This window comes from Rhinoderma darwinii, chromosome 5 (genome assembly GCF_050947455.1).
Source record: "Rhinoderma darwinii isolate aRhiDar2 chromosome 5, aRhiDar2.hap1, whole genome shotgun sequence".
In the NCBI taxonomy this organism is placed as follows: domain Eukaryota; kingdom Metazoa; phylum Chordata; class Amphibia; order Anura; family Rhinodermatidae; genus Rhinoderma; species Rhinoderma darwinii.
In genome coordinates this window covers 266,956,639-267,078,534 of record NC_134691.1, presented here as the reverse complement: position 1 = coordinate 267,078,534, position 121,896 = coordinate 266,956,639, and the positions used below count along the sequence as shown (strand labels likewise).

Below are 121,896 nucleotides of genomic sequence, written 5' to 3'. Positions count from 1 at the left end.
GTCTGTCGTGCACTTATTGAGTGTAGGGACCGTCGCCCAGTTGTACCCCGTCTCCTAGGGCGGGTCGTTGCAAGTAGGCAGGGACTGAGTGGCGGGTAGATTAGGGCTCACTTGTCTGTTTCCCTATCCCTGTCGTTAAACATCTTATTGGAAAAAATGAAATTTTTTTCATTTCACAGCCCAATTTAAATAGGTGCTGTGAAAAAACTGTGCGGTCAAAATTGTAACAACAACCATATTTGAATTCCTTGAGTGGAGTAGTTTCCAAAATGGGGTCACTTATGGTGGGTTTCTATTGCTTTGATACCTCTGGGGCTCTGCAAATGCGACATGGCACCCGAAAACCAATCCAGCTAATCTGGACTCCAACAAACACATAGCGCTCCTTTCGTTTGAGCCCTCCCATGGGCCCAAACGGCAGTTTATCACCACAAATGAGGTATTGCCGCACTAACGACAAATTGGGCAACAAAATGGGGTATTTTGTTCCCTGTGAAAATAAGAAATTTTGATCACAAATTACATTTTATTGGAAAAAATGATATTTTTTTAATTTCACAGCCCAATTCTAATAGGTGCTGTGAAAAAACTGTGCGGTCAAAATGGTAACAACAACCATAAATGAATTCCTTGAGGGGTGTAGTTTCCAAAATGGGTCACTATTGGGGGATTCCTACTGTTTTGGCACCTCAACACCTCTTCAAACCTGGCACGCTGCCTAAATTATATTCTAATAAAAACGAGGCCTCAAGATGCACTAGGTGCTTCTTTGCTTCTAGGGCTTGTGTTTTAGTCCATGAGCGCACTAGATCCACATGTGGGACATTTCTAAAAACTGCAGAATCTGGGCAATACATATTTAGTAGTGTTTCTTTGGTAAAACCTTCTGTGTTACAGAAAAAAATGGAATAACATTGAAATTCAGCAAGAAAAATTAAATTCACATCCACTTTGATTTAATTCCTGTGAAATGCCTAAAGGGTTAAAAAAAACTTCTAATTGCTGTTTTGAATACTTTGAGGGATCTAGTTTTTAAAGTCACTTCACAACTGAAAAGGTACCTTAAAAAAAGGCTTTTGAAATTTTCCTAAAAATATGAGAAATTGCTGTTTATGTTCTAAGCCTTGTAACGTCCAAGAAAAATAAAAGAATGTTCAAAAAACAATGCCAATGTATAGTAGACATATGGGAAATGTGAACTAGTAACTATTTTGGGTAGTATAACTATCTGTTTTACAAGTAGATGCATTTAAATTCAGAAAAATGCAATTTTTTCTCTAAATTTTGCAATTTTTTACGAATAAACACTGAATATATCGACCAAATTTTACCACTAACATGAAGCCCAATGTCTCACGAGAAAACATTCTCAGAATCGCTGGGATAGGTTTAACCCCTTAATGACCAGCCTATTTTAGACCTTAATGCCCAGGCTATTTTTTACGTTTTTCCATCGTCGCATTCCAAGAGCTATAACTTTTTTATTTTTGCGTCGACATAGCTGTATAAGGTCTTGTTTTTTGCGGGAAAAGTTGTATTTTTTAATAGCACCATTTTGAGGTACATATTATTTATTGATTAACTTTTATTAACTTTTTTTGGGGGGGGATAGAAAAAAATCTGAAATTTCGGCACGCTTTTTTGCGTCCTAAATCTACGCCGTTTACCATGTGATAAATAACACAATAAGTTTATTCAGCGGGTAGCCTAACAGGCATTCATTACAGGCAGACCTGGGGGCCTTTATTAGGCCCCCGGCTGCCATGGGAGACACAGACACTCGGCGATCTTATCGCTGGGTGTCGGTGGGATGAGAGGGAGCTCCCTCCCTCTCTCCAAAACCACTCTGATGCGGTGCTTGCTATTGAGCACCGCATCTGAGGGGTTAAACGGGTGAGATCAATACTGATATCGATCTCACCGGCAGAGCAGGGACGCTCCCAGCTGCCTCTGGCAGCTGAGAGCAGGGAGATTTGACAGCTCCCTGCTCTGTTTACTTATTCCGATGCCGCGACGTAAAAAGTCTATGGCATCAAAATAAGGCCCGTTAGTGACCGACGTAAAAAGACTATGGGCCGGTCACTAACGGGTTAAGCATTCCGACGTTATTACCACATAAAGTGAAATATGTCAGATTTTAAAAATGGGCTCTGAGCCTTAAGGCCCAAACTAGGCTGCGTCCTTAAGGGTTTAAGGAGCCATGCCGTAAGGTGGAGACTCTTCACCTTCAGTTGGTAAAGAAGACCCTGGAAAAGAAGATCCTGAGTCTCTGGGAAAACCCAAGGTATTGCCACTGACATTTTGCTGAGCCAAAAAGGCGCAATCATGATGACCCTGCTGAGTCCTCTCTGATCTTTCTCGGAGTTCTTGAGATCAACCTGAGAGGGGGAAAAGCATAAAACAGACTCATCCTCCAAGACTGAGAAAATGCATCTCTCCCTGAAAAAAGATCCTGAGGGGAAAGAGAAAATAATTTGTCTACCTTTCAGTTTATCTGGGAAGCAAAGAAGTCTATGAGCGGAACTCCCCAGAGGTCTGTGATCTGCCTGAAGATAAGCTGATTTAACTCCCATTCCCCCTAAGATCTGGTGATGGCTCAGGAAATCCACCATCTGGTTATTCACCCCTGAGATATACAACAGTAGGGAACCCAGGGACGACTCTGCTAGCTGGAAGATCTGATGGGACAGGGACATGAGAAGTGGAGCCCTTGTACCTCCCTGCCTTTTTATATAGGCCACCACTATGTACTTTTTTTTGCGGGATCCCTCAGATTGTAATAGCGTAGTATACTACATTATACCATCCTTAAAAAAAAAAAGTGTAGAAAAAGGAGTCTATTGGACTAATGGAGCCATTTAGCGTGTGTGTAGGGAGCTTTCCTAACGTGCACACTAAACGTAGGGCCTAAATATGATCATAGCCTTAGAATTGCTAAGTCTCTGTTCACACTGAACAGTACACTAGTGTGCAATTACAGTGTAGTGTGCAATGTTTTCCATAAGATGGCGCAATGATGGAAATCTTGAACATCAGTAGCACACAGTGCAACTTGATGGCCATCAGCCAAAGTATGAAAACGTCAATTACACCCAAAAAAGTGGAGCAGTAAAATCGATTACGTCAGAGAGCTGCAGCAAACGCAGAGAAAACGGATCGTGTGACCGCACACTACAGTCATCGGCTCTGAATGGAAACATTTTCCGCCGTAAAAAGAATAATATATATATATATCGGCCAGTTGGTAATGCCAGATGCCAGGGGGTGAAGGAACAACAATCCCTCCGGTCCCCCAACCTCACTTCTCCATGTGCCGCTCTCTGTTTAGTTTCTCATTATTGTATGACCGCGCATCTTCACAAGAAGGCACCTCCGCCTCCTCCCTGAGCTACCAATCACAGTTCTCTTGTCAAAGACTATGTGCAGGAAGTAGCCGTGAACGACGCTGCCATTGGTGGATACGAGCGCTTTGGCCAGTGGTCAGGCGTGTGGCGCCTGGCGGGTCTGAACGTAGTCGGACAGTGTAGTGAAGGGCTCTTGTGCTCGGTTTTTGCCGCACTCCGTCCTGTCGCTGCGGGATTGTGTCGGCATTAATACGGAGCACTGATAAGGTACGAGAGCTACCACAAACATATATAGCTGATACTGGTCCATAGAGGAGAACTACAATTCCCAGCGTATCTTTCAGTCACAGCGCTAAGATGTTTGTGGCACTTTTCTAGGTTATCCTGTGGAATATATATATATATATATATATTCGTGTGTCCTCTACCTTTGAATTAATATGGCTAACATAGTTCTGTGGCATTCCAGTTCTATATGTCTAAGTGTTATGTAAATAAACAGTAGCCTCAGATCACTGTATATAGAGTTGTGCTATGATATTACCCACTAGACATTTATTAGTGAACATCTTGTATTTTGGTTACAGGAGAGCAGCCATTCTGATTCCCTGTGTCTGCCCCTGTAGTCCGCAGAATCCGGGTGTATGGCGACCTGTAAATGGAAAGAAGAGCAGGGCGATCACATTGCAGCGGTCTCCTGTTTCGTTTTGCTATGGTGACACATGCACACCACCGTATATTTCATCCGCAATTACGGAGCCATTCATTTCTATTGGCCACGGACACCTTTCAGTATTTTTACTGATCGGTGTCTGTGCTGAAAAAATTCTAGAACCTGTCCTGTTCTTGTCCGTAATTACGGCACGGACTCTTCCATAGAAGCCTATGGGCGCTTCTGTAAATACGGACGGCTGCGGATGTGCATCTGTAAACCGTCTGACAATTTGCAGCCTCCCTCTTTTTTCACGGATCCGTATATACGGTGGTGTGCATGGGGCCTTATGCAGCGTTAATAAAAGTCTTGATGGTTGGCCGCTCTGAATGTCGTGGCATTGATTATTTATGAACATGACAACAATGGAACCTTTGATATGTTCTACGGCATTGTACTTTGATTCTGTTCAATGTATAATTACCCCCCATAGGTTTTTATGGCAGGTTCAATCAGTAGCTACGAGACAACCCTGTGGGCACTGTAATTGTTGCCATCATTACTAATAGTCGCCACCCATTTGTAAGTATGTTCACTCTGCTGTTCGGGGTTCAGATCCTCCATTGGCATTTTTGACGGCAAGAATAGACTTAGTCAGAAACCTGGACGTAACCAGGACCGACCCCATTATATGTCAAAGGGGTCCGTCATGGGGCCATTTGGATTAGTCATGGATGTGAATGAGTCCTTACCCATGTAGGAGATCGACATGTGGGGAGCTCTGCCATGTATTAAGTGGTCAGCCATTGGGTAAATAATATATTGTCGTTGCTTCAGGGAATATGTGGATATGCCAGATCCACCCCCATCCCCTCTAAGAACAGGTAATAAAGGAGGTTGTCCTGGTGAATAACTCCTTTAAAGCTGTGAAATAATAATCTAACGTCTCTTGTGCAGCGGCCTACTCAGACTAGAAGAGGGCACCGTACCCGCTATATCTGACATCTGGAAGGATAGAGGGCATGATATAATGTTTATAGTCTGCAGTTTGCTGCTGCAGCCTGAATGGGATCATTTTCACACATCTTTTGGAGGATCACAAAATGAGCTGTTGTACCATCCGCGTTCTCCAGTAAAAAGGTTTTGACCACTCCAGTATTCTTATTATGTAACATAGAAGGCGCGCACAAAATCTAAATGTCTCATGTATTCACTATAAAGTGTTTTTTTCTTCTTCTAGTTTATAATGGCAAAAGGTGACATTGACCCATTCTTTGTGAGATTTGTGAAGACGCAGGACAATACCGATTTCTTCTATGAGGCGCATGAGGTATTTTAAGCTACAATTGTGGATGCCTGAAGAAGGATCTATAGAGCTATAGAAGTACATGAGCTGCTTGTTTTCAGGGACATTTTTAGTTTTAAAGGGGTTTTTCATTTTATTTTTCTGAATTAAATGCATTATTTTTTTACCCTATTCTTTTTTTTATTTTTATTTCACACTTCGCTTCTATTCTTAGAAACCGTTCCCTACCTGCACTCCTTTTCTGCTTCCTGTATCTGGGCGGTCTCTCATCCCGGCACGCGCGACAGTGATACAAAAAAATTCTAATTCTTACCGACGTCATATTCTCCTGATCACCTGACCGATCTCTCCCACCTACCTCATTTACATATCTACGCCTGCGCAGTGAGTTTGTCGATAGTCAATGCTGAATCGCTGTTTTCAGCATCTAACAGCATCAAACTTTCTTCGGTTTGTAGATCTATTATTACGCTAAAAAATGTTGTGTCCCTGGAAAAGCCCTTTAACGTCCAGTCTGTTCTGGGGAAGCCATATCAATGTCTGTTTTTATTTGAGATTGTGGGTTTTTACACACTCGATGGGGAGACTGGAGAGGTGTCCACTGATGTCCCCCGCATCCCCTCCCACCCGTGCACGCAAAGAAATCATGCAGCGCTCGATCAGTTTCCAAGCCAGAGGCAAGCCCTAAGGGTATGTGCACACACACTAATTACGTCCGTAATTGACGGACGTATTTCGGCCGCAAGTCCCGGACCGAACACAGTGCAGGGAGCCGGGCTCCTAGCACCATACTTATGTACGATGCTAGGAGTCCCTGCCTCTCTGCAGGACAACTGTCCCGTAGTATAATCATGTTTTCAGTATGGGACAGTTGTCCTGCAGCGAGGCAGGGACTCCTAGCGTCGTACATAAGTATGGTGCTAGGAGCCCGGCTCCCTGCACTGTGTTCGGTCCGGGACTTGCGGCCGAAATACGTCCGTCAATTACGGACGTAATTAGTGTGTGTGCACATACCCTAATAGTGGCGCACAGATAAAGGAAATACATAAATGCATGAGTGATCTAATAATTGCATGGTAAAGTCTTCTACGGGGACTAAAAAAAAAAGTATAATAAAAATGTTTTAAATAACAAACTTAAAAATAATTATTTTAAAAAAAACTATGTAAGCAATAAAAAAAAGTAACCCTAATTGCAATCGCCGCATCCGTAAAAGTCCAAACTATTAAAATGTAACGTTATTTAACCCATTAGATGAACGGCGTAGTAAAAAAAAAAAAAATTCACAATGAAAACATTGCTGTTTGTTGGTCACCTTGCTTCCTGAAAAATGGAGTGATCTAAAAGTACACAATAATGCTACTAATAAAAACGTAATCTCTGCCAAAAACAAGCTCTCACGCTGCTCCAGCAATGGTTTTTTTAAACAAATTGTTTTTCTTTCTAACAAGTTGGTTTTTCTTTGTAAAAGTATTACATTATAAAAAAAACGATATAAATTTGGTAATGGCGTATACGTATTGACTCGCAGAATAAAGTAAGCATGTTTTTACAATACATTAAACGCCATAAAAATGAATCCCAAGAAAAAAATTCAGTATTTCCAATTTAATCCCACAAGTTTTTTTTTTTCCGTTTTCTAGTACATTATATTGTGCATTAAATAGTACAATTAAAAACGGCAACTCGTTTCACAATAAACAAGCCTTCTTATGGCTATGTAGACGGAAAAAATAAGACACGGCTTTTGGAATGCGACATTGGAAAAACGAAAATTGTCTGTCTCCCCAATGGGTTAAAGTTGTTGTTGTTCAGTAGGAACATTCATTGTTTACTTCCAGCGGATACAAATCTGTCCAAGGTCATGTGATGGACACAGCTGCAGAATATTGGAAAATTGTAAAACTTTTCATTCTACAGAAAATAACGTTAATTTGCTGAAACCGAGATAAACCCTTTAATTGTATGCCCTTATGCCACGTTTGTTTTATTCCATGCTCTCCTATGTAATTTTATGTCTTATAATTATTATAGGAAATCAAGGCATTTCAGTCTGATGAATATCTTCACCTAATTGATGAAAAAGAAGCTCTCAACGTAAAAGAAAAAGACAAGTCTCTTTACATATGTGACCCATTCAGTGGTGCTGCTTTTAACCATCTCAAGAAGGTTTGTAAACTTGCAAGGTCTCCATTAAGAAGTATAAAGTATCCTTAAAAAGTAAAATATCTAGCTATAAAAGTGTTTCTTTTTGTCTTCTATAACTTGATGGGGTTGTCCAAGTTTTACAATCTCTTAGAATGATCAGCTCTTATTGATCAGACAACCTCTGTTCAGCTGCTCGTTTCACCTGTAAATGGAATATTACGTAGTCCCCATTCAAATGAACATGCGATTGTGCAATATATGGCTTCATCAAGACTGTAGAAGCAGGAGCTGCTCTGTGCATCGACTTTCCACTTTGGCTAACAGAAGAGCATCCTAAGGCTATATTCACACGACGTGACGTGAAAAAAAATGCCCATTAAAAACTGATCAACTGTCAGTTTTTCATGGCCGTTTTGCATCAGTGTGTCTCTAAATTTTCACCCATTTCCAGTCCATCTGTTTGCTTTTAATGGTTGTTTGACATCAGTTTTGCATCAGTTTTTCATGGCCGTTAAAAAAACTGATGAATTTCATTGGTCAGGCTTTTTTTTTCTCAACCCCCTAAAAACACCCAAAGGAAGGTCACATGTTCACCTAGACACTATTTACAGCCCCCCTGGACGTGATGCCACACAGCCCCCCTGGACGTGATGCCACACAGCCCGACATGAATTCCCTACATACTCACCGATCTGCGGCAACGCGACGACACATACTCACCGATGCAGCGCTGACTTCTCCTGGTCTGGTCGCTAGTCTCATGGGATCTGCGAAGGCGATGACGTCATCGCGCCACCTTCGCAGAACCTGCGAGACTAGCGACCAGACCAGGAGAAGTCAGCGCTGCATCTGTGAGTATGTGTCGTCGCGCCGCCGATAGCCAGCGAGGGAACTAGTAGTTCCCTTGGCAAATCCCAAACGTCACCTCCCTGCATGTGTCGCCACACGCCACCTCCCTGCATGTGGCGCCACACGCCACCTCCCTGCATGTGGCGCCACACGCCTCCTCCCTATACACCGGGGGCTGTGTGGCACCCTATACAGGGAGGCTGTAAATAGTGTCTAGGTGAACATGTGACCACCTTTTGGGTGTTTTCAGGGGGTTGGGGACCAAAAAAGCCTGAGCAATGAAATAGTAGGCATTTTTTTCACTGTCGTGTGAATATAGCCTAACATTCTACGTCACCATGTGAGAGTATTATGGCCTACATTTACCAAGACTGGCATTAGGGTACCCAAACCCGTAGAAGACTTGTACGATTTTCTACAGTGTTTGCTCTGGAAAATACATCCACTTGCCTGCAACATTCTTTCACTGCGGATTTTACACCCCCAAATCTGGATGGAAAATCCACTATGTGTGCAGGGGTCTTAGACCGAGTGCTAATGTGGGCAGAGGACCCACTTAAAACAAAAAAAATGGCAAGGGCAGTGTAAAAACGGAAAAAGATGCATGTTTTTGCACAGAACTTGCATGAGCTAATATTAGCAATAGTTTTTGTTTTTTTGCCTGTTTACTGGTGCTAGTGGCAGAATAAGGGTCAGTTCACACAGAGTTTTTTGACGCAAAAACCGCGTCTGAAAACGTGCCCAAAAACGTCCGAAAATGCCTCCCATTGATTTCAATGGGAGGCGGAGGTGTTTTTTTCCGGCGAGCAGAAAAAATTGCTTGCGGGAAAAAGGAGCGACATGCCCTATCTTCAGGTGTTTACGTCTCTGACCTCCCATTGACATCAATGGGAGGCAGAGAAAGCGTATTTCGCAGTGTTTTTTCCCATCGGCGCTCCATAGCCGCAGGCAAAAAACGGCATGCAGGCAGAGCAAAATCTGGTTCAAAATTACAAACGGAATTTTGAGGCAGATTTTCTGCCTGCAAAATACTCTGTGTGAACCCAGCCTAAGGCTATGTTCACACGGGGTATTTTGCCGAGTTTTTTGACGTCGCAAAACTCGGCAGAAACGGCCCGAGAACGCCTCCCATTGATTTCAATGGGAGGCGTCGGCGTCTTTTTCCCGCGAGCAGTAAAACTGCCTCGCGGGAAAAAGAAGCGACATGCCCTATCTTCGGGCGCTTCCGCCTCCGACCTCCCATTGACTTCAATGGGAGGCAGGAGAAAGCGTATTTCTCGCTGTTTTATGCCCGCGGCGCTCAATGGCCGTGGGCGAAAAACGGCGTGATAATTGCCGCAAAAATCGGCGTGCAGGGAGAGGAATATCTGCCTCAAAGTTCCAAACGGAATTTTGAGGCAGATATTCCTCCTGCAAAATACTCCGTGTGAACATGGCCTTAAGCTCCCTCTTTACACTGTTTCTGAAGGACACCTGAGGATAATGACAACATATTCTGCCAGTTGCACAGCCCGATTATCCGTTTCTTTAGTACTGATGCTTATGTTGTGTTTTTAATATGTATTTTCTATCATTGAAATCTGTACTATGGATTTATAATAATTGTTGATTCAGCTTGGTTGTAGAATAGTTGGACCCCAGGTTGTCATATTCTGTATGAAACATCAAAAATGCGTCCCCCGAGCTGAATACCCTGTTTTCAACATGGCAATGGCCGATATCACAATTTCATGCACAAGTCTTGACAAGGAAACCAGGGTAAGTGTCATCTTCAGCAATTGTTTCAAACATTTCTCAGATAAAAAAAAAAGTAGGAATTAGACCTACCGGTAATTGTATTTCCCGGAATCCATCATGACCGCACCACAGGAGGTTGCCCTATTGACCTCTGTAGGGGCAGGAAGACAGAGGTTAAAAGGCCCCTTCCTCCGCCCACTTGCCAGCGTTTTTCCAATTACTACACCAGGATGGATGCAACCCGATTTTATTTTTAGGAATAATGACTGACCTGTTAATTGCAGAATTTCAATAAAGGGAGGGAATGTAAGGGTGCTGTCATGATGGACGGACTCCTGGAAATACAATCACCGGTAGGTCTAATTCCTACTTTCCAGTACATCCCTCATGACAGCACCACTGGAGCAATACCAGATTATAATGCTCAGGGCGGGACTACGGATTAGAGGACTTTACGTCCAAACTTAAGATCCGTATTTGACAGAACGTCCAATCTATAGTGTTTGCAAAAGGTATGATCGTTGGCTTCTCTTCTTTCTGCTCAAGAGACTGCTCTTGTTGAATGAGCTTTTATGCCCAGGGGAGCACTGAGTCCTTGGGAACTGTAGGCTTCTTGAATTGTAATCTTTACCCATCTTGCTAGAGAGCTTTTTGAAGTTTACATTCCTTTGTTTTTTCCCCCATATAGAACAAACAAATTTTTATCTCGTCTGCAGGGGGATGTTACTTCCAAGTAATGGAGTACCTCACGTCTAACACCCAGGGTAACATTGTACCTTTGTTCCTGCTGATCTTTTGGATCTGGATAAAAGGAAGGCAAAATTATTTCCTGTTCTCTGTGAAAGGCAGTAGCCACTTTAGGAATAAAGAAGGGGTCTAGTTTTAGTATGATTTTGTCCTCTTGGATTTTCTAGTAAGGTTCTATGATGGAAAGAGATTGAATCTCTCCAATCCTTCTTGCTGATGTGATGGGGACTAAAATCCCCGATCTCGCCCCATGCCTCAGTCTTCCAGGAAGCTGAACTCTCTGCACCTGTCCTCTGTAGGGACCGGAAGAACACTGACAAGTGTCTGGAGGGAGGAGCCTTTTAACCTCTCTGTCTTCCTGTCCCTATAGAGGTCAATAGGTCAACCTCCCGTGGTGCTGTCATGAGGTATGTACTGGGAACAAAAAGTGCCCCTGCGCGTGTGTGTTTTATTTAACCTCTCCTGTTTTGCTTTTTCATTTTTTCAGTAAAGGTATTTCTTTTGTATGTTAATAAACTGGTCTATTTGTAGGAAGAAGTTCACCAATATGTGCAGTTGATGGGTGGCTATGTCTACAGGGATCTTAATGTGTCAGTCAGCCACCTTATTGCTGGTGAGGTTGGCAGCAAAAAATATCTTGTGGCAGCCAGTCTCAAGAAACCCATTCTTCTGCCTTCATGGGTAAAAGCCCTATGGGAGAGGTCACAACAGAGGTAAACATCAAGACACGGCAGTTGCATTATATGTTTTTTGTTTTGTTTTTTCATGGCTTGTTTTTCTTACAGGATTATTAGCCACACAGATGTTGAAATGGAGGAATATTTCTGTCCCATCTTCCTTGGCTGCACCATCTGTGTCACTGGATTAAGCAGTCTGGATAGAAAGGAGGTCCAAAGGCTTTCTTCTCTTAATGGTGGTCAATACACTGGTCAGCTCAAGATGAATGAGTCTACACATCTTATTGTGCATGAGGCTAAAGGTAAGTTGTTTTTTTTTTGTTTTTTTTTGTAAAGCTGGTTATAACATGAGTAGTTTTTGCTATGTATAACATACATTTACAGGATACACAGAAAATACTGTGACGGTATGGCTCATTTTTTGTAAGATACAGGTGTTAGGAAGAAATAGCTCTAAGTTTAGCGTGACATTTCCTGTGCTACCATGCAGTGCTAAGGTTTGCAGCACCCTGAACCATGCATATTATTAATCATATACTTTCTTATCTCTGTTATTATTAAATGAAATTAGTGTTTCTCGTTAATGTCGTTGGGGGACACAGCACCCTGGGTATAGGCCCCTGCCACTAGGAGGCTGACACCAGCTAGGAAAAGGGTTGGCTCTGCCCAGACGGGCACAGACATGAATCCGTTTTAGCCTAGTGTCTGTAGGAGGCAGAGATGACCTTCTTAACAGGTCTGCCGCACTTTTTTTATTTTAGTTTTCTTTCTTTCGCTTTTTCCCCTCCATGTTATCAGCCTGGGCTGTCAGACTAGTCAACCTCCCTGAGGGTTCTAGAAAACCAGGCAATCCTCTGCTCTGCACTGTCTTCACCGCCAATCACCTAACCCCCTTTTGTACTGCTTCCTCAGGGGGAATGACCTTTTTCTTCATTGGGCCGCTGTTTAGCTGCTTGGGAGTCGGGCTCCTCATCCAATGGGTTTTCAGTGCGAACATTCAGAAGGCGGTCCACCTACCATCCCGCGGCAAAGCTCGAACCTGAGCAATATCAGTGTTCATCTCTCCAGAGTAAATTGAAAGAGAGCTAAGTTCACCCAGTTTTAGAAACTGGATGGTTTGTCGTTCAAAAGGGGCACGCATCATCTCTATAGGTACAGATAGGGCAGCCTGCTACTATTTTGCTGCGACTGAGTCGTTCAGACGCTCGGATTCTTGCTTTATGATACAACGCAATGGCTTGGCGGCCTTAAATCTACTATTTGTTACTGGATTCAGTGTGCGATTATGTAATCCTGTCAGTCCAAGGATAAAGTCGTCGTCCCCCCGTCCTCCCTTAAGGGTACTGCTCATTTCACATGGGCTATCGGTGCATCCTTGGCGATACTGCACAAACGTCCGTTTCTCAGGTTTGCAAGGCTGCTACCTGGGCTTCGATACACACTGTAAAATCTTTTTTTTTTTGTAAAATTAATTTAGGCTCACAGATCCCGCCCTCATTTTATTTCTTGGGCCCGGGGACTCTAGTTCTGGTTGTTTTTCTCCCAGAACCCGGTCGTGTTGTTGCTGTTCTTTCGTATTTCTTCTCCTACTGCTTCTGCACAAATTATTTGATGATTATCAAATGATTAGTGTCTGTGGAAAGGGTATGGTCTGCCTGGGCTGAGTCAATACTTTTCTACCTACTGTCAGCCTCCTAGTGGCAGGGTCCTATACCCATGCTGCTGTATCCCCCCCTGGATTCAACGAGAAAATAATTTTACAGTGAGTGCACAGATCCAATTTTTATTTTATTTATTTCTTTTTTTAAATTGCTTTAAGGCTTGAAGTTTACTTCACACTAGATTATATTTACCCTCTTAGGTAGAATAATTCTCAAACTATAAATGACATATCTATAGCTTAATTTATTGACGTTGAGTATTTTCAAACCAAAGTTGGAATCGGAAGTCTGTTTGGTGGATAAATGTGGATGGTATTGTCCGTTTAAGACAACTATTAAGACTTCAGTTGATTTTTTTAAATTTTTATTTCATAGGTCAGAAGTACGAGTGTGCTAGAAAATGGAATGTGCATTGTGTCTCTATCCAGTGGTTCTTTGACAGTATTGAGAGAGGATTTTGCCAGGATGAGAGCATGTACAAGATGGAGCCTGTGTTATCTGCTATGCCAGAGACCTCCACTCCAACGAACAGCACCAATAAACTAGATAGTAAGTAAATTGAAAAGTAAGGCCTTGCAGTGGGACATATAAGAAGACAATTCTTAGACAAGGAAGTCCATGGCATATTGTTCTCCATGTGTACTGGAAGCCTTGCTATTGGAGTGCTGGCAGAATGTGAAAGCTACAACCTCGCATTTTGCCGGGTTTTCCTAAAGCTGGTAGAAAATCCTGCATATTTTTTTTAGAAGGGGGGCTTTAACAATAAGCACAGTTTACAAAATAAATGTATTATTTTATTATGCATAAAATAATGCAAATCCAGTTATGCATCTGCCTATAGAACCTAGTTACTTGTTTCATTTTTTAACATGCTATAAAATGGAAAGCTGGGTTCTGCTTGGTTTTTGTGGGCTATTGTACCACTTTCTTAATAATCGATCAAATTTCTACCTTCTACATTGGTCATCTTGTTATGCCCTTTTGTTCTACAGATCGGACATTGTCCGATGTCAGCAACATTTCTAACATTAGTACCAGCTGTGTGAATGAATCTGCCTTTAATTCTGTGATTCATACAAGACTGGAGCCTCCGCCGGATACTCTTGAAACCTTGGACATTAGTTCTTTGCAGGCTCCAGATGATCTGCTTGATGGCTGCAGGGTGGGTATTTAAAAACGTTTACTCTACTTATATTGTTTTGTTGTATTTTTATTTCTTCTGGAATTTTGTATTGACGGCCTCTACATGTGTCACAATATATCATTTTCTAGTAGCTGCTAAATGAGACTTAGGGTATCCTGTATAAAAACTAGTGCAGACAATAAGTAGGGCGGTTGCTTAAAGGGAATCTGTCAGCCGTTTTGAAACCTCAAAACTGAGGGAGCGATTTATGTGGGAGGCGGGGGGAATGGAAACATGCCTTTTGTCCTGGTCATTCAAGTTGCAGTATCCAAGAAACCGACATTTGATTCCCCCAACGCTGCGGTCACCAGTGCCAATCAGGAGACCGCTAGAGCAGTCTCTCAGAGCATAGGGGCGAGGCTGACAGTGTTGCATGAGGAGAAGCCAGGAGCACTTCTACATCAAGTGCCCACCGCCGTGGCACATTCGACTGCGGCGCTAGGGAATTAAGCATCGGTTTCTCTGTCATGCAACTTGCATGATGGAGACAAAAGGGTATCTTTAAAATGCCCTCCCCCATATCGCTCTGTCAGCAGTTTTAAGGTCTCAAAACTGCTGACAGATTCCTTTTAAAGCAGCAAATTGGATTACTTCAGATCATTTTCTAACCTGCATTCGACAAACAGGAAAGGATCTTACTGTTTTTTTTTTTTCGGTTTTCATTTTATAGGAAACTACTTCAATTGCTATTTGTTTGGTATACATTCAGACATATGGCCCAAACCTATATTAAAGTTTTGGTGGCTTTTTATTTTCATCTATAATTGTCAGCTTAGTTTTAAACCCCTTGGCGACATGTGCCGCCCATTCATGGCATATTGTAGTTCACACCAAACGACGTGAATATGTTGTACGGGCTTGAGCTGTTTTTACACGATCTACAGTATATTACAGCTGACACTCTCCCGCAACGTCCCGGATCGAGAGAACTCTGATTAAACCCTCAGATGCTGCGGTCACTATAGACTGCAACATCTAAGTGGCTAGACAGAGGGTTAGGGCTCCTCAGTCAACCCATCAGCCCCCCTGCGTAGCAATCGCGTGGTGTGGATGGGTTGTCATGGCAGCAAGTGGCCTACAGAAGACCTTAGGTCTGCCATGTGTCAATGTCTATCCTAAGACTGTCTGTCCGTTATAAACTTTGGCGAAACTGCAGTTTTTGTTGTCACCCCCCCCCCCCCTCTCAAAAAAGTAAATATGTTATTAAGTCCAATATACCCCAAAATAGTACCAATGAAAACTACAACTCGTTCCACATAAAGCTCCATCACAGTTTAAATAAAAAATAAAGAATTCTCTTTAACCACTTCCTGACCAGGAGCTTTACCCCCCTTCCTGATCAAGCCCATTTTTAAGTTTTAGCCATGTGCCAAATGAAAAGCAAATTGTTGCTTTATTTTTCCAACCTACATGTATTTGGTCTTGTTTTTTTTCAGAACATAATGGGCTTCCATATTGTGTAAAAAAAAAGAATAGATATATTTAACTTTTTCAAAAAATATCGATGGAAAATAATGTTTACAAAAATGTGAATGTGTGATTTATTTTATTTTTTTCACATCTGGTGCATGCCACTTGGTAAACACACCTGAATACATATATGGCAACTTCTACGGACTTCAACGATAGCAAATATGTGTGCCTTTCTTACACAGTGGGCGCAAGGTGGCGCTTAAAATGAATGGTGCGCAAACTAGCCTCAGGATAGGCCATCCTTATCTGATCGGTCAGGGACCGGCACCCCCGTCGATCGGCTGTTTTGAAGGGGCCACAGTGCTTATACGAGCGCTTCTTCCCCCTTCATTTCCTTTACTGCTCACACTGTGAATCCCAGATACACTTGAAGCGGCGGTTCACAGTATTACAGCCTTCTTCCATTTAAGTGTATACTGTAATAATGTGAACAGCCGCTACAAGTGTGTCCGCGATTCAGTGTGAGCAGTAAAGGAAATGAAGGGGAAGCGATGATCATCTTGGCCCCTTCAAAACAGCTCATCGGAGGGGAGACGGGCCACCACCAATCAGATATGGATGGCTAAGGCTCTATTCACACGACAGGGTCCGTGTGTCGGCCGATAAAAACGGCCGTTTTGCATCTGTTCCGGGCCGTGTTTCCATTTTTAACGGCCAATTTTGGCCTGTTTTCCAGCCGTTTTTTTCCCTGTCCGTTTTAAAATCGGATGAATTTTATTTGTAAAATTACCTCTGTAGATAATTCCACACACTGCCCTCTGTAGATACTGCCACAGCCCCGCTGTAGGTAGTGCCACACATCCCCCCTTGTAGGTAATTCCACACAGCCCCCCCTGTAGGTAGTGCCACACAGCCCCCCCTGTAGGTAGTGCCACACAGCCCCCCCTCTAGGTAGTGCCACACAGCCCCACCTGTAGGTAGTGCCACACAGCCCCACCTGTGGGTAGTGCCACACAGCCCCCCCTGTAGGTAGTGCCACACAGCCCCACCTGTAGGTAGTGCCACACAGCCCCACCTGTGGGTAGTGCCACACAGCCCCCCCTGTAGGTAGTGCCACACAGCCCCCCCATGTAGGTAGTGCCACACAGCCCCCCCCTGTAGGTAGTGCCACACAGCCCCCCCCTGTAGGTAGTGCCACATAGCCCCCCCTGTAGGTAGTGCCACACAGCCCCCCCCCCTGTAGGTAGTGCCACACAGCCCCCCCCCTGTAGGTAGTGCCACACAGCCCCCCCCCCGTAGGTAGTGCCACACAGCCCCCCCCTGTAGGTAGTGCCACACAGCCCCCCCCTGTAGGTAGTGCCACGCAGCCCCCCCCTGTAGGTAGTGCCACACAGCCCCCCCCTGTAGGTAGTGCCACGCAGCCCCCCCTGTAGGTAGTGCCACGCAGCCCCCCCTGTAGGTAGTGCCACGCAGCCCCCCCTGTAGGTAGTGCCACGCAGCCCCCCTGTAGGTAGTGCCACGCAGCCCCCCTGTAGGTAGTGCCACGCAGCCCCCCTGTAGGTAGTGCCACGCAGCCCCCCTGTAGGTAGTGCCACGCAGCCCCCCTGTAGGTAGTGCCACGCAGCCCCCCTGTAGGTAGTGCCACGCAGCCCCCCTGTAGGTAGTGCCACGCAGCCCCCCCTGTAGGTAGTGCCACGCAGCCCCCCCTGTAGGTAGTGCCACGCAGCCCCCACCCCTGTAGGTAGTGCCACGCAGCCCCCCCCTGTAGGTAGTGCCACACAGCCCCCCCCCTGTAGGTAGTGCCACACAGCCCCCCCCTGTAGGTAGTGCCACACAGCCCCCCCCCCTGTAGGTAGTGCCACACAGCCCCCCCCCTGTAGGTAGTGCCACACAGCCCCCCCCTGTAGGTAGTGCCACACAGCCCCCCCCTGTAGGTAGTGCCACACAACCCCCCCTGTAGGTAGTGCCACGCAGCCCCCCCTGTAGGTAGTGCCACGCAGCCCCCCCGTAGGTCATGCCATGCAGCCCCCTTGTACATAGTCACCCCCCATAGATGGCACCCCCCCTACCTTCCTGTAGGGGACGGCTCCAGGAGAAGTCCCTCATATATGGACAGTGAAGGCAGGGACTTCTCCTGGATCGGAATCCCCGGCCACAGCGGTAGGGATTCCGCTTCAGAAGTCCCTGACGTCACTGTGTCCATATATGGACAGTGAAGTCTGGGGATTCCGCTCCTACAGGGACCAAAAAAATTACTCTCCTCCTCCTCAGATGCACTTCGCACTGTGAGGAGGAGAGAGATCGAGCGACGGAAGACACGGCCATCACTCGGAACTCATTCAAATGATGGCCATGTATTACCCGACCCCATAGACTTTTTGGGGGGCTGGGAAAACGGCCGAAAATAGGGCATGTCCTATTTTTTTGACGGCCCGGCCTGGTCGTGGGAATAGCCCCTATCTATTGTTCCTACTGCGGCCGTGTGAGGGACGTTTTTTGAATGGCCATCACACGGCCGGGAAACTCTGTCGTGTGAATAGGGCCTTATCCCGAGGATAGGCCATCAATTTTTGTGGACTGGAAAACCCCTTTGACACCCCAAAAATGATTATTTTATGGAAAGTTGACCCCAAGGTATTTAACGACATATCAAAGATTTGAAAATCTGCCATGTATAATGTCTGCAGCATGCAGATGAGTTTTGTAAAATCTCATCTACTTGCCTTGTACCGTAATCCGCTGCAGACTTTGCCTGCGCAAATCAGCAGGTAAAACTTGCAGTGACGCCGCCACATTTAACATCACCATAAGGCCCAATCCACACAGTTTTTCGGTGTTGATTTTGACGTGGAAACCGCGTTGGAATGAGCACCAATATACAGCCAAAATTGTTGTTTTTTCCCCGAGTGGCTGGGAGACAGAAAAAGCGTTTTACGCCTGCGTTCCTCAATGGCCTCAGGTGAAAAACACGGCAAAAAAGTACAGGCAGGTCAAAATCTGCCTCAAAATTTCTTCAGGAATTTTGAGGCAGATTTTTTTCCTGCCTGCAAAATACTCTGTGTAGGTTGTCCGACCAAAGATCGCTTTCTCCCATAGCCTGCACCGCAAGTAATGAGTCAATGCGTTGCGACCTGCAAGTAACTGCGACACAACAGTTTGGATTTCTTGCAACGGTCATGTCGTGGCAACTTGCGTGTTGCGACACAACCACATTGACTTTTATTACATGCAATGTAGGCTATAGCGATCTTTGGCTGGTCGACCTGTGTCGTGCGTGGCCAAAGTCGCCGTGTAGCAGATAGCCAAATTTATTTATAGAGAAAATGTTTGTTTTTTTTTTTTTTTTTTTTACATTACAGTATTCTTCTCCCTTTCTGAAGATGCAACTGGTGATCGCTGTGACAGGCTGTCACAGCGATAACCTGACCAGAGACCACTCTGAAGCTCGGTGATACAGCTGTCTCATGGGATCACTGTGACAGGTTGTCACAGCGTTCACATAGCTGAGCCCCTTACCGTCGGCGCGTAAGCGCTGCTGGGAGGAGCAATGTGATCGCTGTGACGCTGCCACAGTGATCACATGACCGGAAACCACACTGAGTGGTCTCCGGGTGACAGCTCCGTGATATCAGCTGTGTCTAGGCAGCTGTGTCACGGAGCTCCTCACAGTCGGCGCGTAAGCACTGCTGTTAGGAGCAATGTGATCGTTGTGACAGGTTGTCACAACGATCACACAACCGGAGACCACGATGAGTGGTCTCCAGTTAAAGTTCCATGATACAGCTGTATCACGGAGCTAAAGGCCGCGGGGAGCAGAAAATCTGCTAACTCTGCAGGACGTTCTGGAACGGCCCAGCAGAGTTAATTACGGACCGCCTGGACATTTAAAGTCTATGGGCGGTCCGGACGTGGTTAATATTATTGGGGGACACAACACCAAGGACCTTGCCACTCAGAGGCTGACACTAAATAGGAAAAGTGTTGGCTCCGCCCGGCAGTAGATACTCCTCCCATAGTATAAACCCCTTCCCGTCGCAGCCATTCTTCAGATTTTTCCCGTTGATATAGCCCTATGAGGGCGTGATTTTTGCGTGATGAGTTGTAGTTTTTTTATGGCACAATTTATTGTACAATCTAATATACTAGGTAATGGGAATAAAAATATTTGTGAGGAAGAAAATGAAACAAAACAGCGATTCCTCCATTGTTTTTTGCTCTTCATTTTTACAGCATTCACCGTGCAATTAACATGTTAACTTTATTCTGGGGTACTCCATTTTGGGGTACATGTGAGGTTTTGATCACTTTATATTTAATTTTTTGTGGGAGATGGGGTGACCAAAAAACAGCGATTCTGGCGTTTTACTTTTTTTTTTTTCATGGCGTTCACCGTGAGGGTTAAATAATGATATACAGACTTTTACGAACATGGCTATAGCAATTATGTTTATTTTTTTACAATGATTTAGGGAGAAAATGGGAAATGTTTTTTTGTTTTTTTTTTTGTTTTTTTTAAACTTTCAATATATATTGTTGTTTTTTTTGTACATTTTTTACTTTTTTTATTAGTCCTCGTAGGGGTCTTGAACCAGTGATCCAACTGTATTGCAGTATATCGTCTTTCTGACAGGCTTCTATTAAGCCCTGCAAGAGATGGCACACCCGGGGGCCTTCATTAGGCCCCCAAGCTGCCATAACAACCATTGGCACCCCGCAATCGCATCACAGGGGGGGGGGACGATGGCCTGTTAGAGACGGTTGCCCCCCTCTTTCTAATGATTTGACCGTGGCATTTAATGGGTTAAACGGGTAGATCGCCCTCGAGCGCGATCCCGCTCGTTACAGTGAAGTGTCGGCTGTAACATACAGCTGACACCCGCTTTGTATGGAGCAGGGTCAGCCCGTTAGCCTGCTCCATACTTCCCCTTACCCGGCTATGACATATCTGTATGTCATATTTCGGGAAGGGGTTAAGTCTAGTATTAGTAGGAGGCAGACCCGACCTGCTTCTTTTTAAAGTTTTATTACCTTGTCCAAGAGCACTACTCATTCACTGTTCTATGCAGCGTCTATTAGTGATTTTCTTGACAAGAGGTTGTATTCCCTGACCAAAACTGCTTTTGTGCCATCAGGTTCTGCCCTGCGCTCAGCATTTGCCGCCTCCTGTTTCAGTAAAGTTTGCTCCGTCCAAGCAAAACATCATCACCAGGGCAGTACAGAGGGAGTTCAGCAGGAGGACTATATTGATCAGCTCATTCATGCCTCAAAATTTCTACCCGCGGCTTCCCTGGAGGCCGCCTGTGTCGCTGCTAGAGCGACGGCTAATACTGTGGTGATAGGCCGCTCTGTTTGGCTAAAATTCTGGGCGGCGGTACCTGTGTATAAAAAGGGCTCTCGCTCATCTTCCCTTTACCGGGGGCAGACTTTTTGGTAGACTTTTGGATGAGCTTATCTCTGAGGCCATTGATAGCAAGACTTCCCCCCTGCCTCAGAACCGGCCCCCATGTCAACAGCTTTTACAACGTTCTCAGAGGTTTAGTTTCTTTCGCAGCTTTTTATTGTGCAAGAAAGCAGTAAAACATGGAAAAAACTATATAAGTTTGGTATCGCCGTAATCGTACTGATTAGCAGAATAAAGCTTACCTGTCATATCGCACGTTGAATGCTATAAAAACGAAAACCAAAGAATCAATGGCAGAGTTGCTGGTTCTTGCATGATCCCCCCCCCCCCCTGGGGAAAAAAGAGCCTAAAAGATATTCTAAACATTATATATACCCCAAAAATAGAATTTGGCCTGCAAAAAACAAGCCCTCGTACGGCTATGTGAAAAAAATTGTGCGTATCGTTTCGAACTGTTTTCTTTTTTACTCTCGTTTTTAATCCATGTATGTTCATCCACAGATATTTGTGTGTGGTTTTGGAGGAAGAAAACTAGATAAGCTGAGGAGGCTCATTAACAATGGAGGAGGCATACGGTTTAATCAGCTCACCGGTGATGTAACCCATGTTATCGCTGGAGAAAATGATGAGGAACTGAAGCAATTTTTAAACAAAACCGATCACAGGTCTGGAGAGAAATGTTTTGGACGTCTTACAATTCTAAGGCTTCTAGTATTTTTATGTTTCCATCAGGGACTCCTGTATTTTTCCACGACAAGAATAGCCGTTCAAAGTATTGGAAACCCTGACGGACCCCGTTATAAGTCAATGTGTTTGAAAAATGATCTGGCATATCATTAATTTCTCTAGCATGGGCCACTTTCCAGATAGTACTACTTCCAGGGGCTGCAATAAAACGTGAAGGAGCACATAGGGTAAAACAGATAAACTATGTTATAGCGAATGCATGACACAGGGATTCAAAGAACACCAAATGTAATATTCCTGTGTCATTCACCAACATCCTCAGGCTCACCAGAAGGCACATTACACAGTGTTTCAGTTTTTCCCAGAATACTCCTTTGAAGGCTCTGTCACCAGTTTAATACTTCTCTATCACCTGCCTGTTCTAATAAACTCTTTGTTGTAGGTAACTACTGTTTTGTTGTTTTTTTTGTTTGTTTTTTAAATAACGTTTTATTATTGCCAAAGTTCTGATCATTTTTGAATTTATGCAAATTTTTCCTAAATGCCTAACTGGGGAGGATAACCGTTCTGGCACAGCTGGAGGCAAGATCACTCTGTGTTGTGGATAAAGCTGGGCATGAATGAAGAGAAGTGTATGACGCTGATTGGTCAGCGTCATACACTTTTCTTTACAACGCCCACTTGGTGAAACTAAGAAAAAAAACGCCCAGTTAGGCATTTAGAAAAAATTTGCATAAATGTAAAAATGAACTTTGTCAATAATAAACGTTTTAAAAAACAAAACAGTAGTTACCTACAACAAAGCGTTTATTAGATTAGTTAGGAGATAGAGAAGTATTAGGCCTCATGCACACGAACTTATTTTTGTCCTCCCGTAAATACAGGTCCTTGGTCACACGTATTTGACCCTTACTGCACCAGTATTTACGGACCCGTGCCCGTAAATACGGGTCCGGTGTCACCAGTATTCCACCCGTATTAACGGGCACGTTTTCGCTGCAAAATTGCACTGCACTAATCGGCAGCCCCTTCTCTCTATCAGTGCAGTATAGAGAGAAGGGACAGCCCTTTCCGCAGTAAAAGTAAAAGAAATTCATACTTACCCGGCCGTTGTCTTGGTGACGCGTCCCTCTCGACCTCCATGGATGACGCGGCAGTCCATGTGACCGCTGCAGCCAGTGATTGGCTGCAGTGGTCACATGGGATGAAACGACATCCCGGGAGGCCGGACTGGAGGAAGAAGAAGAAGAGTTCTGGGTAAGTTAACTTTTAATACTATTAACTCCAGCGGTAGTCACTGTCCCGGGTGCTGAGAGTTACTGCCGATCAGTTAACTCTTTCAGCACCCTGGACAGTGACTATCCCCTGACGTCGCCTAGCAACGCTCCCGTAATTACGAGTGCACACACACGTAGCCACCCGTAATTACGGGAGCCCCATAGACTTCTATGGGCCTGCCCGTGCCGTTATTACGGCCTGAAATAGGACATGTTCTATATTTTTCAACGGCACGGGCACCTTCCTGTAAGCATATGGGAAGGTACCCGTGGCCAATAGAAGTCTATGGGCCCGTAATTACAGGTGTTTTTACGTTCGTGTGCATGAGGCCTTAAACTGGTGCCAGAGCCTCTTTAAGTTGATTAAAACAGAACAGTGACTGACATAGCGCTGCCATTATTACTCACCTTTCCCTTTTCTCATTCTGCTCCTCTGACTGGAAGTTCAGGTGTACACTGGAGTCCTGCAGTTCAGGCTCTCCTGTGAAATGATGGCGCACTGATTTCTTTTTTGTTTGTGTACCGTCGGGATGCAGAAATGCAGTTTTTACATTTGTGAAGCATGGGACATTTCTTAAACCAAGAACGCACTATTGTATATGTCATTACAGTAAAATAAAGCATGCAGCAAATATGATTTTTATAGACCCTTCCCCACACACATGAGAATATATACTTTTTTTTTTGTGACTAAAACCATCTGGGTGTACAAAGAGCAATGTTGCACACTGATCGAGCGTATCTAAAAGGCAGTTGGCTTGTGATGTGTCCTCATGTTACAAACTGGTTTTGCTGTTGTGAAATAACCGAACATTACTCAGCAGTAGTTATTATACTGTTTTAGTTATGTTTTTATTTGTTCTTCGTTTTAGGCCTTATGTTCTGACAATAAAGTGGTTACTGGACAGTTTTTTAAAGGGGGTCCTGCAGCCCGAGGAGACCTACTTTCACTACTCTTATAAGCCTGCCGAAATCCAAGCACCAGCTCAACCTGTTCTCAATTCCTCTATTCGGAAGACAAGCGGCAAAGTCCCACTAAAAACAGACAACCAGACTCGAAATCATCAAACTGATGAAGACCTGCTATCTCAGTACACAGAAAATGATTCCACCCTAAGTAAGGTTTTCTAGGAGTGCCTTCTAACATTTTCCAGCAAAAGGACATTTTATTTGGCAGAAATATAATAATACCATTATTTGTGCGTCCCCCCCCCCCCTTTTTTTTTTTTCAGTTGATCCAAAGAACCATGAGACTTTAAACCAGAATACTTTATCCCAAGGTGACATGCCCTCTTACAATAGCCAGAGTAATTTTGGGGAAACTTCTACAATCATTGAAGGCGGCCTGTTCAGTAAGAAAAGATTTTTGGTGTTGGGCTTTGTTGAGGAAGATGAAGCTTGCATCACAGATCTGATAAAAAAGAATGCTGGGAAAGTATTATCTGCGCAGAAGAGAATCATTGCAGATTATGCTGTGGTGCCTTTACTAGGCTCTGAGGTGGAGGCTACAGTTGAAGAAGTTGTGACTAATGCATGGCTGGTAAGCAAGAAAGGTGTTTTTTTTTGGTGGGGGTGGGGGGGGGTTGTGTGTTTGTTTCACATTTTCAAACGTTGATTTAAAAAATATTTTTTTTACTGTGGAGTATATGATCAACTTCCTTTTTATATTAATACTATTTATTTACACATGGGATAATGTATTCCTACCATACCGCAATTATACTGTAATTATAAAAAAAGAAAGTGCAGAGGAGTTCAATGACCACACTAGTCACAAAACACTAAGGTGATTGCTAATTTTCTTAGCCCCTTAAGGACGCAGCCTAGTTTGGGCCTTAAAGAGGCTCTGTCACCAGATTTTGCAACTCCTATCTGCTATTGCAGCAGATAGGCGCTGCAATGTAGATTACAGTAACGTTTTTATTTTTAAAAAACGAGCATTTTTGGCCAAGTTATGACCATTTTCGTATTTATGCAAATGAGGCTTGCAAAAGTACAACTGGGCGTGTTGAAAAGTAAAAGTACAAGTGGGCGTGTATTATGTGCATACATCGGGGCGTGTTTACTACTTTTACTAGCTGGCCGTTCTGATGAGAAGTATCATCCACTTCTCTTCACAACGCCCAGCTTCTGGCAGTGCAGATCTGTGACGTCACTCACAGGTCCTGCATCGTGTCGGCAGCAGAGGCTACAGTTGATTCTGCAGCAGCATCAGCATTTGCAGGTAAGTAGCTACATGGACTTACCTGCAAACGCCGATGCTGCTGCAGAATCATCTGTAGCCTCTGGTGCCGACACGATGCAGGACCTGTGAGTGACGTCACAGCGTGATCTCTGGAGAACACGGCTGTGTCTGCACTGCCAGAAGCTGGGCGTTGTGAAGGGAAGTGGATGATACTTCTATACACAACGCCCAGCTAGTAAAAGTAGTAAACACGCCCCGATGTACGCACATAATACACGCCCAGTTGTACTTTTACTTTTCAACACGCCCAGTTGTACTTTTGCAAACCTCATTTGCATAAATACGAAAATGGTCATAACTTGGCCAAAAATGCTCGTTTTTTAAAAATAAAAACGTTACTGTAATCTACATTGCAGCGCCGATCTGCTGCAATAGCAGATAGGGGTTGCAAAATCTGGTGACAGAGCCTCTTTAAGGCTCAGAGCTAATTTTTCAAATCTGCTATGTGTCACTTTATGCGGTAATAACTATGGAATGCTTCTACTTATCCAAGCGATTCTGAGATGGTTTTCTCGTGACATATTGGACTTTATGTTAGTGGTAAAATTTGGTCGATTTATATTCAGTGTTTATTTTTGAAAAATAGAGAAAATTTGGAAAAAATATATAATTTTTCTGAGTTTAAATTTATCTGCTTGTAAGACAGATAGTAATACCACACAAAATAATTGCTAGTTCACATCTCCCATATGTCTACTATATGTTGGCATCATTTTTTTGAACATTCTTCTATTTTTCTAGGATGTTACAAGGCTTAGAACATAAGCAGCAATTTCTCATATTTTCAAGAAAATTTCAAAAGCCTTTTTGTTTAGGTACCAGTTCAGTTCTGAAGTGGCTTTGAGCGCCTTCTATATTAGAAACCCCCATAAAACTCCCCATTTTAAAAGCTAGACCACTATTCAAAACAGCATTTAGAAAGTTTCTTAAACCCTTTAGGCGTTTCACAGGAATTTAAAGCAAAGTGGAGGAGAAATTTATTATTTTTTTTGTCAAAAAATCCTTTATGCTCCATTTTTTTTTTCTAAAACAGAAGGTTTTACCAGGGAAACGCAACTCAATATTTATTGTCCAGATTCTGCAGTTTTTTTTAGAAATATCCCACATGTGGCCCTAGTGTGGTAATGGACTGAAGCACCGGCCTTAGAAGCAGAGGAGCACTAGAGGATTTTGAGTCCTAGTTTTTATTAGGCACCACGTCAGGTTTGAAGAGGTCTTGTGGTGCCAAAACAGTGGAAACCCCACAAAATTGACCCTATTTGGCAAACTACACCCCTCAAGGAATGTATCGAGGGGTATAGTGGGCATTTAGATCCCACAGGTTTTTTGCTGCATTTTGTGGAATTAGGCTATGCAATTGAAAATCTAATTTTTCCGAGAAAAGGTACAAATTTAAAATTTTTAGGCTGGGTTCACACGACCTATTTTCAGGCGTAAACGAGGCGTATTATGCCTCGATTTACGCCTGAAAATATGGCTCCAATACGTCGGCAAACATCTGCCCATTCATTTGAATGGGTTTGCCGACGTACTGTGCCGACGTCCTGTAATTTACGCTTCGTCGTTTGACAGCTGTCAAACGACGATGCGTAAAATGACTGCCTCGTCAAAGAAGTGCAGGACACTTCTTTGGACGTAATTTGAGCCGTTTTTCATTGAATTCAATGAAGAACAGCTCTAAATTACGGCTTTCAAAGACGCCTTGCAAAATGCGAGTACGAGCAATTACGTCTGAAATTACGGGGCTGTTTTCTCCTGAAAACAGCTCCGTAATTTCAGACGTAAATGCAGTTTACGTGTGCACATACCCTTACAAGGAATAAAGGAGAAAAAGCACCTCAACAATTGAAAAGCAATTTCTCCAGATTACGGCAATACCCCATATGTGGTCATAAACTGCTGGTTGGACAAACCGCAGGGCTCAGAATGGCAGGAGTGCTATTTGGCATGTAGATTTTGCTGGATTGGTTTCTGGACGCCATGTCGCATTTGCAGAGCTTATGAGGTACCAGTACAGGAGAAACTCCTTAAAATTGACCCCATTTTGGAAACTAGACCCCTTGAGGAATTCATTGTAGTTTTTATGGGGTGCATGCGACTTTTTGATCAGTTTTTATTCTATTTTTTTAAGAGGCGTGGTGACTAAAAACATATAAATTCTACTATTGTTTTTTATTCCCTTTTTTTTTTTTTTTTTTTTTTTTTTTTTTTTTTTTACTGCGCTTACTGTGCGATATAAATGACATATCCACTTTATTCTGCGTGGCGATACGATTACGGCGATACCATTTGTTTATAGTTTTTTTATGTTTCATGGCGTTTGCACAATAAAACAGTTTTTATAAAAAATCTATTACTTTTTGTGTTGCCGTATTCTAAGAGCCACAACATTTTTATTTTTCCGTCAAAGCTGTGTGAGGACTTGTTTTTTTGCGTAACGAACTGTAGTTTCGATCACTACCGTTTTTGGGTACATGCGATTTTTATTTTTTTTTTAATCTCTTTTTATTCCATTTTTCTGGGAGGTGAAGTGACCAAAAAATTTATTCTGTTTTGGGTTATTATTTTCTTTTGACGTTCACCGCGCGGGATAAATAACTAAATACGTTTGTAGTTACGGCCGCGGCGATACCAATTATGTATAGTTTATGTATTTTTTTTAATAATAAAGGACTGATAAGGAAAAAAGAGAGATTTTTACTTTCAAACTTTTTTTTTTTTCTATTTTTATACAACTTTTTTTAAACTTTTTTATTTTGTCCCACTAGGGGACTTGAAGGCAGAAGGCCCTAGTGGCTATTCTAATACACTGCACTACTTGCGTAGTGCATTGTATTAGATCTGTCAGCTACTCGTTGACAGCAAGTATAGTGGGTCTTGCCTTTGTCAGGACCCATTAGGCTTCCGTAGGTTTCATAGCCGGAGGCCATTGTTAAGCATAGCAACCATTGCGCCCCGCGATCATGTAGCGGGACGTCGATGATGGCTACTAAGTGGTTAATCAGCGGGGACCACCCTGATCGCCCATTATGTAACTGTACGTGACTTTGTGGGAGGGGGTTAAGGACCAGGCCGTTTTTTTCCTCTTCGCCTTCTAACGGCCATAACTTCTTTTATTTCTTCTTAAACATATGTGTATGAAGACTTGTTTGTTTGCGAGGTGAGTAAAAGTTTTTACAGACACTATATAATGTACTCGAAAAGGCAAAAAAAAATCTTTATTTGGAGGAATTAAAAAAAAAAAAAAGGTAATTCCTCCATTGTTTCTTGTTTTTTTCTTCTTTTAGGACCGTGTGGTAAAAACGACATGTCAAATTTATTCTGCGGGTCAATTCCATCACGGCGATATCAGATTTATATAGTGTTTTTTTGTTTTACTACTTTTACAAAGAAAAAATTATTTAAAAAAATAAATTGTTTATTCTCATTAGGGAACACAGACCATGGGTATAATCTGTTACCACTAGGAGGCGTGACATTAATAATAAAAAAAGTGTTGGCCCCTTCTACAGGATATCCCCCTCCTACAGACATTGAGCTTATTCAGTCTTAGCTTGGTGTCCGTAAGAGACAGACAATCCCTGACGCATTTTACTGTGGCGCCAGAACAGGACTCAGGACTGTGACACAGTTACTATCTCACGTATCGCCATCTCCTGGCCACCATTTGTTTTTTCGCTATGAGCTGGCCGCCATTTTCTGGCGCCTCTCTTCCTTGCGTCTCGGGGGGCATGGGTTCCCGCCAATTGTTCCCTACTGCAATTGGTGCACAGCCACCACATGGCAGCTGGCATGGGCTGCTGTTGGTTCAAGGGTCGCACCACACTCTGTAAAGGGTATTCTCTTTCCTAAGTTAAGCCCTTAGGCATCTTTTTTGTTTCTAAACAGGCCCTGAATAATTGTAAATTGCAGCTGGGAATCGTATACCTAGCGGAACCTAATCTGCTGCCCCTTTCCCTTTTATAGGGAGGTTTTTGTCTGAAGGAGAAATTTCAAATTCGAACTCTGAACTGGACGACTAACAGTCCCCTAAACTGTCATCTACTGTCGACAGTCTTCTCCAAGCGTTCAGGACTTATTTTTCGTCCCTTTCGAAGATTCTTTTGCCCACGGGCATCCAGGCAACCGTCCCACCAGGACTCCAAGAAAAAGCCCTCCTTCAAGCCCCAACCCTCTTGGTGCCCTTGTCCTCAGGTCTCTAAACCTGGAGCGGCTCAGACCAATTCAGTCTGACAGTATTCCCCCACTCGAGTATTTGGTGGGCTACTTTTCAAAGATTTGTTCTCATTTTGAAAACCGGGTAGGGCGCAAGCTACCAAGAGATTGATCCATAAGAGACTGAATACTTTTCAAAGATATCTGGCTCTCCCACATGTCGGACGCCTGGGTGCAGGAAGCTGTCTGTTCAGGATTGACTTTTTTCAGGCAATAGACTCACTCTTGAGTCAAGTAGTGATTATCCCTGTTCCTCATGATCAGGGATTTTACTCCAATCTCTTTTGTCATCGCCAAAAAGGACAGATCAGTTTGCCCCATCCTGGACCTCCCAATGTTCAAATGCCTATGTCAAGGTTCATCACTGCCGCATAGAGTCCTTACACTCATCATCTATGGTTCAAGGAAATTTTCTCTCTCCAGTGGACATCAAGAACTTGTACCTACAAGTGCCCATCCCACCAGCATTTCCTGCGCTTTGCTGTTCTCCCTCACCATTATTGGTGGCACTTCCATTGGGCCCATCGGTGATAATGGCGCTTCTTTGTTCCAGGGTCAGGTTCAGTATGACGACATCTTAATCAAGTCTCAGTCCCGAGAGGACAACCTCGCCAGTCTACAGATCACTCTAGTTACCTTGGCTCGATTCAATTGAATTGTCACCCACTCCATGTCTTGCCTGACTCCTTATCGGAAGATTACCTTCCCGGGTATGGCGTTTGACACCCAACCGACTCAGGTGATACTTCTTCCAGAGAAGTTGTTCATTCTCCAACCGGGATTCCGCACTTTGCCTAGGGAAGCCCCTACCTCTTCTTTTGCATGAAGAGTCTGGGCACCATGATGGCTCCCATCAGGGCCATTCTGTTTGCCTAGTTTCATGCTCTCCCGCTTCCTTGGACCAATCGAATCCAACTTCCTCTGCCCCTACAACAGTCACTCAACTGGTGGCTCTCCTCCCCAGCTGTCCCTCAAGGCCGCTGCTTCACTGGCTGGTTCTATACATGGATGCAAGTCTCTGTGGTTGGGGAGGTGCCTTCTGGAAATTTAAGGTGCAGGGCCTGTGGTCCCACCAGGAATATTGTCTTCCCATTAACCTCTTGCAATTGAGGGCGATATTCCTCTGTTTCTGGATGACTCGTCTGTCCGGCAGCCCTGTCCAGATCCAGATAGGCTACGGCCGTGACATTGTCAAACCCAATTACCAAGAAGGAATGCGAAGGTCAACAGCAATGCCGGAGGCCGCCAGCACTCTTGAGTGGGCGGAACACCATGTTCCTGCTCTCTCTGCAGATCAAGTCCTAGTGGTCGACAATTTGGTCATGAATGGGTCGACATAGGGGAAGGTCTCTTCATCCCGAGGTGTTTTGGCTAGATTTTCTCCCTGTGGGGTATGCTGGACATAGACTTGCTGGCATCCAGGTCCAAAAGCAAGGTTCCCCTATTCATAACCGGAAAATGGCAATCGCACATCATGCAGAAGCATCTGAGGTTCCTGCTATCCTCGTGGCTCCGGACTGGCGGCCTCTTTGTTGGTGCTCCGAGGTGGTGGCTGTTCTGGCCGACGTTCCCTGGCCATTGCCCCTCCGGCCCATTCTGCTTTCTTAGGGACCTTTCTTCGACCCGAATTTACATTCACTACATTTGATGAAATGGCTGTTGAAGATACAGGGCTTGTCAGAGCGGGTGGTCCACACAATGCTGAAGGCTAGGAAGCCTTCAATGGCTCGCACATACCATCACCTTGGATTTTTCTATGTCCAGGATTCTGTCGTTCCTCCAGGTAGGGTTGAATTGGTGTATTGCACAGAGTTCTCTTAAGGGGCAGGTGTCTGTGCTGTCCGTACTTTTCAACAGACCACTGGCGTCCAAGTTTGATGTTTGAAATGTATTTGGCTGACCATTTGTGAGGGCTACCGAGTCAAGGGGAAGGAACCCCTTTTCTGTATTACAGCCAATTCCACTACGGCAGCTGGTTCTTCCTGGGCTGCGGCTTTTGATAATGAGTACTCGCCGAAATAGCCTTTTCTGGTCCAGTCCATTAATATAAATAAATAACATTATATTAGTACAGTTCAGACTTTTATTGATGCAGTGATACCAATTAGGTTTATTTATTTATTTTACATTACTTTATGGGAAAAGGTTTTTTTTACTTTACTTTTACTTTAAAATTTAATTTAACTTTTTTGTTTACCCTGAGGACTTGAACCAACGATTGTCAGATCGCTGGTACAATTCACGTGAATGCTTACTTATTGTGCGATTTACCAGCTCCTACTAAGCCCTGCCTCTGGAGCACAATAGGACCACGTGGATGGCAATTCTTGGGGCCTTCATTAGTCTTCCCCCCCCCCCCCCCAGGCTGCCTTGACAACCATCAGTATCCTGCGATAGTGTCGTGGAGTGACAGAGGGAACTCCCCGCTCTTTGTTTTGGCTCTGATGCAGCAGTCGCTATTGACCGTGACATCTAAGGGTAGGGCCACACGGAGCGGCCCTGACACGGTCGCAACGCAGCTAACTACCGTGCTGGCACCATGTTCGGTGCGGCTGTGAAACAGCCTGTTAGTGGCCGCATGTTAACGCGGGTAAACCATCCTTTTATCTGCAAAATCGTGCGGCCCTGAATTAATAAACCCTTTATGGCCGCACGATTTTGCAAATTACTACAAGTTACCCCCTATTCATTCTCTATGGCAGCGCCGGAAAAAGCCGAATACTGCACTCTATCTCCGGCGCTCCCTTAGAGAATGAATGGAGCGGCAGTGCGCATGGTCATGTAACCGGAATACCCCTTAACGAGGTATTTGACATCCGCTTCTACATAGTGCCAGGGCGGTTTTTGGCCGCGTTGCGGCCGTGTCAGGGCCGCTCCGTGTGTCCGTACCCTTAGTCGTTGAAAGACCGAGATCGGAGTTAAGACCGACCTTTGCCATTAGTTTGAGGTGTCAGCAGTAATATACAGCTGACACCTGCAGTGTATGGAGCTGGATGAGTCCATGACCCATTTCATACTATTCCCCCCACTCCATGACCTTCAGTCATGGTGCTGCAAGGGCTTAAAGGATATGTACACCTTTTAACACCATTCTATGGCTCCAATACATTTAAAAAAAAACTACTTTGCAAATCGTCTTGATTAAAAATATTCTGCGGAATGTAGGTTAGCAAGAAAGGGACAGACAGTAGGGAAAATAACTTCAGGATCAGACTGCACAGGGTTTGTCTGCCGACTGTAACTATTAGGATAGGCCATCAATATTAGATCAGTGGAGGGTTCGACTGTTGTTACCCCCGCTGATCAGCTGTTTGAAGGGGCCGCGGTGCTCGTTCAGCTTCTTCATTGTTTACATGGTTCACTTCTCCGTTACATTTGTAGCCGCCGTGCAAAGTATTGCACCACTGTCCTATTCACTTCAAAAGCTGATCTGCGACAGTCGGACCCCCACCATTCTAATATCCTAAGGATAATCCATCAATTTTAATAACACGGAAAACCCCTTTTAAAGATGTGTCTGGGGTGAACACAATGTGTATGATTTTCTCATCAGGGACATTTATGGCATACCTCTGGGACACGCACCTATCTAGAACGGGGCCCTCTAAACCCGGTTCTACCTTTTTCTCACTGCAACTTATAATTTCCGACCATGTAATCAGAAAAAACTGAATGGCAATTTACAGAAACCATGTAGCTCCGCTGTTTACTGATTACATGGTCGGAAGTCACAAGTGGCAGTGGGAACCGTGAAAGGTAGATCAAGGATATCGGGGTGTCGTTCTAGAGATAGGTGCCGGTCCCAGAGGTGGGACCCACATCTATCTGACATTTATGGCATATCCTGTGGATATACCCCTAAATGTCCCTGATGGGCAAACCCCTTTTAAAGGGGTTTTCCCATCAGAGACCTTTATGACACATCCACAGGATATGTCATAAATGTCAGATAGATGCAGGTCCCAACTCTGGGACTCGCACCTATCCCTAGATCAGGGCCCCCTAAACTCCGTCCTACTGCTGTGTTGTGGCTGACTCGTGTGATTTCCGACCATGAATTATAGAAACCGCGAAGCTCGCTGCGTTACAGCGTAACTCCCATAGTAGCAAACGGCAGTTACGGAAGCAGCATAGCATGCGAGCTATGCTGTTTCCGTAACTACCATTCAGTTCTCTGGAACTTACGCAAACAACGTAGCTCAGTGAGCTACGCTGTTTCTGTAATTTATGGTCGGAAATCACACGAGTCAGCCGGAGCACAGAGACGTACGACAGGGTTTAGGGGGGGGCCCGTTCTAGAGACAGGTGAGTGTCCCAGAGGTGGGACCCGCATCTATCTGACATTTGACATATTCTGTAGATTTTTGTCATTATTTTGTCATTATGTTTTGAACTGGTTTATAATTATGTACTTTATAAGTATGCGGCAATCACAAATCCGTATAAAACATTGACTTATTCATGGTCCTTTCTTCCGCAGAGTTGACCTTTTTTGTTTTTTCCTTTTTAGGGAATGTGCATCGAACAAGAAAAGCTCCTGGACCCGAATTCAAATTCTCTCTTAACACCCGTTGCGTATGTGGAAGGCAGCACACCGCTGAAAGACTGTGTGCTTTCTGTGAGCCAGTTTATGGGCGCTGAGAGGGAATCATTAGTTTATCTTGCAGGCCTTCTTGGAGCCAAGTATGTGTACCATTTTTGGTTTTTTATTTTCTGACATACCTAACTTATGTGGTAAAATGGTTTTAGTTTCCAGGAGGCTGCAAATTACTCTGTTCAATGTGAGCTATATATTCTGATTAGAGATGGCGCTTTCTAAATCTGTTGGCTCTGTGGGGTAATCCAAATGCTCTCCAGCTGTTGCAATACTGCAACTCCTGCATGTCTTCACAGCATGCTTAGGCTTCATGCACACGTTGCGTATTTTGCTGCAGAAAATATGCACCAAAACTGCAGCAATATGCAGGTAAACACCGCACCTAATCATGCGTTTTTTGGTTCGTTTTTTACTTTTTCATGTGTTTTTCTGCACGTTTTCATGCTGCGGATTTTGGTGTGCAATTTTCATCAGCACCATGCAGTTACACTTCGCAAGCGGAAATGCAAGATCAATTGACATGCTGCAGGTTTTAAAAACCGCACCGCAGGTCAATTTACGTGCAGAAAAATACTGCAGCGTGTACATGAGATTTCCTGGAATCTATTTGACTATTCTGGTACTGTATTACACTGCGATTTTGCCACACGCAAATACGCACGGCAAAACCGCACGTAATACGAATCATGTGCATTGACCCTTAAAGTTGGAGCTGTAGAGCAACAGGTAGTAATCCACGATGTTACATACACTACCGTTCAAAAGTCCAAACACCTCAAACTTCGATTCGTCTGTCCATAACACTTTTTTCCAATCTTCCTCTGTCCAATGTCTGTGTGCTTTTGCCCATATTAATATTTTCCTTTTATTAGCCAGTCTCCGATATGGCTTTTTTTTTTGCCACTCTGCCCTGAAGGCCTTCATCTCGGAGTCGCCTCTTCACTGTAGACATTGACACTGGCGTTTTGCGGGTACTATTTAATGAAGCTGCCAGTTGAGGACCTGTGAGGCGTCTATTTCTCAAACTAGAGACTCTAATGTACTTGTCTTGTTGCTCAGTTGTGCAGCGGGGCCTCCCACTTCTCTTTCTACTCTGGTTAGAGCCTGTTTGTGCTGTCCTCTGAAGGGAGTAGTACACACCGTTGTAGGAAATCTTCAGTTTCTTGGCAATTTCTCGCATGGAGTAGCCTTCATTTCTAAGAACAAGAATAGACTGTCGAGTTTCACATGAAAGCTCTCTTTTACTAGCCATTTGGAGAGTTTAATCGAACCCACAAATGTAATGCGCCAGATTCTCAACTAGCTCAAAGGAAGGTCCGTTTTATAGCTCCTCTAAACAGCAAAACTGTTTACAGCGGTGCTAACATAATTACACAAGGGTTTTCAAGTGTTTTCTAATCATCCATTAGCCTTCTAACACAGTTAGCAAACACAATGTACCATTAGAACACTGGAGTGATGGTTGCTGGAAATGGGCTTCTATACACCTATGTAGATATTGCATTAAAAACCAGACGTTTGCAGCTAGAATAGTCATTTAGCACATTAACAATGTATAGAGTGTATTTCTGATTATTAATGTTATCTTCATTGAAAAAAACTGCTTTTCTTTCAAAAATAAGGAAATTTCTAAGTGACCCTAAACTTTTGAACGGTAGTGTACAATATTATTTACTGTTCCTTTAATGAAATGCTTACCCTTATGACATTGCATTGTATAGTCTGTTGTCTTTAAAGAGGCTCTGTCACCAGATTTTGCAACCCCTATCTGCTATTGCAGCAGATAGGCGCTGCAATGTAGATTACAGTAACGTTTTTATTTTTAAAAAACGAGCATTTTTGGCCAAGTTATGACCATTTTTGTAATTATGCAAATGAGGCTTGCAAAAGTCCAAGTGGGTGTGTTTAAAAGTAAAAGTCCAAGTGGGCGTGTATTAGGTGCGTACATCGGGGCGTTTTTAATACTTTTACTAGCTGGGCGCTGTGAAGAGAAGTAACATCCTCTTCTCTTCAGAACGCCCAGCTTGTGACAGTGCAGATCTGTGACGTCACTCACAGGTCCTGCATCGTGACGGCCACATCGGCAGCAGAGGCTACAGTTGATTCTGCAGCAGCATCAGCGTTTGCAGGTAAGATCGACTTACCTGCAAACGCTGATGCTGCTGCAGAATCAGCTGTAGCCTCTGGTGCCGATGTGGCCGTCACGATGCAGGACCTGTGAGTGACGTCACAGATCTGCACTGTCACAAGCTGGGCGTTCTGAAGAGAAGAGGATGTTACTTCTCATCAGAGCGCCCAGCTAGTGAAAGTATTAAAAACGCCCCGATGTACGCACATAATACACACCCACTTGGACTTTTACTTTTAAACACACCCACTTGGACTTTTGCAAGCCTCATTTGCATAACTACAAAAATGGTCATAACTTGGCCAAAACTGCTCGTTTTTTTTAAATAAAAACGTTACTGTAATCTACATTGCAGCGCCTATCTGCTGCAATAGCAGATAGGGGTTGCAAAATCTGGTGACAGAGCCTCTTTAAGGCTATGTAAACCTTTTGAAATATTTTTATTTATATATATATATATATATATATATATATATATATATAATGTATATATAATTGTCAGTCTGTGTTTGGTGCAACTTTCAAATTATTTTTTATAAAAAATAATTGTTTACTTTTTGAGATACAGCTGCTCTTATCCTGTATACAGAGCAGCTGAATCCTGTACCCGTCAGGTCCGTGGGACTGACGGGTTCAATGAAAGCGGGTCCTGCGTGTCTGACCACCTGTTATCCATCACATTTAAGTTAATAACTTCGATGTGATAGGACCCGCTGACACGGAGCCAGTCATTCCCGTGGACCTGACGGATTCAGGGCTTAGCGAACGATACAGCTGCTCTCTATACAGGATACAGAGCAGCTGTATCTCAAAAAGTACAAATAATTTTTAATAAACTAATTTGAAAGTTGTACCAAACACAGACTGACATTTTTATAAAAAAAAATAAAACTCCCTTTCAAAGGTTTACGTAGCTTTTAATGTCATTAGCTCTGAATGATGGTTGTAAAATGCTTTTTCTAAAGCTTGCTATAAGCGCACAAAGGAACCTTTTTATGTGGCTTTTTAAGCACAATTTTTTTTTAGAATGAAAGAATAATTACATTTATAAGACAGCAATGCGGGAATGTTGCAACTTCTGGCAATATAAATGTTCTTCCATAACTGATTATATGTCACTCACTTTACATTATTATTGGAAGATACTACAGGGTGGGCCATTTATATGGATACACCGAAATAAAACGGGAATGGTTGCTGATATTAACTTCCTGTTTGTGGCACATTAGTATATGGGAGGGGGGAAACTTTTCAAGCTGGGTGTTGACCATGGCGGCCATTTTGAAGTCGGCGATTTTGTATCCAACTTTAGTTTTTTGAATGGGAAGAGGGTCATGTGACAAATCAAACTTATCGAGAATTTCACAAGAAAAACAATGGTGTGCTTGGTTTTAATGTTACTTTATTCTTTCATGAGTTATTTATGTCATTATGGGTGTCAGGTCCGAGCATTCCTAGATGAACAGTTTCCTGGAAAGTGGATTGGTCGTCGTGGGCCAGTTGAATGGCCCCCTAGGTCTCCCGATCTGACCCCCTTAGACTTTTATCTTTGGGGTTATCTGAAGGCAATTGTCTATGCTGTGAAGATACGAGATGTGCAGCAACTGAAACTACGGATACTGGAAGCCTGTGCTAGCATTTCTTCTGCGGTGTTGCTATCAGTGTGTGAAGAGTGGGAGAAGAAGGTTACATTGACAATCCAACACAATGGGCAGCACTTTGAACACATTTTATAAGTGGTCAGAAACTTGTAAATAACTCATGAAAGAATAAAGTAACGTTAAAACCAAGCACACCATTGTTTTTCTTGTGAAATTCTTGATAAGTTTGATGTGTCACATGACCCTCTTCCCATTGAAAAAACTAAAGTTGGATACAAAATGGCCGACTTCAAAATGGCCGCCATGGTCAACACCCAGCTTGAAAAGTTTCCCCCCTCCCATATACTAATGTGCCACAAGCAGGAAGTTAATATCACAAACCATTCCCATTTTATTTAGGTGTAGCCATATAAATGGCCCACCCTGTAGAGTCCATATATCTGTTTTCTTTTGGGTTCCTTTCAGAAAAAAAGCTTTGTACCACTGCTTTTGTTTCAGAATTTTTTTTTTACGTTAAATTAATTGTAAGTCGCCACGGCTGATTCAGTCCTTTATTGTTTTGTACGTGTAACTAGCAAAGTATGTTTAAATGTGCAGTGCAGTGCGCCTGCTCAAGTAAAATGCACCTCATCATTGTTTCTATAAAGTGATACTTTGAATGTTGCAGAGTTCAAGAATTTTTTGTAAGAAAGGCAAATCCTAAAAAGGGGATGTTTGCAAGTACGCACCTTGTCCTGCGCGAACCTGAGGGCTCTAAATATGAGGCCGCTAAGAAGTGGAATCTGCCTGCAGTAACTATGGCGTGGCTTCTGCAATGTTCCAGAACGGGCAAAAAATCTGATGAAAGCCGTTTTCTTGTTGAGAATGCTTGTGAAGATGGTAAGATCTTTTATTTATATTTTGTTTTGCTTTCCATGCACTTCTATTTTAAAATGTAAACGTTTAGAACCAGTTCTCTGTTATATTAACCCGTTAGTGACCGCCAATACGCCTTTTCACGGTGGCCACTAATGGTCTTTATTCTGTTGTATACGCCTTTTCACGGCGCTGCATCAAAATAAATAAACAGAGCAGGGAGCCGTTAAATCTCCCTGCTCTCAGCTACCAGAGGTAGCTGAGGGCTGGGGGCATCCCTGCTCGAATGTGTGAGATCGATATCAGTATCGCTCTCACCCGTTTAACCCCTCAGATGTGGCGCTCAATAGCGAGCTCCGCATCTGAGTGGTTTTGGAGAGAGGGAGCTCCTTCTCATCCCACTGACACCCGGCGATAAGATCGCTGAGTGTCTGTGTCTCCGAAGGCAGTCGGGGGCCTAATAAAGGCCCCCAGGTCTGCCTATAGTAAATGCCTGCTAGGTCATGCCAGAGGCATGGCTTAGCAGATGCCTGTCCATTTTAAACGGACAGGCAGTAATACTGCAATACAAAAGTATTGCAGTGTATTATAAATACGATCGGATAATCGCATATTAAAGTCCCATAGTAGGACAAGTACAAAAAAAAAAGTTTAATAAAGTTAATAAAAAAAATGTGGAAAAAGAATGAAAAACCCACTTTTTCCTCTTACAAAATGCTTTACTATTAAAAAAAAACAAAAAGTAAAACAGTTACACATATTTGGTATCGCCGCGTCCATAACGAAACCTGACTATAAAGCTATTACATTATTTAACCCGCACAGTGAACGCCATAAAAAACAATGGAAAAATTGTGGTTTTTTTTCTGAATCCTGTCTTTAAAAAAAAATGTGATAAAAAGTCGCATCTACTCCAAAATGGTACCAATAAAAACTACAAGTCGCATCGGTGGAAAAATGTAAAAAGTTATGGCTCTTCAAATATGGAGACACAAAAACAAATAATTTTGAAAGAAAAGTGTTTTTACTGTGTAAAAGTAGTAAAACATACAACATCTATACAAATTTGGTATCGTTGCAATCGTAACAACACGCTGAATAAAGATTTATATTTAGGACGCAAGAAAGAGTGGCGAAATTTCTGGCTCCCCCCCCCCCCCTCCAAAAAAAGTTAATAAAAGTTAATCAATGAATATGTACCCCAAAATGATGCTATTAAAAAAATACAACTTGTCGACGCAAAAATAAAGTTATAGCTCTTGGAGTGCGACGATGGAAAAACGTAAAAAATAGCTTTGCCATTAAGGTTTAAAATAGGCTGGTCCATTAAGGGGTAACATTTTGTTAGAGGAACACAGACAACAAATGAGAAAAAAGGACAGAATGGCAACATGTTTTTAACCTTTCAGTGATCAACCTTATTTTGGCCTAAATGTTGGAGCGATTTTTATTTTTATTTTTTTGATCGTCGCATTTTAAAAGCCATAGGTTTTTTTATTTTTCCATAGACATAGCCATATGAGGGCTTGTTTTTTGAAGGACAAGTTGTACTTTTTAATGCCATTATTTTGGTGTGTATATATACTTTTTTTTTTTTTTATATATACAGTATTTGTGTTTGTATCAACATGTCTTAAGAGCCATAGCTTTTATTTTTTTCCGCCAACGTAACTGTATGAGGGATTATTTTTTGTGGGGCAACTTGTAGCTTTTATTAGTACCATTTTGGGATAAATACGTGTTTTTAATCACTTTTTATTGACCCCTCCCTCTGAAACCACTTCGATGCTGCAGACGTTATTGACCGTGGCATATAAGGGGTTAAACAACGAGGATTGGAGGTTACTCCGATCCCGGCTATTAGAGAAGGAGCCCGGCTGTCTTTATATAGATCTACCCTCACTCTAGCCAGTTAAGAAGAAAAAATGGGGGTTCGGGAAACCGTTTAGTTTAAGTTACGATATCCGTCCTGAATGGATCAGTCCCAATCGACCATCATATAATCACTAAAAAGTAGAAGATCAGCATATCATTTTGAAGTATTTATTCAGGCAAAGCAGTAAAACATAAATGTACGATGTTTTGTCTTTCACAGAAGCCTTTTTCGAGTGACAGTAGTATACATTACTATCTGGTATATATAGCCCAAAGGGGCGTGTCACTTACAAATTGATCCAGTGCTCATACAAACAAATGTTAAAAAGGCAATTAAAACCAAATGTTATGAATCACGTGTCTTCGCTTCAGAAGGTAGACAGGTGATGGAAAGCAACTTCCGCATGCATCTTTTTCTCTAGTGTGGCGGCGTTCCTCCGAGCCACTGCGGATGTTGTTCGCTCTATCCAAACCCAGGGCACTTGATTCATATGTAAATGAGGTGCCGCTTTGGGCTGTATATACCTGAGGTTATGTATACTACTGTCACTTGATAAAGGCTTCTGTGCAAGTTGAAAAGTTGTACACTTATGTTTTACGGTTTTGCCTGAATAAATACTTCAAAGGTTATGCTGATGTCAAGCTTTGACTTTCTGGTGGTAACACGTTCTTGTCCGTATACAATGCTTCTGCAAGAAACAGGTGTACTTTACCTACTGGTCGTTTCCATATCTTGATTAATGTTTTGCAGCAACGTTGGGCTCGGTCTTTGTTGGTCTCTGCTGCAGGCTGAGTAGTGCAGGGAGGCTTTTTGCACAGATGTCCTGCCCCATTTCATATGTTCTAAACACATAAAGGAGAAAAAAACAAATACCCCTTGTATTTTCCATACATTTAACTATGTATCACGATGTGTGTCTTTTGTTTGTTTGTGTGTAATAAATAAATATATATATATATACATTTTCTTTTCTTGTAGATAAAGAAGAAAGTTTTGTAAGTCAGACATATAGACCAACGATAGCCAGACCTACAGTAGATACACCTGACCGTCAAGTAAATTGTCCAGAAGCGTTGAAAAAAGCCGCCATAACCCCATTAGATATGAATCGCTTTCAGAGCAAGGCTTTCCAGTCTGTATTGTCCCGGCACAACAGAAATGTTCCAACCCCTGGTGGAGAAAGTAAACTACCTGTGAGGGAACCATCTTTGCATCTTGATACACCTTCCAAATTTCTGTGTAAAGACAAACTCTTCAAACCCTCATTCGATGTAAAGGTACTGTGTATTTTTAGAAAATATATTTACCTGATAAGCAGTGCAACCTCACTGCACCATGGCTATTCCTCATAGCTAGTGTAAAGTAGAGGAGGTCATTCTTGGTACTAGGCACTTGTTTCTATGTAGTTGACTCATTACGCTAAATGATAGCCCTGGTTATAGTTATGAGGAAAATAACTAGTAAGTCAGAGGGAAAAAAGGAAAATAAAGAGGATTTTTTTGTTTGTTAGTAAAGTCCTTTTCTTGCTGAATTACTTGGTGGACACAGTAGATCTTATATGTGGTGCTGCCACTAGAAGGCAGACACTAAGCCAAAAATATTATCGGCTCTGAGCTAACCAGTTTTTACACCAAGTAGGCGCAACTAAGAGAAGCCAACAAAAAGTGTAACCGTAAACCTGAAAATAAAAACAGTAGAACAAACGTAGATGGGTCAGAGCTAAAAGGTAAGCGTAACCTATCCACCACGTCTAGTAGACAGGCATATTAAGAACAAAAGTGACTGGGTGGGACCTGTGTCACTCAAACTTTTTTGAGAAAATTATTTTATGGTTAAAAAAAAAAATCCCCTTTTCTTGCTTGTCATTGGGGAAAAGAAAAAAGTGGGACGTCCAAAATGTCCCCAGAGAAGAGAACAAAAAACTAAAAGAGATAAACAGACATTTCATCTAATTCACTTTTGCCTGCAGAACTCTAGTGTGCACCCTGTAAAACATAGTAAAGATGTGGAGAAAATACCAGGTAGTGGCCTTTCACACCTGCAAATTGGAGGCCCGAAGGTGCACCACCCATGAGAAACCCACAGCTCTGGTGGAATGTGCTATGACCTGGAATGGGGAAACCTTGACCTCAGATACAGCAAGCGATGGTAGCCTTAGATGCTTTCAACCATTACACGAGCCCTCAGTGATGTTAAAGAAGAGAGATGATGAAGAGTCAGGAGCGGCAGACGCTGTCTGATACAGGTAGATCCAAAGAGCTATAACCACATCTAAGTGGTGTAGAGAGCACTCCCCGGGATAGAAGGGAAGCACAATGTCCTCTTTTAAGATTTTAAGAAAACCATTTTTGGCCAAAAGGAAGGGAAGGGGAACCACCTTGTCCTCATGTAGCACCAACAATGGAGAGCGGCAAGAAACAGCCACCAATTCGGACGCCTGTCGGGTGATCGAAACTGCCACTAAGAGGGCCACCTTCATTGAAAGAAGGCAAAAAGAAATGTCATGAAGAGTTTGACAACTGCATGGCCTCAAGAATATTCCTCATGAACCTAGTTCAGGTCCCAAGCAACTGTATGGTGTCAATAAGGCAGGTTTTCCCTGGAGAAAAGTGTGCACATCTTGTTTAGAAGCCAAAAGACGTTGGGAAAAAAATGGAGAGGGCCTAAACCTGCCCTCTGCAAGAACTCTATCTGAGACCAAGGGCCATACCCCTTTGCAGACAGGACAATATCCTATATAGGGATAAAAGAAGAGGAAAATCACAGAGGAAGACCGGTTTCTAGTTTTGTTGACATTTTCAGAGCACGCGCAAGATCTTGGGACTGCAGCTTCAACAGCCATGCTGTTAAATATATCGGCCCAAAATCTGGTGGAAGGTTGACCCTGAGCAGCAAAAGCCAGTGCGTGTCTGCCAGGAGGAAGATTACGTAAGCGTAAAAACGCCCATCGAGGCCGATTCAGGACTACCAGACTTGTTGGGATGCCCTCTACCTTGATTCAACTGAAAATCCTGGAAACAGGAGGCAGGGGAGAAAAGACATACTAAAGGCTGACCCGATCCCAGAGAATGTCCAGAGTGTTCACTGTGCAACCGAGAGGGTCGCCAGTCTGAACTACAAACTGGGGAAGTTTGCGATTAAACCTGGACACCATTAGATCCACGTCTTATATTGCCCACTGGGTACATAGCTGGCTGAAGATGTCCTGATCAATAGACCATTCTCCTGGGTCTAGACTCTTTCAGCTGAGGAAGTTGGCTATGCAATTGTACACTACCGGAATGTGGACTGCGAATAGAGCAGGGATGTGACTAACTGTCCACAACAGGACCCTGGCTGACTCCCAACAGCACCGCAAAGCTGCGGGCCTCACCCTGGTGGTTCAGCTAGTGGCAGGGGTCCAGTGGAGAAGAGATAGGTAGTCAACCTTTCGCTCCAGAATGTTGATTGGAATGTCCATTTCTTCTGGCAACCAAAAGCTGTCTTTTCACGGTTACACTAGCTAGGCAAAACATGTATGGCATATCTGTGGAAAAATTGCACATTTCGCTCTGCAACATTAATTGCTCACTAATTTCTGAAAAACACCTGTGGGGTCAAAATGCTCACTACACTTCTAGATTAATTCCTTGAGGTGTGTAGTTTGCAGAATGATAGTCCTTGTGAAAATGAAAAATTAAAGCTGAAACTACATATTAGGAAAAAAAAATAATTTAAAATTTTTACGACCCAATTCTAATGATATCTCTGAAACAACACCTGTGGAATCAAAATGCTCACTACACCCCTAGATTAATTCCTTGAGGGGTTTTGTTTCTATTGGGTACACTTTTTGGTTGTTTTACTGTACTGGAGCTTCAGGGGCTTTGCAAATGCAGTGTGGTGTTCAAAAAATAAATTCCAGCAAAATCTTCTCACCTAAAACGAAATGGCACTCCGTTCCTTCTGAGCGTGCTTTTTCTCCTATATTTCTTGTGAAAAAAAATAAAATAACATTTTACTACTGGAAATTAGAGCTGGGCAATTATGACCTAAACCAAAATCACGATTAATTGAACATGTAACCTCGATTTACGATTATTGAACGATTATTTAGGCCACACCCCCTATTTGCATGCTACGCCATTGATTTAATTATCTCCTGAACCTGCTGTATAATACTGTATATAATATACCCCCTGACACTGCCCCCACACAGTATATTGACCCCATAGTGCTCCCCACACAGTATAATGCCCCTATAACTGCCCTCACACAGTATAATGCCCCCATGGCTGCTCCCACACAGTATAATGCCCCTCATAACTGTCCTTCACAGAGTGTAATGCCCCCCCCCCCCCCAATAACTGCACTCCACACAGTATATAGCTGCCTCTACATAGTATAATGCCCCTATAACTGACTTCCACACAGTATAATGCCCCTATAACTGCCCTCACACATTATAATGCCCCCACAGCTGCCCCTAATAGTGCCTGATAAAAATTATATACATACTCCCCTAACCCCGTTCCAATGACGAGTGGAGGAGATCCCTCTTCTACTCTGGTCTGGGCAGCACGGCGCAGACAGGCGCGATTACATCACTGCGTCACGTCCAGCAATACATAGCGATTAGTAGCGCAGGGACCTTACGGTCCACTTCTCTACCATTAGATTCAACTGTATTTGCTTCCTGAAAATGCAGATACAGTTTAAACCAGGGAAAATATAATTGATAAAACCGAAATTCGCTAGATGACGTCTATTAATTAGCTGAATTTCGATTTTAGAATTTTTTTTTTCAATTAATTGCCCAGCCCTACTGGAAATAATAATAAAATGTTTCATTTTTACGGCTCAATTCTAATAAATTCTATGATACACCTGTGGAGTCAAAATGCTAACTACAGTTCTAGATGAATTCCTTGAGAGGAATCAACGTCATACACTTCTCTTCATTCATGTCCATTTGTACTCCGCACAGCGTGATCTCGCGAGATCATGCTGTGCTGTCACATATACCCACATTAACTTTACTGAAGTGTCTTGAGAGTGAATAGACATCACCTCCAGCCAGGATGCGATGTCTATTCACACTCCCATCACTTCGGTAAAGTTTGTGTAGGTTTTTCAAAATAAAAACCACTGTTGTTATCTACATTACAGCGCCAATCAGATTATGTAGGCGATAGGGCACTTATAATATGGTGACAGAGCCTCTTTCATTTATAAGCCTTTCAAAGTCTTTAAAAAAAAAAAATGATGCATGAACGAAGGCTTCGTTCACATCTGCGTCAGGGCTCCATTCCGTCTGAGCTTTCTGTCGGAACGGAGCCCTGACTGACACAAATTGAAACTGTAGGTTTCCATCATCATTGATTTCAATGGTGACGGATCCGGTGCCAATGGTTTCACTTTGTCTCCATTGTGCAAGCATTCCGTCGTTTTGACCTGATGAATACCGTAGTCAAAACGACGGAACCCTTGCATAACGAAAACAAGTTTTTTTTGTGTCAGTCAGGCGCGTTTCAAAGCCATCCACGCGAAACGCGCGTTGGGGTTTCTCCTCACTTGGAAAGCTACTGCATCGTAGGAACCACATGGGTTAGTAATTTTACTTGCTGTGCTCTACAGTAATCTACTTAGTTCCCACACCTATATTTATACTCTGGGAATATCTATGTGCCTTACTTAGGTTTAGTGACTCTTTGAACTTGCTATTTAGTGCTCTGTATACTAGCAAGCATGACTGCTGTTATTGATAAATGTCTAGTTTATACTTTGCTTCTTACCAACGTTACTATAAGCCTGGTTGTGCCGGTTATGCGATCTACTTAGATACCGTATTCTGGCCTCCTGCCTTTGCTTTATGCATTGTCACTTAACTTTTGTCTCAGCAACAGTTCACACTATATCCTCTGTTGGAAGTTTTCTTCCTTTTACTGTGCTATATAGAAGTGGTTCCTCCTTGTTCTCCTACGTTATTTGGAGATATACAGTTGCCTGATTTGTAGTCTACTTTTTAATCTATATGTAACCTGTATTGTCAAATAAAATTTATTTTTCTATTCCTTTGGCAAATTATATTCTAATAGTGCATGACTCCTTATTCTCTGTGTTTTCTAATGTATTTTGGAGTTTCTATTCTGACATTAGGGAGGTCTAAAGCCGCACTCGCTGGTGACCTAACCATTATAACAATTTTTCCTGTTGAGACATATGTTTATATAGCAGATGTGAACATAGCCTAGTTTGTGTGGTATTACTATCTGTCTTAGAAGCAGCGAAGTAAAAATTTTGAAAATCGCAAATATTTCTACATTTTATGTACGTTTTTTAAAATAAAAAATTTCGACCAAACTAAACCACCGAAATAAAGACACAAAAAAGCAGTCTCAGAAGCACTTTGATAGATAAAATCATAACAAAGTTATTACCACATAAAGTGACCAGTGAGATTTTAAAAATTGGGTATGCGTCTTGAAGTCCATCCTAGGCCGCGTCCTTAACCCCTTAAGGACACAGCCTGTTTTGGCCTTCAGGACACAGCCGATTTTTTCAAATCTGACATGTTTCACTTTATGTGGTAATAACTCCGGAATGCTTTTACCTATCCAAGCGATTCTGAGATTGTTTTCTCGTGACACATTGGACTTTATGTTACTGGCAAAATTTGCTCGATACATTAAGTATTTAATTGTGAAAAACACCAAAATGTAGCGAAAAATTGCAAAAATTTGCATTTTTCGAAATTTATATGTATCAGCTTGTAAGACAGATGGTAATACCACACAAAATTGTTGCTAATTAACATCACCCATATGTCTACTTTAGATTGGCATCGTTTTTTGAACATCCTTTTATTTTTCTATGACATCACAAGGCTTAGAACTTTAGCAGCAATTTCTCACATTTTCAAGAAAATTTCAAAAGGCTATTTTTACAGGGGCCAGTTCAGTTGTGAAGTGGATTTTAGGGCCTTATATATTAGAAACCCTCTAAGTCACCCCATTTTAAAAACTTCACCCCTCAAAGTATTCAAAACAGCATTTGGAAAGTTTCTTAACCCTTTAGATGTTTCACAGGAATTAAGGCAAACTAGATGTGAAATGTTCAAATTTCTTTTTTTTTTTGCAGAAATTCATTTTTCATCTATTTTTTTTGTAACACAGAAAGTTTTACCACAGAAACGCAACTCAATATCTATTGCCCAGATTCTGCAGTTTTTAGAAATACCCCACATGTGGCCCTAGTGCGGTAATGGACTGAAGCACCGGCCTCAGAAGCAAAGGAGCACCTAGAGGATTTTGGGGCCTCCTTTTTATTAGAAAATATTTTAGGCTCCATGTCGGATCTGAAAGGCTCTTGCGGCACCAAAACAGTGGAAATCCCCCAAAAGTGACACCATTTTGGAAACTATACCCCTTGAGGAAATTATCTAGGGGTATAGTGAGCATTTTGATCCCGCAGATTTTTTGCAGAAATTATTGGAAGTAGGCCGTGAAAATGAAAATCTACATTCTTTCAAAGAAAATGTAGGTTTAGCTAATTTTTTCTAATTTCCACAAGGACTAAAAGGAGAAAATGCACCACTAGTTTTGTAAAGCAATTTCTCCCGAGTAAAACAATACCCCGCATGTGGTCATAAACGGCTTTTTGGACACACGGCGGAGCTTAGAAGGGAAAGAGCGCCATTTGGCTTTTGGAGCTCAAATTTAGCAGGAATGGTTTGCGGAGACCACGTCGCATTTGCAAAGCCCCTAAGGGACCAAAACAGTGAAAACACCAAAAAAGTGACTTAATTTAGGAAACTACACCCCTTGAAGAATTCATCTAGGGGTGTAGTGAGCATTTTGAACCCACAGGGGTTTCATAGATTTTATTAGAATTGGGCAGTGAAGATAAAAAAAATCCTTTTTTTCCAATAAGACGTAGCTTTAGCTCAACATTTTTCATTTTCTCAACAAATAAAGGAATAAAAGAACCCCAACATTTGCAAAGCAACTTCTCTGGAGTACGGCAATACCCCATTTGTGGTTATAAACTGCTGTTTGGGCACACGGCAAGGATCAGAAGAGGAGTGCCATTTGGCTTTTGGAGCACAGATTTTGCTGGATTGGTTTCTTGACACCATGTCACTTTTGCAAAGCTCCTAAGGTGTCAGTACAGTGGAAACTCCCCAAAAGTGATTCCATTCACAAAACTACACCCCTTGAGGAGTTCATCTAGGGGTGTAGTGAGCATTTTGACCCCACAGGTGTTTCATAGATTTTATTAGAATTGGGCAGTGAAAATAAAAAAAATCCTTTTTCTTCAATAAGACGTAGTTTTAGCTGAAAATGTTTCATATTCTCAACAAATAAATGTAAAAGAGCACCACAACACTTGTAAAGCAACTTCTCCTGTGTATGACAATACCACATATGTGGTCATAAACTGCTGTTTAGGCACAGAGTAGGGCACAGAAGGGAAGGAGCGCCATTTGGCTTTTGGAGTACAGATTTTGCTGGATTGGTTTCTGGGCGCTATGTCGCATTTGCAAAGTCCCTGTGGGACCAAAACAGTGGATCCCCCCCAGAAGTGACCGCATTTTGGAAACTACACCCCTCAAGGTATTCACCTAGTGGTGTAGTGAGCATATTAACCCCACAGGTGATTGGCAGAAATTGGTGTGCACATGATGTTGCAGAGTGAAAATGGTTTTTCAATAGATATGCCAATATCCAGCTTGTGCCACTGGAGACACACACCCCAAAAATTATTAAAAGGGTTCTCCCGGGTATGGCGATGCCATATATGTGGAAGTAAACTGCTGTTTGGGCACACTGTAGGGTTCAGAAGGGAGGTAGAGCCATTTGGCTTTTGGAGCGTGGATTTTGCTTGTAGTAGTTTTGTTTGGAGTCTTACTGGTGTTTCCGTTTATAATGTCGGGGTACATGTAAGGCGGGCGGAGTATATAAGGGCCATAGTCAGGTGGTATAGTGGGGTAAAAAAAAAACAATAAAATAATCCATAGATGTGTGTTACGCTGTGACACAATCCTTTCTGCACAGGCCGGTGTCGCACTAATAAATGGTCTTTACTTATCCCCCTTTTGGTCCGCACTCGGCACCTTTGAAGTTTGGGGAATTTTGCTGGGAAGTGTTGTCCTGGTATAATACGGGCGCCCTCACTTCCAGCAGATATGTTTGGGCCCTCCCCTTCCTGGTTCCCTAATTTTAGGGGCCTTGATAATTCGCCACTTGAAACAGAAGAAATGTTCCCCTCGGGCTGCACAACTGCATATTTTTATTTCCTGGCTTATTGGTGCCTTGACTAATTTTATTTTTTCATAGACGCAGTGGTATGAGGGCTGTTTTTTTTTGCGGGACGAGCTGTAGTTTTTATTGGTACCATTTTGGGGTACACGCGACTTTTTGATCACTTGTTATCCTTTTTTTTTTGGGAGGCAAGGTGACCAAAAAACAGCAATTCTGGCATATTTTTTTAGTTCTTTTTATACAGCGTTCGCCACGTGTTATAAATTACATGTTACCTTTATTCTGCGGGTCAGTCCGATTCCGGTGATACCTAATTTATAGAACTTTTTATGTTTTACAACTTTTTGCACAATAAAATAACTTTTGTAAAGAGAATGGATTTTTTCTGTCACCATGTTGTGAGAGCCATAACGGTTTTAAATTTTTCGTCGGTGGAGCTGTGTGAGGGCTTGTTTTTAGCGAGACGAGTTATAGTTTTTATAGGTACCATTTTTAGGTACATGCGACTTTTTGATCACTTTTTATTTCAATTTTTGGAAGACAAAGTGACCAAAAAATAGCAATTATGTCAGTATTTTTTAGTTATTTTTTTTACGGCGTTCACTGTGCGGAATAAATAACATAATATTTTTATAGTTCAGGTCGTTACGGTCGCAGCGATACCAAATATGTATGGCTTTATTATTTTTTTCAATAATAAATGACTTGATAAGGGAAAAAGGGCGATTGTGTTTTGTGTTATTATTTGAAACTTTTATTGTATTTTTTACAACTTTTATTTTTACTTTTTTGACACTTTTTTTGACACTTTTCTTTAGTCCCACTAGGGGACTTGAAGGTCCAACAGTTTGTTTGATGTTCTAATACATTGCACTACCTATGTAGTGCAATGTATTAGAACTGTCAGTTGTTCACTGACAGCAAGCCGATCAGGCTCCGCCTCTGGGCGGGGCCTAATCAGCTTACGTAATGGCAGACAGGAGTCCATTGTTAGGGCTCCTGTTGCCATGGTAGCAGTCGCCAGCCTTGCCATCGCGTGGCAAGGCTGCCGATTTGCTACAAACCTCTAGGATGCAGCGATCACAATGGATCGCTGCATCGAAGGGGTTAATGCCAGGAATCGGAGCTAGCTCCGGTTCCTGGCGATAGATCGGGGTGTCCGCTGTAACATACAGCGGACACCCACTGCTGATGACGCCGGCTCAGCTTCTGAGCCGGAAGCTGAGCCGGCGCCATCTTGCCGATGGTACCGGAAGCCTCCTGGGCCCCGCCGACGACGGGGCATAGGAGGATTCCGTTGCTGGCGGACCGGGAGGTAAGCATTAGCCCTCCGATCGCCTTTGCAGCCACCGGCAACCCAGCGATCATGTTGCTGGGGCGCCGGTGGCTATAAACTCCTCACATGCTGCGATCGCTACTCAACGCAGCATGTGAGGGGTTAATCGGTCGGATCGGAGGCTAGCTCCAGTCCTGGCCGATACCTCAGGGTGCCAGCTGTAACATACAGCTGTCACCCAGCGGTGATGTCGCTGGCTCAGCTCCTGAGCCAGCTTCATCTCCATGACGTACAGTTACGTCAAGATGCGGGAACAGTCCATCTCCCATGACGTAACTGTACGTGATTTTGCGGGAAGGGGTTAAGAAGTTAATTCTTTGTTCTGATATAGGCTCATTTACAGTATGATTGAAGACATTTTAATAACAAAACACACAATTACTTAATAAAGAGCGCAGTTATTAAGACTTCAGAATTTCCCTCTTGAACATGAACCTTATAAAATCTTTACAGGATGCCCTTGCTGCACTGGAAACACCAGGTGGAGCCAACCAAAAGAATAGGACCCAGAGTACTCCTTTGTCAGAAGTTATTGGCAGAAATTTGCAGTTGGCTCTTGCAAATAGTAATCGACAAACTGCTGCTCTCACTGCTAGCCCTCAGCTAAAGACTTCTGAGCAAAAAGCTGTAAGTAATCTCTGTATATGTTTTTTTCATGAGCCACCATTAACTTAGTGTCGATATTAGACAGGCCTTTTCACAGGGAAAAAAAATAAATACACACCTAAACATATGGTACTTTTCTTTTGGTTTCTCATAAAATTCTGACAAATATGTGTGATTATATAAGTTGGTACGGATGTTTAATAAAAGAAACAAGACTTCTAGTAGGTCTCCTTTAGCCCTCATGCACACGACCGTAGCCATGTGCACAGCCGTGCTTTTCGGGTCGGCCGGCCACAGAGTGTCAGCTGCGAGCCACCCGCAAATCGCGTGCTGTGCACATGGCCGCGGCCGTTATTTTCAATGAGCCCGGCCGTAATAAGGCTTGCCCGTTCTTTCTGCGGTCCGGGCTCCAGGGCCATGCACGGACCGTGGAAACCATAGGAATGAATGGGGCCGCAATTCTCCCGTAGATTTTCGGGGGAATTGCGGCCACAAAAGCACGTTCGTGTGTATGGGGCTTGGATTGGATTATCTGTGCGCCGCAAGTTTCTAGTAAATTTAATAAATTCTATTTTCTTTACAGGTAGATCTAGAACCCAAAGTACTTAATAGTGTGGTTATATGTGTCAGCAAGAAGCTTAGCAAGAGACAAGGGGATCTAAATGGTGTAGCGGCCTCACTTGGAGCAGAATACAGGTATTCTATGCCATCAGACACACTAAATCCATTAGTTAAAGGAATTGCATGAAAAGGCAACTTTGTGTCTTGTTCATGCATGGTAGTTTTCTCATTCCTAGCAAAACAAACTATTACATGTTTACAGCAATATATAATAACTTGCAATCTGATAGAGGGAGAATTTAATGCATTGCTCAATTCTTCTGAATTAGTAAAATATTTATTTTCCAGCAAAAACGTAAAAAATACTAAATTAATTTTTGTTCTAGGTGGTGCTTTGATGAAAGTGTGACTCACTTTATTTATCAAGGAAAGCAGAATGACACCAACCGGGAATTCAGATCTGTTAAGGAAAGGACTGGCATCCACATTGTTTCTGAACATTGGCTATTGTCTGTATGTATCATCTAGATTTACTTATTATTTCCCATTGCTTACATAGCGCTAACATTCCATCATCAACGCTTACATCACTTCCTGCCCTCAATAGGACTTACAAACTAATTCCCCTATTTCCGATACACGTACATTCTAGGGCCATCAGTATGTTTTTGACGTGAGTGAGCAAACTAAATTACCCAGAGAGAAAACCACACAAACACTTGGAATACATACAAACTTAGAGGATCTTTTCCCCAGATTTCACAATACAAACTCCATACATTATTAAATAGCTGTCTTAGACCTGATGAGACTGATGTACTTGCTTTGAAAATCTGTCTAAGTATTGCTGTTTAATTTCTCCTTCTCAAGGTCAAGTATATGCATGATATAATATCAATCTCCCCCTACCTAGAACTGACAAGCTGCTATCGGTATCCCTCCTCCCCCGCACAATGATGAAATTTCACACATGCTCAGTACAAGTTGCAGTTTTCCTGGCTCTGCAGCTAGAGTGTCTTCCAGCAGCAGTTTTAGAGTGGAATTAAAGATGCTGCTTTCTATTACTGCAGAGCCAGGGAGATTGCAGCTCGTACTGAGCATGGGCGTGATTTCCGTATGATGCAGAGGAGAAGGAACACGTATAGGAGCTTGTAAGCTCTAGATGGGCGAAGATTTAGATTACATCATGCGTATTGCTTTCATGTATAAACTTGCTCTCATAAAATGCTCATTTTAATATCAGTCAGGAAACTTTGAGAAAGGATTATACAGCCATTCTTGCGTGAATTTTCAAAGTAAGTACATTATTCTCTTTGGGTCTAAGATGTATTTAATAATTTATGCAGTTTGTACCGGTGACAGATTCTCTTTAAACTATAGGCGCACGAGGACGCAACCGTATGTACTGGCGGGAGGTTACTCCGCGCACCAGGACGTACAGTTACTGAGTCGTTCCGGTACACACTGTCGCTGACAGTAGGAACCGGGATCCGACAGCTGACACTCCACAGTTGCCGGCTAACGGTTCATCGCCGCTGATTTCAGCAACCCCTTAAATGCGGCAGTCGATTGTGATTGCCGCATTTAAGGGGTTTGTAGCAGATCAGCTGGTCCTAATAGGCTGCCCGTCATCGTGACTGTCAGGGTCACAATGACCACTAGAATACATTCCACTACGTAGTTAGTGGAATGTATTATGGCAGCGATCAGTGCTGCAGGTCTTCAAGTCCCCTAGTGGAACAAAAAAAAAAGTTAATAAAAATGTTTTATAAAAGTTTACAAGAACTGCTTTTTTTCCTGTAATAAGTCTTTTATTATAGGAAAAAAAATGAACATTAAAAAAAAGTACACATATTTGGTATCACCGCCTCCATAATGGCCCGAACTAAAAAAAAAAAATAGAATACTACTTCTCCCGCAAAGTGAACACGTCAAGTAAAAAAAAAAAAAAACGACAATGCCAGAATCGCTGTTTATTGGTCACCACCCCTCCCAAAATATAGAATAAAAAGTCGCATATACCCCAAAATAGTAGGTATAAAGACTATAACCCGTCCTGCAAAAAACAAGCCCTTACACAGTTTTCTTGACTGAAAAATAAAAAAGTTATGGCTCAGAATACGGTGACACAGAAAATATATATATTTATTTATTTATTTATTTAAAAAAAAAAGGGATTTTAATGTACAAACGCTGCAAAAGAAAAAAAACAACTATATACATATGGTATCGCCGTAATCGCATCAACTCGCAGAATAAAGTAAAATTGACGTTTTTCTCACATGGTGAGAACCGTAAAAACTAAACCAAAACAGCAATGGAGGAATCATTTTTTTCCCATTTCAGTCCACAAAGATTTTATTTTCAGTTTCCCAGTACATTCTATACTATGTTAAATGGTGTCCATGGAAACTACATCTCCTCCTGCAAAAAATAAGCTCTCACACCACTCTATTGACGGGAAAATAAAAAAGTTATGGCTCTTGGAAGATGGGGAATGAAAAACGAAAACGGAAAAGCAAAAAAAGGAGCAGTGGATCAGTCCTGAAAGTATTAATTAATTTCTAATGAAAAAACATTTATGACCACATATGGGGTATTGCCGTACTCGGGAGAAATTGCTTTACAAATGTTGGTGTGCTTTTTCTTCATTATCCCTTGTGAAAATGAAAAAAAATACAACAATTTAGAGGAAAGAATTTGGATATTAATTTTCACGCCCGAATTCTAATACTGCAAAAGACCTGTGGGGTCTAAATGCGCACTATACCCCTAGACAGATTCGTTAAGGGGTGTAGTTTCCCAAATGGGGTCACTTCTGGGTGGTTTCCACTGTTTTGGTCCATCAGGAGCTTTGCAAATGTGACATCGCGCCGCAAACCATTCCAGCTAAATGTGAGCTCCAAAAGCCAAATGGTGCTCCTTCCCTTCTAAGCCCTGCCGTGGGTCCAAACAGCAGTTTATTGCCACATATGGGGTATTGCCGTAATCGGGAGAAATTGCTTTACAAGTTTTCGGGTTCTTTTTCTCCTTATTCCTTGTAAAAATTAAACATTTCAATTAAACAAAGTTTTTTCAGAAAAAAAGTATATTTAGATTTTCACGGCCTAATTCTACTAACTTCTGCAAAAAACATGTGGGGTGAAAATGCTAACTATACCCCTAGAAAAATTCCTTGAGGGATGTAGTTTCTGAAATGGGGTCTCTTTTGGGGGGGTTTCCAATGTTTTGGCACAACAAGACTTCTCCAAACCTGACATGGTGCCTAAAATATATTCTAATTATAAGGAGGCCACAAAATCCACTTCTTTGCTTCTGAGGCCTGTGTTTCAGTCCAGTAGCGCACTAGGGCCACATGTGGGATATTTCTAAAAACTGCAGAATTTTGGCAATAAATATTGAGTTGCATTTCTCGGGTAAAACCTTCTGTGTTACAGATTTTTTTTTTATTTCAAATGAATTTCAGCAACAAAAAAAAAATGACATTTGTACATTTCACCTCTACTTTGCTTTAATTCCTGTGAAACGCCTAAAGGGTTAAAGAGGCTCTGTCACCAGATTTTCAAACCCCTATCTCCTATTGCAGCTGATCGGCGCTGCAATGTAGATAACAGTAACGTTTTTCTTTTTCAAAAACAAGCATTTTGGCCAAGTTATGAGCATTTTTATATTTATGCAAATGAGCCTTTCTTATGGACAACTGGGCGTTTTTAATCTTATTTTCAACTGGGCGTGTATTGTGTTCGTTACATCTGGGTGTTTTTACTTGTTTTACTAGGTGGGCGTTGTGAATGGAAGTGTATGATGCTGACGAATCAGCATCATCCACTTCTCCGTTACCACCCAGCTTCTGGCAGTGCACAGACACACAGCGTGTCCTCGCGAGATCACGCTGTGACGTCACTCACTTCCTCCCACACGCTGTGTGTCTGAACTGCCAGAAGCTGGGTGGTAACGAAGAGAAGTGGATGATGCTGATTCGTCAGCATCATACACTTCTATTCACAACGCCCAGCTAATAAAACAAGTAAACACACCCAGATGTAACGAACACAATACACGCCCAGTTGGAAATAAGATTAAAAACGCCCAGTTGTCCATAAGAAAGGCTCATTTGCATAAATATAAAAATGCTCATAACTTGGCCAAAATGCTCGTTTTTGAAAAAGAAAAACGTTCCTGTTATCTACATTGCAGCGCCGATCACCTGCAATAGGAGATAGGGGTTTGAAAATCTGGTGACAGAGCCTCTTTAAACTTTCTGAATGCTGTTTTGAATATTTTGAGGGGTGAAGTTTTTCAAATGGGGTGATCTATGGGGACTTTTTAATATATAATGCCCTCAAAGCCACTTCAGAACTGAACTGGTCCCTGAAAATCTAGCCTTTTAAAATTTTTAATGCAAATGAACTTGGTGCGGTAAAAATCCATGACCCCTGTGCTGCAAGGCAGCAGTGTTAACCACTGAGCAACGTATAGCATCTGAATCATTTACAATTAGTACATTTTAGCCATGCACTTCTCCAGTAGGTAAATATGCATTGTAATGTACTAGGTATTTCAAAAGTTAAACTTTAACCCCTACACGCACCTTGCTGTTAATGCACGTCAAGGTCTGCAATAAGTTCGCACACCTTGACGTGCAGTTACGTCCGGAGCTTAACAGTTAGCTGCCTTACGGCGCTACACCGCAGCGGCGGTTTAAATGTGCAGGGTCTGCCCTGCTCTCCCTGTTGCCGATCAGCAGCCTATCGCTGCTGATTTCGGCAATTGACCCCTTAGATGCTGTGGTCGATTGCGGGGGCTGCCGATGGTTGTCATGGCCTCATAGGCTTCCTGTCAGAGTGACTGTCACGTCACAATAACAGTTGGAATACATTACACTACATAGGTAGTGTAATGTATTCTAGCAGAAATCAGAGCTGCAAGTCTTCAAGTCCCCTAGTGGGACAAAAAAAAAAGTAATAAAAATAATTTATAAAATGTAAAAATAAAAGTTACCGTATTTTTCGGACTATAAGATGCACCTGACTAGAAGACGCACCCAGGTTTTAGACAACAAAAAATAGGGGGATAAAAAATATTTTTTACTACTTTTACAAAGCAAAAACTATTTGTTTAAAAAAATTTTTGGGGTACATACAATTTTTTTTTTATCACTTTTTTTTATTTCATTCATTTTTCTTTATTTTTTACATTGTGCTTGGAAAATTATTTTATTTTTTTTTAACTTAATATTTTTTTAACACTCATGAAACAAACTTTTTTTTTTACACATTTTATTAGTTCCCCTAGGGGACTTGAACCAGCGATCATTAGATCGCTGGCACAATACACTGCAATACATGGATGAGCTATGCTGTTTCCGTAACTCCTATAGTAGTGAATGGCAGTTACAGAAGTAGCGTAGCATGTTACTCTGTTTCCCTAACTACTATTCAGTTCTATGGGACTTACGGAAGCAACGTAGCTCAGCGAGTTACGCTTTTTCTGTAACTCGACCTTGTACGCTGTTTTCGGTGCTACGCTGTTAACGTAACTCCCATTCACTTCTATGGGCGTTACGGAAACCGCGTAGCTCAACGAGCACTCTGCTGTTTAAGTTACTCCCGACCACCTAAACAGGAAGTGGCCGGGAGACAGCGGAGCTGGGTAAGATAGAACGGGGTCTAGGGAGCCGTCTATAGATATCCTGTGGATATGTCTTAAAAACCCTATAAATGCAACGGTCGCTAATGACCGTGGCATTTAACTAGTTAAACGGCCAGGAACAGCGCTATTGCTGTTCCTCGCCGTTAGAGCAGCGTGTCAGCTGCTGACACCTGCAGTGTATGGAGCGGGCTCAGCGAGTGAGCCTGCTCCAAACATCATCCCCGCCCTGCACCATGATGTGCCGCCACATCATGAGTCGGGAAGGGGTTAAGAAAAAAGCGGTCAGGGGGTCCCTTGACTGCCAACTATAAGACACAGGGACTTTTTAGCAAGATTTATTCTTGCTAAAAACTGTGTCTTATAGTCCGAAAAATACGGTATAAGTTACAAAAACAGAAAATGCTTTTTTTCCTATAAGAAGTATTTTATTATAGGAAAAAATGAACACGTTAAAAAAAAGTAAACATATTTGGTATCGCCTCGTCTGTAACGACCCAAACTATAAAACTATAATATTATTTTTCCCGCACTGTGAACACAGCAAAAAAATAAGTAAAAAAAAAAAAAGGCTGAATCACTATTCTTTTAGTTACCACCCGTCCCAAAATATAGAATAAAAACTGATCAAAAAATCGCATATCCCCACAAAATAATAGATTTTTGACTAATAAATAAAGTTATGGCTCTCAGAATATTGTGACACAAAAAATAATTTTATAAAAAAAGTGATTTTATTGCGTAAATTCTGCAAAACATGAAAAAAACTATATACATATATAATCGCCGTAATCGTATCGACCCACAGAATAAAGTTGTCATTTATAGCCCAGGGTGAATGCCGTAAAAAAAAAAAAGAATAAAAAACATTGTCAGAATTTATGGGTTTTGGTCACCTTGCGTGCCAAAAATGGAATAAAAAGTGATAATAAAATCGCATGTACCTCCAAAAACTACAGATTGTCCCGCAACAAACAAGCCCTCACACCGCTCCGGTGGAGAAAAAAATAAAAAAAAGTTCTGTCTCAGACTATTTCGACGCAGTGTGTTCCAAAAGCTGATAAGATTGGGCACCATTCACCAGTGTGACATTGGCCACACGTCTGCAGATTATTATTTATTTATATTATACCCTCTTAACCCCTTCCCTCTTTAGCCACTTTTGAACTTCCTGACAGAGCCTCATTTTTCAAATCTGACATGTTTAAATTTATGTGGTAATAACGTCGGAATGCTTTTACCTATCAAAGCGATTCTGAGATTGTTTTCTCGTGACACATTGGACTTTGTTACTGCCAAAATTTGCTCGATATGTTCAGTATTTAATTGTGAAAAACACCAAAATGTAGCGACAAAATTGCAAAAATTTGCATTTTTCTCAACTTAAATGTATCTGCTTGTAAGACAGGCAGTTATACCACACAAAAATGTTGCTAATTAACATCCCCCATATGTCTACTTTAGATTGACATCATTTTTTGAACATCCTTTTATTTTTCTAGGACGTTACAAGGCTTTGAACTTAAGCAGCATTTTCTCACATTTTCAAGAAAATTTCAAAAGGCTATTTTTACAGGGGCCAGTTCAGTTGTGAAGTGGCTTTGAGGGCCTTATATATTAGAAACCCCCAATAAGTCACCCCATTTTAAAAACTTCACCCCTCAAAGTATTCAAAACAGCATTTAGAAAATTTCTTGACCCTTTAGACTTTTTACAGGAATTAAAGCAAAGTAGAGGTGAAATTTACAAATTTCATATGTTTTTGCAGAAATTAATATTTAATCCAATTTTCTTTATAACAAAAAGTTTTACCAGAGAAATGCAACTCATTATTTATTGCCCAGGTTCTGCAGTTTTAGGAAATATCCCACATGTGGCCGTAGCGTGCTATTGGACTGAAGCACCGGCCTCAGAAGCAAAGGAGCACCTAGTGAATTTTGGGGCCTTATTTTTATTCGAATATATTTTAGGCACCATGTCAGGTTTGAAGGGGTCTTGCGGTGCCAAAACAGTGGAAATCCCCAAAAAGTGACCCCATTTGGGAAACTATACACCTCAAGGAAGTTATCTAGGGGTATAGTGAGCATTTTAACCGCACAGGTTTTTTACAGAAATTATTGGAAGTAGGCCGTGAAAATTAAAATCTACGTTTTTTCAAAGAAAATGTAGGTTTAGCGATTTATTATTTTTTTTATTGATTTTTTTTCTCATTTCCACAAGGACTGAAGGAGAAAAAGCACCACAAAATTTGTAAAGCAATTTCTCCCGAGTAAAACAGTACCCCACATGTGGTAATAAACGGCTGTTTAGACACACGGCAGGGCTTAGAAGGGATGGAGCACCATTTAGCTTTTGGAGTTCACATTTAGCAGGAATGGTTTGCAGAGGCCATGTCACATTTACAAAGCCCCTGAGGGGACTAAACCGTGGAAAACCCCCACAAGTTACCCCATTTTGGAAACTACACCCATTGAGGTGTATACTGAGCGTTTTGACCCCACAGGTTTTTTTTTTCAGAAATTATTGGAAGTAGGCCCTGAAAATAAAAATCTACGTTTTTCAAAGAAAATATAGGTTTAGCTAACTTTTTATCATTTCCACAAGGACTGAAGGAGAAAAAGCACCGCAAAAACAAAAAGCAATTTCTCCCGAATAAAGCAGTACCCCACATGTGGTAATAAACGGCTGTTTGGACACACGGCGGGGCTTAGAATGGAAAGCGCGCTATTTGGCTTTTGGAGATCACATTTAGCAGGAACGGTTTGCGGAGGCCATGTCGCATTTGCAAAGCCCCTGAGGGGACAAAACAATGAAAACGCCCAAAAAGTGACTCCATTTAGGAAACTACACCCCTTGAGTTGAGGAATTCTTCTAGGGGTGTAGTAAGCATTTTGACCCCATAGATGTTTCATAGAATTTATTAGAATTGGGCAGTGATAATAAAAACAATCCTTTTTCTTCAATAAGACGTAGCAAAATTTTTTGTTTGTTTTCGCAACAAATAAAGGGAAAAAAGAACCCAACATTTGTAAAGCAATTTCTCCAGAGTACGGCAATACCCCATATGTGGTCATAAACTGCTCTTTGGGCACACGGCACGGCTCAGAAGGAAAGGAGCGCCATTTGGGGTGCAGATTTTGCTGGATTGGTTTCTGGGCGCCTGTAGGACCAAAACAGTGGAATCCCCTCTAGAAGTGACCCCATTTTGGAAACTACACCCCTCAATGCATTTACCTAGTGGTGTAGTGAGCATGTTAACCCTGCAGGTGTTTTGTAGAAATGAGTGTGCACCCGATGTTGCAGAGTGAAAATGGGATTTTTTTTCCATAGATATGCCAATATGTGGTGCCCAGCTTGTGCCACCATAACAAGACAGCTCTCTAATTATTATGCTGTGTTTCCCGGTTTTAGAAACACCCTACGTGTGGCGCTAATCTTTTGCCTGGACAGTCGACCAGGCTCAGGAGTGAAAGCGTACCATGCGAAATTGAGACCTAATTTGGCGATTTACAAAGTATTGTTTCACAATTGCAGAGGCTCAGATGTGAAATAATAAAAAGAAACCCCTGATAAGTGACCCCATTTGGAAACTACACCCCTCAAGGCATTTATTAAGGGGTGTAGTCAGCATTTTCACCCCACAGGTCTTTTCCATAAATGAATGCGCTGCGGATGGTGCAAATTAAAAATTTATATTTTTCCCTAGATATTCCATTTCAGTGGCAAATATGTCATGCCCAGCTTATGCCACTGGAGACACACACCCCAAAAATTGTTAAAAGGGTTCTCCCGGGTATGGCGATGCCATATATGTGGAAGGAAACTGCTGTTTGGGCACACTGTCTGGCTCAGATGGGAGGGAGCGCCATTTGGCTTTTGGAGAGCGGATTTTGCTTGGTAGTAGATTTTTTGAGTATTGCTGGTGCTTCCGTTTATAATGTGGGGGTACATGTAAGCTGGGAAAAGTACATCAGTGGCATAGTCAGGTGGTATAATAATGGGGTAAAAAAAACAATAAAATAATCCATGGATGTGTGTTACGCTGTGAAGCAATCCTTTCTGCACAGGCCGGTGTCGCACTGATATATGGCGTCCTTTCTTATGCCCCTTTTGGTCCACACTCCGCACCTTTGCAGTTTGGGGAATTTTGCTGGGAAAGTGTTGTCCTGGTATAATACGGGCACAGTCGCTTCCAGCGTATATGTTTGGGCCCTCCCCTTCCTGGTTCCCTAATTTTTGGTCCTTGATAAATCGCCTCTTGAAACAGAAGAATTGTTCCCCTCGGGCACAACTGCATATTTTTTATTTCCTGACTTATTGGAGCCATAACTAATTTTATTTTTTCATAGACAAAGTGGTATGAGGTTTGTTTTTTTGCGGGACGAGCTGTAGCGATTATTGGTACCATTTTGGGGTACATGCGACTTTTTGATCACCTTTTATCCTATTTTTTGGGAGGCCAGGTAAACAAAAAACCGCAATTCTGGCATCGCTTTTTTTTGTTTTTTTTATACAGAGTTCACCATGCGTTATAAAATTACATGTTAACTTTATTCTGCCGGTCAGTACGATTCCGGCGATACCTATTTTATAGTACCTTTTTATGTTTTACAACTTTTTGCACAATAAAATTACTTTTGTAAGCAGAACCACAACTTTTTAATTTTTTTGTCGACGAAGCAATATGAGGGCTTGTTTTTTGCGGGACAAGCTATAGTTTTTATAAGTACCATTTTTGGATATGTGCGACTTTTTGATCACTTTGCCCTACAAATATTGGTATAAAAAGTGAACAAAAAACAAATTCTGGTATTGTTTTGTTTTTTTACGCTGTTCACCGCGTGCAATAAATAATATAATATTTTGATACCTCAGGTCGTTACGGTCGCGGCGATACCAAATACGTATGGTTTATTATTTTTCCAATAATAAAGGACTTGATAAGGGAAAAAGGGCGATTTGTGTCTTATTTTATTACTTGAAACTTTTATTGTTTTCAAACTTTTTATTTTTTTCACTTTTTTTTATACTTTCACTAGGGGACTTGAAGTTCCAACTGTCTGATGTTTTTTTTTCTAATTCATTGCACTTCGCCTCCCGGTGGGGCCTAATCGGCTTCCGTAATTGCAGAGCAGGAGGCCATTGTGTCTCCTGTTGCCATAGCAGCAGTCGCCAGTCCTGATTGCCTGTCAGGGCTGGCGATCTGCTAGCAACCGCTAAGATGCAGCAATCACTTTCGATTGCTGCATCGAAGGGGTTAATGGCAGGGATCGGAGCTAGCTCCGGTTCCTGCCATTACAGGTGGATGTCAGCTGTAACATACAGCTGACTTCCACCGCTGATGACGTCGAATCAGCTCCTGAGCCGACGCCATGTTAACGGCGGCTACGGAAGCCGATCAGGATCCGCCGCCGGGCGGATCTTGACCGGCTTCCGTGCTAGGCAGACCGGGAGGCCAGTATTCGGCCTCCGGTTGCCATTGCAGCCAGCGGAACCCCGGCAATTTCATTGCTAGGGTTCAGATGAGCTGCAAACCCCTTAAGTGCAGCACTCGCGTTTGAGCGCTGCATTTAAGGGGTTAATGGCGGGGATCTAAGCTAATTTCGGTCCCCACCATTACAGCCGAATGTCAGCTGTAAGATACAGCTGTGATCCGGTGATGATGGCACCAGCTCAGCTTCTGAGCCGGTGCCAAACATTTGGCGTATGGATACAGCAATTTGCGGGATGTCATAGCTTTCCATGGCGTACCCATACGGCAAATGTCGGGAAGAGGTTAATATGCCCTGATGTACTCCGCACAGCTTATATATGCCCCCACGTTATAAACTGAAATACCAGTAAAACCCAAAATAGAACAACTACCAAGCTAAATCTGTGCTCCAATAGCCAAATGGTGCTCCCTCCCTTCTGAACCCTAGAGCATGCCCAAACAGCCGTTTACATCCACAGATATGGCATCGCCATACCCGGGAGAACCCGATTAATATTTTATGAGGTATTTGTCTTCAGTGGCACAAACTGGGCACAACATTGTGCAGTAAAATGGCATATCCGTGGAAAATTTTAATTTTCACTCTGCACCATCCACTGCGCATTAACCCTTTCATGCACCACGACTTAATAGCATGTCGTGGCGCGGGGGTGATGTATGTAGCGGGCTTAGGCGCCCACGCCATACGCTGCGGTTGTCAGTTGTGTATTACAGTTGACACCTGGGACTAACGGACAAAAACAGTGATCGCGCTGTTACAGAAGCCTGTAATTATGACCATATACTGCAATACATTAGTATTGCAGTGTATTGTACCAGCGATCTAATGATCGCTGGTTCAAGTCCCCTATGGGGACTAATAAAATGTGTACAAAAAAAAATTATTCGTGAAAAAAAATTAATAAATACATTTTTCTCTAAAATAATGTAAAAAATAGAAAAACACACAAAATTGGTATTGCTGCATCCGTAAAAGTCCAAACTATTACAATATACCATTATTTAACTCACACGGTGAACACCGTAAAAAATAATTTAAACCGCCAAACTCCGTTTTTTTGGGTCACCCTAGCAAAAAAAAAAAAAAAATGGTAATAAAAAGAGCTCAAAAAGTTGTATGTACCAAAAAATCGTACCAATAAAAACTACAGCTCGTCCCGCAAGAAATAAGTACTCCCACATATCAATCGACCAAAAATTAAAAAAAGTGATGCCTCTCGGAATGTGGTAAAACAAAACAATTGGTTTTTTTTTAACAAATAGATTTTACTTTGTAAAAGTAGTAAGAAATTAAAAAAAACTATATAAATTTGGTATTACCGTAATCGTATCGAGTCGCAGAAAAAGTGTAGGTTGTTGTTTTTACTGCATGGTAAAAGCAGTAAAAACAAGACCCAAAAAACAATGGAGGAATCAGTTTTTTCCAATTTCAGCCTGCAAAGAATTTTACTTTCCGTTTCCTAGTACATTAAGTTGTACTTTAAATGGTGTCAATAGAAACTGCAACTCCTCCCGCAAGAAATAAGCCCTCACACCGCTCTACTGACGGAAAAAGTTGTGGCTCCTGGAAAGCGGGGAAGGAGAAACTAAAAAGAAAAAGCAAAAAATGGATCACTGCGGAAAGGGTTAATTAATTTCTAATAAAAAACCATTTATGACCACATGTGGGGTATTGCCGTACTTGGGAGAAATTGCTTTACAAATATTGGGGTGCTTTGTCCTCCTTTTTATCCTTTGTGAAAATTAATGTAATGAAAAAATTCAACATTTTAGTGGAAATAATGTTGATATAAATTTTCACGGCCTAAGGGTATGTTCACACGGCCTATTTTCAGCCGTTTTTCGGTCCGTAAAAATGCTGGGGCTGAACGCCTTCAAACATCTGCCCATTAATTTCAATGGGAAATATGGCACTCCGTGCCCACAGGATGTTTTTTACGCGGCTGTTTTTAAAAACGGCCACGTAAAAAAAACGCATCATAAAAAGAAGTGCATGTCACTTCTTGAGCCGTTTTTGGAGCCGTTTTTCATTGATTCAATAGAAAAACGTCCGTAAAAAACGGCTCAACATCAGGTGCTGTCTTCCCTCAACCCCTTCCCGCTCCTGGACGTACTATTAGGTCATGGTAGCTGTATCGTTCGCGCTCCATGACCTAATAGTACGTCTCGGGAGTAACGGCCGTTTCGGCCATCCTTCCGACACATACAGGAGCTGTGACAGCTGCTGTCTCGTACAGCAGCTGCCGCAGCTCCTACAGCGGGGACTGATCGCTGTGTCCCCGCTGATTAACCCCTTAAAAGCCGCGTTCAATAGAGATCGCAGCTTTTTAGGGGTTAAGCTACCATCGCCGGCCTGCTACACGATAGCGGCCGGCGATGGTGACTATGGCAACCGGACACCAAACAATGGGAGCCTTCGACGGAAGCCTAGTGGGTCCTGACAAAGTCAGGACCCACTATGCTTGCTGTCAGTGAGTAGCTGACAGCTCTAATACACTGCAATACGCGTGTAGTGCAGTGTATTAGAATAGCGATCAGGGCCTCCTGCCCTCAAGTCCCCTAGTGGGACAAAGTAAAAAAGTAAAAAAAAAGATGTATAAAAGTTTTAAAAGTAAAAATCCCCCTTTTTCCCTTATCAGTACTTTTATTAGTAAAAATAGATAAACAAATAAACTATACATAATTGGTATCGCCGCGTCCGTAACGGCCTGAACTTCAAAACTATTTTGTTATTTATCCCGCACGGTGAACACCGTAAAAGAAAATAATAAACCATACCACAATCACAATTGTTTGGTCACTTCACCTCCCAAAAAATGGCATAAAAAGAGATCAAAATGTCGCATGTACCTAAAAATGTTAATGATAGAAACTATCGTTCGTTACGCAAAAAATAAGTCCTCGCACGGCTTTATTGATGGAAAAATAAAAAAGTTCTGGCTCTTAGAATAAGAAAACTTATTTTATTGTGCAAACACCATAAGACATAAAAAAAACTATAACCATATGGTATCGCCATAATCGTATCGTCCCGCAGAATAAAGTGAATATGTCATTTATAGCGCACGGTGAACGCTGTAAAAAAAAAAAATAGAATAAAAAAACAATAGTAGAATTGCTGTTTTTTAGTCACCACGCCACCTAAAAATAGAATAAAAACTGATCAAAAAGCTGCATGCACCCCAAGAAAACTACATTGAATTCCTCAAGGTGTCTAGTTTCCAAAATGGGGTCACTTTTGGGGGGTTTCCACTGTTTTGGCACCACAAGACCTCTTCAAACCGGACATGGTGCCTAATAAAAAAGAGGCCTCAAAATCCACTAGGTGCTCCTTTGCTTCGGAGGCCGGTGCTTCAGCCCATTACCGCCCGAGGGCCACATGTGTGGTATTTCTAAAAACTGCAGAATCTGGGCAATAAGTATTAAGTTGCGTTTCTCTGGTAAAGCCTTTTGTGTTATAGAAAAAAATGGTAAAAAAAGTTTTTTCTGACAAAAATAAATATGTAAATTTCACCTCTACTTTGCTCTAAATTCCTGTGAAACACCTAAAGGGTTCATAAACTTTCTAAATGCTGTTGTGAATACTTTGAGGGGTCTAGTTTCTAAAATGGGGTGTTTGATGGGGGTGTCTAATATTTAGGCCCTTCAAAGCAAAGAGCGCTCCTTCCCTTCTAAGCCCTGCTGTGAAATTGCTTTACAAATGTTGGGGTGCTATTTACTCCTTTATTGCTAGTAAAAATTAAAAATGTCTATGTTTTTCAGAAATAAAAGTAGATTTTTATCTTCACAGACTAATTCAAATAAATTTAGCAAAAAAACTGTGAGGTCAAAATGCTAACAAGGTGCTTTTTTGCTTCTGAGGCCTGTGCTTCAGTCCAGTAGTGCACTTGGGCCACATGTGGGATATTTCTAAAAACTGCAGAATCTTGCCAATAAATATTGAGTTGTGTTTCTCGGGTAAATCCTTCTGTGTTCCAGAAAAAAATGTATTACAAATTGATTTTGGCAAAAAAAATATTAATTTGTACATTTCACCTCTACTTTGCTTTCATTCCTGTGAAACACCGAAAGGGTTAAAACACTTTTTGAATAATGTTTTGAATACTTTGAGGGGTGCAGTTTTCAAAATGGGATGATTTATTGGGACTTTCTAATATATAAGGCCCTCAAAGCCATGTCAGAACTGAACAGGTCCCTGGAAAAATAGCCTTTTGAAATTTTCTTGAAAATATGAGAAATTGCTGTCCTAGAAAAATAAAAGGATGTTCAAAAAACTTTTGTGATGTATTACTATCTGTCTTACATGCAGATACATTTATATTTGAGAAAATTTGCAACAATTAGCATTTTTCTAATTTTGGTGTTTTTCCATAAATAAATTATGTTGGTGAAAAAAATTGTCGATAAATTCATAAAGTACAATATGTGACGGGGAAACAATCTCAGAATCACTGGGATAGGTAAAAGGATTCCCAAGTTATTACCGCATAAATTGACAAGTCAGATTTGAAAAAATTCTCAAGGCCAAAACAGGCTCAGTCCTGAAGGGGTTAAGATGCTCTTGGAGCTATGCATCTGATATATATTCCAGTAAAAGAGCTTACACACCTTTTTTATTTTTTTTAATAGGTTGTATAGTTTTTATATTTTGTGCATGCCATAATATGCCTTTTTTTTTTTTTTTTTTAACTCAACAGTGTGCAGAAGAGCAGAGGAGAGTCCCTGAGACTTTTTACCCTCATACATATAATCCAAAAATGAGCCTTGACATCAGTGCAGTACAAGAGGGAGTACATAATAGCACTAAGCTTTCTAAAACAGTCTCCAAACATTATGAGGTATGGTGAAGTCTTGTATGACAAAATAATCAGTGCCTAGTCTGTACTTTTCAAACCTCTGAAATAGTTTGAAGATAAGTTAATAGTATTATTTTGCTTATAACCTGTATTAGCAATGTCCAAACCAGGGTTTCCAGATGCTGACATGAATGGGACATACAGAAACAGCCAAGTAAGGACACTCACTAAATGGGAAATACAGCTATTTCTTTATTTCCCATTTATTTCAAGGGAGTAGTACCTTACTTTCCGCAAAGATTGGGGACCCCTCGCTTCTCAGGATTGGTGGTTTGCCCCTACCTTTCACACCCTTGCCTTTATGGCATTTCTGTGACAATTCATTGACTAATTGATTGAACTTTTATTTGGCATGAAAACAAGCATAAAAAAAATCTTGTAGTAATAAAGTTCAATTGCGTGACAATGCACTCATGAACAGGTTAACTACACTCTGTTTATAGGCTTTGCTTTACATTTATTTGTATCTCTTGCATACAAACATTTGCGTTGTGGATAGTTTCTCGAACTAGTGCTTTTGAATTTCAGAAAAATGGATTTGAAGATGATCAAATAGCTGAAACTTCACCCATAAAGGCAAATAATACTGGAAAGGCTCAAAGCGAAAATAGTGAAGTAAAAGGAGGTAAAAATATGTATGTTTAAACTATTTTGTAGTGGTATAGATTGTGTGATCATTCGAGAATTCATTGTTCTAATTATGTTCTTTAATTATGTGACCAGCTCTGACACAAACATTAGAGATGAGAGAGAATTTCCAGCGACAGCTGCAAGAGCTGATGTCCGCAACGTCAATGGTGAAGGGACAGAGGATATCATTAAGCAGAGCAGGGTTTGATAACTCTCCTTGCACTCCTGAAGGAGTTCGTTCTAGAAATGGCCGTAGCCGGGTTTTGGAAGCACGAAGGTACTGTTTTCACAGAGATTTACTTACTAGATTTATGTAAAACAATGTTCTTATAACTGTTTTCTAATAATTCTTTGTTGAGATAATTTAAAATAGTTCTACAATGTATTATAATGTTAATCAAAATGTTTCAAGGTCATTGTCCGTTTACTGACTTGAACAGTTTCGTATCCAAGCAAATAAAACGAGATTATCAGGTTTGTTTTTTTTACATTTCTTGACCGTCATGCTTTAGTGTATAACTTATATTTAAAAAAATGTATTTCTTAAAGCACCCTCCATGACAGCACCACAGGAGGTAGGACCTGCCTCTAATAGGGACAGGAAAAGGCACAAGAGGTTAAATAGCCCTTCCCCACCATTCCTTCTCAGTGTTTTATCCTATCCGTATGGAGCAACAAGAGGAGACTATAGTCTCTGGGCTGGTGGCAGGGATGACTAGTAACTAACTATCCTCCAGGCAGCGGAAGTTTGGTCATACCTCCTCCCTTTTTCTTCTACTGACAACTACTGTTCTTGTCAAGCTGTTTCCTCGGGATGGATAAACTGACCCTGAAATCTGGTTTCTTCGAAACCTAGCATAGCCTCTGGACCTGTAAGTTTGTTCCGGGGTAGGGGTGTATTTCTTTTTTATACTATGTGGGCTTATTATCGTTATCTTTTGCATGTAGGCGGAAAAGGAGCCTCCTCCAAAACCTAAAAAAAAGAAGCCCAAAGTAAATGTGTTCTATGCACTAAAAAGTTATCTTTAAGTAAAAAGGTTTTATTTCAGATATGTACAGAAAAGGTTATCAGGGAACAGCAGCCATCTTTATTGGATGAAATTAAGAGGATAGTCAAACAGGAGATACAATCCTATCAGGCATCCTTTTCTCAAATGTACTCCCCCCCCCCCCCCCCTCAAACACCTAAGAAATGCAAAATCATGGTGGAAGAGGATTCTGGTTCAGAAGGTGGCAGTTATATTCCCTTGATATCAGGAGGTTTACTAGAGGAAGGAGAAATTGCATCTGTCTCCTCTCCACAAAAAGAGAAATATTACTTTTCTAAATTTATGGACGAGCTGCTCTGTGCAGTGAGAAGCAGCATGGGGGTTGAAGTTCAGGAGTCACATTCAATAAAATCTGTAAAAATGTTATAAAATCAGCAAAAATACAAAATGAAAGGCAGGTGGCCAATAATAGTAAAACAAATCCCCAAAAATTCTTCAAGTATGTAAATGTAAAAAAAGGCCACGGTCTGAACATGTAGGACCCCTAAATAGTGGTAATGGGGAGTTGGTCACAGGTGATCAAGAGAAGGCAGAGTTACTATATGGGTTCATTAGCTCTGTATATACAACAGAACAAAGAGTAGCTGATGTAGCCGGTGCCAGTGCTGTTAATATATCAGTTGATATACTGAATTGGCTGAATGTAGGTATAGTCCAAGCTAAGTTAAATAAAATAAATGTACACAAAGCCCCGGGACCAGATGGGTTACACCCTAGACGTCATAGCTGTGGTGTATTCTCTCTTCCGACGCCAAGGTTGAAGGACCTGTGGGTGACGTCATCACTCCCAGCCAGCTTCTTTCACTGCAGACACAGCGTGACGTCACCCACAGGTCCTTCAACCTTAGCGTCGGAAGAGAGAAGACACCACAGCTCCAGGCGTACAGTTGAATTTGCAGCAGCATCACCATGTGCAGGTAAGCATAGCAAACTCCCTAGAGACGAGCATATTAACCTTTTGGACACCTTTCAGCCGATGTATCTTCTTTGTCCGACGACAAGGTTGAAGGACCTGTGGGTGACGTCACGCTGTGCGTCTTTAGTGAAAGAAGCTGGGTGGGAACGATGAGAAGTGAATGATGCTGATTCGTCCGCATCATACACTTCTATTCACAACGCCCAGTTAGTAAAACAAGTAAACACGCCCAGTTGTTAAAAACACAATACAGGCCCAGTTGGAAATACGAAAAAAAACACGCCCAGTTGTCCATTTCAAAGCTCATTTGCATAAATATAAAATTGCTCATAACTTGGCCAAAAATGATCGTTTTTAAAAAAACAAAACGTTACTGTTCTCTACATTGCAGCGCCAATCACATGCAATAGGAGATAGGGATTTGATAATCTGGTGACCGAGCCTCTTTAAAGAGGCTCTGTCACCAGATTATAAGTGTCCTATCTCCTACATAATCTGATCGGTGCTGTAATGTAGATAACAGTGGTTTTTATTTTGAAAAACAATTATTTTTGAGCAAGTTATGACCAATTTTAGATTTATGTTAATTAGTTCTTAATGACCAACTGGGCGTTTTTTAGATTTTTCCAAGTAGTTGTTGTAAAGAGGTATGACGCTGACCAATCCGCGTCATACACTTCTCTTCATTCCTGCCCAGCTTGTTTCACTGCACATCGTGATCTCGCCAGATCACGCTGTGACGGGACTTTCTCCCACAGGTCCTTCACCGGAGCGATGGAAGAGTCAACAGACATCGCCTCCAGCCTTGCCAGGACGTTTATCAGAATCTGCAGCGGCTGGAGGCGATGTCTGTTCAGTCTTCCATGGCTCCGATGAAGAACCTGTGGGAGGAAGTCCCGTCACAGCGGGATTTCCAGGGAGACTAATATTAGGAGTTACTTCCAGGGAACGGGAGTCTATAGTTTTCTTTGTCATTATTTTCTTTGGGGCTGCGGTTACTCACAGCAGGGATTTTTCCTTTGGTCTCTGTGCTGGCTCTCCCTACTCTCTCAGGCAGCAGCTCTTTCCTCCTTACAGCCATTCGTCCTCTGCCCACTCTCTTTCTCTGTAACGCAACAATGGGGATCCTCGCTCCTTCTCTGACAGCAGCACACTTCCTCTCTCCTTCCATAGGTTTGGACCCTTTCCTTATTCTCCAGCACGGCCAGAGGGGTCCTAACCGATCCGCTGGTTAGGTCCCTTGTTTCTCTACTTGCTAGACTGCAGTTTTGAGGTCTTCATGCCGATGATCCAATCAGAGGATGCTATTTTGCTTACTCTAGCTGTAGTGCTAAATTTCAGTGTGGCAAGTCTGAACCCCTCTGTTCTACCTGTCTGAGCTTTGAGACAGCCTGTCGTTGAACCTCCACACCTGATGCCCATAGCACATTCCCCACAGGGGCCTGAACCAGAATGGGCACGCTCCCTTTCCTTGGTGGAATCACTCCTCACCAAGGTCTCCCAGTCGCCTTCTCTGTTGACTCACTCCACGGTAGACCACAAAAACTGGCCAGATATACTTGTTCTTTTCCTTCCTTTTACACTCTTTCCCACCTTCAGTAGCACGTTTGGGCCTCTTATTCTGATTGTGATCTGGACACAGAACAGACTTCTAAACTTTCATCCATCTCATCATAGCTTTTACAGACACCTTGCAATTACAGGACTCTTCCCTCTTTCAATAAGGGTTCTCCTTTCACTGTCCCAAAGACTCCCCAAAACAAATTTCATCTCACTTCGCGTTTGACGTCCTCTCCAAATAATTGAAGTGTCCTGAATGCCATTTTCTAAGCCAAAGGGCTTGGATCTAATGTATCCATTCCCTGAAAATCTCTAGAATAAATCTTAGACCCACTGTTCTCTGACTTGGCCAAGAGTATTACCTTGCCCATGGCAGACACAACCTTCTCTCAAGATCACCAAGCCCGAAGGTTAGAATCCTTTGCAAATCCTTCTTTGAAGCAGCCCTAAGACCGATCTTCCCCTCCTCCTGGGTGAGTAGGACTGCTACTAATTGGGCCAGAGAACTCCACTAGGACATCCTACCCAATTCTCCGCCTGGGAAACTGGCCCACCAACTCTCTCATGCAGGGAAGTACCTATGTGAAAGTTCGTTTGACATGTCTAGACTGCTGGCCTGTCCCTCATCTTGGTCGCCATTCGCAGGAGCCCCTGGCTTAAATGCTAGTTCTGGGACATGGTATCTTAGAGATTTCCTTGCAGCTCTTCCCTTTTCTGTCTCTCCCCATTTTGGTGCCCACCTGGATAAGATTTATGAGGCCATGGGTGGGTGGTAATGCTTCCCATATTTCCCAATGCAAGCCATGTCGTCCGGGTCTAGCCAGGAAAAGTGTCTCTTTTCCGCGATGTTTGGCTCTCTGACGTTTCAGACACCCGAATCCTTGTAGTTGTCTCTGAGCTACCAAATAGAATTTCTATCCCACAGATCGCTGCTTTCATTCAGTATCATCGAGCCTTTCTTCTAGCGTTTTCGCATTCTTCCTTTGCTGTATTCAGTCTCTTGTTTCCCTGGGAATGATTGTTTTGGTGCCCTATCCTGGATCTGAAGCGCTTCAACCTGTATGTCAAGGTCTGTTGCTTTTGGATAGAATTCCATCGATCAGTAATTGCTTCCATGGAACAAGGAAAATTTATGTTGTGAGTGGTCATAAAGGATGCGTACCTTTTACATCTCTGTTTTTCTCATCAACACTTCCTTCACTTTGGTCCAGGCTTGCCATTACCAATTTGTGCTACTCCCATTCGGCCCGTCCACGCCCTGACGGGTCTTCAGTAAGGTTCCCTTCTTCATTCTCAAAGTTGTGGCCATTCTATATCTGGACGACCTCATGGTCTAGGCTCCTTCTCGGTCAGTCTTCATGGAAAGTCTTTAGATAACTGTGAACCACTTGTCTTGCTTTGGTTGGATCATCAACCATCCCAAATTTGCTCTCTTCCCTTTTCATTGTTGTGCATGCATTAAAAACTTAGGTTGCACAAACTTCCTCTATATGACTTTTGTCATTCTGGACGGTCCTAGGCAGGGTCCGGTGGCATTTAAGGCCACCATAGCTTCATGGATCCGATCCGCCCTTGGGGAGGCGTATCATGCAAGGCACAAGGAAACCTCTCTTCTGTGCGAGGGCCAGCTCCACCAAAGCAGTGGTTCCCTTCTGGGAGGTCCAGCTTGGAAGCTTGACACCTGAAAGCTCTACAGGGTGCATACATTTGCATCCTGCAATGTTTCTCTCGATCGCAAGGTGAAACTGCTTTGGGACATCCGAGACCCCCTGAGAAAACCGGATTTTTGTTTTACCGCAAAATCCCTCTCGTCACATTTATTGCTGAACACAGCACCCACCCAATGTTTTTTATTTTTTTAGGTGTTGCGACGGTTTGTTCCAGGGTGTATGTTTTCCTCTGGTATTCGTATGGTTCACCTTTGTCATTAGTAGTTTTGAGCAGTTATGATCTCTGCTTCTGTACAAACTGGTTAGCTCAGTGTCTTCAGGATATAGTATAGTTTCTTACTTAGTGTCCGCTTTCTGGCTGCTATACCCAGGGTCACTCAATTAATTTTACGGTAAGTAATAAAAAAATACCAATATTGTTTGTTCGTGTTTTTTTGTATTATTGTTTTGCTATATGATTATAAAAACAGTTCTACTGTACTTCTAGAAATTCTCGCCAGCCTACAGCAGATCTCAATACAGAGCCATCACAAAACGAGCAAATTATTTGGGATGACCCCACTGCAAGAGAAGAGAGAGCAAAACTGGCCAGCAACATGCAGTGGCCCAATAGTCCTTCCCAGTATATGGAACCTCCTCAACCTGATATAAAATCCCAAAATGATGCCCAGTTTAAGGAATCCTTAACGGACACAGACTTAGCTGAAATGGGTAAGATATACTGATATATGTGCCTGTGTGGGCTGTAGCATAGGTAGCAGGTCACTATAGAGTATATTGTGAATCCTTTTATTTATTTTTAACTCGCCACATTTCGTTATATTTGCCTGAATAAATATCTGGGGTTTGCAATAAGAACTGTGCTTTTGCTTTCTTTTTTTCTTTTTTTTTATTCAGTTGTTCCAGAAGATTGGAACATTTGTTAGAGAAATTAAAAATAACACTTTAAATGTTAATCTTGTGTTGCAGAAGCCTGTGAAATGGAAATCACTGCAGCTGAAGAAGCATTTATAAAAGGAAAAGATCTTCAATCTCCAGCTAAAGAGGACCAGTTAATCCCTACTCCACAGGCCCCTAGTATCGCATTCCCATTAGCCAAGCCATTGGTGGCTCCACAGCCAATAGAAATGGTTAGAGTTTGGAATAATTCTGCCATTCTGTTTTAATTGTTTTTTGCACAGAATCTCTTACACTTTTATTTACATATTTAATTAAATCCACTCCACATTATTGAATATATGTCATGACCTGTCAAAGTGATGAAGGCACAGCATGACTTATATTCTGAATTACATGCATGAGGTACCCATGCACTTGGCAGATTTGTTGCGGTATTTTTTCCGCAGCAAAATCCACATGTTAAGTGCAGATTTCATCCCGCCTTCATTGATAAGGGTAAAATACACTGTAAATATCCGTAACAGAATAAGCATGCTTCAGATTTGATCATCTGCAGCCTCCTCTGATCTCCATGCCGAAAATGTTCTTCAGCATGTAGATGAGATGTGTTCAGATCTCACTCACATGGCTGGTACTGTAATCCGCTGCAGATTTTCCATGGTAAATACCCATATACAAAGCTGCTTCCATTAGGGATTTGACTAAACCGATTTATGTAATTACCCAATCTACAGTTGAATGGCTGTACATTTCCTCAACATTAAATCATATCAGAATTTAATTCACAGCGACTAATGTACTAGATTAGCTGTTTTTTCTATTTTAGTGCAGTAAATAATTAGAATCGTATTCTTGTAATTGTGAATCTTCATTGTAATATTAATAACATTCTGGACTTTGTTTTGCAGAATGAAAACCCAATGTTAGAAGAAAAAGATAAAACCCGTCGATTCCAGCTTTCTTCCTTAAATCCCCAGGAAAGAATTGATTACTGCCAGCTCATTGAGGAGCTAGGTGAATGGATTTCACTATAATGTTGGCTTTACCATGTTGTTGCGTGTCTGAGAAACTAAATGACGAATTAATATTCTATTTACTGGCTGGTTCACTTGAAGTAAAAGATCCTAATAGACAATTTATAGGGATTGTCTCATGAAGATAATCTATAAGGGCATCATAGAGTGGATCCCTCGTTAGGGAACACCTCTGAACCAGTACAGGGAGCCGCTCTGATCAAGTGGCTTCCGTTCTGTGGACTTGAGTCCTCCTGGTCCGCCATGTAAAACGACATTTCAAAATTAACTGTTTGCCTGGGGTGTTCCAAGGGGGGCCCAGGGCGATCAGGTGATTGCCCCAAAGGCCGATTTCTGAAAGGGATTGTCTGTTTAAAAAGAGCGCTTTAAAGGGGTTGTTTAATTATAAAGTACCAATAAAATAGATAAAGCTTTCCTCACTTGTGCTCTTTTGGATTTTACTTAAATAGCCATTTAAATGCAGAGTGAAAAATGCATGTGTCACCATTTTAACCCTATTTGTTTGCTTGCAGGTGGAATAGTGATAGACAAACAGTCTTTTGACCCAAGTTGTACACACATTATTGTTGGACATCCCCTCCGTAATGAAAAGTATCTAGCTTCAATGGCAGCAGGGAAATGGGTGCTTCATCGATCTTACCTGGAGGCCTGTCGAGCTGCAAAGCGTTTTATTAAGGTTGGTATTGTAACCGTAATGTAAATGCTAACTTAACTTAGTCTATAAAGCATAAGTTAGTCTCTAGCAGAACATTCTTTGCATCTTGCCAATATGCAAGAATAGTTTTAAATACATTCAAGACAAAATAGGGTATGTAAACATTAAAGGAAGTACTGCTGCTACTGAGCATTTGCGGCCAACTCTCCAGCGAAGAAAGTGATCTTACGGTCCCGTGTTCTTGTTCGTGTTGGGGACCTAGAGGTCAGACCTGTCATATTTGTATGACATGCCTAGGTGATGGGTCACAAAAGTTGGGGGGAGGGTTGCCGTGGGACAAGCTTATTCATTGTAAAGCGCTAGCCAAGTCAGACCACTTTTTGCCTGCTGTACACAATGATATTACAGACAAGATGGTCTCCTTCCTTCACGTCCTACATTATTGGGGGCTGCATGAATGGATGTTTGTTTTTCCAGGAAGATGACTATGAATGGGGAAGCACTTCGGTATTGAATGCGGTTAGTGGAATTAATCCCCAACAACGTATGCTGGCTGAGGCAGCAATGAGATGGAGGAAGAAGCTAGAGAGAATAAATCAAGATATTGGCAGTGTGGAGGTGAGTATAGGCCTCAAAACCAAATCTCATTTGAATAACTCTGTATGTGAACTTAACGAAATAATGACTGTTGAATGGTAATTGTAAGGTCTCTGTCCTCGCTGCCCACGCATCGACCCTGCTGAAAATGTACCAGGGTCTCCTCTATGCCCGATATAACAAAACATTTTTAATAAAGTGCTGACACGGTTAAGACACTTTTTAAATGTTTTGGGATTTGTGAAGTTCTTAAAGTTCACAATGTGAATTAGTTTATAATTCAGTAATTGCGGATTTGAAAAGTTGTTGTATTTGAAACTATTTCAGGGAGCATTCAGTGGATGGAGAGTTATATTAAATGTTGAACAATCAAAAGAAGCTGGATTTAAACGTCTCCTGCAGTCCGGAGGAGCAAAGGTCTGTGGCCTTTTACTGCCTTGTTTTTATTAAAGTTCACTACCAAAAAACAGTTCAGAAGTTCTAATTTTAAAAACCGATGAGAAACCTCCCCCCACAGAACCAAATTTACAGACTTCTGGCACCAAAAGAGAAAGGAAAGAGAGAGAGAAAAAGTGATACATTCCCCTTGAAGAACAAAAACCTTTTTAAAGCGTACCTAACTTTTCAGATGACTTTTTTTCAGAATAAGCGGTCATGTGTGTAAATGAGGAATAACTATTTCTGGCCATTATGACTTGTATGTGGCATTTTGTTGTCCGTATTTCCCTCTGCAGGCTCTCTCTCTAATTCTCAGTTTCCATTGAGCCTATCATGTCTTCTATACATTGCACACAAAGATGGACATCCTGCACTCCTGCGTCAATAGTGACCGCGGCATCTAAGCCGTTAGAAAGAAGGCGAGGACCCTTTAGGCAGCCTATCGGCTCCCTCGCGACATGATCGCATGTGCCGATAGTTGTCATGGCGGCCTGTGGGCCTAACAGTAGCCCCCAGGTCTGCCATCTTTGTACTCCTATTAGGCCCTACCAGAGGCAGGGCTTTATAGGTGGCTGTAAAAATCACAATATACTGCAATACATTAGGTTTGCAGTATATCGTGCAATCCATACATTGATCGCTGGTTCAAATCCCCCAGGGGGGGGCTAATAAAAAAAGTAAAGCCGTTAAATAAAGGTTTTGCTTTTTTAATTTACAAAAAATGAAAAATAATTTTTTTTCCCCCTAAAGTAATGTTAAAAAATATCATAACTGATATCACCAAGTCTGTAAAAGTCGGTACAATACGAATATAGTGTTATTTAACCCGCACAGTAAACGCTGTAAAAAACAAACCCTCACACAACTCAGTCAACGGAAATATCAAAAAGTTATGGGTTGCAGAATGCAGGGACACACAAAAAAAAATTTTTTAAAATTTAAAATGGATTTTTTTTGTAAAAGTGTTACAAAAAAAATAAAAAGCACTATATAAATATGGTATAGCCGTAATTGTATGGACCCGTAGAATAAAGTGAACATGTCATTTATATCGCACGGTGAAAGCTGTAAAAATGAAGCCCAAAAAAAAAATGGTGGATTCACTTTTTTTTGCCCATTTGATTTCACAAAAAAACAAAAAAAAAAAATGTCTGTCGACGTAAGCATAAAAAAAAAAAAGGTATGGCTTTTGGAAGTTGGGGAGGGAAATTCTAAAATTGGTTGCGTCTCCAAAGGGTTAATTATACATTATTACAGCAGGAGGCATACTTAAAACAAGACCTAGTTAAATTGGTTTTGCTGGATTAGGATAAAGGCACATTTTTTATTTTATTTTTTCCCCTCTAAAAAGGGCAACAAAGTGGGTCCATGGGCAAGAGCTGCAGTTCTAGTCACAGCCCATGGAGAATCACTGTTCTCTGACTAGCAAGGGGTCTTCTCTATGAACATGTGTGGTTGGGTAGGAGGGGGGATTGATTGGTTACTAGTATTTTTTAAAACTTCTTTTTATCATTAATGTGTTCCTAGGTACTTGCCGGCCAATCTCCCTCTATGTTTAAGGAAGCAACTCACTTGCTTGCAGATGTTAATAAGCTGAAAACTGAAGATGCTAAAGTCAATATATCTGAAGCCGCAGCACAAGGAGTAAACTGTTTAAAGCCGGAGTACATTGCAGATTATCTAATGAAGGTTTGTGGGATGAGGAACTGCGGTCTATGAATTGTTTTTATTTGTAAGCTATTTTTAGCCTCTTAAACAAGACCTGCCATTTCTCCTAACAAATCTGTTTTAGGAAATGCTTGCGTTCCCCACGAAATAACAATTCCTAAGCATCTTAGAACTCAGATCTCAAACTTTTCTTACAGCTCTACATTGTGTTGTTCCGAAGTTATTTCTTCTACTAGGTGTTACCATTCTCCTTTTCTGTGTGGTGTGTCCCTGACATGGTCTAATCAGTACTGGCCGTGTTAGGCTATGTTCAGACGGAGTATTTTGCAGGCAGAATTTCTGCCTCAAAATTCCGTTTGGAAGTTTGAGGCAGATTTTCCTCTCCCTGCACGCCGATTTTCGCGTTTTTTTTCGCCCGCGGCCTTTTGGCGCTGCGGGCATAAAACGCCGCGAAATACGCTTTCTCTGTCTCCCATTGAAGTAAGTGGGAGGTCAGAGGTGGAAACGCCCAAAGATAGGGCATGTCGCTTCTTTCTTACCGCCCCCGCCTGCCATTGAAATCGACGGGAGGCATTTTCGGGCCGTTATTGACGAGCTTTTTGGCGCGGTTTCCGCGTCAAAAAACTCGTCAAAATACTCCGTGTGAACATAGCCAAGGCTTCCACCATAGGTACAGTAGTGTTAAAAAAAAAATTAAAATAAAAAGCAGTCCAACATCATTAAACTGATAAATCAATGCTTTTGGTGGGAGTGATATTTCTACAGAGCAAATAATTTACTTGTAAATGTAGAAGAAAAAAAAACCAGACCCAACAATTAGGACATTCTGAGTAATGTCAAGTTTCTGCTTTGTCCATCCTTTTCCAGCAGGCCTTGGCCCTTCAGGCTCAGGTGAAGACTTTCCTGTCGGGATTGGCTCATGCCGTCCCTCCATTTAGACAATCCACAGAGCTTTGGGATCTCAACTTTGTTTTGGAGGCTCTTCAGATTGTTCCTTTTGAAGCCTTGTGGGATGTTTCATTGCATTTACTCTCCTGGAATATGGCCTTCCTGATAGTAGTCACTTCCATTACAAGAGTTTCAGAGTTAGCTTCCCTGTCGTCTGCTTTTTGGGCATCCACAAGGATAAAGTGGTTTTCTGACCTGTCACTTCCCTTCTACCAAAGGTAGTCTTAGCCTTTTATGTCAGCAAGGAGATTGTCCTCACTTCTTTGTGTGCTTCCCCTTATAATCCAAGAAAACTGCTTTACGTTGCCTTAATGTGATGTCTGCAACAGAGGTGTTTTATCGCTACAAATGCTTTATTGTTGTTCCCGAGGAGCCACGCAAGGACTTGGCAGTGTCTAAAGCCACCATTGCGTGCTGGATGTGGTCTGTAATCTAGGAAGCCTGTCGGATCAAGGATAAAGTTCCTCCTCTTCATTGGGGGACACAGATCCTGCCCCTTTTTATTTTGTTCTAGGCCCCGGGACCTGTTCCTGCTGTTTTAGTTGTTTTTATACCCTGTACCATTGACCTGTTTTGTCTTCTACTTCTTGCAGTACAAACTGATTTAGCCAGTGTCTGTGGGAGAGGTATGGCCTGCCTGGGCGGAGCCAAAACTTTACTTGCCTAGAGGGAGGCGCCTATGCCTAATGGTTCTGTGTCCCCAATTGAATACAACAAGAATTTTTTTTTTTTACGGTCAATACAAAAATCCAATTTTTTTTATTTTTTTTGGGTGGCACTTACTGTTTGTATTCCATATTGACTTACTGCTAACATCTGGCTGCAGTGTTTTTTACTGCAAAAAAACTGGGGAAAAAACTGCCACAAAAAAGGTGGCGCTTTTCCTAAAAACTGTGTGTGATGGTACCCTTAGACTGTGTAGGGACACACTATTGAAAAGGGGAATAGTAACACGCGGTTGTCATTTGTTTCATACGATTTCATGAGGAATAGCAGTGCAGAGTTCAGAAAAGATGCTCCATAATTATTTTATGGAGAATGCAAGTATTTACTATTAGGCACATCAGTAGAGCTGACAGGTTCTCTTTAACAAGTAGCCGTTAAGAATCTTTTTCGTTTTAAGCCATATTAATTTTTCCCAAGCTACAAGAATATCGGATGCATGGAGAATCATGCAGCCCATTGTTTATTTTATTAATTTACTTTTTTTGTTTCTACCTCTATGGCTTCGTTCACATCTGTGTTGGAGGCTCCGTTAGGATCCGGTAGAGGTTACTGCAGACAATAGCTCGGCATGCTGCACTATTGTGTCCGGTAAAATCATAGACACCCCGATGGAACGCCGACGGAACCTACTAAAGTCAATGGGTTCTGTCGGCCGCCGGCGGTGACCGTTGTGCAACGGAACCCTTGCTTCCATTATTCCCTTGTTCTGTTCTTCTGATGGAGAAGAACGATGGAATGTTACAATGCAGGTGTGAACAAAGCCTATAAATCAACGTATTGCACTTAGATAACTGTCACTGTCGGGGCCATTTTCCTGTAGGCCTTTACTAAGGGAAAATTCATATGTGGCACATTTGTTGCAGGACTTTCTCTGATTGTCACATTCATTTGAATGGGGCTTGCAGAAATCCATGCACATTCTGCAGAAACAACCGCATTTATTTGTATGGGATGGATCTGCCGTGTTAGAACATATTCTAGGCTCCTATTCACACAGAATTTATTTTTCTACAGGTATGTTAGCCTGTTTTATGTGCCAAAATACGCATTCAAGACTCCTGTCTAAACATTACCATTGAGTTCAATGGGAAAATGCGCCATTAGTGCATGAAGCGCGTCATGTAAAAAAAAAAGTGTTCTGTCAAATTTTGCTGCGTTTTACACATGTATCCTATTGTGTTTCATGGGAAGCCTAAAATACATTTAAAAAAATGGCTAAAGATGTGTTAAAAACACCTCAAAATACTCGTATTCATTAAAAAAAAAACGTGTTTTTGGTGTCTATTACGCTTTGTCGGTTTTATTTGTAGCCTTCCTGCGAACATACACTTTTTATGTATTGTAAATAAAGACATGTAGCGATCTTTTTTTGGGGGGGGGGGGGGTTTAAAACACCTTCCCACTGACCGTGATTTCAAAAGCTCAGGCCTTAATGCATTTCCCATAGCTGTACCTTATCATGTATAGACAAATACTAGAGATATGGACCCCAATAGTTGGTGGGCACATTAGAGGTCAATACAAAGAATGCCTGCTGGCAACAAAATCCCTGTTTTCCAACTATCAATTGGTTAAAGTAACAAAATTTTATTATGCAATTATAGCAAAAGAACAGACTACATAGAAATTAAAAGGTTCAATTCCGTTCTAGCCCTGATACCCCTGAAGACGCTACATCTGTAGCGAAACATGTCGGGGGGGGGGGGGGCTCTCTGCTGACTCCTAACAATTTAACTGTGGACCTGAGTGCAGCGTCCTGCAGCCACTGGCGCTCTGAATCCCCATAATAGAGGTGTCTAATATTGCACTATGCTGATCAGTGTCAGCTACGGACTTGAACCTTTTAATTTCTATGTAGTCTGTTCTTTTGCTATAATTGCTTAATAAAATTTTGTTACTTTAACCAATTGATACTTGGAAAACAGGGCTTTTGTTGCCGGCAGGCATTTTTTGTATTGACTTATCATGTATAAAGACACTGATATACATTTTATTTCAGGTTTTCTTTGTGAAGTTCTTTGAACTTCAAAAATAAGATGAAAAAAATGAGTAAGACAAAAACAAAATATTGATGGGTTTAAAATAGATTATTTCTCTGTCCAGTATTACATTCCTTTTCCTCGTCTTTCTAGGAACCCCCTCCTCCACCCAACAACTACTGCCTTCCGGACGCTGTCCCCTATCTACAGGTTGCCACCACCTCATTATCCCGCAAGAGAAAAAACTCTGAAGAAACAAATGATGTGAAACGGTCTAGAATGTATTAAGATGAGAATATTTATGTAATGTTATGGATAATTTATATGTAGGTTTTTTATCAATTCTGTGCACAATTAATTTGTAAAAAAAAAAATATTTTATTAATAAAAAGTCATGTAGCTGTGCTACCTTTGTATTATAATACATCCTTTCTTGCTTGCCAAACTCAAGCATATGATTCCTTACAGTCCCTAGAATAGCCGTGGTCCTTGTACTATTACCATCTCTGAACTGTACCTGACCCCTCCTTTATATTCTACACATGGTGGGATTGTGGTATATATATATACAATTTATGAATTTATATTTTGTAATACTTTTTTGATAGTGCTAGTATTAATTGTTGTATGGTAATTACTTTCTTGGAAATCTGTGAAAAATGTATATTTCTTCGAACTTTTTAGAATACAGTAATAGAAAATAACTACCACTGACTGTAAACTTTAGTCTCTATACAATAAAACTTTTTTTTTTTTTTTGGATTTGTTTAATGGTGAGTTTTGTTACGTGATTGTAAAGGTTTTACTCATAGCCATTATTGATAAGATTAGGTAGAAATTAAAATTCTCATGCATGGAACTTTATCACTCTGCTCAATAGGTATGAACAGAAAAGTTAATTATCGGAAAGATCTATAGTTTTGTTTATCAGTTTGTGTAGTTGGGGAGGAGTTTTTAGATTTTCGATGTGCAAGAGTTTGTACTTTTTTTTGATTTATCAAAAATGGGAGAAAGTAAATTTAGTTACTGATGCAGGGCATATTCTAAAATCCTCCTCTTACTGTAAATAGGTCTCCACAATTGGCAGCAAAGTCCAAGCTGAACCAGTGGGCTCTGTTGACATCTGTATCATAATGGAGCCTCTGTTACAGATTCCTTAGTTTTTTGACTGGAAAAATAGCGCAGCATGCAGCGCTATTTTTCCCATCAAAAACTACAGACACTTCGATGAAACTGACGGGCCCTGTTATATGTCATTGGGTCTGTCGGTCACCACTGGTGACAGTCACGTGATGGATGTGTCACAGCAAATATAGACGGAAGAAATCAGTAGCACAGCCAGCAATAGTGCAGGACAAACCCAGTTTAAATCCTAACTTTGGGAGGCTGCTCGCATCAAATAATCCCAGTCCAGGAGAAACAGCAGATCCAAATAAAGAGGAGGAAACCGCAGCACTCCAGTAGAAAAATAAGAATCCTTTATTCACCAAAGCATCACCTGCAACGTTTCAACCCTCACAGGGTCTTTGTCAACCATAAAAAACAGACAGCAGGTGCAGACCTTTTAGAATCCGTATTCAGTGACCTCACATCCAGTGTTCAGTTAATTTACAAAATAGTGGTACAATAAAAATACTTTAAAAAAGTCTATATAAGGACATAATACATGTGTGTGATAAATAGAAAACACAACAATAGTGAATCCCGAAGGACATATTTAAAGAAGAGATACATTACATGTCCGTGTAGAACTCGGCATCGGACCTAATCCATTACGCATGCTCACATTCAGTCAGTAACTAGGATCTAGCGTCCTTAGTTACCTAGTACGACGCATAGTATTAAAACATACGTATCCACCCCCCACTGTTAATTGGTTAATGACCGTGCCCCATCTATGCACATGACTGGTCGCTATAGGCAACCTACATACGCTTCAACCCGATTTCACAAGTCGTGCATATTTAATCAACGTGCACCCACTCTATATGATGACGGAATATAACATATTCACCAAGCATGTTTTGGTGGCCAGAATTATGTCGGGACATATGGGAGACCGTGCCTTTCTTAATAAACACACATTGGAGATGATTAAGAAAAAGTGGGAAAACGCGGCAAACAGCGTGCAGGCAGATCAAAATCTGCCTCAAAATTCCAAACGGAATTTTGAGGCAGAATTTTCTGCCTGCAAAAAACTCTGTGTGAACATACCCTTAAAGCGACCCTCCGGTCTCAAGACAAAATTATAAATATGATGGGGTATATGAAGTAATATTACATGGCGCCCACCAGTTGACGCCTATACGTGGAGCCGTAGTTTTAGGGTCACCTCTGTGTTGTGTCAAAATGGCCGCAGTACTTCTCAGAGTCTAAGACACACCCACTATTCACAGATTGGACAGAACTGCTCATGTGAGCAGCTCTTTTTGATAATTTACATACTATTGTGCCCTTATGGTGTAATGTCCCCTACTGTCATCCTGTATCTGCAATAGCCCTGCCATGATAATGTCCCTTGCAAAACTGGGGATAAATTGAGGACCCATTCATTTCTATGTGCCAATGCACTCTACGATGGTTTTCACAGTCCGGGCATTGGCCGGGAGCCATTGTAATCAGTGTGTGCAAGGATCCGTGAATTGCGGATAGCCCGCAGATGACACTCTGCGGCCGTCCGTGCCGTAAATCACAGGCCATGTGCACGAGGCCTAAGTTCATAACTTCGATGTGATAGTTTACTGGTGGAACCTGCGGTTGGAGACACGCAGGGCCTGCCGACACTAACCCCGTCAGGTCTGCGGGACTGACGGATTCAGGGAATAGTGCTAGATACAGCTGCTCTGTATAGAGAATATAGAGCAGATGTATCTAAAAAAGAAACACATTTTTCAAAGGTTTAGATAGTCTTTCATTTTGCTCATATGTACTGGTGGTTAGGAGGTTCGGCCACCCGGCTTCATGCATCTATCATAAATATCTTCCCTAAAGAGTACTGCCTGACCTCCCCTGAAGTCTTTATTACAGCTGCAAAAACCAGACTCGTGGTTCGACTTAACTGAACTTCGCTCAACAAAGATAGTAGACTCAACGTAACCAATAATTAGTTGTACTGTACTAACCCTTTACTGAGGGGATGTTCCCACACACAGGAAACACTGCAGCAGAATCTAAAAGAAATGCGCACAAATCTGTCACAGAAATCTGCAACAAATAGTGCGCACATTTCTGCGGAAACGATGCGGTCGTTCTGCATTTTTTCCTGCATATTTAGTGTTATATATATATCTCTCAATGTTTATCAATGTACCTGCAGATTTTCAGCAGTTTAAACCACAATAAAACAAATCTGTAGTGGAATTTATGCTTCCCATTCAAGTCTATAGGCCAAACACGCAGCAACTCCGCACAGAATCCGCAGCATAAACTGACATGCTGCGGAATTGAAAGTCGAAACACAGAACACTTTCAGCATTCATGCTATGTGGGAACACAGCCTAAAAGTAGGAAAAGATCGATTTACTTATCGGTATTCGGTTTTTCATGAACCTGTGACAGCACCACTCGAGAGACATCCCATCCGCTGGACAGGAAGCCTACACCCCTCTCCACATACCCAGTCTTTAAGAGTAACGTTTTTATTTTTAAAAAACGAGCATTTTTGGCCAAGTTATGACCATTTTTGTATTTATGCAAATGAGGCTTGCTAAAGTCCAATTGGGCGTGTTTAAAGTAAAAGTCCAACTGGGCGTGTATTATGTGTGTTACATCTGGGCGTGTTTCCTACTTTTACTAGCTGGGCGTTCTGACGAGAAGTATCATCCACTTCTCTTCAGAACGCCCAGCTTCTGGCAGTGCAGACACAGCCGTGTTCTCGAGAGATCACGCTGTGACGTCACTCACTTCCTGCCCCAGGTCCTGCATCGTGTCGGACGAGCGAGGACACATCGGCACCAGAGGCTACAGTTGATTCTGCAGCAGCATCGGCGTTTGCAGGTAAGTCGATGTAGCTACTTACCTGCAAACGCTGATGCTGCTGCAGAATCAACTGTAGCCTCTGGTGCCGATGTGGCCGACACGATGCAGGACCTGGGGCAGGAAGTGAGTGACGTCACAGCGTGATCTCTCGAGAACACGCTGTGTATCTGCACTGCCAGAAGCTGGGTGTTAACGAACAGAAGTGGATGATGCTGATTCGTCAGCATCATACACTCCCATTCCTAACGCCCAGCTAGTAAAAGAAGTAAAAACTCCCCAAAGTACACACAATACACGCCCAGTTGTACTTTTGCAAGCCTCATTTGCATAAATACAAAAATGGTCATAACTTGGCCAAAAATGCTAGTTTTTAAAAAATAAAAACGTTACTGTAATCTACATTGCAGCGCCGATCTGCTGCAATAGCAGATAGGGGTTGCAAAATCTGGTGACAGAGCCTCTTTAAGTATATATTTGAGGTAACTTTCTTCCTGCTGGCTAGTAGTATAGAAAGGACTGACTCAGAGAACCCTCTTATTCTAAGAATTATCCTTTCAGTTTCCAAGTCAGATAAAGCTTTGATATATTGGGGTGCATTACTGGGCCCTGGGACAGGAGATCTGATCTGGTCAGGAGAATCCATGGATGATCTGAGGACATTCTCCTCAACCATGTGAACCGGGGTCTCCGTAGCCCTGGCCTACCTGATCTTCTTTATTACCCTTGGTAGCAGACATAGGGGAGGGAAGGCATAACCCTGTTCCTGACTCCAACATTGGGCAAGTGCATCCACTGCCACTGAGTAGTCTATGGGGTCTAGGGAAAAGAATCTCCTGACCTTACTGTTTTCACTGGTAGCAAAGAGATCTATTGAGGGAGCTCCCATCTGTAAACTATCATCTGAAAGATCTCTGACTGGAGCAAACGGTTTCTGCTTAAGAAGTCTGCCACCCAATTGTCCCTTTCCCATAGGTAGACTGCTGAAAGGGACAATAAGTGAAGATCTGCCAGAGAAAATATTTGTGAAGATAAATCCATCAGTGGCGTCGATCTTTTACATCCCTGATGGTTTATATATGCCACTGCTGTCGTGTTGTTGGAATAAATTCTTATATTCAGACCCGATATTATAGTTATATGGTTTATTAAAACCTGAAAAACTGCTGTCAACCCTTGAAGTTGGAAGACTTCAGAGATGTTTGATGGTCCCACTGACCCTGGAGGAAGAAGGAGTCACAGTGGGCTCCCCAACCCCAGGGGCTTGTATCCGTAGTTATGCTGACTGTTGGTGGTGTTACCCATGAAACACCTTTCTTGACATTTTCTTGACATTTTATCCACCATTTGAGAGACAGCCTGGCTATAAATGAAAAATGTAGGGGATGATCCAAAGAGAATTTGCCCTTGTCCCATTTTTTCAGAATGTCCAGTTAGAGAGCCCTGGATCTTAACTAAGCCCATATTACCGCTCTAATACATGATGACAGAAGGCCCAGGACCGACATAGCCCTCCTGAAAGATGTTGTATGGCTCTGGAATAGTTCTGACACCCTGTACAGCAGAGGCTGAACCTTCCCCTGTGGATATCTGCCTGTAAGGCAAAAATCCCACCAAAAACTACACTTGCTGGAAGGTATCAGATTTAACTTTTTCAAGTTTATATTCCACCCCAACTTCATTAGGGTAGAACAAATTATTTCTAACTGCTGTGCCAGAGTGTGAGCTGAGTCTGCCACTATTAGAAAATCGTCCAAGTAGGGAATCAGAAGAATGTCCCTCGTCCTGATGTAGGAACTCATCTTTGCAATTAGCTTGTGAAATGCTGAAGAGGAGGGCTCTATACTGAAGGTAGATTAAGGAGCTGTTGGGGATCACTGCGACCTGTATGTACAGTAGTGTTCAAAAAAGCGAATAAAGTGCAAAATCATTATAATAACTGCCCAAATACAAATGCACTGGAAATACTACGCATTAAATTCCAAATCAAAACAATAACAAAATTTATCCAGTTTGTGTTAATCATTTACACAAAGAAAAAGGAATATTAGGCTGTTCAAAAAAATAGCAGTGCCTGCATTTTTCTTTGAAAACTCCAATATTTATTGTATAAACTGAAAAAATATTTCAGATTTCACTTTCATAAACTAATATTTAGTGACATAACGATTATTTCTGAGAACTGCTTGACATCTGTGTTGCATGGAGTCAACCAATTTCTGGCGCCTCTGAGCAGGTATTCCAGTCCAGGAAGATTGGACGACATTCCACAGTTCTGCAGTTTTGTGTTTTGCCTCATAAACTGCATTTTTGATGTTACCCCACAAGTTCTCTATGGGATTGAGGTCAGGGGATTGGGCTGGCCACTCCATTACCTCAATCCTGTATGTCTGTAACCAAGATATTATTCGCTTACTGGTGTGTTTCGGGTCATTGTCGTGTTGAAACACCCATTTCAAGGGCATTTCTTCTGCATACGGCAACATGATGATCTCAATTATTTTGATATATTCAAACTGATCCATGATCCCTTGCATGCGATAAATATGCCCAACACCATGGTATGAGAAACAGCCCCATGTCATGATTTTTGCAGCACCATGCTTTACTGTCTTCACAGTGTACTGTGGCTTGAATTCAGTGCTCGGGGGTCGTATGACATACTGTCTGCGGCCACAAGACCCAAAAAGAACAATTTTGCTTTCATCAGTCCACAAAATGTTGGGCCATTTCTCTTTGGGCCAGTCAATGTGTTCCTTGGTAAATTTGAACCTATTCAGGACATGTCTTTTTTTCAACAACGGGACTTTGCAAGGAGTTCTTGCTGGTAACTTGGCTTCACTTAATCGTTTTCTGATTGTCGCAGTACTCGCTGGTAACTTCAGATCTTCTTTGATCTTTCTGGAGGTGATCACTGGCTGAGCCTTTGCCATTTTGGATATTCTTCGATCCATTCGAACAGTAGTTTCCCATTTCCTTCTGTGTCTTTCAGGTTTTGGTTGCCACTTCAAGGCATTTGAGATCATTTTAGCTGAGCACTCCATATGTTTTTCCCTCTCCAATCAACCTTTTAATCAAAGTACGCTTTTCATCAGAACAATGTCTGGAGACCAATTTTTTCCCAGTATTTCAGAAGGAAATGCACTATAACCAACATGCGCAGCATTTGCCACAAATAAGAGCCAAAATTTACTCCGGTTATTCCACAGTATGAATGACTCCACCAATTTAACTCCTCACTGCCATTATTTTGAACAAGCCCCTTTCAATTAATGATTCAATTACACAGAATGAGCGGCATGCATGTCCTAATTGTTGGCTCTGTTTGTTTTCTATTACTCTACTACACGTGCAAGTAAATTCTTTGCTATGTAGAAATATCACTCCTACCAAAAACATTGATTTATCAGGTTAATGATGTTGATCTGCTATTTTTCTGATGGGACCTGCAAATTGGGACGTGATAATAGCCATCCTCCATGTCTATTGATGCCATCACACAGTCTTTGAAGAGAAGATTTACAGTTGATTCAATACTTTCCATCCAAAATTTTTGTAGACTAGGAAGGTATTCCTTTACATTTATAATAACCCTGAATTTCCCTTCTAGTTTTCATACCAAAAATAGGGGGAATAGAAGCCTTTCCCTATCTCTAGGAACTGGAATCAGAAACCTCTTTTCCATAGGGCCTCATGCACACGACAGTGTTCAGTCCGTAATATACGAACCACGCGTTGGCCGAATTTCCCAGACTGAACACAGTTCAGGGAGTCGGGCTTTTGACCCTTTGCCCCTCCCCTTCCAAGTTTTTAACCAGATAGCCCTTCTTGCTGAATTTTAAAGGGCTGCTGATCTTGCAGATAGTTGGACATAGTCCACTGAGGCATCAGCCAAGAAGTCTGCCGCTTTGTATAGAACTGGTTCTCTGTAGGATTTCCCTCTTATATGAAGTTCTAACTGTGAAATCCAGACTTTTATGGATCTCGCCACACAATCATGGCAGCGATACCCCAGGGTGAACACCCCCGTAAATGCTTACCATGTTCTTTTTAAATAATCTGGCTTCCTTTCCATGGGGTCAGAAAGTAAACCTAGACCCTCAAATGTTAGAGCATTCTTTCCTGATATTTTGGCTACTGGAGTGTCTAGTCTAGGAATACTAACCCAATCCTTACACACCTCCTCCTCAAAAAGATATTTACATTTTAGGAACTTGGAGATACCGAGCTTTCTGTCAGGGTTCCTCTATTACCTGTTTAATGAGGCTTGCTACACTTTTATTGATGGATCTATGTTTTCTTGGACCCAAACCCTCAAACATTATATCCTGGACAAAACAGTGTTCCTCCGGATTTTCAATATACATTGCAGCTCTGACAGTTTTAAGGAGCTGATTCACATCCTCAGCAGATAACAGATCCCACCCCTCTTCAGAGAAATCATCCGAAGAGCCTAGCACTCTCTCTTCCGCTAGCAGAAAATTATCTAATTCTTGTAGCGAATATATGTTCATCCGACCAGAAGAGGTAGAAGGTAGCCCTTTCCACTTCCTTAGACACTTAAGGCAAATCCTAAATTCATCCCTTACGATATCCTTATGCAAAGCTTGTAGATTCCTCTGCGATAACCTTGTCTAGGCAAGATTGACATAGTTTTTTATTGTAAGAAGCTGCTAACTTTTTGTTACACACAGCACACTCTTTTATGCAGGATTTAGCAAATTTATTTCTAGACATTATGTTTAAAAAAAGGACAAGATTAGAAAAACATTTTGTCATACCATACAATGCATTCGGAAAGTCTTCAGAGCCTTTCCATTTTTTCACATTTTATGTTGAAGCCTTGTACTAAAATTTAAAAAAATCAAGTATTTCCCCATCATTCTGTACTCAATACTCCAGAGTGACAAAGCGAAAACGGAATGTTAGTAATCTTTGCTAACTTATTGAAAAGGAAAAACGAAAATATTGCATTGACATAAGTATTCAGATCCTTTACTCAGTACTTAAAGCATCTTAGGCAGAGATAACAGCCTCTAGTCTTGTTGGGTATGATGCCACAAGGTTTGCACACATGGATTTGGGGATAATCTGCCATTAGTCACTGCTGATCCTCTCAAGATCTGTCAGATTGGATGGGTCATTTTCAGGTCTCTCCAGAGATGTTCGATTGGGTTCAAGTCAGGGCTCAGGCTGGGCCACTCAAGGACATTCACAGAGTTGACCCTAAACCACTCCTGTGTTGTCTTGGCTGTGTCCTTTTACTAGGAACTGATGAAGGCTCCAGTTCGGAGCTGAAACGCGATGGCCATTATTTCCCAATTAATACCGTTATCCTCACGTGGAAGACTGTTTGTGATGTTTAGCAGTGCTATAATAGTCCTGTTTTTTTTTTTTGCATCTGATTACTGCCGTTACTCACGGATCCGACACCAGGGAAAGCAGCAGCTTGCATCATTTCTGCCTATTCACAGAGTTGTGCCTGCTCAGCAGATCCTGACCAGGTGAGCAGTTCAACTTTTTTTTATGTTCATCCAAGCCCACTAAAGTTCCATGCTATGGCGTGCCATCTTTTTCTCTTTTAATCCTCAACCCTGACTAATCTCCCTGACCCTTCCGCTGAAAAACACCTCCACAGCATGATGCTGCACCACCATGCTTCACTATAGGGATGGTATTGGGCAGGTGATGAGCAGAGCAAGGCCAAAAAATTCACTCTTGGTTTTATCAGACCACAGATTCTTGTTTCTCAGAGTCTGAGAGTCCTTTAGGTGCTTTTTCGCAAACTCAGACGGACTTTCATGTGTCTTTTACTGAGGAGAGACTTCTTTCAAGCCCCTCTGCCATAAAATCCAGATAGGTGGAGTGCTACAGTGATGGTTGACCTGAGGAATGTTTCAGGATGAGTCTTACACCTTCAGAGCATCCCTAGGGAGACTAGGTAAGAACCTGCTAGAGGGTCTGCAATCTGGAGAGCAGTGCTTTCCAACAGGACAATCCAATACGGAGGACAGAAAACCTAACTGGGCATGTGGAGAGGTGTGTACTTTTTATATTTTATCAGGCATCCTGTCCAGAGAATGAGATGTCTCTCCAGGGGTACTGCCATAGGTGAAGGGGTAAAACAAATTTGTTGAAGATATTTCTGCAAATGAAAATCAGTTTCATTCATCTGAATATGGTTGTTTCTCCAGCATGTGCATGGATTTTTGCAAACCCCATTCCTATGAATGGACAGTGGCAAAAATATTCTGCAACAAATCTGCCACGTGTGAACATACCTAAGACATGATTTACAAGATACTCATGGAAAGGGACTAACAGGGAAAATTGAGCAATACACAGCATCCACTGAAATCAATAAGTGCCCATTGGTGGAAATGGATGACGATACTTCTCCAGTATACCTACAGTTGATATCTCTGGCTAATAGTTGAGTTTGCAGTCAAAGCACCCACATGTATTACTTATTTCAATAGAAAACTCCTTTACTAATCAGCCACAAGATTAAAACCACTGATAGGTGAAGTGAATAACATTGATTATCTCATTGCAATGCAGACTGATCAGGGTGCCCCTACCGACTTCTGTCCACGTCTGAGAACGCGAGCAATGAGAGAAGGTGGCCTGGTCTGGTGAATCAGGTTTTATATCATGTGAATAGCCATGTGCGCATGCGTCATTTACCTGGGGAAAAGATGGCACCAGGTTGCATTATCGGAAGAAGGCAAGTGGGTGGAGGCAGTGTGATGCTCTGTGCAATGTTCTGATGGGAAACCTTGTGCCATGGTATTCAAGTGGATGTTACTTTGACATATACCGACCACCTAAAAATTATTGCAGACCAAGTACACCCCTTCATGGCAATGGTTTTCCCTAATTGCAGTGGCCTCTTTTAGCTGTATAGGTAGACCCATGAAAACCGAATTATCGGTAAGGCATAATTCTACCTTTAACAAATGTCAACATGTAGAGAAATAGACAGCATGGCACTCACCACTTGCAAAAAAGGTTTCTTTTTATTCTATATTGAGGCAGGCAACACAGGATACAGAAGACAATAGGGCTCCATTGTCTTCTAAATCCCGTGTTGCCTGCCTCAGTATAGAATAGAAAGAAACCTTTTTTGCAAGTGGTGAGTGTCAAGCTGTCTATTTTTCTACATGTTGACATTTGTGTGACCCTATGGACTGTAAAATGGATGAAGTCCTTAGAGGAGAGACAACCTTGGGTAAAGAAGGACTTCCGTCTAAATTCTCCATACCTGTGACCATAGTGTCCGGCGAGAAAACGCATCGGATCTCTGCGTATCTGGACTCTGGATCCGCTGCTAATTTAATTTGTAGAGACCTGGTGGATCTTCTCCAATTACCCACTACCACTGTGGAGAGGCCGTTGTAGTAATTCATGCAAAAGAAGCCCCGGCCAAGTATTGACGGCATATACTGTACATAATTTTCAGTAGGCCTATATTTCGGTATTAAAAATTATTTTTTAAATTGGGCTTATATAATATTCTAATTTTCTTAGACACTAAATTTTGGGTTTTCCTTAACTGTTCGCCATAATCATTGAACATTAAAAGAAAAAAAAAATGCTGGGAATAGATCTCTCTGTGTGTAATGAATCTATATAATATAAGGGTTTCACTTTTTGAATTGAATTACTGAAATAAATTTACTTTTTGATGATATTCTAATTCATTGAGAAGGACTAGTGTGTATATATATATATATATATATATATATATATATATATATATAATACAAGGGGGGGACGACTCAGCGTGCTGTCATGGAGGGTTTCTTAGAAACCGAATTACTGGTAAGTCAAATTCTATTTTCTTACTTAACGCTCCTGTGGTGCGGTCATGGAGGGTAACAAATGAAAAGTTGTTTTTGTTTGGGGGGGGGGGGGTGATTATGGTATGAAGAACTTTCCTGCCAAAGAAAAGATTCCCAACAGAAGCCAGATTAAGTCCCCAACAGGGACAGGAAAAAACGTTGGAGGGAGGCAGGAAGGGGCTACTTAAAGAAGCTCTGTCGCCAGTTTATAACTTCCCTATCTCCTACCTAATGATGTTTTCCTAAATGCCCAACTGGGTGTTTTTTTGTATTCACCAAGTGAGCATTGTATAGAAAAGTGTATGACACTGACCAATCGGCGTCATACACTTCTCTTCATTCCAGCCCAGTTTGATTTACAGCACAGCGTGATCTCGCGAGATGACGCTGTGACATCACTTCCTCCCGCAGGTCCTTCACCGGAGCGACGGAAGACTGAACAGACATCGCCTGCAGCCGCTGCAGATTCGGATAAATGTCCTGGCACGGCTGGAGACTATGTCTGTTCAGATGATGTCGCTCCCTGCGTCTTGTTCTTCTAGGAACAGGAAAACACTGGGGATAGGAAGGGGGCTTTTAGCCTAATGTTTCCTGTTCCTATTACAAGGAGCAAGTGTGCGGATGGAGTCTTTATGGTAGGAGAGAATTGCAGCATTAAGCAGGTAAAGGAATGTACAGTCATGGCATGGTGGTGAGAAGCAGTGGAAAGCTTTGGGGGAAACTAGTGGTTGCAGCTAAGTGGAATGCCAAAGGTTTAATCAGCTTTAATGCAATGCTTCTATTAGACAACAACTGCTGGGGATGATGACTGTTTAAAGGGAATGTGTCGCTAGAAAATTTTTGTATTTTTTTTTAGTTAAACAGTTAGTGTATAAATGATTAAACACTGTTCAAATTTTTTTAATTTTTTCACGAGTCAGGAAATATAAATTAGATTCTAATTTATAACATTTCCCAGTGCTGGTCACTAGATGGAGCAATTCCCAAAATGGCAGCATTGCATGTGGTAAAGCAACCACATTGCTTTATGCTGCAAAATTTGGGAATACTCACTCTAGTGAGCTCACAGAATCCCCCCTCCTTTATCCTGGCTAGTGCCAGGAGAAAGGAGGGGATTGAACGGTCAAACCTCCTACACTGTGTGTCGCCATTTTTTTAGCTAACACACAGTGTAGTAGGTTTACATACAGTAGTAATCAAACACTAAAACACGTACATACACAGACCTAACTTACCTGCTCCTGCCGCCGCCGCTCCCTCCGGTCCGTCCGCTCCGGTCTGCTCCATCCGCTCCTCGTGCTTGCTTAGGAACACAAGTCCGGAAGCCGCGACCGGAAGTCGTCATCTCACAGTCTGGCCGCGGCTTCCGGTCGACATGAACATGGCGCCGGATTTCGCTCTACCGAAGACCTTTCTTTTGGTCTGTGTGGGAGCGGCGCATGCGCCGTTCCCACACAGACCGCGTACGCTATAGTGGATGGAACGGCTCCGTTCGCATTCTCTATGGGGATGTGTGTGCCGTATTCCATCACTGTATGTGTCGTTAATCGACACATACAGAGATGGCAAAAAAAATGGCAGCCCCCATAGAGAAGAAAAAGTTAAAAAATATAAAAAAGTAAAACACAAACACACACATAAATAAAAGATTTTATAATAAAACACTAAATGTAAATTGATATCAAAATATTTTTTTCGTGACACTCATCCTTTAAATGAAGGAGTGCTATTTATTATATCCACGCTTCATTGTGAATCTCCCTCTGCTGATGCTCCCCTGTTCCCCTGCTATCAGCTGTTATTCATTTAACCTGTCGTTTGCACGCACTGAAGATTAGCTCTCCTTTTTTCTTGCACTGAAGATGCATTGAAGACTACCTGGCGTGTGATATTTATCCTCTTTCTTAAGCCTTAAAGCAGACGAGATTACTTAAAGAGGCTCTGTCACCAGATTATAAATGCCCTATCCCCTACCTAATCTGACAGGCGATGTAATGTAGATAACAACAGTGGTTTTTCTTTTGAAAAACAATTTTTGAGCAAGTTATGAACAATTTTAGATTTATGCTACTTCGTTTCTTAATGCCCAACTGGAAGTTTTTTAACTTTTGATCAAGTGGGCATTGTAAAGAGAAGTGTATAACGCTGACCAATCAGCGTCATACACTTCTCTCCATTCATGTCTATCTGTATTCACAGCACAGCGTGATCTCGCGAGATCACTATGTGCTGTCACATACACCCACATTAACTTTACTGAAGTGTCTTGAGAGTGAATAGACATGACCTCCAGCCAGGACGGGATGTCTATTCACACTCCCAACACTTCAGTAAAGTTTCTGTGGGACTTACTCACAGCACAGCGTGATCTCATGAGATCACGCTGTGAATGACAGCACAGCGTGATCTGGCGAGATCACGCTGTGCTGTGTAAGTCCCACAGAAACTTTACCGAAGTGTCGAGAGTGTGAATCGCATCCTGGCTGGAGGCAATGTCTATTCACTCTCAAGACACTTCAGTAAAGTTAATGTGGGTGTATGTGACAGCACAGCGTGATCTCGCAAGATCACATTGTGCTGTGAATACAGATGGACTTGAATTGAGAGAAGTGTATGACGCTGATTGGTCAGCGTCATCCACTTTTCTTTACAACGCCCACTTGGGCATTAAGAAACTAATTAGCATAAATCTAAAATTGCTCATAACGTGCTCAAAAATTTATCGTTTTTCAAAATAAAAAACACTATTGTTATCTACATTACAGCGCCGATGTGTGGCGAGATCACGATGTGCAGTGAAACAAGCTGGGCAGGAATGAAGAGAAGTGTATGACTCGGATTGATCAGTGTCATACCTCTTTACAACGACTACTTGGAAAAATCTAAAAAAAGCCCAGTTGGTCATTAAGAACTAATTAACATAAATCTAAAATTGGTCATAACTTGCTCAAAAATGATAGTTTTTCAAAATAAAAACAACTATTGTTATCTAAATTACAGCGCCAATCATATTATGTAGGAGATAGGGCACTTATAATCTGGCGGCAGAGCCTCTTTAACTTCTGGGAAGTGAGTCAGCACTACTGCTACCAGCACTACTGTTCCCAGCAAGTTGCCAACACTACTGATCCCAGCAAGTTGCCAGCAATACTGTTCCCAGCAATTTGCTTGTACTACTGTTTGTTTCCATCAAGTTGCTAGCACTACAGTAAGTTGCTAGCACTACTGATCCTAGTAAGTTGCTAGCACTACTGATCCCAGAAAGTTTCCAGCACTGCTGCTACCAGCACGTTACCAGCACTACTGTTCCCAGCAAGTTGCCAGCACTACTGTTCCCAGCAAGTTGCCAGTACTACTGCTCCCGTCAAGTTGCCAGCACTACTGCCACCAGCAGGTTACCAGCACTACTGTTCCCAGCAATTTTGTGCCAGCACTACTGCTACCAGTAAGTTGCCAGAACTAGTTTCCAGCAAATTGCCAGCACTACTGTTTCCAGCAAGTTGCTAGCACTACTGATCCCAGCAAGTTGCTAGCACTACTGCTCCCAGCAAGTTGCCAGCACTACTGCTCCCAGCAAATTGCCAGCACTACCGTTCCCAGCAAGTTGTCAGACACTAACAAGCATTTAAAGTTTTGTTATGAATTTTTTTTTTTCCTCCTCTGCTGGGTGTTTTATTGTTTGATGCTCCTTTCTATCATCTCTTCTTTGAGTGTCCCTAGTTTTGGAAAATTGACACCTGCCTATTGAGAAGTGCAGTTGTTTAAATTGATGGGTGTAGTCTTTTCTGGTTGTGAGTGCCTTCCTTTTACTATTGACACAGTCTTTCTTAATGCAAAATAGAATAACATGATCTCAAGGAATAATAAAAAAGACGGGTGGTGGGGTATCCCCAGTTAAAAATAAGCAGGCGGAGAAGTCATGGTTGTCAGACGCAAATAAAATGGATAAATATTTCCAATCACCAAAAGTTGGGTTTAATGTTAAGGAGGGGAAAACTGGACGAAGCCATAATTTGGGAGAGAGTATAAATGCTTCAGTATCAGCTACTAGGCGGGCAAGTGTAAATTTAAGTGACTTATGTGCAGGAGGAAATGTTGGTGGTAAAGCAGATCGAGAGCCCTCCCTTAAGGAAAATGTATTGTTGGCAATAAATAATTGCAATAAGGATATGGTTCATGATCAAACTAGCTATATTAAAGCAGAGATGGAAGCCTTAAAACATGAGCTGAAGAAAACAAAGGATAGAATGGGAGAGATGGAAGTGCGTATAGGGATGGTGGAAGATGCTGCGCCACAAATGGAAAAGGATTTAAAGGGGGTGGAACTGTTAGGTGAAAATTTATCACAAAAGATTGAGAACGTAGAGAACAGGTCAAGGTGTTAGGCTGGGTTCACACGACCACATTAACGTCCGTAATGGACGGACGTATTTCGGCCGGAAGTCCCGGACCGAACTCAGTGCAGGGAGCCGGGCTCCTAGCATCATAGTTATGTACGATGCTAGGAGTCCCTGCCTCTCCGTGGAACTACTGTCCCGTACTGAAAACATGATTACAGTACGGGACAGTTGTCCGGCAGCGAGGCAGGGACTGGAGGAAGAAGCCGGGAGTTATCGGTAAGTCAGAACTTCGTTTTTTTTTTACAGGTTCATGTATATTGGGATCGGAAGTCACTGTCCATGGTGCTGAAACAGTTTAACTCTTTCAGCACCCTGGACAGTGACTATCTCCCGACGTCGTGTACCGGAAATTTTTTTGCCGGGTTCTGTCAAAACGAGTTCGGCCGAACCCGGTGAAGTTCGGTTCGGTTGTCCGGGTTCGCTCATCTCAAACACACTCCGTTTGGATGTTTGGAAACAGAAAAGCACATTCATCCTTTTGACAGCTGGTGCGCTGTTTCAGTCGGTTCGCACGGAAGTGCTTCCGTGTGACCTGCGTGGTTTTCACGCACCCATTGACTTCAATGGGTGCGTGATGCGCGAAATACGCGGAGATATTGAGCATAGCGCGCTTTTTGCGCAGCTGACAAACGCTGCGCAAAAAGCACGGACTGTCTGTACTGCCCCATAGACTTGTATTGGTCTGTGCGTGGCGCGTGAAAACCACGCGGCCCGCACGGACCCAATACACGTTCGTGTGAATCCCCCCTTATAATGCACGTTTGGTGGGGTTCCCACAGAACGATGCAAATAGAGATTTGACAGATTTTGTTAAAAAATGGGTTATTGGAAAGATTGGCCGGGATATGTTCTCTTCGTTTGTTTTTTTTTGTGGAAAGAGCACATAGGCTACCTACATGGGCACCGCCGCCAGATGCAAGACCTAGAGCAATCTTAGCTAAAATGTTAGTCTAAGGATAGAGATATTTTATTAAGAAAAGCTAGAACCCATGAGGACTTAGTATATGAGGGGCAAAAAATAAATATATATGCAGATTACTCCCTAGAAACTCAGAAAAAAACAGACATCATATTACGAGGTTTAAAGGGGTTGAGGGAGTTAAAAATTGAATATAAGATGTTCTTTCCTTCTAGATTGCGGGTGGAATGGGAGAATAAAAGCTTGTTCTTTGAAAACACAAGAGGCCAGTGATTGGCTTGATATGCGCTGAGTAGTTAAAATGTTAAATGTGAAGACTAATGGGAAGTGTTTTTTCCTGTTTTTTTAAAATTAATGATGATGCAGAGAGAGGAAAAGTATGTGTTGGCTGGGGGATGGGGTAATAATGACAGGTGAAGAGTCCTATTGTGTGGTGGCAGCAGCATATGATGGGTCATTGAGGGGATGAGGGAAGGGATTTTCCCTGGAGGAGGTTTATATATATATATATATATATATATATATATATATATATATATATATATAGAATTATTTTTTTTAAAGACTATTAAGATTTCTTGGTGGAATATTAGGGGTATAAAAGATCCAGTAAAATGGTTGGCAGTGTTTGGTGTGATTACAACATATCTTCCAGTGATAATAATATTACAAGAAACTCATTTGACAGTAGATTCCATTCAGTTGAATTGTAAAGGTTGGGTGGGTAAGGCATATCACTCATGTTATTCTAATTATGCTAGGGGGCTTTCCATTCTAGTGCATAATAAAATCAGATTTCAGATTAAAGATACGAGAATTGATGATCAAGGAAGATCTGTCATGTCCATGGCCACGGGCCGTCAGGCTCACTCACCACCTGACGGCCGCAGCCATGGGTCTGCGAGCGCTGGCCCCAGTCTCCTCCTCGGGAGACGCCAGCGGTCACTTCCGCTTACCTTGGCCGGGTCCCGTAGGGTGAGCGCGCACGCTAGTGCCCGCTCTTAAAGGGCCAGCACGCACACCGGAGTTTAATGTAAAAATTAGCCCAAGAATACCCTGGACTATAAGAAGGGCCCAGCCCCTTCCTCCCAAGCGTTGTTGTCATACCCTAAGTTTGTCTAGCAAATGGTCTCCTAGTGTTTTCCAGTTCCCAGTGTTCCCCGTTCCTGTACCTGTATCCTGTATACCGTGCTACCTGGTCAAGTGCCGTGCTGAGCTGTAGTCGTGCTGTGCTGTATTCCACGCCTCTCCTGCTACACCACGCCTGACGTCTGCCTGCTGCCTAAGTACCAGCCGAGCCTGTCATTGCTACTGTCTGAGCTGCCACAGGTACACTATACGAACTATAGACTGTGACCTGCGTCCTGTTGGCCAGCTGCCATACTGTCAAGGCGGTACGGCCAAGTGGGTCCACGCACCCAACATGACAGTACGCTCAGGCCATGGACCCCGCTGGTCGATCCAAGACCAAGATGACATCACAAGAGATGCGGATGGATATGCTGGACCTCCGGTCTCGACAGGACAAACTCCTCCAGGCCTTGAACATTCTCACACGTCGTCAGGAGGTACAAGCTGCCGTTCCTCCTACTACACCTCCTGGCATTGTTGACCTTCAGGCTACACCTCCTGGCAGTGTGGATCATCGATTTTTTTTGCCACTTCCTGACCGCTATGATGGAGACGCAGGGACCTGTCGTGGATTTTTGAACCAGTGCCAGATCCACTTCACCCTGTATGCAAGGACATTTTCATCTGATGGCGCAAGGGTCGTTTTCATCATCTCTCTCCTCAGTGGCAGGGCCCTTGCATGGGCGAATCCTATCTGGGAGAGACAAGGACCAGAGAGCCGTGACATCCAGGGATTCCTCCGGACATTTCGAACGGTGTTTGAAGAGCCTGGGTGAGTCTCGTCTGCAGCAGCCTCCTTGCTGAACCTACGCTAGGGAGACACCTCCGTGGGCGAGTACGCCATCCACTTTCGCACTCTGGCGGGAGAACTGTTATGGAACAATGAGGCCCTGGTGGCTACATTCTGGCAGGGACTGTATCCTAAGATTAAGGACGAGCTTGCCGCTCGAGATCCACCTTCTACCCTGAATGACCTTATCCTTCTGGCCGCCCGGATTGATGTAAGGATCCGAGAACGGCTCCAAGAAGCTCATCGAGAGGGAGGCCTCCCTAGTCCGGTCCCTACTTTGCAGCAACCCCTGCTGTCCTCAGATGCTGATCCTCCTAAGGAGTCTGTGAGGACGGACCAGTTTAAGCTATCTACCCAGGAGAGACAACACAGACGCACTTCGGGAAGCTGTCTATATTGCGGCCTCGGAGGCCATCTTGTGCATCTGTGTCCCCAAAAGCCCCAAAGCCTAGGGTTGGAGGAGAGACAACCTTGGGTAAAGAAGGACTTCCGTCTAAATTCTCCATACCTGTGACCATAGTGTCCGGCAAGAAAACGCATCGGGTCTCTGCGTATCTGGACTCTGGATCCGCTGCTAATTTCATTTGTAGAGACCTGGTGGATCTTCTCCAATTACCCACTACCCCTGTGGAGAGGCCGTTGATGGTTGCATCGGTAAATGGACTACCTCTGCCAGACCCAGTTATAGCTGTGACCAAGCCACTGAGGCTCCAAGTGGGTGCTCTCCACTCCGAGCTTCTATCATTCTTTGTCTTGTCCAAGGCTGTTAACCCCGTGCTGCTGGACCTGCCTTGGCTCCGACTACATGCCCCAGTAATGTAGGGAGAATTTCTCCAGCTCACCTTGTAAAAGTTGATTTGGTTATTTGTGATGGGTAATCCTGGTGCTCGGATCCTCGTGGTGGCTCACGAAAAAGGTATGCTTAGAAGGAAAGGAAGGTTGGATCCAGCATTCGTGGAAATAAAAGGAATCTTTTTCCAAGTTTTAATTATTCTTGTTAAAAAATAAGAGGTTCGATAGCATGTATAATATCTTGCAATGATAGGAGTAATGGTAGGTAGCCTACGCGTTTCAGACGGTATCTCCGTCCTTATTCATGGCTAGGATGAGAACTCTGACTGTGCATGCTGGGTTTAAATGTGTTTGACCACAGGTGTGTGTTTAATTAATTGCGTTTCAGGGGTGCCTGATGTTGGAACGCAGTCTTTGACCCGCCTCCCACATTGACCGGCTCCTGGGCTAATGAGCTGAATAATCCGAGAATGGTAAGTATCTTTTAAATTGTTTGTATATCTATCAAAACATTTGTGACATGTGTGTATCCACGTAGTATGTTGACATTCTTGGATAAGCAGATGTATAAGAAAGCCATGGTCTAAAAACGCATTGTTAGAATTTATAATGCATTGAGTCAGGTTGTGTGTGAATAGTGGTTGAGTGAGAAATGTAGAAAAAGAAGAACTAGGTTTTTCCTTCACAAATGTCGTGAAGATGAATTGATAAAGATTCATGGTTAGGCTGTTAAAAAGCTTATGTGTCCTGAGAGATACATATAGCTGGTTAAAATCGTATTAAATTGGGAATTTGAGGGTAGTGATGTATTTATGCTTGATAAATACAGTTTATCTTCTGCTTATATTTTTTTCTTTTCATTATAGAACGTTTTTTGTGAAAAAAAGGCAAATGAATATGGCATACTGTCATAGAAATTGTAATGATATATTGTGATAGACATGGAATTGTCCATATAAAATGGACAGTATTTTTTGTCTGAATTTATTTCTTTTTTTCGTTCAGACCGGTTATTCTGTGGTTAATAATAATGCATGATCTCTCTTTTTAAATTAAGACCTTCTGGTACTCTGGTTTTTAACCGAAAAATCCAAAAAATCCAAAATGCTTCTCTTTGTAGCATTTTTTCTTTTCTATTTCCACCTCTTTTGGATTTATGAATTTTTTCGATTGCATAACATCGGAATGAGTTTATTGTTCTTTTATGATGGAGTATAAAGTGTCTTGCCGCATTTGATATATTTTGGATGTTAGAATTTCTTATGTAGCTTAAATGTTCAAGAATGCGGATTTTTAGTTTGCGGCTTGTGCAGCCTATGTACTTTAGGTTGCATTCTGTACCTTCGATGATGTATACTACTAGTTCTGAATTACAATTAATGTAACTTTGTATAGAAAAAGTTTCAGAATTGTTGGAATTTGAGAAAATTTTTGTAACATGAGTGTGTGAACTTATTTTGCACGGATGTTGACCACACTTGTATGATCCTTTATTTTCCAACCATGTGGTCATTGGTTTTGTGGGTTGGAAGGCCGATGGTGATAAGACACTACCTATTGATGGAGCTTTACGGGCTACTATTCTGCAACCGTCTTTTAATATTGATCTTAAAGTGTCATCTTCCATTAATATGGGTAGATAGTTGTTGACAATTTTTTTAATTTGATGAAATTGGTTGCTTTGCTGTAGCACTAGAGTAGGTTTGTTTGGTTCCATTTCAACGTGTTTTTTGGTTTGATTAAGTAACTGGTTCCTGTCGATTTTTGATGTGATATTGTCTGCCCGTTCAAGAGACCATTTTGGATATCCTCTTTCTTGTAGCCTACTTTTGATTTGTTTTTTCTCCTCAGTATATTGGGTATGAGAGGTGCAGTTTCTTTTTGCACGGATCATTTCTCCTACCGGAATAGATTTTATCGTTTGTTTTAGATGATTACTATCAGCATGTAGTATTGTATTGCCACTGGTTGTTTTGCGGTGGGTTTGTATTTGTATAATGTTGCCTGACTCTCCTGTCAGGTCTAAATCCAGGAAGGTAATTTTGTTTTGATTCTGTTGATAGGTAAAACGGAGATTGTAGTTATTGTTGTTTATGAATTCGATGAATAATGGAATTGTTTTTACATCATTTTTCCATATTAGTAGAAGGTCGTCGATATATCTACCGTACCATTCTATTTGTTTTTCATATGGATTATTTGAAAATATATATGATTCTTCCCACCAGGACATTGTTAAATTTGCGATGGATGGAGAAAATTTTGCCCCCATTGACACGCCTGATAATTGTAAGTAAAATTTATCATCGAATTGGAAGTAGTTATTTGTCATGAGGAATATGAGTATCTCTAAAATGTAGTTTTGAAAATCTTCAGTGTGGGTACTGTGTGTATTTAAGTGATATTTCAGTGCATCATGTGCGACTTGGTGAGGAATGGCAGTATATAGAGAGACTACATCACATGTTAACCATGTTAGATTTTTATTCCACTTTTTTTGTTGGAAAGCTGAGAGTACATCTCTAGTATCTTTTAAGAAACCTGGTGCTTGTTGTGCAAGTGGTTGCAATAAGCAATCTAGCCATTCTGATAATCTTTCGAGGACTGATCCTATTCCAGAGACAATCGGTCTCATGGGAGGAGGGAGGGTGTTTTTATGGATTTTGGGTAAAGCATGTATTATTGGTATAGTAGGATATTCTAGGTATATATAATCCATTTGTTTTTGTGTAAGAAAACCGTTATTTACACCTTCTTTGAGTAGGTTTTTCATTTTAAGTTGTATTTTTTCGGTTGGATTTTTTTCCAATAATTTATATGTTTTTTGGTCTGCTAATAAATCTAATATTGATTTTTTGTAATTGTTTTTATCCATTATTACTATGCCTCCTCCTTTATCAGAGTTTTTTATAATAATTTCTTTGTTGTCTTTTAAAGATTTTATTGCTTTTTTGAGACGTGTTGGAAGATTGGATTCATGCTTATTTTCTTGAATGCTTTCTGAAAGTTTTTGTAGTTCTTTTTCTATTGTCAATTGAAAATGGTCCATTGATTCGGTTCTGGACGCAATAGGATAAAATTTAGCATTACTTGTTGTGAAGTTGGTTGCCATATTTGTATGTGTTTCCGTTGTTTCTGTGTTCAAGCTTTCCAAGCACATCATAGTTTGCAATTCTTGAAAGGAAAATTCTTTTCTATTTTCTCGTTCTATCAAATTGATATGTTCCAATTGTTGTGCTTCAATATTTGTAGAAATTTCTGTTGTTATTGATTCAATAATTGATGTTTCCTTCGGAAGGAAGTGTTTCTTGACGGTAAGGTTTCTTATAAATTTATTGATATCGATAATGGTGTGGAAAAGATCGAAGTTATTGCTGGGAGCAAAATTGAGACCTAAAGTTAAAACTTCAGTTTGTGCTTCCGAAAGTGGGATAGAAGATAGGTTAATGACATTCAGGTTTGGTGCAGAGGTTTTCGTGAGCGGAGGCGACGGCTTAGATCCTGGTCCATATTTTCGGTGTTTTCTGCCGCCCCTCCTTCTGCGTTTTTTGAAAACCTATGAGTATTTTCGTGTCTGTAATTATTGTGATGTTGGTGTCTGGGATTTTCCTCTTCTGAAAAACCATCTGTAGAATCTTGTTCGGTTGAGCTGAAGCTGACTTTATTTTGTGAGTCATTTCTTCTTTTATATCGGTTTTGGTGTTTCAGTATGGGTCTAATGTTTCTGATATGTTCGTTGCGGTTCCAGTTGTAGACTGTGTTCTCATTGTAGTCTCTTGTGTCTCTTTGAAATTTCTTTTTCTTGGTCTCAGCTATCGATTTATTGAGTTTGTCAATAAATGAAGAGATCCGTGTCTCAAAAGTGTCAAATTCTGAGGAACTTGGAAAAGCATCTAATTTGATTTTGATTTCAGTTATGCTTAATTCTAGTTCTGTTAATTTGGTTTTTTCTTCCTTTGTAATTAGCTGCATCAATTTGATTGAACAATCGGTTAGTATTTGGTTCCAGGTGTCATTGAACTCTGTTGAATAGTTGAATGTCGGTGTTTTTTTTATTCTTAGACCTCTGGGTATCATCTTTTTTGATATATAGTTACTCAACGTTGTCATGTCCCACCATATTTTTGCTTCTTTTGTCATGAGTTTTTCGTATTCTTGAAATGTATCCTTCAATGTATGGTTATAGTTTGTTGACGTATAAGTATTATCAAACACTTTTGCTGCCATTTCACTCCTTGAAAATGAAAGATTTTGTTCCATGATTTGTCAGTGTGAATGGTTACGTTCAAGAATGCGACTTTTTTCTTTGAAATGGAAAAACATTCAATAGTGCGATATTCTTTTTGGAAGTAATAGATAGATAGAGTTCTGTGGAGAACAATGATCACTAACAAGAATAATTGTAGAAAAGATCCGTGCACCGGAATGCGACTTTTTTTCTTGGAAATGAAAAAAACGTTCAATAGTGCGATGTTCCTTTTAGGAGTAATGAATAGATAAAGTTCTATGGAGAACAGTGATCACTAACCTCAGTGTAAAAACAATGCACCGTTCCTTAGAATGGTGAACAAACTGTGCCAGAAAAAACCTTGATAGTGGTTGTATTTAGTTGTTCTTTCATTAGAATATTATTTGTTCATAAACATTGCATATCATTGTTGGTTATATAGTAATGCTTAATACGTTCCAAAATTGACTTAGTATGGTGAGCACGTGAGAACAAATGCCAGCATGTAGAAACAAGTAATGTAGGGAGAATTTCTCCAGCTCACCTTGTAAAAGTTGATTTGGTTATTTGTGATGGGTAATCCTGGTGCTCGGATCCTCGTGGTGGCTCACGAAAAAGGTATGCTTAGAAGGAAAGGAAGGTTGGATCCAGCATTCGTGGAAATAAAAGGAATCTTTTTCCAAGTTTTAATTATTCTTGTTAAAAAATAAGAGGTTCGATAGCATGTATAATATCTTGCAATGATAGGAGTAATGGTAGGTAGCCTACGCGTTTCAGACGGTATCTCCGTCCTTATTCATGGCTAGGATGAGAACTCTGACTGTGCATGCTGGGTTTAAATGTGTTTGACCACAGGTGTGTGTTTAATTAATTGCGTTTCAGGGGTGCCTGATGTTGGAACGCAGTCTTTGACCCGCCTCCCACATTGACCGGCTCCTGGGCTAATGAGCTGAATAATCCGAGAATGGTAAGTATCTTTTAAATTGTTTGTATATCTATCAAAACATTTGTGACATGTGTGTATCCACGTAGTATGTTGACATTCTTGGATAAGCAGATGTATAAGAAAGCCATGGTCTAAAAACGCATTGTTAGAATTTATAATGCATTGAGTCAGGTTGTGTGTGAATAGTGGTTGAGTGAGAAATGTAGAAAAAGAAGAACTAGGTTTTTCCTTCACAAATGTCGTGAAGATGAATTGATAAAGATTCATGGTTAGGCTGTTAAAAAGCTTATGTGTCCTGAGAGATACATATAGCTGGTTAAAATCGTATTAAATTGGGAATTTGAGGGTAGTGATGTATTTATGCTTGATAAATACAGTTTATCTTCTGCTTATATTTTTTTCTTTTCATTATAGAACGTTTTTTGTGAAAAAAAGGCAAATGAATATGGCATACTGTCATAGAAATTGTAATGATATATTGTGATAGACATGGAATTGTCCATATAAAATGGACAGTATTTTTTGTCTGAATTTATTTCTTTTTTTCGTTCAGACCGGTTATTCTGTGGTTAATAATAATGCATGATCTCTCTTTTTAAATTAAGACCTTCTGGTACTCTGGTTTTTAACCGAAAAATCCAAAATGCTTCTCTTTGTAGCATTTTTTCTTTTCTATTTCCACCTCTTTTGGATTTATGAATTTTTTCGATTGCATAACATCGGAATGAGTTTATTGTTCTTTTATGATGGAGTATAAAGTGTCTTGCCGCATTTGATATATTTTGGATGTTAGAATTTCTTATGTAGCTTAAATGTTCAAGAATGCGGATTTTTAGTTTGCGGCTTGTGCAGCCTATGTACTTTAGGTTGCATTCTGTACATTCGATGATGTATACTACTAGTTCTGAATTACAATTAATGTAACTTTGTATAGAAAAAGTTTCAGAATTGTTGGAATTTGAGAAAATTTTTGTAACATGAGTGTGTGAACATATTTTGCACGGATGTTGACCACACTTGTATGATCCTTTATTTTCCAACCATGTGGTCATTGGTTTTGTGGGTTGGAAGGCCGATGGTGATAAGACACTACCTATTGATGGAGCTTTACGGGCTACTATTCTGCAACCGTCTTTTAATATTGATCTTAAAGTGTCATCTTCCATTAATATGGGTAGATAGTTGTTGACAATTTTTTTAATTTGATGAAATTGGTTGCTTTGCTGTAGCACTAGAGTAGGTTTGTTTGGTTCCATTTCAACGTGTTTTTTGGTTTGATTAAGTAACTGGTTCCTGTCGATTTTTGATGTGATATTGTCTGCCCGTTCAAGAGACCATTTTGGATATCCTCTTTCTTGTAGCCTACTTTTGATTTGTTTTTTCTCCTCAGTATATTGGGTATGAGAGGTGCAGTTTCTTTTTGCACGGATCATTTCTCCTACCGGAATAGATTTTATCGTTTGTTTTAGATGATTACTATCAGCATGTAGTATTGTATTGCCACTGGTTGTTTTGCGGTGGGTTTGTATTTGTATAATGTTGCCTGACTCTCCTGTCAGGTCTAAATCCAGGAAGGTAATTTTGTTTTGATTCTGTTGATAGGTAAAACGGAGATTGTAGTTATTGTTGTTTATGAATTCGATGAATAATGGAATTGTTTTTACATCATTTTTCCATATTAGTAGAAGGTCGTCGATATATCTACCGTACCATTCTATTTGTTTTTCATATGGATTATTTGAAAATATATATGATTCTTCCCACCAGGACATTGTTAAATTTGCGATGGATGGAGAAAATTTTGCCCCCATTGACACGCCTGATAATTGTAAGTAAAATTTATCATCGAATTGGAAGTAGTTATTTGTCATGAGGAATATGAGTATCTCTAAAATGTAGTTTTGAAAATCTTCAGTGTGGGTACTGTGTGTATTTAAGTGATATTTCAGTGCATCATGTGCGACTTGGTGAGGAATGGCAGTATATAGAGAGACTACATCACATGTTAACCATGTTAGATTTTTATTCCACTTTTTTTGTTGGAAAGCTGAGAGTACATCTCTAGTATCTTTTAAGAAACCTGGTGCTTGTTGTGCAAGTGGTTGCAATAAGCAATCTAGCCATTCTGATAATCTTTCGAGGACTGATCCTATTCCAGAGACAATCGGTCTCATGGGAGGAGGGAGGGTGTTTTTATGGATTTTGGGTAAAGCATGTATTATTGGTATAGTAGGATATTCTAGGTATATATAATCCATTTGTTTTTGTGTAAGAAAACCGTTATTTACACCTTCTTTGAGTAGGTTTTTCATTTTAAGTTGTATTTTTTCGGTTGGATTTTTTTCCAATAATTTATATGTTTTTTGGTCTGCTAATAAATCTAATATTGATTTTTTGTAATTGTTTTTATCCATTATTACTATGCCTCCTCCTTTATCAGAGTTTTTTATAATAATTTCTTTGTTGTCTTTTAAAGATTTTATTGCTTTTTTGAGACGTGTTGGAAGATTGGATTCATGCTTATTTTCTTGAATGCTTTCTGAAAGTTTTTGTAGTTCTTTTTCTATTGTCAATTGAAAATGGTCCATTATCTTCTATCCCACTTTCGGAAGCACAAACTGAAGTTTTAACTTTAGGTCTCAATTTTGCTCCCAGCAATAACTTCGATCTTTTCCACACCATTATCGATATCAATAAATTTATAAGAAACCTTACCGTCAAGAAACACTTCCTTCCGAAGGAAACATCAATTATTGAATCAATAACAACAGAAATTTCTACAAATATTGAAGCACAACAATTGGAACATATCAATTTGATAGAACGAGAAAATAGAAAAGAATTTTCCTTTCAAGAATTGCAAACTATGATGTGCTTGGAAAGCTTGAACACAGAAACAACGGAAACACATACAAATATGGCAACCAACTTCACAACAAGTAATGCTAAATTTTATCCTATTGCGTCCAGAACCGAATCAATGGACCATTTTCAATTGACAATAGAAAAAGAACTACAAAAACTTTCAGAAAGCATTCAAGAAAATAAGCATGAATCCAATCTTCCAACACGTCTCAAAAAAGCAATAAAATCTTTAAAAGACAACAAAGAAATTATTATAAAAAACTCTGATAAAGGAGGAGGCATAGTAATAATGGATAAAAACAATTACAAAAAATCAATATTAGATTTATTAGCAGACCAAAAAACATATAAATTATTGGAAAAAAATCCAACCGAAAAAATACAACTTAAAATGAAAAACCTACTCAAAGAAGGTGTAAATAACGGTTTTCTTACACAAAAACAAATGGATTATATATACCTAGAATATCCTACTATACCAATAATACATGCTTTACCCAAAATCCATAAAAACACCCTCCCTCCTCCCATGAGACCGATTGTCTCTGGAATAGGATCAGTCCTCGAAAGATTATCAGAATGGCTAGATTGCTTATTGCAACCACTTGCACAACAAGCACCAGGTTTCTTAAAAGATACTAGAGATGTACTCTCAGCTTTCCAACAAAAAAAGTGGAATAAAAATCTAACATGGTTAACATGTGATGTAGTCTCTCTATATACTGCCATTCCTCACCAAGTCGCACATGATGCACTGAAATATCACTTAAATACACACAGTACCCACACTGAAGATTTTCAAAACTACATTTTAGAGATACTCATATTCCTCATGACAAATAACTACTTCCAATTCGATGATAAATTTTACTTACAATTATCAGGCGTGTCAATGGGGGCAAAATTTTCTCCATCCATCGCAAATTTAACAATGTCCTGGTGGGAAGAATCATATATATTTTCAAATAATCCATATGAAAAACAAATAGAATGGTACGGTAGATATATCGACGACCTTCTACTAATATGGAAAAATGATGTAAAAACAATTCCATTATTCATCGAATTCATAAACAACAATAACTACAATCTCCGTTTTACCTATCAACAGAATCAAAACAAAATTACCTTCCTGGATTTAGACCTGACAGGAGAGTCAGGCAACATTATACAAATACAAACCCACCGCAAAACAACCAGTGGCAATACAATACTACATGCTGATAGTAATCATCTAAAACAAACGATAAAATCTATTCCGGTAGGAGAAATGATCCGTGCAAAAAGAAACTGCACCTCTCATACCCAATATACTGAGGAGAAAAAACAAATCAAAAGTAGGCTACAAGAAAGAGGATATCCAAAATGGTCTCTTGAACGGGCAGACAATATCACATCAAAAATCGACAGGAACCAGTTACTTAATCAAACCAAAAAACACGTTGAAATGGAACCAAACAAACCTACTCTAGTGCTACAGCAAAGCAACCAATTTCATCAAATTAAAAAAATTGTCAACAACTATCTACCCATATTAATGGAAGATGACACTTTAAGATCAATATTAAAAGACGGTTGCAGAATAGTAGCCCGTAAAGCTCCATCAATAGGTAGTGTCTTATCACCATCGGCCTTCCAACCCACAAAACCAATGACCACATGGTTGGAAAATAAAGGATCATACAAGTGTGGTCAACATCCGTGCAAAATATGTTCACACACTCATGTTACAAAAATTTTCTCAAATTCCAACAATTCTGAAACTTTTTCTATACAAAGTTACATTAATTGTAATTCAGAACTAGTAGTATACATCATCGAATGTACAGAATGCAACCTAAAGTACATAGGCTGCACAAGCCGCAAACTAAAAATCCGCATTCTTGAACATTTAAGCTACATAAGAAATTCTAACATCCAAAATATATCAAATGCGGCAAGACACTTTATACTCCATCATAAAAGAACAATAAACTCATTCCGATGTTATGCAATCGAAAAAATTCATAAATCCAAAAGAGGTGGAAATAGAAAAGAAAAAATGCTACAAAGAGAAGCATTTTGGATTTTTCGGTTAAAAACCAGAGTACCAGAAGGTCTTAATTTAAAAAGAGAGATCATGCATTATTATTAACCACAGAATAACCGGTCTGAACGAAAAAAAGAAATAAATTCAGACAAAAAATACTGTCCATTTTATATGGACAATTCCATGTCTATCACAATATATCATTACAATTTCTATGACAGTATGCCATATTCATTTGCCTTTTTTTCACAAAAAACGTTCTATAATGAAAAGAAAAAAATATAAGCAGAAGATAAACTGTATTTATCAAGCATAAATACATCACTACCCTCAAATTCCCAATTTAATACGATTTTAACCAGCTATATGTATCTCTCAGGACACATAAGCTTTTTAACAGCCTAACCATGAATCTTTATCAATTCATCTTCACGACATTTGTGAAGGAAAAACCTAGTTCTTCTTTTTCTACATTTCTCACTCAACCACTATTCACACACAACCTGACTCAATGCATTATAAATTCTAACAATGCGTTTTTAGACCATGGCTTTCTTATACATCTGCTTATCCAAGAATGTCAACATACTACGTGGATACACACATGTCACAAATGTTTTGATAGATATACAAACAATTTAAAAGATACTTACCATTCTCGGATTATTCAGCTCATTAGCCCAGGAGCCGGTCAATGTGGGAGGCGGGTCAAAGACTGCGTTCCAACATCAGGCACCCCTGAAACGCAATTAATTAAACACACACCTGTGGTCAAACACATTTAAACCCAGCATGCACAGTCAGAGTTCTCATCCTAGCCATGAATAAGGACGGAGATACCGTCTGAAACGCGTAGGCTACCTACCATTACTCCTATCATTGCAAGATATTATACATGCTATCGAACCTCTTATTTTTTAACAAGAATAATTAAAACTTGGAAAAAGATTCCTTTTATTTCCACGAATGCTGGATCCAACCTTCCTTTCCTTCTAAGCATACCTTTTTCGTGAGCCACCACGAGGATCCGAGCACCAGGATTACCCATCACAAATAACCAAATCAACTTTTACAAGGTGAGCTGGAGAAATTCTCCCTACATTACTTGTTTCTACATGCTGGCATTTGTTCTCACGTGCTCACCATACTAAGTCAATTTTGGAACGTATTAAGCATTACTATATAACCAACAATGATATGCAATGTTTATGAACAAATAATATTCTAATGAAAGAACAACTAAATACAACCACTATCAAGGTTTTTTCTGGCACAGTTTGTTCACCATTCTAAGGAACGGTGCATTGTTTTTACACTGAGGTTAGTGATCACTGTTCTCCATAGAACTTTATCTATTCATTACTCCTAAAAGGAACATCGCACTATTGAACGTTTTTTTCATTTCCAAGAAAAAAAGTCGCATTCCGGTGCACGGATCTTTTCTACAATTATTCTTGTTAGTGATCATTGTTCTCCACAGAACTCTATCTATCTATTACTTCCAAAAAGAATATCGCACTATTGAATGTTTTTCCATTTCAAAGAAAAAAGTCGCATTCTTGAACGTAACCATTCACACTGACAAATCATGGAACAAAATCTTTCATTTTCAAGGAGTGAAATGGCAGCAAAAGTGTTTGATAATACTTATACGTCAACAAACTATAACCATACATTGAAGGATACATTTCAAGAATACGAAAAACTCATGACAAAAGAAGCAAAAATATGGTGGGACATGACAACGTTGAGTAACTATATATCAAAAAAGATGATACCCAGAGGTCTAAGAATAAAAAAAACACCGACATTCAACTATTCAACAGAGTTCAATGACACCTGGAACCAAATACTAACCGATTGTTCAATCAAATTGATGCAGCTAATGTACTCTCAGCTTTCCAACAAAAAAAGTGGAATAAAAATCTAACATGGTTAACATGTGATGTAGTCTCTCTATATACTGCCATTCCTCACCAAGTCGCACATGATGCACTGAAATATCACTTAAATACACACAGTACCCACACTGAAGATTTTCAAAACTACATTTTAGAGATACTCATATTCCTCATGACAAATAACTACTTCCAATTCGATGATAAATTTTACTTACAATTATCAGGCGTGTCAATGTGGGCAAAATTTTCTCCATCCATCGCAAATTTAACAATGTCCTGGTGGGAAGAATCATATATATTTTCAAATAATCCATATGAAAAACAAATAGAATGGTACGGTAGATATATCGACGACCTTCTACTAATATGGAAAAATGATGTAAAAACAATTCCATTATTCATCGAATTCATAAACAACAATAACTACAATCTCCGTTTTACCTATCAACAGAATCAAAACAAAATTACCTTCCTGGATTTAGACCTGACAGGAGAGTCAGGCAACATTATACAAATACAAACCCACCGCAAAACAACCAGTGGCAATACAATACTACATGCTGATAGTAATCATCTAAAACAAACGATAAAATCTATTCCGGTAGGAGAAATGATCCGTGCAAAAAGAAACTGCACCTCTCATACCCAATATACTGAGGAGAAAAAACAAATCAAAAGTAGGCTACAAGAAAGAGGATATCCAAAATGGTCTCTTGAACGGGCAGACAATATCACATCAAAAATCGACAGGAACCAGTTACTTAATCAAACCAAAAAACACGTTGAAATGGAACCAAACAAACCTACTCTAGTGCTACAGCAAAGCAACCAATTTCATCAAATTAAAAAAATTGTCAACAACTATCTACCCATATTAATGGAAGATGACACTTTAAGATCAATATTAAAAGACGGTTGCAGAATAGTAGCCCGTAAAGCTCCATCAATAGGTAGTGTCTTATCACCATCGGCCTTCCAACCCACAAAACCAATGACCACATGGTTGGAAAATAAAGGATCATACAAGTGTGGTCAACATCCGTGCAAAATATGTTCACACACTCATGTTACAAAAATTTTCTCAAATTCCAACAATTCTGAAACTTTTTCTATACAAAGTTACATTAATTGTAATTCAGAACTAGTAGTATACATCATCGAATGTACAGAATGCAACCTAAAGTACATAGGCTGCACAAGCCGCAAACTAAAAATCCGCATTCTTGAACATTTAAGCTACATAAGAAATTCTAACATCCAAAATATATCAAATGCGGCAAGACACTTTATACTCCATCATAAAAGAACAATAAACTCATTCCGATGTTATGCAATCGAAAAAATTCATAAATCCAAAAGAGGTGGAAATAGAAAAGAAAAAATGCTACAAAGAGAAGCATTTTGGATTTTTCGGTTAAAAACCAGAGTACCAGAAGGTCTTAATTTAAAAAGAGAGATCATGCATTATTATTAACCACAGAATAACCGGTCTGAACGAAAAAAAGAAATAAATTCAGACAAAAAATACTGTCCATTTTATATGGACAATTCCATGTCTATCACAATATATCATTACAATTTCTATGACAGTATGCCATATTCATTTGCCTTTTTTTCACAAAAAACGTTCTATAATGAAAAGAAAAAAATATAAGCAGAAGATAAACTGTATTTATCAAGCATAAATACATCACTACCCTCAAATTCCCAATTTAATACGATTTTAACCAGCTATATGTATCTCTCAGGACACATAAGCTTTTTAACAGCCTAACCATGAATCTTTATCAATTCATCTTCACGACATTTGTGAAGGAAAAACCTAGTTCTTCTTTTTCTACATTTCTCACTCAACCACTATTCACACACAACCTGACTCAATGCATTATAAATTCTAACAATGCGTTTTTAGACCATGGCTTTCTTATACATCTGCTTATCCAAGAATGTCAACATACTACGTGGATACACACATGTCACAAATGTTTTGATAGATATACAAACAATTTAAAAGATACTTACCATTCTCGGATTATTCAGCTCATTAGCCCAGGAGCCGGTCAATGTGGGAGGCGGGTCAAAGACTGCGTTCCAACATCAGGCACCCCTGAAACGCAATTAATTAAACACACACCTGTGGTCAAACACATTTAAACCCAGCATGCACAGTCAGAGTTCTCATCCTAGCCATGAATAAGGACGGAGATACCGTCTGAAACGCGTAGGCTACCTACCATTACTCCTATCATTGCAAGATATTATACATGCTATCGAACCTCTTATTTTTTAACAAGAATAATTAAAACTTGGAAAAAGATTCCTTTTATTTCCACGAATGCTGGATCCAACCTTCCTTTCCTTCTAAGCATACATGCCCCAGTCCTGGACTGGAACTCTGGAGAGGTTCTCCAGTGGGGTCCCGAGTGTCACAACCTGGTACAGATTAGTTTCGCTCAGCCTTCTCTGCCTCGGTCATTGGCAGGAATGCCTGGTCATTATGCTGCACTTTCGGACGTCTTCAGCAAGAGGGAGGCGGAGACGCTGCCCCCACACCAGGCGTATGACTGTCCTATCGAGCTGATTCCTGGTGCATCCCTTCCCCGTGGTAGGGTATATCCTCTCTCCTTGCCAGAGACTCTGTCCATGTCCACCTATGTTAAAGACAACTTGGAGAGGGGCTTCAATCGGAAGTCTTCCTCCCGGGCAGGAGCCGGGTTCTTCTTCGTCAAGAAGGATGGTTCCCTGCGTCCTTGTATTGACTACCGGGGTCTCAACCAGGTCACGGTGAAAAATAAGTATCCGTTGCCACTGATCTCAGAACTGTTTGATCGTATACGTGGTGCCAAGATTTTTTTCAAACTAGACCTGCGTGGGGCTTACAATCTAATCCGGATTCGCCAGGGTGACGAATGGAAGACTGCCTTTAATACCCGTGACGGACACTATGAGTATCTAGTAATGCCCTTCGGCATGTGTAATGCTCCCGCGGTCTTCTAGGAGGTTGTTAATGACATTTTCCGTGACCTCCTCTATGTTTGTGTAGTGGTCTATCTTGATGACATCTTGATTTTTTCTCCAGATCCTATGACTCATCAGAGACATGTCCGTCAAGTTTTGCTGCGGTTAAGGGAGAATCGTCTGTATGCCAAGTTGGAGAAGTGCATGTTTGAGAAAGATGCTCTACCCTTCCTGGGCTACATCATCTCGAATCGAGGTCTCAAGATGGATCCTGAGAAGGTAAAGTCCGTCCTGGAATGGCCATGTCCTCAAGGCTTGAGGGCCATACAGCACTTTCTGGGTTTCGCCAATTTCTACAGACAGTTCATTCCAAACTTCTCCTCACTGACTTCTCCTATCCCTAATCTCACCAAGAAGGGCATGAATGCCAAGGTGTGGACTCCTGAGGCAGAGTCCGCATTCAATAGCCTGAAGAGTGCCTTCACGTCAGCCTCTATCCTCCATCATCCAGATGTTTCTCGATAGTTCTCGTTGGAGGTGGACGCCTCCTGTCGGTGCTGGTGCACTCCTGTTCCAGAGAGGTTCCAAGGGCAAGTCAATGGTATTTGGCTATTTCTCTAAGCTCTCCTCTTCCGCAGAACGCAACTACTCGATTGGGGATCGGGAGTTACTGGCCATCAAATTGGTCCTGGAGGAGTGGAGACATCTACTAGAGGGCGCAGCTCATCCCATCCTGATTTTTACGGACGCCAAGAATCTCACCTATCTTCAGACGGCCCAACGGCTGAACCCTCGTCAGGCCAGGTGGTCGCTGTTCTTTACCAGGTTCCAGTTTGAGCTCCATTTTCGCCCAGCCGACAAGAATGTGAGGGCCGATGCCTTGTCCAGGTCATTAGAGACAGAGGACACCATGGAGATTCCGCAGAATATTATTGATCCATCTTGCATTGTCTCTGTCAATCCCTTGTAAGGTAGGGACGTCCCTCCAGGGGAGGACCTTTGTGCGCCTGGCTGACAGAGGGAGGATCCTCCGCTGGGGACACTGCTCTAGACTGACAGGTCACGTGGGTACCCGTAAAACCCGATTGCCTGTCATTTCTAGTGGCCCACGCTGCCCCATGACATTATGGACTTTGTTTCTTCCTGCTCGGTGTGTGCAGCAAACAAGGTCACTCCAGACCTGCTGGTCTGCTCCAGCCACTGCCTGTGCTTGATGCTCCCTGGCATCATATAGCTATGCACTTTATTACTGACCTGCCTCTCTCTGCTGGATGCAGTACTGTCTGGGTGGTGGTGGATCGATTTTCCAAAATGGCCCACTTCGTTCCGCTGACCGGTCTTCCTTCTGCTCCTCAACTGGCCAACCTTTTCATCCAATACATCTTCCGCCTGCACGGCTTGCCGTGGTATATTGTGTCTAATCGGGGGGTTCAGTTCACCTTGAAGTTCTGGAGAGCCCTCTGCGGACTCCTCGGTGTGAAGTTGGACTTTTCCTCAGCCTACCATCCTCAATCCACTGGTCAGGTCGAGAGGATCAATCAGATCTTGGAGAACTACCTTTGCCACTTCATCTCCAAGCAGCATGATGACTGGGTGCAGCTGCTTCCGTGGGCTGAATTCTCATATAATAAGCACACCAGCGAGTCAACAAGGAATACACCGCTCTTGCTTGTCTATGGCCAACACCCACGAATTCCTCTCCCGGTGCCTGATACATCCGAGGTACCAGCAGCTGACACTGCTTTTAGAGACTTCCTGCAGATCTGGCAGTAGACTCGATCCTCCATCCTACTGGCAGTCAACTGCATGAAACTGAAGGCAGACACAAGGAGAAGAGAACCTCCTGAATTTCTCCCTGGCACGAAGGTCTGGCTGTCCTCTAGGAATATCCAACTGAGGGTGCCAGCATACAAATTTGCTCCCAGGTTCCTCGGACCCTTCGAGATCCTGCAGCAGATCAAACCTGTTGCATACAAGCTTCGGCTGCCTCCTACCCTCAAGATCCCCAATTCCTTCCATGTCTCCCTTCTGAAGCCGGTGGTCTGAACCGCTATACCAAGACTCCTAGCCCTGCGGTTGCCTCCAGCGGCCCTTCAGACACCTTCAAGGTTAAGGAGATCTTGGACACCAAGAGGGTAAGAGGAAGAACTTTTTATTTGGTGGATTGGAAGGGGTTTGGTCCTGAAGGGAGGTCCTGGGAGCCAGAGTAGAACCTCAATGCTCCTACTCTTCTGAAGAAGTTTCTCTCCGGCTCTGGCCCCAAGAGGAGAGGGTGTAAGAGGGGGGGGGGTTACTGTCATGTCTATGGCCGCGGGCTGACAAGCTCACTCAACTCCTGACAGCCACAGGTCTGCGAGCGCTGGCCCGTCTCCTCCTCAGGAGACGCCAGCGCTCACTTCCGCTTACCTTGGCCGGATCCCGTAGGGTGCACCGGAGTTTAATGTCAAAATTAGCCCATGAGTACCCTGGACTATAAGAAGGGCCCAGCCCCTTCCTCACATGCCGGAGCATTGTTGTCGTACCCTAAGTTTGTCTAGCAAATGGTCTCCTAGTGTTTTCCAGTTCCCAGTGTTCCCCGTTCCTGTACCCTGTATCCCGTGCTACCTGGTCAAGTGTCGTGCTGTATTCCACGCCTGTCCTGCTACACCACGCCTGACGTCTGCCTGCTGCCTAAGTCCCAGCCGAGCCTGTCATTGCTACTGTTCGAGCTGCCACAGGTACACTATACGAACTATAGACTGTGACCTGCATCCTGCTGGCCAACTGCCATACCATCAAGGCGGTACGGCCCAGTGTGTCCACGCACCCAACGTGACAAGATCTATTTGCTTATATGGGTTGTTGGAAGGCCTGAGGTGTGTTATAATGACAGTGTATCTCCCGCCTATGGCTCCGCTTGCACACTTTGTTAAGCTGCAAGATTATGTTTTAGGTAAACCGCTATGCCCTGTATTCATACTTCGTGATTTCAATGGAATGTTGGAAGGACTGGATAGATGTGTAAGGTTGCATCCCCTTTGGGGATGGTAGTCAGTGCCGCATCTGCCATGAGGCTAGGTGAGCCGACGGCCTCAGGCGGCACCACCTACCCAAACGGGGGGGGGGGGGGGGGGCGGCATTTTCAGCCCGGGACGGACTGGACCGGGGAGAGGCGTGCCGAACGTCTGTAATACTCCTCCTCCTCTCTGACGCTGCACACAGCACATGCAGGCAGAGAGGAGCAAGTCTGCAGGAGGAGAGACTACCGGGACCCGTGACGTGAGTATACTGCAAGGGGGGGTCTGGGCATTTTACCGACAGCAGAGTGCTCTATGGGGCTTGAATAATCCACCCCATAGAGCCCTCACATCACTATAATGGAAGGATTAGTGTGGGTGGGTGAGGGTTGTGAGCGTCTGATTTACTGCAGAGAGCTCTATAAGGGGGGGGATTCTGCTTCCCCCCCCCTTAGAGCAGTCAGTCAGATGCTCAGACCCCCTAACCTTTCAGTATAGTAACTAGTCAGGGCTCTATGGTGGGGGGATAATTCCCCCCTATAGAGCCCTCTGCTGTCAGTAAAACGCCCCCCCCCCCCCCATTGCAGTATACTCCTGGCTTTGTAGCTTTCCTGTGCTTAATTAGCGTGGGAAAGCTACAAACAGAGCTGTGACTGGTGAGTCTCACAGTCACTCACAGTGCACACTGTATGCAGCAGCTGCGGAAGCCAGTCTGACTGTGAGTCTCTGACCAGTCACCACCCACACGCAGCAGAGAGACAGGAGAGACTAATAGTAAACCCTCAACTACTACAGTTTCACAGAGATTGTCTATGATAGCTTCTATAGTGTAGTGGTGACCTTGTCTGCCTTACACATGGAAGGTTGCTGGTTCAAATCCTAGCTGGGAGCTGGGGTTTTTTTTTTTGTTTTTTTTTATATTAATATCTTGTATTGGGCTTTGTTCACACTAGCATTAATATACGTTTACCTCTCTTCCGTCAGAGGGAGAGGATCGATACGTTAAACG

At 41.6% G+C, this 121,896-nt stretch overlaps 1 protein-coding gene across 1 annotated transcript; it reads left to right on the top strand.

The window, feature by feature from the left end:
* Nucleotides 1-3,453: 3,453 nt before the first annotated feature.
* TOPBP1 (DNA topoisomerase II binding protein 1) lies at nt 3,454-83,825 on the top strand. Its single transcript, XM_075827117.1, has 28 exons — nt 3,454-3,611; nt 5,237-5,326; nt 7,337-7,471; nt 9,914-10,057; nt 11,315-11,496; nt 11,569-11,762; nt 13,497-13,670; nt 14,114-14,283; nt 21,620-21,783; nt 23,955-24,199; nt 24,315-24,622; nt 34,053-34,225; nt 38,536-38,747; nt 41,578-41,876; nt 51,631-51,804; nt 52,367-52,479; nt 52,731-52,857; nt 68,185-68,325; nt 68,872-68,968; nt 69,067-69,250; nt 74,656-74,879; nt 75,138-75,298; nt 75,977-76,082; nt 76,615-76,778; nt 77,235-77,375; nt 77,682-77,771; nt 79,320-79,481; nt 83,267-83,825. Exons 2-28 carry the CDS (start codon nt 5,243-5,245, stop codon nt 83,399-83,401), a joined length of 4,503 nt encoding a protein of 1,500 aa, XP_075683232.1. The 5' UTR covers nt 3,454-3,611; nt 5,237-5,242; the 3' UTR covers nt 83,402-83,825.
* The last annotated feature ends 38,071 nt before the right edge of the window (nt 83,826-121,896 follow it).

Coding starts and splice junctions, on each gene's coding strand:
- TOPBP1 (XM_075827117.1), top strand. CDS start 5,243: ATGGCAAAAGGTGACATTGACCCATTCTTTGTGAGATTTGTGAAGACG. Junction 10,058..11,314: donor GTCTTGACAAGGAAACCAGG/GTAAGTGTCATC, acceptor GTCTATTTGTAG/GAAGAAGTTCACCAATATGT. Junction 76,779..77,234: donor CTGCAAAGCGTTTTATTAAG/GTTGGTATTGTA, acceptor TTGTTTTTCCAG/GAAGATGACTATGAATGGGG.